Genomic DNA, 110867 nt, shown 5'->3' with positions numbered 1-110867 from the left:
TCTATAATGCTGGCTTTCATATATTTCTTTTTTTTTTTTGGCTTATAAACCCCAGCCATTTATTTCCCTTTATTACCAATCCATGGCATTTCCAAGTGCCAAGGCATTAGCTGGAACGAGCTGGAGTGTAACATAACCTTGCATCGCTTTTAAGAAACCCCTAGGCTTGATGGGCCAGTCTAAAATTGACAAACAGTGGCATACACCAAGTATGCCCAGCACCGTGGTGTAATGCAATATGGGGATTATAAAGGGTCAGATGATGGGATCTTAACAATAACAACCACTAAGTAACGAGAGCAGTCGTAGAGGGACACCCTGTGGGAAAAACACCAGGGATCATCTTGGGAAAAATCCCAACCCACAAGACCTCCAAACTGCTGCAGATATAAATATATCAGATTAAGTTTGTTGCTTAAATAGAGTGAGGACATCTGACTTTTGAGGTATTCGCCCAAGTCGCTTTGACAGGGAGCTGCAGAGTCAGGTCCTCGGGTGAAGCAGCAGGCGTGGCGGGGGCTGGTGCGGGGACAGGGGGTGTAGCAGGGATGGGGGTGGGGGGAGAGCCCCTTACCCCTGCCCCAGCGGTCACTGAATCGCTGCATCTCACCATATCAAGGTCTGGTGCTTTCCTTTGCTTTGAGAGAAGCAAGCAGGGCTGCGTCTCCTGTTTCAGATGCCTCTAATTCACCCCCCAAAAAGAACATGGTGATTTATTTATTATTTTTTTTTAGTTTCCATTTTCAGAGAACTCTGAGAGCGGATACTCTGGGCCCCCTCTCACCATCCACACATCTTGTTACAGGGAAAAGCAAACATTAAAATGTGCAAGGAGAAAGGGTGAGCTTGGAGGGGACCTCGGTCATGCCAGAAATTTCCTCGGGGGGGGCAGGATCCTGACATCCCTCCCCATCCCCTACACACACACACTTGTGTGTCCAAAGCAATCCCGCAGGGAAAAGCACAGGCAAGTCAGACACGTACATTTGGGTCTGCATCAAGAAGCATTAAATAATGATTCCTAAATTGCTTCAACAAGATCATCCAAAACCCCATGATTTTGGGGCAGGAGACAGCTCAACATGTGAGTGCTGACAGTGATGTTTCACTACCGAGCAGGATGGAGCCACTCCTGGGGGTCTGGCCTGTCCCAGGGCAAACCTTTGCCCCCTTCAGAGCTCAAGCATATTTCAAATTTCACCCTCAATTCCCGAGTTTCTGTGCTGGCTTGCCAATGACTCACACTACACCTTACCCACCATCCCTCCTGCCAACGTATATACACTCCTGATTACACTGTCCATGACTGAAAGCGGCTCAAGCAGCACCCCTGGCACAGTCAGAGGACACACAGCACCTCCTTGCACCATGCTGTGTTAGAAAGAAGCAGGTCTGTGGCTACAGGAGGGACTCTCTTCTCCCAGATATCATTTAGAGCTCAGTGGTGGGCAAAACTCTTCAACACTCAGCACAATCCCGTCCCTGCAAACTTGGTAGTCACTTCCCCAGCTCATGTCATTTACATGGTAAAGCACTTCCAAACACCTGAACCTTTTCACCCCTGGGTGGTGGGCTTGTTGCCTCATCACCTCAAAGCCCAGTGCCAACAGCTGCCAAACAAACAACAATGGATCTGTGTCAGACCATGAGCAACTTCATTGTTTTGATGGTGAACGAGCGATTCATGAGGGGATGCTGAAGGTCTGATCATGACTTCAGGGAGGGAACTACGGTTCTGCCTGTGGCTCTTCACCAATGGGCAAAAGCAAAAAGCACCCTGAGCTGCCCCAGCGTGGCTTCATGTGCTCCAGGAAGGCTGAGGCTGGTTGTGGGCATCAAAGGGAACACCAACTCCTGGCATCAGGGACCAGCCGGGACAGGGACCTGCCGCTGCCCCAGGAATCCTGCCCGACGGCTGCAGCCTGCCCTGAGCATGAGGCCCCACAGGCAGACATGGTGCAGAGTCACACGCTACCCACGGGCGTTGCACAGAGCATCTGCCCAGAGATTTACCCCTGTGCACTGAGGTCTTACTCCAAACCTGTGTGTGAGACAGGCTCAGGTGCAGGGCTGGAGGTTCAACACTTTGAGTTAGAAATACAAGCTCAGACCCCAGAGAAGACATTAACTCCCCACGGTCTGTGTAAACATCTCTATGACAGCACGTCCAACACAGCAGTTAGTTACTAACTCTACCTTAATTCTTGTGGTTCAGCCATGCTCTGGGTGTGCATGGCAGCACCTTGAAAGCAGCAAAAGCCTCACAAAAGCTCAAAGTACCGGTTAGAATTAAACTTTAAGATGTTCTCTCCTCCTTTTTACTGCCAGAGTTTTCCACCCAAACAGTGCATGGCAGCGCTATTGAAGCAGAACAGGCACAACACAACATCAAAGACTCTTTGAGGAGCAACAGGAACCATCATAACCTTTTGAACCAGCGATCAAACTCCACTTTTACATGAAACGCTGAATTCGGCACAAGCCAAACCAGATCTCATAAGAAATGGGCTCGTTCCAGGACACAGGGTCACCTTTCACATTAAACATCAGCTCTATCTTTCTTTTATAGCCTTCAAACCCGTCACAGCCCCATAACCTCGTATCATCCTGCCACTAAAACGTGCCTACGGGCAAGGATCCTGGCAAGGCCACGTGGCCGTGTCGTTACGTACGTACGGGCATGTCCTTCCCTAACCTCAGCCTGGGAACAGGTGGAAGGGCTTCTTCTAGGGTTACTTCAGCTGAGCCCCGGCTGGCTACAAGCTCTTCTCCATCTGCAGCTCTTTGATGACACTCTTAATGATTAAATATAAATTGAGATTCGTGCCTGCTGCACTTGAGACTGGAGGGAGATGCCCTGGGGGACACAGAGCACATCCTTCTGCAGTCAAGGACTTGCTGAAGGATTTATGGTGATTCCCTTCATGAGGGACAGATGTGGATAACGAAGTTGGATGGATGACATGGAGCTGTCCTCCTGGGCTACCAGCACCCATCACAACTCATGCTGTCCCTTCTTCCAAGGAAGAAACATCACATCAGGTTTGACTTGCTGCATTGGAGCATACAGCAGTTGCCTTTGATGATAAATCCTGACGTGGGACATGATCCATATGGTCCTGAATCTGTGAATAACAGCTATGAGAGGATGGGGAAGGTCCTGCCAGATAAGGCAGGGGGTTGTGCACCAGGCAGGGTGTTACCACCCTTACCCACCGGCAGTGTGGTCATCACAGCAACACCAGGTAGGAGAGAAAGTGTTGTCTCTGGAAAGCTCAGCCATGACATGGTGTCCTGGAATGCAGGGGCACTTGGTTAACTTTGGACAGGCCAGGGCAGGTGGAGGAGAGCATTAAACAGGAGGAAAATAGGGTGGGTGACAGTACAGCAAGCATACAATTGCCTCTTCTTCCTCTGTCCAGGCCTAGGATGGGATCAATCCTCAGGTCCCACACTGTAGATCCCAATGCTGTGGTCAGGTTTAGAGAGAGACCAGAGTGTCCAAAGCACTGACCATGCATCAGTGCAGGCAAGGACCACTTCTGGAAATAGCAGCCATGACAAAACCCATCAAAGCTTGTATCTGAAGACACGAACACATGCCATACACAACCTGATCTCTTCCCCTGGCAACATCATCACCTATGCCAGAATGAAGGTCCATGTGCTCACTCCTTGGTGAAACAGCAACCACCTGTATATGCAGAGTTACCCAAATTCCATAAATCTAAATGCTAATTGATTCTAACAAAGGCTGTATTATGTGGGAAAACATGGGTTGCCCCCAGCTTACAGCTGTGCATCCTCTTCCCCTGCTTTACACAAATACTGGGTTCATTGCTTCACTTGATTGGAAAGCTGGATTATCCTGACTGATCCAAGGAACAACGTGGGGCTCTCCATGCAATCAGTGCCAAGCAGCCCAATGCCTTCAGTATGAAAAGAACAAGGGCAAGACCAGGGAACGACACAACACCCAGCATAGTGTGATGGGAAGCAGCACACAGAAGTGTTTATGTCTTCACACATTTGCAAAACACTATTTCCCCCCCCACAACTTATTTATCTCAAACAGCTGCAAAAAGTGACAGAAGTAATCTGAAAACCAGCCCAGGAAGTTTCTGCAACCAACAAGATAAAACATTAAGGACACAGATTTTTTTTTCCTGTAACACGGGAGGGGGATGGGGGGTGGGGGAGGGGGAAATCCATGGAAAAGAGATAATTTGGCTTAAATTAATCTCCCTTAAATACAATAACCACAATGAAAAGTTTGCTTCTATTTGCTTTAACTTGATAAACGTCAGTGCATGTGTGAGGCCCTGCTAGAGCTGAAGCTCCCAGCTTTCTACCTTAGAAATTTATTACATATTATAGAAAAGCCCAAAGGAGATCAAAGACCAGTGCAGAAAGCAGAAACCTCCCTGGGAGAGGAGTGAACTTATCCAGAAAACACCCGGCAAGCGCTGGGACCCGTGGATTCTCCCCAGGTTCAGAAGCTGCTCTCCTGCATTAATCCCTCAAGTCCAGGAGATGGAGCAAACCTGAAGCCTTTATAGGATTTCTAGGATTTCCCTCAAACATCTGGGGGCTGGATGGGCCCCGGGGAGGCTTCTTGCCCACCCAGGAGCTGCGGGGCCTTGCTGCGTACAAACCGTTCCCGCGGCGCTGCTCACAGTCCAAGGTCATAAGTGAGAATTCATCAGAAACCTGCAAGGGTCACATCACATGTTGAGTCACCTTGACTGCCAAGTTTCATGTAAACACACTGGGGTGAATTCTGACGATTTGCATGCTCTAAAGATGGGCCTGTGCTCTGGGAGCGGGGTCCAGGCCTGAGCCGGTTCCTGTGCAGTGTCAGACACCAGCCTCCCGCAGCATTGGTGGCAGCTCCCACAGCACCTCGTCCTCCCACATCAAACAGCATTTCCCTTCAAAACAGCAGAGAAAAAAAGCAGGCAGCAATTAGAAACATCAGGCATGCCTTATTTTAGCACTGTGCCCTAATGCCTTTTTAAGGATTCCTGGCAAGGACTGGTTTTTCTTCTCCATCCATCAGCTAACAAGCACTCAAACTCCATTACATGCAGTTTTTGTGGGTTTTTATTTCTTCTCCCCACTCTCATCAGCAGCACGTTCTACCTTCTAAAGACAGAGATGGCTGTAACACAGTAAAATCGAACCCCGTGGGTCTGTGGCTGCCTTGCATTGGCTTTTCACATTGTTCACCTCTTGGCTCTGTGCTGTACCACACCAAGTAAAATCTCTGGGTATTTGTTCAAACTGGAAGGAGCAGGAAGGATCTCAGAGTAGAGGAGGCAGGAAGCCTCCGTGGCTTCCACGCAGGCAGTCACTAGATGTCCTCAGTAAACCTGGAGAAGGACCGTGGTGGAACAGCACATCACACGGGGGAGGTCAGAATTCGAACAAAGCACAGGTAATTTGTATTCTAGGTATGAACAAATAATACAATAATAATTATGAGTATGCCACTGTTACTTCTTCAGCCATGTTATACACACCTGGTCTGTGCAAAGCGTTGACATCTGCATCCAAACATTGCTCCTGAAACACAATGCTGCCAAGTTAAGAGGCTGGAGGTCTTCAAAAGGCAACATTAATTGTCCTGTGGAACAACTGGCAAGAATCAGGTGTTGCACAAGCCAAGCAGCACTGCCACAGCCTTATTGGCAATGGCCAGGAGGTCCCATGGGTACACGGTGTCCTCCCCTCTCCTCCCCTGCACCACCCGAGACCCACCCCAACACTTTGCTACCTACCCTCAGGCAACTTCTCTCCTGTCCCAGGCCTCCTCCTTCACTCTGTATTTCCACCCTTCATGAAGCACAGCTCTTGCAGGGCCAGGCATGCAAAGAATGACAAGAGGGGTTGCCAAGTGCTGCACCTGCCACGGTACCACTCCTCCGTTTCCAGCTCCTCCGCAGCCCGGCTCTTGCTTGCTGGAAGGTGCAGTCAGGCTCTGAACTCCAGCCCTACAAGGTTTTATGCTCAATATCCCCCAAATGCAACAAACCATCCTAAACACACTTCATCTTCTCAACATACTCTGAAGTTGTCCTGGTCCTGTCCAAGGAAGCTGGGAGGCTGCACCAAGTATCAGTGTGGTGCCAACACAGATATGTTAGATGGAGCTGCATCCTGAGTGCTAATGAAAAGCCATTGCAAAACCCAATGGCCACAGCATTAAAATAAAGGAATGCAAGCACCACTTTATACAGGGCACAGAATAGTTACACACCTCAATTTCCCTTTTAAATGAAAAGCTTTGAGTGCTGATAAATAACCCCCCAGCCTGCACCGATACCATTAGTTCTGGAGAAGGTGCTGAACTTCACACCACTCAGCTCCTGCTCAAACACAAAGGCTTTGTAAGAGGAGGAAGCATGATCCAATAAATGAAGTTGTGCGCAGGCCTCAAAAGTTACTTGAGGAAATGGAAGAGTACAACACGGGGGTATTTTTAGTGGCTGTGTTGGCAAGTTCCTGTTAATACCTATTTTTACCAGCAACCTGGAAATAAGTATAAAATTCAGTGGTGGTGGTAAAGCTTCTGGATGCTGTAAAAGGTAGGAAATGACAGGTAACACTGAAGAGAGGTGAGTGAGACTGAATAAACTCAGCAGCTTGGTGACCAGGGTGCAAAAGCAGGCATACACCCAGATCCCAAGTCACTCCTGTAAAAGGACAGGTGTCTCAGAAGGGACAAGCTCGAAAGAGGACCCAACAGATGAGCAAAAACCCCAAGAGTCATGCTTCAAACAGGAAAGGCTGCAGGAATTTTTAAGTGCAAGAACAGAGGAGCAAGAAGTGTTACCATAGACAAGGCCACTCTGTGTGCCACTGCTGGAATGAAGGTGGGTAGCAGGTCCAAGGACAGAGTCCCTTCTGTGGGGATGCAGAACAAGCCCAGCTCAGCTCCTGGGGGCAGCTGTGCAGGAGAGGCCCTTGCAAAGTTATGGAGTCCCACTCCTCCCTCCCCTTGCACCATCAGAAATTCAGACTTAGACTTGTTTTGGCAGGGTCTGGACTGCCCTGGGCCGAAACTTCCCCCAGCAAAGGCCATTGACCCTTGGCACCCAACTTAACAACATAGGCCAAAAGAAATCGGACCACAGTGATTTACTCTCTCTCAAAGCCCTGAAATAACACCCCCCTGCATTTTTTCCAAGTACTTGAGTAGAAACAGGAGGAATGCTGAAGTGGTTTTGGTAGCACACTTTTTAGTTTATTGACCTATACAAAATAATAGGTCTAAAAAATTCGGAAGTAGTAAAAGAATAAGCAAAAAGAGCTCCCGCGCTTCTAGAAGGCTATACAAATATGCAAAACCAAGGAAATAAGTTATTGTTTTATTTTGCTTTTGTTTAACTCCAAATCGTGACTCTAATAATACAAACGACTAAGTACCAGCTTAACAAGTGTGTCCTTCTGTATATATTACATGCTCTGGAATATTGGTAAAAAAAGGTCAAAAAAGTTTATCAGAAACTTTTCTATTCACAATATGAACAAGGAGTAACTAACCCTTTGTATAAAAGAAAAAAAAAAAAAGCACCATTTCTGGAATCCTGAAGCACAGTTACAGCTGAGAAACGAGAGAGATTTAGTGTGAGCACACGAGTCGCCGGGAATCACGCCAGACAACCCGTGCCAATTTGTTCCTACAGATGGATGGCGTGAGGTAGGTTTATCCCTCTTAGATCAAGACTGCAGTCGCACTTTCCTCCTACACAAATGGTTTCGTGAAAACGCTGTTGTGTCACCGAGTGACTCCGCGACGCACCTGGCAGTTCAGGTGACTCGCGGTACAATCCTAATGCCCCTCATTTTAAGGCACCCGACTTGGCTGGTTGTGTTTGCATCCACCTTAAAATACTGGCCGTTACCATCAAATCGCTCGCCCTGGGACCACCGGAGCTCCCCACCGCGGGTCCTCTGTCCACTGTGGCGCAGCAACACACCATCGTCACCCGACGGACTGTGCAACCACCGTGAAAATCTGCCTACTCCTCCGCACAGCGAAGTTGTACCATGGAAAGGTCATTAAATGGGACGATATTAATTACACTTTATCACGGAGAAGAGAGTTCAAAGTTTACTGCTTCCGTTTCCAAAATCCACAACCACCTATAGTTTTACACGACATGTTCGGTCAGCAAATCCTTTCCTTTCCAGAAGTTGCCTGTGGTGCTAACAAACACTCTTAACAACACCCCAAAAAATGGATAATCTCATTCAAACCTCCATAATTAAAAACAAAAAGACAACCCAGCCTTTCTTCAAGTAATGTTCCAATACTGATTAATTCACCCTTTGCCTCACTCACACACACAGTATCTATCCTTCACAAGCTTATGAAAGTCCTTCCAGGTCCCTCATAAGCCACGGCAGAATAAATTTTCACTACTTCTTCTTCCAGACATCAGAATTGTGCTCCTAGAATTCCCGGCTTTTCCATAAGAGTCTCCTTTTCACATTTATTTATTTTTTTTTTTCCTCTGAGGTTTGCCTTCAACACCTTCCAATCTTCCCAAAAAGTGCTTGCTAAATATAAATACTTCAACCAAGTGCTGCATCTAGTCATAGATTAAACGGTGGCTTGCCCTTGCTCGCGTAGGCTATCCGGATTCAGAAGGAAACTCCATTTGTGGTGAGACTTTGTCATTCTGCTACAGTCCCTCTTCATGCTGATTTTTTTTTTTTTCCCCACAGTACAACAGCCTACTTCCTTTTTGGTTGGGTTGGTTTGTTTTTCATTGGGTTTGGAAGTTCCACCTGACATCTGCCTCGGAGTCACAGCATTTTGTGCAAGGCACGCAAGGGTACGAATGCAGGGCTGCAGGTCATCTACACGAGCGTCCCGGGCTTTGAATCCTCATGCCAGAATAACCTCTGCTCGTTGCTGTGCAAGTCGTCTTCCAACCGGCTCTCATCATCGCCACCCAGCTGGCTCGGCTCTGCATAGGCTCTGTAAGAGAGTCAGGGCATCAGGGGTCAGCAAGAGCTGAGGGGTCTTCCCCAGACCCCCTAGTTCTACATAAACTCATGCAACTGCTGCGAGCTTTAAGTAACACTGGTTCACTTTGAGTTCACCCCGGTGTAATTTGGATCCAAACCCAGTTTTCATGCTGTTGTCAGTCAAACAATGGCAACAGCATCTCAGCTGCTCAAAGCCGTCAAGACCAGAGTGTCTTGATTGCTCATTTGCCCCAATCACATTAAAATAGAAAATAAACCAGCTGTGTGATCAGTCAAGTGATTCATACTACAGAATATTAAGATCTAATAAACCTTATGTAGAAAAAGCTGCCAAAATAAGCAGCTTCCAGAGCCCAGTTTTAGGAAGTTAAGACTTCAGTAGGACCTGTATTTTTAAACACTGTTGCTGCAGATCTTGTAAATCACTGCAGTAAAAATGCCCATGGTGTTTAGCTTCAAAATGAGGATCTAGCAGAATTTTTTCTATCCTTTCTTATGCTTTCATTTATTCTAAACCAAACCAAAAATCAAAATTCAGTAATCTCATGCAAGTCAGCCTGGCAGAAACTGCAAGCTATGCCTCACTACACAGGAGGCACAAACACGGGGTACTTACTACACTGGCTACACTTAGCATAAGTGTACTTAAACATGATGGCCTTCGCAGGGGCAGTGGCACAGAGAAGACTCACTCTGCCAAAGCCAATTTTACCATTACTCTTCATCCTGGCCCCTTGAAATCGAGCTGATTTTCTCAGAGGTTTTATCAGCCTGTGGAACGCAGGAGGAAGAGCAGAAAGTCGTGATCTCCTCACCTGCTTTGCAAAGGAAGGTTGCCATAAGCATTCCCATAACAGCTGGCGTAAGAGGAATGAGGCACAGACTCGTAGTCTGGAAGTCCCAGCGCAAGGGGGTTTCTCCAGTTCCCAGCCGTGTTCGCAGAAGATGCTGGAATTAAAAAGAAAAAAAGAAGTTACAGCAAATTAGAGCTTTTTCCAGCTAAATCAGCTGAGACAAGTGAGACAATTCTCATTAGTGACCTCAGTGGGTTCCTGCAGGACACACAAGCAGACAATGCAGACACAGAGTAGGATTTACAAGCCCGGTAGGCAGCTTGAATGTGCAGGTGTTCTTTTGGAGCTAGGGAATGCCCTTATAAAGGCTTTCTGACCCAGGCAGCGATGCTCATTATTACATTTTGGGACCTGTCACAGCAACTGCATTTACACAGCATAAATTTTTGCATGTTGCTCCTAGTTGGTAAACACAAGCCTGTTGGAAACCCATAAGGCTCTTTGTGCTTCTTCAGCTAATACGTGTACAGGGAGTAAAGGGCAGCTTTACACACAGGAGAAGGAACAAGTCTTTCTTCCCAGGCACGGAACAACAGGATCCTATTCATTTCCTCACCTGCCTCTTTCAGGACAGGGCCCTAGCCTTCCTTCTACTCTGACTTCACTGAGGAGAACTTGCTGCACAGAAGGGACTCACAAAACCCCCCCAACATGGAAGAAAATCAGACATTACCTGAAGAGAAAGATGACACCCGACTGCTAGGAGAGCACGGCACCTGAAGACCAGCAAAGCCCAAACTCCTTTGAGATCCTCGGTCAGACTCAAAGCCCGCCTGCAGGCCATGACCCTGTTCCTTTTGACTGGAGGCACGTTGGTACCAACCACGGAGATGCTCTGCTACTAAGGCCTTGTGAATGTTTTTGGTTATATGCTCCGTTTTAACAACTTGCTTCCTCGGAAGCCTTAGGGTTGCGTAGGGGTTGTGCGGTACTCTGTCCACCTCATCCTCATGGTAAGACCTGAATTCCCTGTAACGGTCGTATCCGTAATGTGCCGACGAGCGATAGGAAGGATTGACGCTGTACTGTCCCTCTGTATCACTCTCATACACATATCCTCCGTTGTAGTAAACGTCAGATTCGGTGTAGGGGGAATAGCCAGAAATATAGTAACTAGAGGAAGGCTGCTCCTGACTTTTGTGGTAGACACCATTGCGGACGTCCTTCTGCGCCAGATTGGGCATACTTCCCGAATTTGCAGCACAAATGTTTTGTTTCTTGGACCGTCTTCGACCCCTGGTCCTGTTGTCGAGCGTCTGAGTAGTGTAATATGGGTTGGGAGTAGGTGTCACGCAGTAATACTCCGCACTTGACTGGCTAGTGTAGGACGACCCGTCATCGAGGATCTCCGTGCTGCTGCTTCGCTGGGACTTGGAGAGGGTGAAGGCTGCCTTTTCAGCAGGAGTCTCAGACAGCAGGTGGGTTTGGGATTCCAGGCTCCCACTGCGCTGCCGGCGATGGTGCGGGGACACGTCCGGCCTGAAACAACACCGATGTCATCAGTCAAAGGCAGCCACAGGCCAACATACAGAGCTGGAGAGAGTACGCGTGGACAAGTCAGGCACCCTGCATTCCCAGTCACAGCACGATAAGCCAGTGGTTTCTTTCCACACAGAATATCTGCACTGCAAGAAAGTCAGCTTGGCTGAACTTTAGATTGCCTGCAACATCAGGAGATCTCTTGTAATAAAATCTATCGTGGTTATCAAGGTTAATTTGTGACAGGGATACACGCAGGTACCTTCGGGAACTCACATTTTCTAATGATTTACAGGAGAGATCTCAGTTTTTAGGCAGGCAAAGTCTACATAAGTTGCTGAGCTAGGAGAACGTAGGAAGATATAGATTTGCTGTGGTCTGTCTCTCAAGGCTGCATTACCCCAGCTAAACACATCACGAGCTCTCAATAACTTTCCAAGATCTATAGCATCTCTCCTTCCCCAGCACAGATTCTCCCTGGTCTAGTAATACAGGTGAGCTGCTCTTCCTGTACAAAGGGCACCAGTCGGGACCTCCCTCCTCCACCTGCACACTTAATTTCTCAGCAAGTTTATAGGAACGCAACCCATGGCAGACACCTGTCAGCTCATGAACAAGAGTTTGTGGGGAGGCCACAGGCTGACAGACAATATCCTTTCATAACCCTCACTTTGCTAGGAAATGAGGCTACTGAGGACATGTAAAATAAATCCTGACTACCTCACCAGCATTATACAGAAACCTTTTGAATAAGTGTTACTTGTTCAAGCTCTCTGTAGGTGCCTATGTGGAAAGGACCCTTCCCCTATAACCTTTCACAATCAGATAGGCAACATTTGCATTCCAGCTTCCTTCTCACTCCTAATTTTGCAGACATCCATTTGTGTGATGGTGGCTGACACTTAGTGCCTCCAACATCCAGAACACCTGACCCTGCTGCAGGGATCGCTGCATGGCAAAGGACTCTTTGCCCTCTGAACTCCTTTCACTTTTACTCTTCTGCCGCCCAAGATGGATATCACACTTAAAACAAAGCCCCCTTACTGTAAGTGGCTGCTGCTGTAGGCGTTGCGTGTGAGCACGGGGGTAGTAGGCATGCTTCTCCCACCGTGGGGCTGGGGTGGACGATCCAGGGTTCGGTAAGGACTGCTGTGAGTTGACAGTGGGTCCCTGTAAAGGAGAAGACAATCCCAGTTCGGTTCAATGCCAGGCAAGTCACAGCACACAGAATATGCACACCCAAAGGTTTGAGGAAAGAAAATGAAGGGCAGAAATAGAAAAGGGAAGGGCACAGGTGGATGTGCTTCACCGTGTAAACAACGGTTGTTAAACAGGAAGAAAAGCTCAAGCCCTTCATGCGGTTCAAGGGAACTCCTCAGAGGGGGAACAGTAGGAAAAGCTGCTGCCAAGGGACAGACACGTGAAGCAGAAGAGACAGAGCAGGTAAGAGAGAAGCAAAGGAACTGGGTTTTAAAATGAATCACACCACAGTTAAATGGCTACATATGGCTATAATTCAACTTCCAACCTTCATATGGAGAAGGGTTCTGCTTAGCTTGAGGGAGAGATGAGGAAAACAAAGACGTGACAGTGCCCAAAAGTTTTAAGACCTTTTTAAGCAGCCTGCTCTAGCAAGGCAGTCCAAGAAATAAAGGTCAGTGGAAACCTTTACACCAAGAACAACTAACACCAGATTACACCCATACCACATGATCATGCAACCATCAGCAAAGCTACTGCTACTGATGTGCCCCATGGAACTGTTCTTCCAGCTCAGCAAGTGCCCATATCATAGAATCATACGGGTTGGAAGGGACCTCGAGAGATCATCGGGTCCAACGCCCCTGCCAAAGCAGCTCCCCAGCTCATATTGCACAGGGCGGCGTCCAGACTGGTCTCAAATATCTCCAGAGAAGGAGACTCCATCACCTCCCTGGGCAGCCTGTCCCAGGGCTCTGTCACCCTCACTGTGTAAAAGTTCTTCCACATGTTGGTGTGGAACTCCCTGTGCTCCAACTTGCAGCCATTGCCCCTTTTCCTGTCCCTACAGACACTGAAAAGGGGCTGGCCATTTCCCCCTGCATCCCATACTTCAGATATTTATAAACATTAATAAGGTCCCCCCTTAGTCTTCTTTTCTCCAGGCTGAACAGTCCCAGTTTACTCAGCCTTTCCTCACAGGGGAGATGCTCCAGGCTCTTAATCATATTTGTAGCTCTTCTCTGGGCTCTCTCCAGGAAATCCCTGTCTTTTTTATACCAGGGAGCCCAGAACTGGACATAATACTCCAGGTGGGGCCTGACCAGGGCAGAGTAGAGGGGTAGGATCACCTCCTTTGACCTGCTGGCCACACTGAGAAACATACAGGAGCCTCAGCCAGTCACCACAGCTGGCAAAGTGATGGCAGCTGGCTGAATCCCAGTAACTCTGCTCTTACATGGAGAATTGCCCATCAGAACACAATTTCTGTACACTTTGACAATGTACCTGCTGAAACACAGATATCACCAGCAGGGATAGGTATGATTTGCTATTACCTGAAGCCATGCAGCAGAGTCACCAGGAAAACTACAAGTTGTTTAATTAGAACTGAAAACAAGCCACAGAAACAGAGATAAAGGGTGACAGTCCTGGTGGGCACGAGCACATCCTTTGATACAGCCCTTATTATGAAATTCCTCACCCATCTCTAATCTCTTCACAAAGACTACCCTACAATTTCAGAGCCCATGGCAACTACTTACAGAGACTCCTCCACGCTTTTCCTACTGAACAGGCAATTTAGCTCTCATCACCGAGTCCTGTAATAACTGCAGCAGAGCGTGGAGGCAGCAGGCACAAGACAGAGTTGGTGCCAGCCAGTAGCAGAGCATGGCTTCAGTGGGATGTACCTTACCTGGAGTGTCTGGTTTCCAAGAGCTGCTCGTTTATGGATGACTTCCTGAGATGAATTCTCTCCACCCCGAGGGACTTTGGTGGAGGAAGCCTGGGAGAAAGCTGCGCAGAGCTGGGTCTCTGTGCTGGCACAGGAAGCGATTCACCGACTGTTGGAAAGGAGTATGTCTTTGGTTAGCTAAATCATCAGCTCTTTTGCCCTATGTGCAAATCTGTGTCCCCTAAGCAGAAACACCTTGCACTACAGAGGCAGCAGAAGCTGTGGATCTAGAGAGGCTCTCCTGCCTGCACTGAGCTCTCTCCTCCGCGCAGCAGGACGTCACGGAGGTTCGTGCAGATCTCAGCAGCGCTGACTCCGAGGGATACTGCACCCAGCTTGGGGCTGTGCCAGGTGACAAAGTGCAACTTCCTTGGGAAAACACCTGCTCGCAGCCCGATCCCTCCCAGGGCTGAGCAGACAAGCTCGGCCTCTGCGAAAGCCAGTTCCCCTCCCTCACCTTCCAGCTCTTCACTGGGAAACAGCATTTTAACAACTCGTTTTGAAATGGAACCTAAAAGGGACTGACTTCAAAAGTGACTGAAGGAGCAGAGACAACTGTCAGACAAATTTGGCTGAAGGCAACTGGGAAGACGCTGGTTCACTCCTTGTTCTCACTTTGCTTTAGGCACAGCCCTGCTCTCATCAGATCCAACTGGAAACTCCAACTAATTCATGTAAATGCAGGACAAGCATCACAGAGAACACTTTCAGAAGCCAAAGCCTTGACTACTTCTACCTGCACAAGAAGGAATCAGGTGCAATCCCATTTTGAAGCACCAGGTGGGTTGTACCAGTCTAAAACTGGGACAAACAGAGATCAGAATCAGGCCCTAACTGAAAAGTGAGTAATAATTTAGATAATGCTTGTCCCCAGATGATGATTACCCAGTTTAAGGGAGAGGCAGGCCAAGTCCTTTCCACCTTGTGGAACAGGGCGTGAATATGTGTGTCTGTGGGTGTGTGTGTGCAATGAGTAAGCTGAGCAAACACCATACCCATGCAAGGTGCAAGCTCGCTAGGTAACACAAATGTAAACAGATCATTAATATCTCTGACTATTCTACTTTTTTTCTAAGTTTTATAGTAGCTATGAGGACAGAAGGGCTGGGCAAATCCTCCTAGCTCATAACTCCTCCATCCACTCATCCACCCCCAGCCAGATCCTAAGGATGAAGTAGTTAGAAATTCAAGGTTGGTCACGTTAAAACAAATCACCTTCTCTAAGGACAACTCAGATCAGCTCACAGAGCAGAAGCTTTCAATAACCAGCCCATTACAAGGAATGACGTTCCTGATTATGCTTTTTTCCTCAGCTATAAAGTCATTTGTCACCGAAAGCCACCAAGTAATAACTGATTAGGCTGAAGGGTATTAACTCAAGGGGAAGTCTCTGAACAGGCACACTTCGTAGGAAGAAAAGAATAAGCAACATACCATCATCATAGGTGGTTGTATCAGACAGGGAGCTGCTCTCAGATGGAATTATATCATCTGTGAATGAAAACAAGAACATTAAGCATAGGAGACCCAATACAACTCTCCAGATAATGCACACAGTTTATTTGCTACAGGTTCAAAGCCTTTTTAGCCCTCAAACAGACCAAAGACAGCCGTGCTTTGGAGTGTATCATGACCTAGTTGTGCTCAGCAAGCCACCAATGTAATTATCAAAGGAGATTTTTTTTTCCCTCTCTCAACTGCAGTGGGAACCAGGCCAAGATTTACAAAGGTGTTTTCCACCCAACTTCCAACAGATCTCACAGGGTGTTTTGGTGCTTCAATAGGAGTCAGGAGTCTACAGAGACATGTAGATCTTGGCTGCTAGCAACTGATCTCCTCTAGGTACACCTGAAATCCCACCAGGTAGGTACGAAATGCCTTCTGAAACCTGGCATTCACTTTTGAATGCTTCATTAGCATACAAATTCTGTTTCAATTAAATTCTTATCAATCCAGAATATTGCCACTGATTTCAATCAGGTTATTGCAAATTCCAACAATGCAGAAATAAATAACCTGTGTGTGGACATTGCAAATTGGTTTTGGTTTCTTTTATGCTCTATTATTTATTCAACGTGCTTTACCACATCTGTCCATCCTCTCACCTTGATATGACATATCACCACCCACTCAGAAACCTCCCATCCTTGCCAAGGCTGAGAACAGACTAGCAGTGGCAGAGAAATTAGGCTGGCAACAGAAAGCAGCACTAGAGATAACTAACCCATGAAGAAATCTGTTCCTAGGCTATTTCTGGCAAGACACAGCACCAGTGGGGTAAAGAGTCCCCATGAACATACACACACAGCCACGTTGTGCATGACACCTGCTTCTCCCATCAGTCATCATGAGCACACACAAGCTATGCTGCTCCCTCACTGTTGTGCTTTGCTGTGAGGAAAGGTCTGGTTACAAGAATTTGGAAAACCCAGCAGCTTTTCAAGAACAGCAAAAACATCGGGGCTGGCCCTCGCCCTGAGAGGACTTGTCAGACCACCAAGGATGGGCTGCTGCTCTGCTTGCAACCTGATACTGGGAAAAAGCTTCAGGGGAGCTTATTCATCTGAATTCTACCACGTGGTGGTAGAATATGGAACTGGGCCCAGTACAAGGAGGAAAAAAGCCTACCTAGGGAAAAAAAAAGCAAGCCTAAAGCTACACTGCTGAAGTTGTGTGGGATCTGCAGTGCTAATAAATGGGGGAGCTCTGAATTTGAATCCTAATCTGTACAGTTGCCTGCTGAAGTGAAACAAACCCTGGGCTACAGAAGCAGTAAAGGAAAGGGAGAGCGGAACACGAGGAGCGGGACAGAGTCCAGTACGTCCTTCACCTCCCGTCCCTTGGGGTCTGGGATGAAAATAGCTATGGTTTGATTCAATAAATCTATTTAACACGTCATTTCCAACAAGTCATTCCCCAAATTCACAGCAGCGAGTGACTCATCCCTGCTCAGCTTCCTGAAACCGCATACCCTGAGCCCAAGACCACTGTCAACGATGCTGGAAAGGTTACACGTAAAATCAGTTACTGAAGGAGATGACAGTTCTGCTTCAGGTAAACAAAGACACACTGCACTGCAAGAGCCAGGAGCTGGAAGGGAATGCAACTCATTGCTGGCTGAGGATTTGCTGTCTTACAGCTGCTACCTGCAGGAAGGGAGACCCTTCGAGAGATAGAGTCCAGTCCCTTCTGGCCGTGCCCAACTTCTCAGACAGCAAACAAGGATGCCAAATAGCCCATCATTTTGCAAGATTTGATAAGTGTTTAAGGACCAACTCCTAAGCTGCTTGTTTGCACAACAGGACAACAAACTGCTGGCAACAAACAGCAGTGACTGTGCATGGATGCTGCCTCACCGGGCTCTCGCTGCCTTCAGTATCTTCCTGGTCCTTACTACACATCACGTGCCCCAGGTAATGCAGCACTTCCCACAATTACTATCCAGACTGGTGAGCAACTGACTAGAAAAACAGATGTTTTCCTCATCTCTGTCAATCAGGAACTAGCTGAGCCACATTAGAGATCATCAGCCTTTCAGAGCAAGGGCTTTGTGATGGCAGGTAGTGCTGCCACCATTTGTGCTGGGTAAGAAGCTAAACCAAACTCTCAGTGGGAGTGAGACGCAGGAAAGGTTTCCCCAACAGAAACCTGACGTTGCACAGGAGTTGGCAAGAGGCCTCATCTCAAGGGACAGTAAGGGGGTATCAAAGTAAACAGCAGAAAAATCTTGCATTTTCTTTCCAGCTTTGCAATTCCTAGGAAAAACCCCACTAACCTTACAAACCAGCATTTCCTCTGGGACAAAGTCAGGGAAAGAAATCAATTAAACTTTAGCAATTAGCCAGATATATTTTCCCACGGAGGGGAGAAATAAAAATGCCTTAAAATTGTAAATCACTATAGAAGCCAGAAGAGCCTGCAATGCCCATGAGCTTTTCCTACTCCCAAACCCCTTCACAGTTGGCTTGCATGCAGACACGTTTCCATGCTTTCTCATATGAAGCAGCAAGAATCTCCCCATCCTTAGGGGAAATCACACTTTCAGAAGGGGACTGGAGCAGCCAAGGGTATCTGCTTCCACTGGGCTCATCCCTGGCCAAAGCATTGGGTCAAAATTCTGTTTGCTACCAACTACATTCAGAAACTCTTGAGCCATGCTTACATCTTCCTGGAAATCAGTAATTTTAAATCCAGAAATGAAGTCTTTGATCTTCATTTTCTCAATCCTGTAGAAAAACCACTTGCATGCTCTATTTTTGCTGGTACTGAAGTGCTGCAGAAGTGGAGACACACACAGACCTGGTGTGTGGCAGCTGTCTCATACAGCCACACTCAGTACACTCCAGATTCAGGCATCCCAGTGGGTTTCGGCTGAGATGCTCCTGCCAGGCTTTCTATGTGTGGCACCTTGGGTCTGTACCTGGTGCTGCAACATGTCTGTGCTTGTTTCTAAAGCAGCAGCTTACTCTGCCCTTGCTCAGCCTATAAGCCATGCACTTACCCTATCAGATGCAGCAATTGCATCTCCTTCTTTTTTAACTGCCTTGGAGAAGATAAAAATCATACAGAGGAGATGTAAACAAAGCTTAAGCCAGCCAAATTAGGGTTTTTTTTTCTAGTTTCATCAGAACACAGGGAATTCTCTTGCTTACCTGGGAGAGTAAGAGTTGATTTCTGGGTTGGTTTTTTGCCACACTTGATTCTATATTCATTTATGGAATTTTCTATCTCCTGCAGCTTTTTTACAGCATCAGCATAGTCCTGCTTTCTTTTCTTCTTCACATTTTTGCACAGGTCTGGTTCACTTGCAAGTTTCTTCGCAGCTTCCACCAGCTTCTGCTGTATGATAAAGTTGTTCTCCAAGTCTTGCAAAGCAGGATCCTGCAGATTTGTGAGAGGAGTTATTTGTTTGCACTCGGAGAAGAAATTCTAACTGAAGACTACTGAACACAGCATCTAATTCTGTGGTAGCAGAGTGTAATGAAGCACAACACACAGAAATACCAAAGTTCATACACAAAACAAGCTCAGCACGTGAAACTATTGGATTTCATTTCTGTGTCTAGTGTAAGATGATGAGATCTCTTCAGAAAGGTCCATAATTATTGAGATTGATGTAAGATATGACACCAACTGCTCCAAGCCTGAGAACATGTACTCAAAACCTCTCCCTACTTTGGAGAAAACAATGGAAATTGCTATCACCATACCTCTGTGACAGGGAGTTGGAGGCTTTAATTAATTGTTTGTAAACAACTTTGAGAAGCTCAGATGAAAGGCGCTGCCAGAAGTGCTAAGCAGCACGTCATTAAATCCAGTCAGTAGGGTTTTGTTTCAGTAGCATTGGAACAGTCAACATAAAATGAGTTTGCTGCAGACATGGATTACACCAGCCCTGTGAGGCAGGGCAGTGAGTTTTGGGTGAAAGACAGATGTGAAGTGCCCCACGCTTACTTACTACTGGGATGATACAGCTTGTTAACAAATCTCAAGGAATGAGGGGGGGAATGGGATCTGTCCAGAAACTGCATGTATCTGAATTACTGCATCTCCTGAGTCAGTTTGCCAGCAAAGCTCACATGAGCTTCTTGAGCAATATAGAGAGCTCTTATTTAGGTGGAATTTGCATTAAGCAGGAGATAAATCTCCTCCTGCTGTCACCTGTCACACAACTATGCTCATGGACAGATGATTTTGCAAGGGGGACAGCGCACACCCCTGCCATGTTCTGGGTTCAAACCCAACCTCAGTGCAACACAAATCAACTTTCAAGAAAAGCTCACAGCCACAGCTCAGCAGATGGCATCGTGAACCTACACTTCAACAGCCAAGTGTCCACTAAAATTCAAGCAGCATGGTCAAATCAGGGGGTTGGGTCAGGGGATTTTAAGGCCTTTTGAAATGGCCAACTTCCTGGTCATCTCAAAGGCAGCATGGCTGAAATGAGGGTGGTACCCATCTGAGCTTCCCAGCCTGTGCCAGCAGCTGTCCCAGCCACTGCCTCCTAAACTGTCAGGGAAGAGCTGGATTATTTGCAAATGGCTTTAGCCACTGGTCTGACCACCCCACCTCTGCTGTGAAAGCAAAGCACAGCACTCACCTCTTCACTGGGGAGTAGGTTATCATCCAGCTTGAATGCCGTGCCAACACGTCGCCTGACCTGAGGAGGTTCCTCTCCAGCGCTCAGAGGATACTCCTTGGGCATCTTGCCTGTCAGCTCCTGGGGAACAGAGAAGACTCCACATGAAGGTCCAGAGGGACAGAAGGACTCCCACCCATCCTGACCGCAGCGTAAGGTGCAGTCCTCACCGCCTCTCGCAGGCAGATTTTCTTCAGCTCCTCAACTTTCTCAAGCAGTTTTTCCTGAAGGAGTTTCTCTTTCTTCTTTAGTTCCATAATTTTCTCCTTCTTTTGTTCTTCACTGACCTCTGAATCCTGAGAGCCTGAAAAATACACACTTTGTACCAGAGGATTTACAGGTAAAAGCCTTTTTTTATTTTCCCCTCCTCTGGTCAGGTAAACTGAGATCTCCCCACAGCACACCATCACAGCAAAGCAAAACATTATTCAAAGTGCAATATCTAATGTTTGCCTCACCCAGCAGCCAGGTGTGTAGGAAATATGCATTTCTTTCAACCCCCCAATGTACATACTTGTGTGGCAAGCTCCAAGTATGCACCAGAAAACCCCACCACCCAGAATATAAATCAGTGCATTAGGGATAGCTATGATACACGTGGTATTTTAGCTTTGACTCTGCATTCAAGGCAGACAGAGGGTCCTCACTTGGGCTTCACCTTAAGGCACCTACATGGGGCAACCAGGCTTTCACCTCCCCACTTTTCCCCTCCAATAGCACCATTGATGCTGCTGTTTCAGATACATAACTAACACATGCCTTCACATACATCACTCTCTAGAGTCAACTAGCCTCGTTTCCCCTCTTAACACACACAAGCCCCACTGTACTTCACTACCTCACATTTACACCAAGTATTACCTGATGAGATCAAACTGCCATTGCTGGCCATAATAAATTGGTTCTTCGCCTCCAAAGTCACTAGCTTTGAAACTTTTGGTGCTCCCATCTCTGTCAGATCCATGGCGATATCATCCAAGCTTCTGGCTGAAGGAATTTTTGCCTGAAGGAGTTTAAAAAGAAAATGATTAAATAAATAATCCAGCCTCATCAAGTTACCTCTAATTAACTTCAGAGCACGGGGTCACAGAAGATGACGTTTCACACCTCATCAACCACAAAATTAAAATCTAAAGCAACAGCATCACAGATGAAGTCACAGCACACAGGGCTGCGCTGGCATCCCTCTGCCCCCAAAGCCAGAACCATCTCCCAGCTCCAAGTCTCTTCGCTATTTGCACCACGTTAAAAATGAACGTGAGGAGACTAAAGGCAAAGTCGATTAAACCCCAAGATGTAGGAATTCCCTCTTCTGTGATTACACTTCCATGGCCCTTAATTGCAAGCAGGCTGAAATGGATTGAATAACAATACTGTCACTAACAGACTGCTCAGAAAGCTGACAAAGCCCATTTGTAGTTTTTCTCCAGAGAGTAGTTAATCTGTGGAAAAACACAGGCCAAAGAATATTCAGGACAGGTATGGAAACTTATGCCCACAGTAGGATGCCTTACAACTTACCTTGCTTTGCTTTCTGTCCAAGTAAAACTGGTGTTGGCTGATTGCCATCACCCAGATGGACTTGATCAGGGAAGTGTTTGCATACCAGGTCTGCACTACCAGCCCACTCTGGCCAAAGGTCCTCCTTGACACTGAAATTCTGAGGAGGTGAAAAGAAACAATTTCAGGACAGGTCTTGGTGGTTCAAAGTCCAGAATGTCCCTCTGAAGCAGACAAGGCTCTGCCTTTACTTCAGAGGTGTGAAAAAACCCAGATTTCCTCTTCCCACCACCCAGTGCTGCTGCCTTCCCTCCCCCCCACCCTCCTCTTCATTTTAGAGTGCAAATCAAAGCCCCTCCTGGCTGAGCTCTTCAACTGCTGTGCCTTTTAGTTCAGCAGTGTGCCTGAGCTGTGAGACCAAAGGCTGGGCACGCTCGAAGCCTAGAAAGGGTGAGCAAGCTGCTGTGGGACCCTGAAACCTGTGACCTTTGCTCTGCAACATCACAGCACGACTTGTCCATCACCCACAGACCTGATCCAGCCCTGGCCTGTCCCTGCCAGACCCTGGGTCAGGCTCAGTATTGCAAAGACCAGAGTAAACTCCAGTCTGCGGTGAACTCAGAGGCATCTCCCATCCCCATCTGCTCACATGAGGTGATGAATCCCCAGTCTGGGTAAAGATTCACCCCACTACTAGAACTGCCTCCTCCAGCCTCACCTGCGGGGATCGTGCACTTCCACAGCAAACTTCTTTTCACGGAAGTAGAGATTTTCCAGCTGTTTCCATTGAAATAGCTAGGAGAATTGGGAGAGAAAAGCAGGACAGGGTCACTCCAGGAATCACCAGTCTTCTCCCCCACCCCCCCCAAGTGTTATACAGTTTCAGTAAATGAGAAATCTCACATATACTCAGCCATAGCATGGACTCAGCAATAACCACATTCATAACAACAATTAAAATAAGCACATCAGTACAAATACATAGGATGACCCTCAAGTAATTCTGCACTCTTTATAGACAATGCATTTTAGCTTGAGGATTCTGCCTGTGAGAACATCTGGTTCCAACAATAGCACATTTAATTTCTCTGCTAGAAGTTCACAGAGATCTCACAGGGGCAGCTGAAGTCCTTTTCTCTCTGATTAAATGCAGAGCAATTGCACACAGACACCTATGGTCTCTTCCCTTGGTCAGAACATCCCCAGAGGGATGTTTCCCCAGCACCTTGGGGAAAACCAAGACCTTTCTCTTCTGAGGCACTGGGTGAGAGATTCAGCATGACATTTTGGAGCAGGGGTATAACATGTGCAGAGAAAGAGGAGCTACGGGAGGAAGCCACTCCACAACACACACTTCTGTAAGGAAACCACAGATTTCCTGCAAAGTGACAGCTGGGAGAAGAGATCAAAGCCAACCAGGGCTCAGCAGCTGCACCCATGGGATCAGAATTTCCTGGGAATTGTCTCTCCCTTCACACCAGCAGTGGGGATGACCCATCAGGGGTTGCATCCTCTCAGCCCAGCCATGGCTGAGCTGTCCCCCAGCCCCTCACTGCAGGTTTCTGCACCATCACCTGCTGCCATCTCTCCAGCAGTGCACGGGTGCACAGAGACACCCACACGGGTGTACTCAGGGAGGTCACCTGAAGACAACAGGGTGCAGCAGCACATGCAGTTTACAGCAGACTGCATCCCTGAGCTAGAGACCACGTGGAGGTACCCGAGGCGCTTCCACGCACACTGGGCCAGCATGAAGTGTGAGAGGTCAGCCAGCAACACCAGATAACAGGCAGTGACCATTGCAGTGACCCCCTCCCTCCCCACAGGGGTTTTCCAAAAGCCTCCGAGGCTGCAGCCAGCACAGCAGGAGTCCCCAGGACACGCAGCACTCCTGCTCATCTCCACCAAAACCCAACATGCCACACTGACTACAGAGCCACTTCACATTTTGTTACCCCCCCCCTCCACAATGTATCACACCACACTGCATTTGAAACATTCTTAACACAGATCGTAAAGGAAACGTAACCCAGAGCACTCTGGCTCTTTCAGTGACCTTTCCCTCTGTTTAGTTGAAACTTTCCTTTCTAGGATTACAATTTATTATTGGATCCTGCTGTATGAAAAATGCAGCCAGGGGAAGTGTCATTCACTTGAACTAAGAAGTCGCTTTCTAAAAGACTGAGAAAGTTTTACTTCGCTGCTTAAGTTTATGTTGGTATTACAGGCACCACGTGCCATCACACTACTCAGAAGTGCCCCCTTCATACTCAGCCTTGAGCTTTAATAATAAATATTTGATTTTTTTCCTTAAATAAAGGACAAAAGTTCAGGATGTTGAGCAATAGCACCCACGGGTGCTCCAGCACCCAGCCACCCCCAGCACAGCCCCCTCCCTGCCCTGCACACACTCCCAGCCCTGCACTCACCTCCCCACAGCACCGGCCCCTCCGGAAAGCATCAAGGGCGACATGAGAAGAGCAGAGCAAGAGGAGGCGGCCGTCCCATCCCTCCCTTCGCCGACAACCCGTCGGTGCCGCTCGGCTTTCGCCGGCTTCGCCTCCCACTGCTGACACACGCCTGACATCACCGCCTCTCCCGGCAGCGACGCCTCCCCGACCCACCCTTTCTCCCAGATAAGAGGAAAACTGAACCAAGGAGGGAACACAAGGGGGTTTCTACTGAGGGTGCCGCACCCCTTTGGAGCACCCTAAGGCTTCGTGGGGGGCTGAGGTGGGAGCACACATGGCATGGGGGGGGCTGCATCGGGCAGCGTGGCCCCCGTGGCAGTTGGGCCCCAACCCCACTGGCATTGACTCACGCCTGAGAGGCAACAGGTTCGACCAGAAGCATCGCCACGTTCCTGGCCACCCTGCTCCCACGCTTGTAAAAGCCATGGGCGTGCTTCAGACATGACCTCTGGGAAAAACCTGCCTTGCTACCCACTATCGGCTGCGGGGGATGACTCCCCGTCCCCTTGATCACTTCCTCTGGGGTTTCTTCCCCCCTCCGGATGCGCTTGGCATTCCCGAGGGCTGTGAGGGAAGGGGTCAGCTGTCCTAGGGGCAAGCGAGGGTGAAGAGGGTTGTGTCTGGCAAGGGGACAAAAAGCAGCTGCCCCACCACCCTGAGCAGCCCCCTGCCCAGGCAGAGGGACCCACCAGCGCTCCAAGGGGCTGGGTGGACCCTTCCACAAGGAGCTGTCTGTGCTAATCCAACACCAGCCCTGGGTGAGATGCATCCCTGGTCATCTCTGGTGCCCAGAACCAAGGGGGACTGAGGGGGAACCTTGGCATTTTCAAGGAAGCCTGCATGGCATTGCCTCAGGATGTGGGCAGAGCTTTGCCCCACTTCCTCCCCACCCTGCAAGATCCATCCTGGCACAAAAAGGAGCTGACCTGTGCCCAAAGCATTTTCAGCTGGGTACATTCAACACAAAGACATTTCCCTCCTTGCCCAAAGACACACAGGACTGGAATAACTCCAGTTCCCTGCTCCACAGGAGAGATGGGGAAGTGGTGGTTGAAATTCTGCAGATGGGATGTGTTTCTGCTCTTAGGGACCTTAAGCTACCTCACTCAAGAACAATACAAGCTCTTAACAATGAACTCCTCTGACAAGTTCTTCTGCAGTCAGGTCCTTTAAAAAAAAACAGGCCAATGTTTACATGAGTAGCTTCAGAATATGTTGTAAACTAGCAAAATTTATATAAATGCAGTTAAAAATAACAAACAAATGCATTGACAAGTTTCTGCCTAACATGTCTGGATTCAAGAAGACAAGATAGGGGGAGGAAAAAGGCCTCAATACAAGGACAATAAAAAGTGATTAAAAAATAGAGTAAACCAAAGGAAATTCTATAAACTCCTTCAAATATATTTTTTCTAAACTGTGATCCAAAGGCAATACTCAGGAAACAGTCACTGCTCCTTTTAAATGCTCACTAAATCTGCACAGACATGTTTCTAAATCATTACTAATTTCAATCTTACCTAACTACATGCATATTAAAAGACAAAAGAGTTGTAAAAAAAAATAAATCTGGAAATCTGAAACTGGTTTTGAGGGCTGGAAGAACAATTAAGAATAATTAAAATGTTTCTGTGGAAGTTTTGCAATGCACGTTCCCTTCAACCTGATCATTAGGTCCAACTGAACAGAGTATGTTTCCTTAGGGCCTTCCCATCCCTTTGGATCAGGGGATCCTTAAAGGATCCTGAAGATGGGGGGGATCTTCACTGCATCACAGGGGATGCCTATCTGACTGCAGGCAGAATTTGCTCTGGTGAAGGTTTGTTTCCTGGGGCTTTTTGAAGAAGGTGGAAATGCCAAGCTCCCTGGTCATACCTCTGTGCTCCAGTCAACCTCCAACCACCCAGCTCCAGCTTTTGCCAGCCTGTGAGCTTAAACTTCCCCTGTCTGTACTCCAATCCTCCTCAGGATACTACAGAGCACCAAAAACATATCACCCCCTTTCCCATGCAAAGAGCCACAACTGAGCCTAACGAGACATAAAGCTGACACAGGCTTCTGAAGTTGTAAGACACTTAAATAAAAGAAGCAGCAGGCTTTTTACCTGGCTGATCTTCCATCCAGTTTTGAATAAAATGCAAGTTTTCCGAGCTTGCTGGCTTGGAAAAACAGCCCCATCAGGATGGCAGGCAGGAGCTGGCAGAGCCTCCACCTTGAGAGCCAGGCTACTCAGGGCCCCTTTGCCCAACATGCCTTTCAGCCTGATGCACTTTGGTTTTAAGAAAATAATTGTAATTCTCTTCTTTTAAGGGGGTGAAAATGCAGAGCGAAGCTGGCTGGTTGCAGGAGCTCTGTGGCCACGCACTGTTGCACCAGCCCTGGGCACAACACGTGCCAGGGGTGTACCTGGGATGTGCCCATGGTTAATGGTAAACTCTGACCAGGAGCTAAATGACCCAGATCTCTGAATTTCCACCTGAGGGATTCATGGGTAAGGTTAGTGTGGAAGCACAAACCATGCTGCAGCATTTGCAGGGTGCCCTTCCTGAGGGAAGGGCTTTGAAAGCACTTGGAGGTACGTGCGGTGCCTGCAAGGGCATTCAGCAACCAGCATCCCAGGAACTGGCTGGGAACAGGCAATTCAGACCAAGGAAACAGAAACAGAACACACTCCACCCCATGTAGGAAATGACCACCCTGCTGGCAACGCTGGAAGGAGGAGGGCTGTGTTTCAGCCCCTTCACTGCAGTTTGCTGCCTGGCACACTGCCTTCAACTGAAATCTTTTTGGTTTCAATTGCTCTGCCTGGCCAGGAAAGGAGGCATTTGAGGATATGGCAGGAGAGCCAAACTGCCCCACCTGCAGCAACTTCTGAGAGCAGGAGGCAGACAGCTCCCACCCCTGCCAGCAGAAATCAGCAGAGCTCACCTGGAGGCATTCTTCATCTCTTACATATTAAGCTGATCCTCTAAAAACCCCTTTAATTGCATTTTTCTCTAGTGCACTACCATCCACCACTTGCCTGGTTTTCCCTAGCATTACCATTAATAAGAATCAGAAGCAACTCAGCACCAAACTATCCCAAAAGCATCCTCAGCACCAAACTATCCATTAATAAGAATCAGAAGCATCTCAGCACCAAACTATCCCAAAACGGATGTGTTACAGGGTAACCACACTCCAGCAACTGTCCTCACATCTGAAAAGAACTGAATTTCAGAGCAGTCTGTGTTTATTTTTAAATAATTATGCAAGCTTAGCACCTTATGTCTAAATCAGTGGCTTCCATTTGGTGAGAAACACACCCCGTGGAAGAGATCTCTGCCTAATTAGACCTGCCTGCTGAGAAGCCTGTACAGATGCTGTTGGGTTCTGAAGCATCCGGCAAAGCAGGACAGCAAATTTACATTAAGTAGATGTTCTGAAAGGGAAAACTTTCAGCATCAGCTCTGAGCACATGTTGAATTAGAAGAAAAATACCATAAATATTACGCATTTCAGAAGTTGTACACTCTGACAAAAACCACTTCTGAGAACATAATGTATTCAAGGCAACCACCATTAGAATTGAGTTCCTGTAGATTTGAAACAATACCATAGCAAGATTAATTCTTCTCTCCAGACATTATAGTTCATTTATCACTGGGGAGTCGCCCAAAGAAACACAATGAAGTGGGAGAACGAGTCAAAAAGCCAGCAAGCTGCCTTCTCAAATTCCTGTCCCTCAGAGGATCACCACATCTTGGCTGAACGCAGAATAAACTCAGCTCATACCGTAATACAAGCTCCATAAACAAGACAAAGCATTGTTTATCTCACCAGTGAGAAGAATAGGGCTAGAGATAAAAGAGATCTAGCCTGTTTTGAAACAGTATATGAAGTCCTGGGTCCTGTTTTATGCTTTTCCCCAACTGATTCAGAGGAGACTGAGGATGAGATCTTGGCACGCCCACACCATAGGAAGCAGGAGGCATCTCTCCAAGCAGGAGGCATCTCTCAATATTAGCTGCAGCTGAAGGGAGAATATGTTTGCAAAGCAGCAGGACTGTGGAGTTAATCCCAGGCCTGAGCTGAAATCGGAACAAGGGGCACCCAGCCCAGTCTTTTTATGCCTTGTGAGACTTCAGGATTATAATCAACTGAGCCCAGCATAACCTCCAGCCAGCGTGGAGCCACTGCTTTTATCTGCTAAGAAAAAGTCAATCTTCATAAATGACACAAAAAATTTCTGTATTTGCAGTCTTATTACAGTGCTGGAGCTCAGCACTCCCCTTGGCTCCCATCACTGTCCAGGGAGAGGGGTAAAACACAGGCTCACTTTGCTAGATAGAGTTTCCAAAGCTTTCAGAAGTGACAAAAGAGCAACAAAACTCCTTTCCCCAAACTATCTCAGGTCAGCAAGCAGAATATTAATAGCCAGACTCAAACCTCCCCAGCCAGCTTTATACACAGACACACGCAGCAGGTTCTCCTGGCCCAGCCCTGAGTTACACACCATCCTCTCTGACACCACACAGTGCCCTCACAGATGACGGGTGGCACATGCGCAAGCGTAGGCGATACGGATCTGGAGATTGCTTCACCCAGGTCTGTCATGCAAGTTGCTGCCCATGAAGAGTTCTCAGCCTTGGAGACACAACAGTGTTGATCCAACAACAAAGTCTTGGGATAACCACTGTGCTCCAAGGCTCATATTTAAGTCCCTTTGCCTAAAGACCTACTTGGATAAAGCCAGAAGATTTCGCTTTTTGAGGAAGATAGTTGCATTTGTTGGGATTTAATTGACACTGCATTAATGGGTGCAGTTAATTTTATATATATTATCTTTTGTTATTGCTATTTAAAAAAAATATTCTGAATATGGACTTGGCTCTTAGTTGATGAACACATTAAACAAACGTAGATACATCTGACAGCAGCTGTTAGCATCGCAGGAAAGACACAGGGAGCAGAATAAAAGCCCCCCCAATGTGAATTCATCTGGAGCACAGGCACCAACTCCTGCTCAAAACCTCCCACCTGAAACTCAGCAGCTTTCCCCCTGCAATCGGTACCAGAGAGATTTGCACACCCAGACATCACTTGTGTCTTTAAAATTTGGAAAGGCTAGCTTGGTCTTCATTAGACTTGGACTCAGACTTTGCCTTTCATTGAGTTAATCAGCTGCATGCATATTTAAACATCACTAACTGGAGAAGTGGGGCACAATAAGGATGCTGTTACCCAGCTGGCCAGGGATAAACACAACAGCACTGCTGATCCACAGTATAAACAGCAGGATAACACCAGCACATGGCAGTTGTGAGTTTGGCTCCATCCGAAAAAGCAAAGCAAGAAAATCCTGCTAAATCCAGCAAAATTAGCATCTGTGCTCCAAGAGACAGGCATAGTTTACGTGCCTACTTCTCCTCCTGACCGCTCCTTCAGAAAGGATTGTGCTTGCTGACTCCTTGGAGGCTCAGGCAAGCTATACAGACTCTTCTCTCTCTGAAATACAGTCCAGTACCTTCATTAATATCAACAAACAGTACTGGCTAAAATAAAAACTTCTGCCTGCCACATCACAGGCAACGAGGTTACAGTGACACTGGAATAAACAGTTCTCACCCCAAACCCAAGTCTGGACCCAGCATGTGCTTCCACCCTCCCCCTCCACCCCCAAGTAGTCTGATTTACAATTACTTCCATGGATCACATCAGAAGTGCACTTTGTATTTCAAACCCTGAAATGCCTTTTTTTATATTTAAATAAAGAAACTGTTTGCATATTTGGCCACAGGTTAGAAGCAGTCATGTCTCAGGACAAGCTTTGGCTCAAGTCGTTTTTATCCCCTTCCAGCAACACCCAACACAAACCCGTAAGGATACTACAGCCATATCCACCCCCACTTTTCCATCAGCTTACTAACATTAAACCCTCCCTCTGCATTGATGCTGCTCTCTCCCACTTTCCCTTTTAATCTCTATCCTCTGTCTTATAATTAAAATCACTGTAAAGCAGGCAACTATGATTTCCATCATAAGGCTTCCACTGCAGAGGTGACCTTTGGTTTTTATTCTATTTTCCTTAAACACAACTCTCGCCGCGTTCAAAGGCAACGCCTCGTAACTAACTGTAGCAGGGTGTGACTTGGTATCTGGGCCCTGCTGACCTTAAAAAATGTTCTTAATCTGCCTGGTTGATGTTGTAAACTGAAATCCCACAAGCATAAAAAGTGCTTGGCGAAGCAATGCTTCTAGCCAGGCAGGCTGCATTTTCTTGGAGAAGGTTGCTGGTCACAGCTGGACATCTTGGATAGAGAATGATCCATGCTTGACCTGACCAGAAAAACATCTTGTAGATGCTGCCTAAAAACAGGTAAGTGCTCAAGAGCAAGAGGAGGTCTTTGATGCTCTCCTTTGACCATCAAAGGCTGCATTAATGTTCACTTGATTTTCTAGGTTTGCCCGTGTCACTGTCATTGGGCACAGGCATGCTGTGACAGTAAGAGATACCTGGGGATGAAACTATGGGCTTTAGTAAACAAAGCAAAGGAAGGACATCCCAGTTAAACCTTGGACATGCAGGTATATAAATATACCAAAAGAAACCAAGTCACAGCCTGCTCTGGAAAAAGACAGTATTGAGTTGGGAGCTTGGAGGGGAATTACTTGTAACAGGGAAGTTTTAAGCTTGTTTTTTTGGCACAAACACTCCAAACAGTATCACTCTGCAAATGTAAAATTCCCTGGCAGGAAACACACACTTCATGTGAACTCCTGCCCAGATCATTCCCCGGGAAGAATAACAGAAGAACCCCAGGTCTGCCTCTCCTCATGACCTCGATATTCCAACAAAGACACAACCAGAACAAAACCACACACACACAGCCCAGCACTGCGGCTCCTGCACACGCTGTGCCGGCTCTTCCTTCCCACTCAGGCAGGTTAAATAACTCTTCAAAGATTTCCAGGGCTCAGTCGTGTGTTGCAGGGAGACAGATACAGCTACAGGACTGGGCAAGCTCCCAACCCATCGTGTGCTTGGGTTGCATGGTGGGTATTTTCCAAGGCTGCTAGAGGAAGAGCCTGTCAGGGCTTGCTGATGGGGGCTCTGAGGGAGCCAGCAGCGAGGTACAGGACCCCCTGCCCTGTTCCAACAACAGGGAGGTTGTTGGCAGAGCTCACTCTGCAGGAGAGACATGCTGGGGAGCACAGGGGTGGAAAAAAAGAAGAACTATCTCCAGTATTTGGCATTTACCCTCAATGCCCCCCTGCAATTCACTGTATCACGGAAGGACACAGTTGCCTAAACAGGGTTGCAGTTTCACGCAGTTCCCCTTGCATTTCATGGGTATCAGTGGAGCCTTTTATCACTTCAGTTACAAAAAACACCTATAAAAGCCAAGTGAAAACACTGCCTGAGTACAAGGCCTTTAGTTTGGGACTTGCAGAAACCCAGTCGCTTCATGAGGCTGAAGAAACTCCTGTCCTGAGACCACCAAACTCAAGATGACATAAGCCAAAGCTCCCAAAAGGGAGTTTCCACTACCTATGTGAGAGTTTTACTGCCTTGGTGCCAGCAGATTTCTCCTTTTCTCTCCAATCCTTGGCCTTTTGCTTACTAGTGTAATGAACAACAGCTTAAAGAAGCATATTCTGACACGCAACACCATCCTGCCTCCCCCCAGAGAAAAATGAATGCTAAAAACTTACTTTTCTGGGCTTCACCTTGTCTTGTAAATCGTACTGGCCTATTCCTTTGTAACTTATTCCAAGCCACCACGGGATTCCTTGTTTATCCTGAAAAACAGACGCCTATGTGAACCAAGAGCTACTTAAGAATGAAGTAACTCCAAGATTAGAGCCCATTTCATTCCGTGACAAGTACGAGGAGGTACAGAACGAGGACATTTTTGGCAAACGAACTGATGTGAAGTGGATAGCTGAGGTGAATGTCGAAACGCTCTCCCCCTGCCTTCCCAGCCAGAGGCAGGAAACTACGTGGTGGTTGTGCAAAGTGGACAAAAAAGCAACAGTGCTGCTGAAACCAGGTGGTGTCACCCATCGCAGGAGTGGCTGTGGGGTGGGGGAAGGACATGGGATGAAAAAAGTGTGGCCAATGACTACAATCACTAAATTCAGGCATGGACAGCTGCAGGAGGAGAGAACACAGTGCCAAACACCAGCTTCTCAGGTACCACAGTCATGGCCATGACTCAGTGTAAGGAGACATCATCTCTGCTGAGCTCTTCCACACAACACACTTTGGCCCAGGCTCTGCTCTACAAATGGGAATAAATGGTGCATTTCCATCACTCTCCCAAATATTTATCAGCATTTCCCCACTCCCAAGTATGCACCCACTAATCACCTGCCACTTCACAGACATCTTTTCTATGCTGTTTGGTTTGGGAGTTGTTGGGTTTTTTTATGTGTGTGCTTTCCCCTAATCTTGATTAGAAATATCTCTGGGGAAACTATTAACTGCTTTGGATCTAGAAGTGATATCCAGTTAATTAAGCTCCTGATGGGATTAAAGAAAGTTTTACAAAGATTTCTCTCCATCTCCTGTAGCACGTAATGCTTTGCTGCTCTCTGGAAACAATTTTTGAAGAATACTGAAGGGGAGAAATTGCAGAGGTTGAAAAATGGGGGATTTAATTCTGATAGAAGAGTACTGAATCAAACTACTCCTATAGGAATGTAATCACATGTAATAAGCTAAACAATCACATTATCTATGGGCATTTACTAACCTTTACTCCATAGTAATGAACTCCATATGTTGGCAAAGCTTCCACCACTTTCATGTACCTGTAGACAGATTTATAGTGTATCAGATGATTTTTTCTGGAGGGAATAAGAACTATTAACATTTTTTTTCACACATATATTCAGGATGTCATTTATCATTTGCGTTTTTTGAAGGTTTTAATGATTGAAGGCTCACATCTTGAGAACAAGCTTAAACATCCTGGCTTGGGGAAATAAATGGTATTTTGGCCCAGGAAAAGCAAATGGAAAATTTCTCACATGACACAACATTCAATATCTTACCAGAAAGCCAGGGAACTGAAAGTAAAAATTCTCAACTGAACATGTCAGCCTTTTGGGAAATGTTGGCAGTAAAACCTGCCTATAATCATCCCATTACGGTGCTACAGTTACAATGGAGAGGCTCCAAATGAAAGTGCTCACACAGTTGTATGACTGTTCCTTGAGGCTATGCAGACAACCACCAAACTGACATTTTTTCCCCTCTATTTCTATTGTAAGAAGCGCCTGAATCACTGAGACCGTTACAAGCATCAGGGTACACGAGACAAACTGCAAGTCATCTACATAGTGCAACCATGGCGAACGTCTCAAACATCTCAGTTCAGAATGCATCCCACTGCATTTGCCTGGAGGAAGTACAGTAATATTAATGGTAAATTAAAAATAGAATCCCACAGGCATTGTGGAAGACCTTGTCCTTTTGTAAGCCAAATTCTGAGTGTTTCAACAAATATCCGTTTGGCTTTTTTTTTTACAGGACTAAGGTAACATCTGCCCTTAAGAGTTTGGTGTCAAAATTAATTGATGGCAAGCAGGTTATAGAGAAGAGTCTCCCAAGTAAAGCATTATCCAGATAATTATTATTTGAGGTATCTGAATGAGGACAAATGACCTTCTCTGCAAGCCTGTGAAACCTGAAGTTCAAACTTAAGTCAATAAAAAAAAAAAAGCATCTGGCTGATACAAATGGCCAAGTTTGCAAACAAGGATGACCAAAACCAGTCTGCACTGCCACTTCTCAACAAAAGGGGAAAAAAAGCAAAAACATCTTCACAAATTAACAAGTGTCATACTCACTGAACAATGGCTTGTCCTCTGGTCAGCCCTTTAATTTGTGTGTAATGCTCGATGACTCTGTCCTCGCTGCAAAGCAAGCACAAAACCCAATTGAGAGGCTCAGCGACCGTTTTCTTCGCCTGCAACGGCATCTGTTGAAATTCAGACGCCTGCTCAGCATGCAGGGGAGCGTCCCACTGCACGGCTCCCGCTCTGGTTTACATTCTGTTTCTTACTGATTTCTTTCCCACCCTTCATTAAGCAGCGTGGAGCTGCCCAGGCTGATCCCCGCCGTTGCACGCCGCGTTCCAGACTAATTAATGAATCCTATCAGATAAGCCTGCAGATGCTGCTGCAGAAGAACGGTACTAACTGTGTAAATTCATTTTCATGTTCTAAAGGACCAAAACTTCAAAGGATGGTTAAAGATTCGCATGTAAGACTGAAGAAGTGAAGCCAGAAGTGTTTTCATTCCAGGATATTTTTCTCCCCTGATGTTTCAGAGGTGGAAAAGAAAACAAAAATAGATTTGTCAGCAATAGGCTTTTTGCATTTTTTTTTTTTTTCTATTAAACACTTCAATGTTTTGTTTTATAGTGGAATGTGTCAGGCACTTGAAAGCAAAGAAAAATCCAGCAGTATTCATCCTGGAAAAAAACCAAATCGTAAGCAAGTACTGGTATGCTTGAAAATCCATCAGGTACACATCAAGCCTAAAAAAAATCATAATGAATGAGGGAGTCAAGCTTGCACAAAAGGCATCAATTCCAAGGAAACTATATGGCTGATTCATCCCACATGCTATATTGCTTTACAAGAGATTCAAGCCACAGAATTGGACATGTGTGTCTTTTTCCAGCTTTACTAGCTTATTTTCTCCCTCCTGTCCTGTTGAGGAGAGCAGCTGGGTGAGCATCTGGCAGGCAGCTATGGTTAACCCACCACAGAGGCCACACTGAATGGCAGTGGAAGAACAAGGTGCTCTTCTGCAAACCTAGGCTTGGCCAGAGTTCAGATGTCAGTTCTAAAGCATGATCCCCACATACTCTGATCCAGCAATTTAATTCGAGTGAATTTTCAACGAGGGATTTGCATCAGATCTTGCATTATTTATAGCCTTCTAAAAACTGGAAGTGCTTGAACACAAGTAATTAACTCCAAGTCCTGTATCACACAGGCTGAAAGCTGCTTTTAAAGAGTTTGTAGAACTGTTGAAAAGTGATCGTGTCATTACCAGTCACAGCAACGATTTACACTTTAAATAAAATAGCTCACCAGTAAGCCAGTGATGGATGCTCCTGCAGTGTCTTGGTAGGAAAGACAGGCAGCGTCTTCAAGTCTTTTCTGGTGTTTTCATCACTAAAACACACACAAAAAAGGCACAGTCACTGCTAGGGAATCATAAACACAATCATTAGTTTCAGCACGAGGAAGGGGCTGTATCTGCTACCCAAGAACTTGCCCCGGATCAGGCTGTCATAGCAACGTAACTCTATAGGCCCTCTCACATGACAGTGATGTATATGGTGTCATGCAGACTCATGTTCTTAGCTCATTATTCAGACACGTGATTCTCAGGCCACTGTGGCAAGAGCAGCATATCAATATTTATTTTACACACACTGTTTGCTGAGTGCAGAATGAGCTTTACAGAGCTGCAGAAGGAAAGCATCCTCCCAAAGGCAAAGCTTTTGTGCTCATTTTTGCTCTATCTTCAGCTAAAAGCCTACCTATAGACACTGCATTTCATGAAGCAGCATGGTGTTTGTCAAACATCAGAGTACAACACTGATGAGATGCAAAACAAAGGGTTTCAGTTCATATACTTTCAAATATTTTCTCTTAAACGTTTTCCTGCACTGTTCATTCTACAGAAAGTTCAAATACTTTGGACTCCAGCCCCAGCCTGGAATGAAATAAAGGGGAGGTGAAGTATGTGAATCTAATCTGTCACCAAAAAACCCCAGCAGAACACTTAAAAAAAACTATCTCCAGGCATCAGTAAAATGGTTAATATTATAATGTGCTCTCTTTATAGGCACCATTAATTAATCAGCTGAACCTTGCATGCTTCATTTCTGCAGGATTTCTGCATGCCTTCACAGCAGTGCCAACAAGCACCAACATGAGTTTTCTATGTAAAGAATGCATCAGTCCCATCAGCATCCACCTGGACTCCCCCATTCAGGCTTTCTTTGAAGGCATTTGCCCGCTCCCAACCTGTTTTCCCCAGATTCCACTAATCAGAGGTGTCATCTGAGCAATGTTTCCCCCCTCTTCCCTCAAAACCAGCACCCTCTGCATTGGTAGGGTGAACCAGAGCACAGAAAGGTGCGGATGGTGGAGGCAGAAAGCTCCCACCCTGCTTCCATCTCACGTGGCAGATGTCACACGGAAGGCACAGTAAATTAAAAGCTTTTTGTTCCTCGGCTGAGCACAAGACTAATCACTCTGCAATCTTCTTCCCCAGCCCAGACAACGTGCCTCAAACCCTAAGAGGGACCACCTCTGGGGAGGAGGAAACAGTTCAAATCAACAGCCTATTTATTCTTCAGGGTCTTTGATGAAGTTGCCAACAAGGGGGTCAATTAGCACGGAGGAGCTGTTGTTGCTGAGCTTTGCAGGGCCGACCATTCTTCTGCCAGGAGTATGAACAGTTCTTTGCATGTTGGCCAGCGCCCAAGTGCTGCAAACAGGGACAGCTGGGTGGAAAAAATCAGGATCTCTTCTCCCCGTGCCTAAACACAGCCAATCGCCCAGAAATACTGAAGGGGTTTTATTCAGCCCTTAAAAGCCCGTTTTGATGGGATCAAAAGGCTGCAGGACATTCTGGCTTGCACTGAGAAAGCAGATTACCAAGGGGTTGTAGGGACACATGAAAATGCAGGAGGAGTACAACCTCCTGAGGCCTCAAGAAAAGAAAACAATTAAAATTTTGAGGCCTCAAAAAATAATTATTAAAAACCCCAAACCAAGTCCTGAGCAACCCGGCTCGATCCCACAGCTGGCACCTCTCAGAGCAGGAGGTTTGGCGAGATGACATCCTGAGGTCCCTTCCAACTTCAATCCCGAACTCAGAGGGTAATTGATTATTAAAATAAAAGTTTCCTTCCATTTTTAGTCCTGACTCATAGCTGCAATGGCTGCCATAGTAGTCAGGGTTGGCAAGGAAATGCAGTGAAGGAGGAGAGATTTTTGAAAGGAAGCAACAATAGCTAATTTTTTTTACTAAATAAAAGGGCTCTTCCTCTAAATATAGATTCTCAACCCGCAATATTCATAATCAGAGGTTTAATGGTGAGTCTCTAAACCCCTATTTAGAAACCTTGATGCCAGTGAACAACAAAGCGCCCAAGGAAGCACTGAAGAGGCTGATGCTGGGAAGCGAGAGCTGAGCTCTGGCAGAGTCAGCTGGGCAGGGGGACAGGTGACCCCTCAGCTGTCACCACCGCAGCCGAGTGGGCAGAGGGGACACAAGCTCTTCTTCAACTATTATCCTCACTGTTGGCAGTGAAACTCTGCAGAAATGCCACAAATCCCAGCAGCTGCATCATACTGCACCCTGGAATGCCATCTTTTGCATGATTACTGGCCTCCAGCATGACCCCTCAACCTTCCCATTGGGTTTTTGGGTCCCTCACCTAAGGACCTGGTTGAGTAGCTTACTTTATCCCTATCAAATACCAAAAGAAGGGCACTATGCATGCTTGAGTGATGAGCAGCAGCTCATCAATATGGAAATGTCTACCACTGCATTTAATCTGAGCACCAGCCAGCTTGTGTGCCCACCTTTCCCTGAGCAGGTCTGTGGGCTCAGAGCTGAGTCGTACAGCAACCAAAGGGCTGATCACCCCTGTGTTGTGATGGGGGGCATGTCTCTCCAGTGCCACAGCATCTGCTGCAGCTTGTTAGCAGGCAGAGTCCATAGGCCTACAACACCTTAACAGCAGACCTGGACCCTCTCTGTCCTTCTGCCAACCTACAGATCCATTCAACTTCTTGCAGTAGCAGAGAAAACATTTCTCTTACAAGGAGAGTTGGCCCCTGGGACCTGCCTTCCTGAAGGGACCCAGCCTCCTGCCCTGAGGTTCAAGCACACCGTCCTGTTCATCTGCAGCTGCAGGGAGTCCATCACAATGGATTTACAAGGCCAGAAAACCCCTTAGAAGCCACATGAGGATTCTTCCCCCCCCCCCCCCACCTTGTATAATTTTAAGGTAAAGCATAAAACAATCCTAGAAAAATGTGAAAGACCAGGAAGAAACAGAGAAAGCTCCTTGCACGCTGTGTGCCTTCAGACAGCGCAGGCTGGCACGCCACAGCACAGATCTGCTGACTGCGCGCCTGAGGATTAGCATTTGGGATGATTCACGGCTTCAGGGATAATAAAAGCCTCAAGTGGTCCTCCCCCTCCTTCCACAGAGTTCATTATCGCTTCATCTGCACCCAGGAGCCCATGCACGTCTCCCCTTGACCTTCAGGATCACTTTCCCAAGCCCTCCAAACCCCAGTCTTTCCCCAGAGGTGACAACTCCAGATAGCAGGAGCAACGGTTTGAATTATTACCTGTTCCTGTTTGGTTTCACAACGACCTCAAGACGATACAGAAATCACAGGGCAGACAGCCCCGGCTCCAGATGTCCAACCGCCTGCACTATCTACCAACCAAACACCCCAGTGCTGTATCTGGCACGTCCAGGGACGGTTCCTGTCAGGGCAGGAGGAGGACTCAGCTCTCAGGATGGAAGGGCCCGTGTGCATCTAATCTGATCGCTGCTATGGAGGGGGCTTCTGGACTGGTGGTTCTTGGCAAAGTTTCAATACATAAACTTAAACCACCCAGAGTCTGTGGGACAGAATATTTTTGGCCAAAAAAGTTTATTCCCCAGGAGAAGAGCATAGGAAACTCATCTGAAGTATTTTTACACTGTGGAGAGGAATTAAAGAAAACCAGCAGACAGACGCTTTCCTTCCCAATCCTCCCTCTAAATAGGAGTTTCCTCTCTGGCAAATACCAAGCAGAAACTTGAACTGACCTGAGCAGGGTAAGTGAGAATCTACATCAGACCCTTGGGATGCCAAACCTCTGCTCCCGTTCTTGGTACTGTCCATACTTCATTTCCTACCCCAGTGCACCCAAGCATTGAGCAGGATGCTGCCCCCCATCAGCAATAACCAATAGCAATATTTAATCACATACCATACTACAAATAGAAGCTCCCACATTAACAGCATCACAGAATCACTAGGTTGGAAAAGACCTGTGAGAGCGAGTCCAACCATACTTGTCCTCTACTAAACCATATCCCTCAGTACCCCAGTTACCCTTTATTTGAACATATCCAGGGATGGTGACTCAACCACCTCCCTGGGCAGCCTGTTCCACATCCCAACAACTCTTCCAGTGAAGAACTTTTTCCTAACATCTGACCTGACCCTGCCCTGGCCTCAGCTTGAGGCCATTTCCCCTTGTCCTATTACCTGTCACTTGGCTGAAAAGACCACCACCCACCTCTCTACACACTCCTTTCAGGTAGTTGTAAGACAGTGATAAGGTCTCCCCTCAGCCTCTCTCTCCTCAAGGCTAAACATACCCAGCTCCCTCAGCCACTGCTCATAAGGTTTGCCCTGCATTTGCATTGCTACCTCTAGCAGCAAACCAGGAGCCATCCCACATACATCCTACAGCCTGCTGACATTACAGTGAAGTTTTAGGCATCTTGCTCAAAGTCCATCAGAAATCTGGGAAGGAACCAAGCCAGCCTATCACAGCTTGCTCTGCTTAAAGCACACCACTGAAAACTAAACAGAAACTTAACATATTTATGCTCCCTGTAAGCACATGCTCACAGTTCATAACTGAGCAATACACTGCTCCCTGCTAGGCACAGATTTACAGAACTGTGCTAATCAGGATCATTTGTCAATGGCTGCCCAGGCTTCTCCCTGCACCCACTGTCAAAAACAGTTTGTGCCGGTTACTAATGCAGGTAAGAGCTTAGATGGAGTAAGATGTGGTTAATGAGATGAGCATAAAATGGGGAAGAGCAATGCACACACCCAGAGAAGCAAAGGCAGTATGTCAGGCTACAACATCAAGGCTTATCAGCCCACAATCATCTTGGTAAATATTAACAGCCTGACATAGACAGGAGTTCAGACAACTTCTAGCTGTCTACAGTGATGGCAGGTGTGCCCATCTGCTGCAGAGTGCTGATAACACTTTGTAAGGTAGGAATTTATCTCTGGGGAGAGTTCATTGCACAACCACTTTCCTCTATTTTCAGAGCCTCTTGACCTCAGGTACCTTCTCTTGCATTACTATGCGATCGTTAGAATAACCCACTCCTGGGTCTGTCTGAACGTCACCACCTGATACCTGGTTAACTCTGGCAATGAATTTCAGGCACACCACAGGCAGAACTTAATTTTTAGAAAGTAACCAACAACCTCTCAAGTTAACCTGAAAGGGATTACACAGACACCTAAAAAACAGCAGACACTTCTGCTAATCACAGGTGATGTACAAGAGAATGTGGACCTTCACTGCTACAGAGTGATATTACCCTGCAGCATGAAGGTACCTGCAGCCTTCCAGTCCCTGGAACAGGAGGGGAATCAACGTTTTCAAAGGGTAGATAATGGCAGGACAAGGGGGAATGGACTGAAGCTGAAGCAGGGAAGCTTTAGATTAGATATTAGGAGGAAGTTTTTTTACAGAGAGAGTGGTGAGGGGCTGGAACAGGCTGACCAGAGAGGTGGTGGATGCCCCATCCCTGGAGGTGTTCAGGACCAGGTTGGATGGGGCCCCGGGCAACCTTGTCTAGATCATGCCTGGAGGTTGGTGGCCCTGTCTGTGGCACAGGCTGGAACTCTCTGATCCTTGGGGTCCCTTCCAACCCTGACTACTCTATGATTCTATGAAGATGCTTCAAAACTTTTCCATTAGGATTTTTCTTCTTATCCTGCTCAAGATACTTAGAACTAGCAAAACAAACAGAAACCACACACCATTAGATTAGATACTTACAAGTGGGCAGTCTAAATTTTGAGGGCTGCTCAGATTATTCAGTTGTTAGTGATGGTCCTGTTTCTTCTGCTGTACAATTACAAGCCATGCTGTGACAGTACAAGAACATCCCATGTTGCTGCCCACAGAACCACTAGGTTGGAAAAGGCCTTTAAGATCAAGTCCAACCATACCTGTCCTCTACTAAACCACATCCCTGAGCACCTCATCTACTCATCTTTTAAACATACCCAGGGATGGTGACAGACTTGAAGTACCATCACCAGGGTCTTCACATCATTCCCAATTCCTCTGCTCACAGACAAGAGCCAGCAACACGGATCACCGCGCTGCAGCTGGACTGCTTCAGCAACAGGTGCCTTGCCTGTAGGTTTTGGGTTTGGTTTAAAATAAACAGAAGGGCAGAGCGTGGCATCTCACACCCCCACAGAGGTTGGTCTGAGCCTTTCAAGGTACCATGAGAAACAGGTGTGAGGAGGAAGCAGCAAGATAGCAGAGTCAGGGGGGAAATGAGCAGGGTTAAAAGTGCAAGAGAAAAAAGCCAGGGGGGAGGAAGACAGAGCAGGGAAGGTATGGAGAGAGCCGATGGATTTAGCAGCTTTCAAGTATGTCAGAGCAGCAGGATCTTGGCAGCAGGAGTTTTAAATGCACTCTCTGACAAATCCTCTTTTGTGACAAATGCCAGACGTTTCCCATCATTTACCAACCTTTCAGTTTATGGTCTGCTGGCACACTCAAGAAAGTTATTTTTCTATTGAAGGCAGACAAGGATCCGGAAAGGCCGTGAACAAGGGGCTCCCGTTGGCACAGGACAGCCAGAGCCAAACCTTAACCCCCCAGCCAGCAGGACATCCTGCCTGGTCGAGGCCACAAAGCCTGCTGCTTGGATACCAGAGGGACACCGCCTGCTCAGAGAGGTCTTTATTTCTAAGACCTTTCCAAACCCTGTACATGAAAAGGAACATGACAAGCAGTGCAGGTGGCTTGTTCTACATCTACGCCGTGGCTGGGCTGTGGATTCCCATGCTGCGTGGCAGAACAGCTTTAGTTTCACAGCTCAAGAGAGACCTGCACCAAACACAAAGCGTGGCTGGGGCTGGGCAACCCTTTCCCATGCTTAGCACAGGCTGGACCACCGCCTTGGACCCCCAGGCCTGACCTCCAGCCCTGCTAATTTCTCTCATCAGAAGGAGCAGCAGCAGTGCCTGCTGGTCTCATGGGGGGGCTGGTGACCCTAGCTGTTGGCTTTTGGAAGATGGACCAAGAGCACTAAGGAAAAAGCAATGTTTATCCTATCAGCAATATGCACGCACCTCTCTACCTAAGGACATGGGGACCAGGCAAAGCAGAACATGAGCTGCTCCCAGGGCCATCCTGGCAGTAGAGGCACTGTGCATGTTTCCACTTTGCAGGCAAGAAAACAGGGTGCTGAGGAAGCAGTTCTCCATGAATAGAGAAACCCTGCCACCTGAACCTGCCCTAAATTCTCTTTCCTACCTCTCAATATGAAATACAAACAGTCTGAAGGCAAAACCCTTTGCTCCTTGAACACCACACCTACCACGGGAGATGGCTCCCAGTCCCATGGATCTGGGATGGTACATCCCCATTCACAGAGCTGCCTGGCCACACTGACAGCACACATTAGTGGTGCTTCTCTGTCAGACCAGACGGGAAGCAGAACGGCTCTGCTTCACCTGGGGATTTACTGCAGACCAAAAGATGATTATTCACAGTTGATACAACGGTTGAAGGATCCCAAACCCTTCCTCACAACAACAGACTGTTATTTCTAACGTTCACACTTTCTTCCTGTTCACACAAAAGTCAGATTAGCCATATTAGTTGTGGGGTTTTAGCACGTCTGAGCACAGCAGCGAAGTTTAAAGCTTGTTATTACAGCCCTGCATCCTGATACAGAGATACATGGGACCAAAAGCAAAATAAAGTAGCTGAGCAACGATAAAGACCAGACAGATCTGCAAAAGCAAAAAAGCTGAGGCTGGAAAGCTATCATACCATTTCCTCAAAGCACAAAATACACCCAACGTGATAGATCCCAATCACCACAGGAAGGAAAAGCAAGAGAGATTTATTTTTGCCTTTTGAAAGTGAGGATGTCAGATCAGAGCCCGAGCTCCTGCTTGCAGCTGACGGTGCGACTGGAGAAAATCTCTGTAGACATGACAGACTTTTCCAGATACTCAACAGAATAGGGAGATGAATACACTATGTGCAAAAGCCATAAAACTTAATTTTACAATGGGAAAAGGCAATGTGCTGAACCTGTACCGGAGGGAATTTCTAGGGACAAGGAGGAGAGCATCTTTTACCTAGGGCTTTGGATGCCATGATGCTACTCCAAGCCTAACAGCTAGGAGAGCAACTTGTCTCCAACTTGTCCCTTGCACAAGAGACAACTTAGGGGATGATGAATTTTCTGGCACCACACTTGCCTTGTCTCTCATTTGATTTGGATGCAGAGCACATACAAAAGGCCTCCCTAGGTGGCTGGCTCCAGACACCAAGAATGGACTGTGGAGGGACAAAACATAACAGTCTCCTTGCTGCCTCTCAGGAAACTATTAACATCACGTATGCACCTGAAATTTAAACACATCCATCCTTACCAGACTGCTGTAATTATCTGTAAGCTTTAAAAGTCACAGTGTAAGTAGTAAATCCCATGAGATCTGATTATTAAATTACTCAAAACATACTTTTTTTCCTCCTTCATCTAATCCTTTTTGCTCATTTCACCCACAGGGCTTCCACCTAATTCATCTGCTGCATAATAACCATACGATACCAATTCCCTGGGAGCCTTTGCAGAACTGCCTTAAAGTAGGAAACCTTAAAAAGACCATTAAAATTGCATCATTGGAGAGACTGTGTATGCTTTGGTCTGCCCTGAACTGTATGAATCTACAAGTAACACCTGTAGAAAACAAAACCAAACCCTCTTGCTGTTAAGTCTAGCAGAAAATTGGGTGCTCAACCACATATATTTTTTTGTAATTGAACCTGGTTTACACAGTGAATTTCCACTTCTTATTGAAAAGAAGACTGGGAGAGAACAGCATTTTCATTGCAGAACTGCTGCTCAAGTGCACAGGGAGATGGAGTTCAGGGGTGCCCTGCCTGGCTCCCCTCTGCCTTCCCTCAGCTACCCATTCCTCATGGTACACTGGGCTGTAGGACCCCTGAAACGAACTGCAGTGACTCATCAGGAAAAGCAAGACTTGCACACTGCTAGAGAACTACCAGGTTTCAACCTGCTTTTCTTTGAAGAGGGTCTAAAATGGAGTTAAGCAGCTTGTGCTGATTGGGTAAGTGGGTATGTGGCACCTTGTCAAGTCAGGGAATCATTATCATCACACTAAGAACACATCAAACATGATTCTCCCTAAACTTGCTGATTTACTACCTCGGTTCATTAGATGTTTCCAAATAAAGTGAAATAAATAATCAATCCCCTTCAGCAGACAGGCTCCCAGTTAATAAATCTTCGTTCAACTTGTTTCAAATTAGTTACCACAGAAGGGTGAGCTCAGGGAGGCACACAGCTGGGCTGGACTGAGACAGAGCTAATGGTTCGTGAGCATGAGCCTACCAAGGTATTTAGAGTGTGTGGAGTTGCAGCTGAAAGGCAAAATACACATTGACTCACTGGGCAAACAAGCAGCCGTGGAGCACAGGGAGCAGAGCTGGAGCCTCAGCGCTGAGCACTGATTTATGGTGAGGCAAAGAGCCTGTGGGGAGCGGTGGGTCACGCTGGAGAAGGGCTCTGTGAATACCAGTGTGCAGGCATTTAAATGGATCCCTCAGAGCAGATCCTGTGGTGATCCAGCAGCTCACTGACACCCATGGAAGGAAAGCCACAGGGGCTGCACGAGGCACCCAGGCTGCGCTCAGGACTTTGGCCTCTGTGGCAGACCAGCGTGGATGTTCCCTTGACCATCCACAATCCCATCCAGCCCTGGAAAAGAGCTTCCAGTGACCAGTTCACAACAGGTCTCTGTCCCTGACAGCACAGTTTCAGAGGAGCAGGTCTGTGGAGCAAGAGGTTTGTGCTGGGGACACGACACCCACGCCATACCCATTTCAGGCCTTTCTTCGGCCAGCTCCAGCCCTGCCCCGCACAAGGTAGGCTCCATACATACCACGTGGACCCACCTTAGGGCCTCCAAGGATGTAAACCTGAGAGAGGGGAGCAGGAACAACTGGGAGATTTGGTCCAAATTTGTTTTTCTGCTCCAACCTCACTCCTGGACACAGCCACTCCTGGAGTTTTGGTCATATGAGCACAGGGAGATTTCCAAAAACAGGCTGGACGAGCTGCCTCCAACGAATCTCAGGTGTGCCATTTCTGGAGCTACCTTAATCTTGGGGCAAGCAGTAGACCAACGAGGTGCTTTGCTATCAGGCAATTATTAACTTCTCTCAGGCAGCTATTTTCTAGCACTGCCCAAGTTACCATTTCCACATTCTTTTCTAACAAGAGATTTTTCCAGTTTGTCTGGCCAAACAGTCACCTTCCCAAAGAAACACTACCCAAAATTCTAATTGTGAGCACTCACGCTTAGTTAGGAGCAGTTAATATCAGTTTTCTGCACCCAGACCAAGCACTTAATTCTTATCTAAGTTTTAAAGTCCAGGAGTTTCTGAACCAATTACTCCATAGCCACAGTTTGCAATGGTATCTTTCACACAACCCTTTTCCAAGCCATGTTTATCACCCATGTAACGATAAACCCCAGTGCCTCGCACATGTCAGCTATCAGGAATTCATTATTCTGTCTGTGTTATGTTATACCAGCCAGGAGTTATCTTTGCAGCCCACAGACCAGAATCAAAATCGAATGAGTCAGCTATTTAAAGAAAATGGAAGCCCTCCTCCAGCAATTTAATTAACTTTCAGGGAGCATGGCTGAGTTTCAGCCCTGGAAATATTACTGGGGAAAATACAACCCAAGATTATCAGTCAGAAGTTTGGGGGCTTTTTTTAAGTTACTGTCCTTATATAGTCCCTGTAGCTAATCTCATATTAATATAACTTTTTCTAATGGTAGAAAGACAGTATTTAGGACTGCCAGTCTTCACCTCAGTTATAAACTGTCCCCATCAATCTACAAAGAAAAATAATACTGCAGACTGCTGTACAGCATTTTTGAGGGCAGATGCTCAGGCTGTGAACTAAAAACAACAAAATCATTTATTTCCCAAGGAGGCAAGGCTTTGTATGTTGCATATTTACATGATGAATAATTACCAGATGGATCTATTATTTTGCTTGCCCACCAAGGCATCAGCTTTTTTAAAAAAGATGAAATTTCTAAACAGAATATGGACTCTCCCCCACAAAATTGAAGTAACAACTTCAAAACCCATGCAGAGCTTAAACCCTAAGATTTTGTAAAGCCAGCCCTGCAGCTTTTTTCCATTTCATTTGCAAATCTGAGAGGGGAAGAACACGATCAACTATTGTAGTGTTCCAAAACTACTATTAACAACTAATACTTCATTTTGGGTTCTTATTACAGGAGCTGGAGAATACACTGAATTCCTACCAGTTTAACAGAGCAGCCCATTGGAAGCCATATGTGAGTTGTGAAAAGTGAACGTGAGAAAAGCATTGCATCTCTTCTCTCTACAAAAATCTGCCCTGTTGTTGGGCAGGAAGGAAGACGGCCAGGGACCTGCAGCATCTCAGATATGCTGGGGCCAAGGACCTGCAGCATCTCAGATATGATGGGAACATCGCAGCCGCGGGACCTTGGGAGGAAGGTCCATAGCAACCCCAACACTGCACAGTGTAAAGAGGAACGATGCAGTGAGTACCCCTGAGAAATGCTCATCACACACTGGGTAATTATCTTGGCTGGGATCACCGGTTTAGTAAACAGGAAAAGGAACTGGGTGAGTGGTGAATTACATCGATCGCAGCCCGCTGTCATCTTTGTTAATCATTCCTCCTGCAACCCACAGCCATTTCAGACAGCCTTTGAGACACAGGCACGTACGCTCTGGACACACTGTGGGTGCAGTTTTGAAGCATGTACTTAAGTTTTATCAAGATGTTTTAAAAGCCAGGGTCCTCTCAAAGTGGGACTTGGGTTGTTTATCATGCACAAAGCCTCTCCCAGAGTGATAAGGCACATTCTCTTGTCCTAAGGGCCCAGTCCTGGATGCGAGGGTCTTAGTGACCTCTGTGCTGTAGGAATCACAAGTCTTTACTCTTTTGCTCACTGAAAATAAAGAGATTTCAAAAGAATGTGCTTGCCTACTTGGCACAGGGTAAGGGAGGGTGTTCCTGGGAGACTGCTCTGCCACCCAGACTTTATCTGAGCCTCCGAGCTGCAGATTGGGAAAGCTGGTACTGCAGAGCCACAGGAGTTTGAAGCATCTGGACGCTGGTACTGATGTGCACAAAGTCAGTGGGAATGCCGACCCCCTCCATGGGTTGTGTCCCCATGGAGAAGCTCCTATGGGATATGTGGAAGATCAGCCAGGCAGCGATCACCAGCACTGTCTGAACTGGCCCACCCTTCACTTCCAGAAAGCTAATCTCCAGGACTTGAGGCAATTCCTGTATTTACCCACCTTCACTCACCACTAATCCTACATTAAAAAAAAAAAATCAATTAGCCCATGTGTTCTCACGTCAGCAGAAATGGTGCAAGAGCCACATTCCAGAAGGTGATTCAAAGCAGAACTGCCAAACAAGAGCACACACACCAAACCCAAGACACTGCAAACAGAGGCGATGGCAGCAGCACCTCTGCAGGGACCTACCCCACGCATCACAGGTGAGCTTGGCAGGGCACACCTGTGCCACAGGTAATTACACTAGTGCTTTATCAGTGGTGGTCTGCACAGCCACTTGTGATATGTAACATCAAATTCCTTCACTTCTGGAGCTCTCCCTGGGCCTGGGACAGCTGGCTGTGCTCATGTGCTACAGAGGCGTAACATATGTTTTGTTTAACAGGGGAAACAATTGCTGTAGCTATTTTAATGCAACTGTTAGGGGAAAAAGCTGCACTTGGACAAGGAAATCACTCTTGTAGCACCGTGTTCTTCCCTCCAGTTTTCTTTAAGTGCTTTTGAAGGCAACCACAGGCAATCCAGTCCTTGCAACGTGTCTGCAGAGGCATGGAAAAACCCCACGGATGCAGTTCTTGGGCATGCCCAGCAATGCTTACAAACCTATTTTTGGCAAATGATAAGGAGCCAGTGTTAAGTTCAAACCACATAAGAGGGATTCACATCACAACCTTAACTCCTCTTCTGGAGAGTTGAGAGCACATGCCACCAAGCTGCTAAAACTTAATGAGTTACTTCTTAAGTGATTGGTGGTTCCCTAGTTATCTGTGCCTGAACTGAGCTAAGCTTGGGGTGTCTTAGGGGTCCCCATGAGATCCAGCAAGGTAAGCATTCTTTCTAGAGAAAAAAAGCAGCACATTGTGGCTATAAACAACATGTTGTGGGTCACAAAGCCGGTCTACAGCATGAATGGTAGCAGAAGTCATCTGTAGAGCCAGCCCATCCAGCTGATCTCAGTCACAAGGACATCCTTTCCTCCCTGCGTGTGTGAGCATGCAACAGAGAGGAGGAGGAGGAAGAAGAGGAGGTTGTGATGGACTTTGCTGAGCACATCCTTCAGTGGGGAAGGGATGGGCATTTGAAGGAGAAGAGGTCTTGGGCAGCAGCATTGGCTCTTACTTGAGGACTGTGTGCTGAAGCAAGAGCAGAGTATGTCCCTGCCACAGGCTCTAGCAGCCAGGTGTGACTTGCTCCCCTCATTTTAGCAGGCAGCTCTTCACTGAGCATCCAAAGCATGGTCCTTGAAAGCTGTTGTAGCTGAAGTGTAAGCACACCTCCCTCCCCTTATGGAAACTCGACGACTGGTAGAATATTAACATGACCAAAACCACCCTCCTACCTTTCTATTTGCTTAGTGAGCTGCCTCTGGTTGAAGGTCTTTTCCTGGCTCTAACAGGGGTGCGACACCACCTCTCCCCCCACAGCCAGTTATCGTACCCCAGGCACGGCAAGAAACGCTCTCCAAGCCCAGTCTAATGATGCAGCTTTAGGAGGCTAAAACCCAGCAACCAGGTCACGCACCAGCTCCAACACAACTGTGGGGTCAAGTGCAGGGAGGGGGAGGCCCCGCTGGGCAGCTGCAGAAGAAAGAGGCTCATTGATCTCCAGTGCAGGCAGCTGATGGGCTCCGCGTCTCTTTGCACGTGCCGGCGCTGTACAGGCAGGGCTGTGGGCAGGGTTGCAGGCAGTGTCTCCCAGACAGACACAAACCACAGCGCAAAGCATGGGCCCTCTGGTAAGGAGTGAGAGCTTTCTCCCCATCCCACTTCAGCACCCACGGTTCTGGGAAGGGAGCAAAGCAGGGTGGTCCCAAAAAGCTGTTTTGACTCAGCCCTCTCACAAAAGGCATTACTCACCCAGCAGACTCAGATTTTTATCCAGCCCAGGGGCACATTTCACTTTCTTCAGCCACTGCTCACTGCTGGACTTTACCCCCATTTTTGATTGTTTGCAATACAATGCCAGCACAGAAAAACACATCCATCACACACACTAGTATTAGAAAGGAAAATGTTATTACCTGGAATAGTCCCCTTTAGCTTCCTACAATTGAAAAACAGTGACAGAATTAAAACACGATCTCTCCGAAAGCCCTCGATTTTCCCAGCATTGTTCACTTCCCCACTCCCACAGGTCTCTGGCCAGATCCTGACCCCAGTTACACTCCCTGCAAAGCACAGGGGCCGCCTATGCATGTTCAAGAACAAAACTTGGCCCTTTACGCTTCCAGCTGTAGATTATCCACCTACACTATAAATAAAAACCACTTCCAAAATGGGGATGAATTTCACATTGCAAATCAAATGTCGTTTTTACTGCTTGAGAAGTGAAATACAATTCTCTCCCTGGCCAACCACATCCATCTAAAGAAGTTGGGAGGAACTGTGCTCGCTCAAGGTGAGAACAAGGAGCAGTTTGGGCAGCTTTTCCATAGCATTCTGTCACTGAGATTGTGGCAAAAAGCCCCAATGTTTCCAAGACTGAATTTTATTTCTTAAAGTCTGGTTGCTTACCACTATCTGAGCACAACAAAACTTGAGACACACTGATGTATCAAAAACATATGCTCTGGAAGCAGTGATAACATTCACAGGCATAATGTAATAAGTTTAGCTACAGCATTATATGCTCTCTCCTTTCCAGACCTCCAGAACACGCTGAAGTTATAATAAGCAATAAATTGGGTGGAATCCTGCCCAAAACTGCTTCCCCCGGTGAGTTTTTCCCCCTCTTTCAATTTAAACTTCCTCAAATAAATATTTCCCTCATAGCCTATGGAAAAAGCCTCCCAAGTTCATCAGCTTTTCTTCTCCCCCCCGTCCCCAGACTATAAACAAGGCTGTCTCTGTGGGGGAGGAACCCACCAGCGAGGCTGAATGAGCCGAGCTTAAACAAGCCGGAGCTGTCGGTGCGGGATGGGGACACACACACGGACACGGCGGGGGGGTGTGTGTGGTTGGACAGAGAGGTGCTTACCTGCAAAATCAGCGCTGCCAACTTGAAGACGGTCTCGCTTTCCACTTCGATCTGCCCCTGCGCAGGGAAAGAGCAGCACATGAACCGTTCGCACCCCTCTCCGGCCCGGGGGAGGGGAAGAAGGGGAAGGGAGGGGAAGGGAAGGGGGGGCGGTGGGGGCGGCGCTCGGAGCCCGCCCGGCGCTGCGGGAGGCGGCGGGGCCGGAGTCCCCTCCCTGCAGCCCGTCCTCCTCCTCCTCCTCTCCCCCCGCCGCCCCAGCCCCTCTCTCGGCTGTTTGCTTTACAAATCTCTCTTTTATTGCGCTTTGCTGGCCGCTGCTTTGCGTATCTTGCGCCTGGCTGCGCAAACCTGGCCCCGCACGCTGCAAAACCGCACGGGAAACCCGCCGTGAAGCTCTGTGCGAGGAAGGGAAGGGAAGGGAAGGGAAGGGAAAGGTAGTTTTACGTCCCGGAGCATCCCCTCAGGGCAGGGACCGCAGTTGTTCGTTGTTGCCATGGTGGTACGTGCACCCCGATGCTAGATAAGCAAATACTTATTGCAAGGATAATAGTTACCACTTGCCACATGCAGTCTGGGTCTCACAGCCTCCAGTTCTTGCAACAGCACACAGCAACGTTGAGAAAAGCTGTGTGAACCCCCCCAGTGCTGGGATGCTCCCAGGTCTTGACCCTATTCCAGACCCAGCGCTGTCCTGACAGCGCCACAACTCACTGACTTCACAGCCAGGCAAGGGGATAAATGCCAACGCACCAAAGCTACACAAGAAGCCTTTTACTCCTGGTGGTGATCTTAACTGCAACCTTTCCAAGCTAGTTTCTCACAAGTTAAAACTCCTTGGTCCTGGTTCTCTACTGGGACCAGCAGTAACACTGGGAGAGTAAAGGAGATGCTCTTAGGCCTAGATCCTGGATCATCACACCTACCCCGTACACACACTGCATCCTGCAAACTGCATAAAGGACAAAATCTGACCCCCTGAGCCATTCCACAAATACAGAGATTGTTTTTCCTCCTCTTACAGACCTTCTGCAAGCAAAGGTAGTGGATATAATACCTGCTTTCTGCCAGGGAGATGCCAGGATCTGCTGGCTGAACGAGGGGACAAAGCAGACTGAAAGCTGAAACAGTGCCAAAACCAGGGGAGGAGGAAGAGCTACAGAATTAAATACAGATACAGGGAAATGACATCTTCAAATATATAGGGCACATCTGGAGCCGAGCTAATTTACCACAGCTGCAGGTCTGGCCCACAGAGACTGAAATTCAAAAGCGAACAAACAAATAATTCAATTTTCATGGAAAGGAAGGGGGTTTTTGCCAGCTTTGTCAATAAAACATTCCAGCAGCAGCACTCCCCCGGGCTGCCCTGCAACAGCGGCCCAAGAGGAATTTCCCCTTCCCAACAGGTGTGGCAACAGCTATGCAGCAGCAGCCTCCAAAGCATTCCCAGACATACTTTGTTAGAAGAGGAGGGGCAGATCACAAATTAGGAGAAAAAATAAAGCAGCTTCAAAATTCATCCTTCCTTCAGATCTCTTTCATGTTGATGCTTAAGAGAAGAGGCAAGGTTTGCAGCCCAGAAACTCTGCACATAGGTGCAACTTGAAGGCAGTTTGTTACTTCCAGCTCTGGATCAGGTTAGTCTTTGTCATGCAAAACTGCCTCTTTTTTTAAGCTTAAATCATATCTGCTCAAACAACCAACTGTGGCAGTGGGAGGTTTACAGGTGCTGCTCATCCCAGCACCACGCTCTGCTGTCCTGGAAGGCAGAGAACCCAGATAAGAGAAAATGCTGTCACAGGGAACCTCTGCTCAGCAGGAAAGACAGGCCCTAGTTCAGCAGAGCTGTCCCTGGACCACAAAATCAGGGAAAACAGGGCCAGGAGGGACCTTAAAAGCTCATCAAGACCATCTCCCTGCCCCAAGGCAGAATCAGCTACATGAGGCTCGCCACCTTTCAAGCTCACCACCTTTCAAGCATCCAAGAAACTCATTGGGATGTAACTATCTAAATGCAGGTCTCACATCAAAGGCCCTCTTCTCTTTGTTGCTGGCTCCAAGAAAAATTTGGCAGCACTCAGTGAGCTACTGCAGCAGGGAGTCTCTGCTGACCCATAGCAATAGCTGCTGCTGGCATTACAGGAGCGTTTGGGCTTTAATAACTGAGCACCACTTCACTTTCCATCTTCAAAGCACCTCACAACCATTAACTAATTAGCAATAGTAATTACGAGGCTGCTTATTTACTCAGTCCTAAATATCAGTGCTAAGAAACCCTGGTCACTTCACTAGGCTGCTATGGCATTAAAAAGTGATCCCACAAACCACTTCATTAAGGGTTTCAGGAGGCCAAATAAGCTGAATGGGGATCATCCTCTTCAGGTGATGAAGCTCAGTGTTCACAGTGAGGGTTCTGCTGTGCCAGTATCCTCAGTTTCAACCACACTTGCTTAGAAGCTGTGTTGAGGAGCAGACAGGTAAGAAGGTCCTAACTTGTCCTCTCTCAAATGAGACACTAGAGGTGTTTTGAGGACAGCATAAGGGACAAACAGGACACCCCAGGTGCAGGGCTGCCACCACGGCTCTCCAGCTGTTGCAAGCCTCAGAACAGGGTGGACCAGCCCTAATTATCACACATTGCCACACAACAACATTGGCAGGAGATTGGGGCCACTCCATGGGAGACTCCACATCAAATAAAACACGAGACAACCCCAAAGAGCCATGAGGAGAACCCTGCCCTTTAAAGGGGCTAATAATCAGGGAAGAAAAGAGACACAGGGAGATGGAGGGACCTCTCCAAGGTCAGCAGTAGCTAAGTAGCAGAGCAAGGGTTTGAAGACAGGGAATCCAAAGCCCAGCTCAGCCTTTATCTAACAGATTAATGCTATACAAGTGACAGTCTCTTGGACAGCTCCCCCAAGCCTGGAATTATTTTCCATCGCAATATAATGTTATTTGCCATCTGGTTCCCCAATTGGCCACTGCTGTAATGTAATGTAATCCATCCCCGGGCTGTCAAGGAGCTTGGACAGCCCTTGGCTTGACACAAACCCCAATAGCAATGTGTGTCACTCAGGAGCCCAGGACTCTTCCCACTCAGGCAGTATTTTGGGTTTATACCCATCCTTCTGCTCCTGAGGCTGGCGGATGGGGCAATTCTGTCCTAGCATCACTTCAACCACAAGGTCAGACTTCCAAAGTAGATGAGGGATATGGCTGGAAAAAAGACTCATTTTCAACGCTTGTGATTGCCAGGGCAATCTAAGCAGAGACTTCAGTGAGCAGGCAGGGCCCTAGAGCCAGGGCAGCGAGTGCTCACGGCCACGTGCCGAAGATGAAGAAGGAAGGTTTTCCTAGAGTCATCCCAAGTGAGAACAAGGTCACCAGCGTGAGGTTAAGTACATGGATGTAATTCAGATAATGGGATCTGAGACTTCTCTATTTTAGATGTAAATAAGTTTAAACAGACTCAAGGTGCAGCTCCAGGGAGAGGGTCAAACTGATGCTTTGCAATTGGAGTTTGCACTGGGACCAATCATTTTAACCAACGAGACACACTCAGCCCTCCTGTAGCTCTCCAAAAGCCCACTGGCTTATCTCCACACTGCATTTGGTCCAGCAGCATCGGGTGGTGGTGGCGTCTGTCATACTGACAATCATCATAACAATAAATGGTTATAGCAGATGTGCAAACTGGGTGGCAGTTACTGCAGAGCAGGAGTAGGTCACTACCTCATCAGCTGGTAAAGACCAACTCCTGCCCTCTGTGCCCACGGGCAGAGTTCAGCCCCAGATTCAGACAGGAGCTCAAGTCTTTCTCTGCATGGATACAGACACATAGATGTGATAAGAACCACAAGCTTGGTCACAAATAGAGCAGTGAACCCTCGTGAGACTCTGCAGCACCACCAGAATTTACTGTCACTGAGATACAAGTCTGAAATCCTGATGAAAACACAGATCAAGAATGAAGATAGTCAGATGAGCATTAACCATGCTAAGCAAGTCTTCAGACTGTTAGCTCAGATTAAAGTAGATTAACAGCAGCAGCACAGGAACTGTCCCATTTAACTCTTTAGAACAAGAAGTGAAAACTGATACAGTTTCTTCCAAGCACATGCAACCTTCAGAGCTTAGAAACAGACAGCAAAAACACTTCACATGAGGATTTGTGAATTCCCTCAGACCTCCCTCTTCAAAGATTTGGCTAATATGATTTTTTTTGTTAACATAAAGACCCCCCCAAATATACACACACTGTGGTTGAATAGCCTCAAGGCAGCCACAGTATTGAATATAATTATCTGTGCTTACCAAAAGGTCATAAAAAAACTGAGAGAAAGAAGGGTGCAATTAGAGGGAAAGGAAGGAACCCAAATATCTACAGCAAGGTGTTCAACCCGAGGGAGGCAATTAGCTGGGTGGGGACACAGCACAAGTGAGGAAAGCGATACCGGCGCCCGTGCCCTTACCCAGCACTGCCGTGGCTTCCCACAGGGGACCCAGTACCCCTGTGCCATGTCCTGACAGCCACAGGATGCACAGGCAGGTCCCTGCAGGGCAAGGGCTAAGCAGCTTCTCAGCCCTGAAGGTTTCTATGAGAGCAGGGGCTGCAAAAGGCAGCCCCAGCTCCTGGGACAGGCTGATCTTTGGCCACAACCTGTTACACAGCAAGTCAAGCAGCACAGGAGGAACTAGGTCAGGCGAATGCAGCAACTGGCTCTGTCGGTGAGGCTGTGCTGGGTAATTACAGAGGCAAACAGTGGCAGAAACATGTAACCCTCCAGCTTTAAAGCACCTGTCCTGATTACCAGCATTCACACCTACATCTTGATCTGGGTGGTGTCACCTGCTGTTCCCGCTGCCCTGCAATGCGCCAGACGCCTCAAACCCATCCCCATCCTGCATAGGGAGCTCCAGACTTTGCTGAACATCTCAGGTGGGACCAGTTCCCCAAAGACTGAAATGCTGGGCTAAGAAAAGGCACTGCTGAGCAAGCATCCTCCTCCAGCACATTAGGGGAGGGAAAGTAAAGCACTAAACCATCCAGAGATGCACAATATGAGTCCTTACAGGAGCAAATTTAAGGCTGGTCTTTCTGACCCTCCTTCAAAAGGACACTTCAGACTTTGCCCTCACACTGCATTTGCCCATGGGGAGCACAGCCTGGATGGCTCAGGTGGCCTCACAGCATTTGGATAGTCCATGACAACCTTTGTTTGATCCACTGAGCTTCATAGCCTCTCCCACCCACATGAGAGCACACATGACCCGAGACCAAACACAACTCAGTGCATGTGCAGCAGCCACCACAGCTGTCTCCTGGCAGGACCCACAGCTTCCCACCTCCATGGCTTAGGCCAGCCCTGCCAAAAAAAGAGCTGGTAGTGCCTCATGGTGAGCAAACACTCCAGGTTTCTCTGTTATGCCCTTTATCTTGCTGTCTCTGCCAGCCACCCTCATCCATCTCCCTTGCTCGTGCTTTCTCCTTCAGCCATCATTTAGATGAAACCCCAGGGACAGCAGCAGCTACTGGGACTTGTCTGGTCAGTTCAGGGCAGCAGGAGCACATTTAGAGCTTTTTTTTTTGCATTAATGTAAAAGCAGAGAATGGAGGAAGGACAAAGACTTCCCTGTTTACAAGCCAGGGCATACGACAAGTGTCATTAGACTTAACATATAATCACTGCAGCACCACAGTGAGATACCCAACACACACCAACAACAGAACTGGCTGACCTGTCACAACACCTTTACCCTGTGGCCAGGAGATCAAAGCTGCAGAGCTCTCCACCACAATTAACACCGGTAGTTAGACCCAGGAGGAGGTGACTGCATCAAGGGATATGAGGAATGAAGCTTTGGCTCTAAACCAACTAAACCTTCATATGCAATGGGCCAGCCCAGCTGGGACACAACCCACACCTGCCTTGGCAAGAGCCTCAACAGGTTCCCAGGGCACCACCACCCTTCTCAGTAGCCAGGCTCTAGCCCTCTCCAAATCACTGTGCAGAGTCCCTTTACAATACCCACAATGTGGCCAAACCACCAGCACAGCCCCATGTAGTGTCTCTGGGGGCAACAGGGGTCCTGTCTCCTCCTGTCACATTTACTCACACACATGACCACACTCCATCCTTCTCATGCATCGATGTGCTGCTGGGGGGGTTGGACCATGGAGGCAGTTTCCAGCACCCATGGAAGATAACAGCCCTGAAGGTGCAGAAGGCCAACTGTTCCTGCTGATCCCCATCAGTCCCAAAGACATCAGCAGTCTTCAGGAGCAGAGCAGCAAATGAAGACAATGGGCAGATCGTGGTTTAATAGTCTTGGCCAGGATCAGACCGTGTTACAAGGCTGCAAGGGAACACACTCCCCTTCTCCCTCAAGATGAGGAAGAATTAGGAAATATCTGTTATAAAGCTTTCGAGAGCTCTCTGATATATGACCAACTTATGCTCCACTAACTGGAAGCCAGCCAGGCTTTATGCTCACACCAGGGGTCTGTTTTAACAGCTCTTCTTGGTAAGCACTGGTCCCCAGGCTGCCAAGCACTCACAAGCACTGCGGTCCATGAAGCTATCATGGTTACAGACCCCTCCAAAAACTTCCATTTCCTTTAACTTTTTTCTTCCCCTCACCCTCCTTTTTTTAAAGCATTTCTTACAAGTCCTTGAAACAAATGGTTAATTAAATAGCCCCCCAACACCCAAATATAGAGAGGAAAAGGGGAACACAGCCAACCTGACCAAGATCTTAGTTTACAGAACGTATTTTAGGGACTGGCAAGGAGTCAAGTCTATGGCTGCAGAGCTATATGGAGGTTAGCTCTGATGCATAATAAACTTGTCAGTGCTTTTCTAGCCAAGTAGGGTGTTATTTTTCCAAACTTGGCTGTTTTGAAAGAAGAAAAAGACTAATTTATCTTTCCAAATTTATCATCAACACGTGTGACCGGTTCCAAGCCACCTCCTTAAAAGCATCCCAGCTATGGTTACGGGCTGTGCAATAACACACTGAACGTGTTTCAAAGCTCCCCCATCCCTGTGCGAACACACCAGTTAAGAGAAGCCCATTTCACCTGAAAACAAGTGCTATATTCTCACTATTTGCAATTCCAGCTGCATGGTAGGTTTCAGAGACAGCTATAAATCTAAACCCAGCTGCAAGTCAGTGACAGGAGAGAAAGCTTTTAAATTGAAGTTGTCACCAGTGAAGGTTTTCAGGCGGTAGTTCTCAAAGCCTTGAAAAAAAGAGAGAGGCACATAAGAAAGCAGAGCCCAGACGTACACAAAGCATCCTTCCAGCCTTTGTGTACTCCCAAAATACAGATGGATAAGCAAGCCTTAAACTACATCACTGGGAAGCCCTTCTGTAGACCTGGAGATGGAAGTTTAACCAGCTCCCACTCAGAGGCTCGAGCTGTTCCTGGCAGTGGATATGGCTTCTCCAAGGTCCAACCCAGAGAGCTGGGATGCTGGAGAGCAGGAGCCAGGCAACCAACTGGACCACACAGAGAGGGGTTGGGGACTGCAGCATCAGACCAGGGAAAAAAACGAGCAGCTTGAGACAGAAGGAGGACAAGAGCACCAGCAGCATTTGTTGTATCAGCTGGAGACTAAGGTTTATGCACCCAGCAGTGGGGAGGAAACACCAGGTGCTCTTAGAAGTGGAATGGCAAATATTGCATTCAGTTTGTATGCAAGGAGACACAGAGAGGGCAAGGCCAGCAAATACTTGGATGGGTCTTGTTGGTAAATCCATCAGAGGAAGTTTATTGTCCAGGGGCATAAAAAGAATAATCAGAGGCTTGGATAATCAAATCAGGTTGGGCCTGTGGAAGCCTGATTCAGGAGAGAGCAGGTAAATGTGATTTCTTTGATAGCTCATGTTGTTACATCTGTGTTACTTAGTGGTCTGTGGTTGCAGAGCAAGCCTGGTAATGAAGTTGGAAGTTGCAGAAGGAAGATCCCAGCTGATACAGAGTGGGTTAAGATGTGGTGGGGTAGAAAGCAGCAGCCACAGACACCTTGTGCTCTGTGCACAGTGATTCTTTGCTCCGGGCACAGAACTGCAGTGCTGCTAAAATATGATCCTCAGAAGCAAAAATAAGCTCTCAACCCTCTCATGCTCTGGGCAAAGGGGACTCCCTGCCTGCCCCACTGCTCACAGGGGCCGGGGGCATGACAGAGGGGAGCTGAGCAGAGAACAACACATGTCAATGAGGATGCCCAAACCTGGTGTGTGGCAGCAAAGGTCCCAGAGGCACAAAGGAGCTTTGACTCACAGCCACAGGAACATCAGAAGAGAGCACCAAGCATCAGGTTCTGCATGTCCCCAAGATGGGGTTTTCACTGTCCCCTGTGGGGAACAAGCTACTGTGAAAAGAGCTTTGTGAGAGCAAAAAACATGATGGGCTTTTAAGGAATCTTATCACACCCCAGTGTTGCAGCACTCCGCCTCCCCACCACATTCCAGGCCCACATAAAGCAGGAGCTTCATGCAAAGATCCAGGTTAGGATACAGCCCAGGTAACACATCCTCCAGCAGAGCCTGGGCATTGAGGAGCAGCACCCTGAGCACGTGGGCTGGCTGTAGGCTGCTGCTTTTTGAGACACTGGGGTTTCCTCACCCTGTGAGTGTAGCAAGAGAAAGAAAAAGGGAAGGAAGAAAAAGGCAGGGGAAAAGAAAAAGGGGGGGAAATAAATCTAAGCTGAGGCAGGTCTAACCTCTTGGAGATGGTCTGACTGAGAAATGCCAGGGAACATTCCTTGCTGTCATCAGTGAGCATCAGCCTCTTGCAGCACAGGAGCTGGGGATGTGCTCATATAGAGAAGCCGACCTTGTTTATCCTGTATCCCATGCCTCCTTCCCCCAGCAGACCCTGGCAGCACCCTAGGAGAAGACACACTGCAAGTGCATCCCAGGTGCATCCTCTCATCCACATCCCAGGGACTGAAGTATGAAAATTAGCCCATCATGCACTTCATACACTACTTGAAACCTAGAGACTGACCATTAAGTTTACGAAGTAGGACAAAATATTTTCAAAAGACTCGATTCAGAGGTTAAAAGCCACTGGTCAAATGTATCTTGAAAGTAAATAAACTGGTTTCTGCTGAAGTAGCTGTGGGTTTCTACTGAAACCAGGCTGCAAAGCCACCCAGCACTAAGTGCTGCAGGCAGAGCAGGGGCTCTCAGCTTTCATTCCGCCTTGAATCGCTCACCGCTGCCCACAGAGATCCTTCTCTGGGGAGGAAGCGATGCTCCTCATCCCTCCACTGCCCACAGAAACCGGACACAACAGAACACCCTCTCTGCTCCTGGCAGTTTTGCTTGCAGGAACAGGGAAGCCAGCACTTGGGGTTGCTGCCAGTGAGAGCACACACCTCACACGCCACGGGCGGGAGGGGGAAGGTATGAACCAGCCTTCATTCAAACCTCTCCCGGCTCCCCAAGCCCCGAAAGCATCAGCTGGATGATGCACAGTCTGCTTATTGCAGCACTCAGGCCACCATCAGCACCTCCTGTGCAATCAACACTTCAGTCAGATGAAGTTGTGCTGCCTCAGTGGGACTGTCTGTCCAGGCCAGAAGCGACTCTGCGTTGGTTTGATGACACGTGTGCCTAGGATCAGCCAGGGCAATTTTCTAACACTTCTCCCCTCTGCTTTCTCTTACCCCTTATGCATACACGAGCACACGTACTTGTCCCCAGATGTTTTAACACTGACTAGCCTTTGTTTCAACAGCAGGGGCATTTTTCACATTCCATCCTAAAAACAGTCCTGTTCTCCAATTCCAAGATGACTTGTACTTTCTGTCTAGTCAAAGTGCTCTGGTTTTCCCTGAATGAATCACTACGAGTTGCCAAGACCCTTCATTTCAAGTGGCAACAGAGAGTTGTTTCCTATTCATTTTAACCAGTAAATCGCCAGGTCCCTCCAGCATCTTTAAGGTTTTGTACAAAGGCACTGGTTTCCTCCACTCACCTGGAAAGCAATTCCTGTGCAAAGCACAGTCACAACATTGTCATTCACCACTTGAAGAGCAGGCTTCTGATCCTACAGGAAAGTACCAAGCACTGGATACCAAGTAAGAATCCTCTAGAACATGAGCTGTATTGGTCAAAGGTGGAAACTTTGACCAGCTACACCAAGCTTCACCACCAGCTAACAGTACAGGATTGGTTTTCATGAAAGGGTTGTAAAAACTGAGTAAACCCTCCTAGATAAATTGAACCATGAGTAAAAAAACAGCCTTATGTCCAAGTTTAACATTAACTGGAAAATCCTGGAAGCATTGGGCATTGCTAAAGTTCACTGACATACAGCTGCTAGTGCAGCACTAGTTATTCAGCCCTTACTTTAGACAAAGGTGAATCCACAGATCAACCTTATATTTTAAAATTTTGGCTACTGTAGCACAAAGTAACTTTCAAAAAGTGTGTTTTACCAACTCAAACACTTTAAGAAAGCCGTGGAAGCTTCTTAACCACAGAGTAAATATGGTATGTATCCTATTAACTAGTTTTAGTTACTTTATAGGGACTTTTTACTATTTCACTGAATTAGGACATGAAATCCGGGAACTAAGAACCAAGCTCACAGCACAGGACCTTCCTCACAACGCTTTTGTTCTTAGGACAAGTTTGAATTGGCATCAGAGGAGATGCTTGTCTTGAGTGTTTACTACACAGTGTATAAAAGGATACGCCACTGAGAAAGACCCTATTTGTGAAACTACAAATTGTATTTCCAACAACTTAAAAAGCTTTTGAGTATTTAAAATTCATTTTAGCACAGCAAGCACACAGCAGGGCTGTGAAACAGGACAAGAAACCCATCATCATCCTTATCCATTTCCTTGGAGCATCAGCATTTAAGTGAAGGAGAGAAAGCGTGCTGAGATTTTAATACCTCAGTAAGACACAGAACTTAGACACAGCTCCTAGAGAGTTTGCAGGACTGTGCAGAGGTGGCAGAGGAGCACTGGAGGAGAAACTCTGAACAAGGAGCTCCAAAGGAACACTGGGGCTTACCTGGTGCACACAGGACTTGGCATTCAGAAAGAACAGCTCAACGGTCGTTTTGTCCTTGAGAAAGGAAATGCTTTCAATGTAGAACCTGAAAATTAAAAAACCCAAACAGTTACTCTCTTGAATAGGTTTCATCTTCCTCCCAAATCATTTTATTTCCTCAGTGTTTTGTTCTCCAGTAATAAAATAGCACTGAGGAACTATGAGCTACTGCACTTAATTTCCTGCCTATTAGGTGGGAGCGAGCAGAAAATCACAGGCCAAGAGCACACAAACTCCTTGTTCAATAGATTGTGCATATCTGATGACTTCCCATCTCATTTGAAAGCCCTGCTGAACATTAAAGCAGCAAAGCCCATCCTTCTGACGCAGATAAAACCACACAAGTGGAAAGGTAACGCCAAACTGTGTGTTGGGGGGTGGGGTGGGGGGAAGCCTGCACTATGCTGGAGGAGAAGGGCCAGTGGTCACCCCATAAGACCATCTTTGCTCCAAGAGGAGAGAGCAGCCAGAGGCTGTGAGCCACTAACTTAGCTCCAAGCAAACAAGGACAAAAAAAACCCAACCTGAGTAAGAAATGCTTTGGGGTTGGCTCCATCCCATCAGCACAGTGCCAAAGCAGGGTCCCTAGGACAGGTCACACAGGTCGGCTTCCAGACAGGTCTGGAGTATCTCCAGAGAAGGAGACTCCACACCCCCTGAGCAGCCTGTCCCAGGGGTCTGCCAGTTCTTCTGCATATTGGTGTGGAACTTCCTGTGCTCCAACTTGAGGCCATTGCCCTTTGTCCTGTCCCCACAGGCCACTGAAAAGAACCTGGCTAGTTCCCCTGTATCCCACACTTAAGATCTTTATAAACATTAATAAGACCACCAGCCCAGGGCTTCTCAATGTCCTGCCTCTGACAGCAGGAGGGCTCTGATAGCACAGCCCCACAGTGCTCCTAAGGGTCCTCACAGCCTCAAGCTCTGACTACTGATATCTTGGTGCAGATGATTTACAAGACACTGGGAGAAGCCTGCAGCAGCACAGAGCACATGGTAGGAAGCAGGGAGGCTGGCACCTGCTGCACTTGTTAGGAACATATGCAATATTTATGCTGTGACATGGGACAAGCAATACATTAAGCAGTAATTGGTTTAATATTTCACATTCCTATAGCGTGTTCCATCAAATTAATTTAAAGCTCTGCCCAGAATGCCTCTGCAGGCTAAGGAGATAATTTACCCATGTCACAGGCATGCAGACTGTCCAAGGGGCAGATCCAAGCCCCACAGCCTGCCCCAGACATTTGAAAGGCTGTTTTACCTTTCTGTGACTCACCTTTCACTGAGAACTTTAGAAGCCACAGTATTTCCACCTTCTCTTGATCACACCCTATATATTTTTTTCAACAGTTTTGCTACAACTTCACCTTAAATGCACTTCAGTGTTTCTCTCCAGAAATGCAGAGCAGAGGGCAGGAGCCTTGCTCCTCATCCTTTCCCAACCTGCTGCCAGAGCAACCCTTTATAAAAGCACAAACCATCTTCAGCCTGCTGAAGTCTTCCTCAGCTGTACCAAAAACCTGATTATCATCAGGTAATTACTTCACTTGCACTTACAGTTTCATTCAAGTAATGGCCAGCTGTGGCTGATGTCCTCAGAAGCAGGATGATACCCTGGCTCTGGAGAGAGGCAGCTCCCAGTTACTTCTGGCACAGAGCAGAAGGCTGTAGGATCTACAGGATTTAGGATAAGGGCACTGGGAGTCATTGCCCCTGCCCCAGCCAGGTCTGCCTGCTTTATTTCTTCTATGGTACATGCTCACACACTTATCACCGTGGGACAGATGAGGAACACTGGACCACAGAGATAAGGATATTGGTGGAATGACAAATGTATTTGGGAGCACCAGAAAGCATATGTTCTGCTTTTATTTCCAATGCTGTCAGCATCCTTGGAAGTAGAATGACACTTTATAAGTCCTAAATCTGCATTCTAGAGTTCTTCACCAGTTACCCAGACCACAGCTTAACCAACTGGACTGGATTTATGCCAGTTGAAAAAAAATAATGAAAACCTGAAAGGATTTACCATTACTGAATGACAAAAGCTCAGGGCTGGGCAGCTGTGCATAAAGAGAGGGTATCTGGGGATCCCCCCCCATTTCCAGTATTGCTACTGGAAACTGTTCTCAGTGTCTTTCTCCATTGCACAGATGCTGTTGCACATTTCCCAGTTATGAGGAGGGCAGCTCGTCACCCTGCCTCGCTATGCTTGACCCTCAGCAGCAGCATTTATTCTGTTCATGGCTGAGCCTGTTTCACATGTGCACCCACATCAGCACAGCCAGCAGCCATCCAGCCCAGGCAAACAGGAGCCAAGCACTGGGGCTCACTGCCCAGCCCCTCTGTACCACCCACCCCACACCCGACTCTGCTGCTCTGTTGGAGCCACAGGCACACACAGCTGCCCCTGCACATCTCAGCTGCTCTCACAGGAGTTTAATTAAGGAATAAACCATGGCCAGGCAAATGTGCTCACACCAGGTAAGTGTCTGAACTCACTACCCAAGGCACACGCCGTGGAGCAAGAGCCTGGAATGGTTAACTTATACAGAAAGTTGTGACAAAGTAAAGTGCTGTGGGTTTTGAAGTGGCTTTTCAGCCAGAATATCTGTTTTCTGTGGATCAGAGAGTTTCTCTATCACTAATTATTTCTGCATCCTCCTCCTCATGCTCTCTGCACAGGCTTCTCGCTCACTGCCCACCTCCTTGGCTCCCCATTGCTTGGTTTGGATCTCACAACCTCAGATTAGTCAGGCTTAAAATTAGCTCCCAGAAAGTCATTTTTCCAAGCCATCCTTCATGCCTTAACTCCTGCCCAGGTCTCTGCACACCCTGTCCTGTAGAGGACCATCTTGCAACAGAAAGCCAGAAGGAGCATCATGAGCCAACAGCATTAATCCCAACCAAAGAGATGCCTAAGCCATATGATTCCCTTCACAGCTTTCTTGGGCAGCCATAGATTTTAACCTCCCAGATCCTCAGACACAGTGAATATTTCAGAGTCCATCATCCCCTTTTAAAAAAGTTTTTTTTTCTTTCTTTCTGTTAAAAGAAAGTGAAGAAAAGCCCTGAAGCCCATCCTAAATAAGCACATGTTTAGCAACAACAAAGTGTTGCTTGTTTGAACTGTTCTCTCAATGACCAGGGTGTGGAGAACATGGCAGCGCAGTGGTGCCAACTGACCCAACTAACTACACAAGGGGCTCTGCTTTGGAATTGCTTCAAATAATTAAGCACACAAGACATAAATTTACTGTGATATGGAAAGCAAATGAGGTCAGTCTGCTCTCACTTTCCTTGTAGACTGTAAGGAAAACAAAAACTCCAACAAAATTAAGAATACAACACTTGGTCTTTTCTGCCAGCACAGTTATGTCTCTTAGTATATGGGGTTTTTTTCAGCTGTTAACCAGCTGAGTTTTGGCAGTAAAAGCCCTAAAATAATGCAGTTACATTGGCTGAAACAGTCCCTTTGCCAGGGATTTTATTCTCTCCTGGGGACTGGCTTAAGCTGCATGAGCAAAGAAGCCATCAGCCATCCCTTTCAAGTACAGACAGCCTTTAAGTTAACATAAGAAGAAGAAAGTACAATCATTTAAATAAACTGTATTAAAATTTACCACTATTAAAGACGAGTCAGACAAAGAAGAAATATAAAATCCAGGGGTTTAAATAAAAACCAACACCCCAAAAACCTCACAACTAGGAACAATATCCTGGTAATAGCTGAAAAAGTAGCAGGTTCCAACCTACTTTATTTTGTAGTTATATACCAAAGAGAGCAGCACTTATCCAGGACCTAACCTCTTTCTAAAAATAACATACTGCTTTGACATTGATTTCCTTTATCAAGTCTGTAATCAGTTCTTTTAAACAAAAACCCCCGGTGATAAATAAACCTCAGTGGTGATGTTTTCTTTGTGGAAACAGTTACTCACCTAACAGCAAAGTACAACGTTGCTGGACCCGGTTTCTTGGGCAAATCATGGTCCAGGACTCGGTGATCCAGCTGCAGCCAGACGCTCTGACCTCTGTGGAAACAGGTTATGGAGGTGGTTAGAAACTGGGATGGGAAATACAGAATCAGGGTCTTCTTGGTGTTCGTGTTTGCTCCAAGGATTGCTTTATAACAAAGTGTGGGATTCAGCTCTTTGGCAGGCATGTCATCCAGTTCCCCCCTTTCTTCCTGACTTTCAGATGTTGATGTAATACATTTTTGGACATAGTGGAGTTCTCTTTGCAGCCCTGTTTTCATTAGCACAGCACCCAGGAAAGCTGAGATACCCTCCTTTGCTATAGATGATGATGCTTCCACTGACTTCTCACATCTAGGGGGGGAATCTGATCCATAGCAGGGGCTGGACAGACATACACCTAACAGCAGAAGTGGGTCTGATACCTTCTGCTGCCCTGGGACTGCACAGCTCTGCTGCCACATCCCCCCAACTCCTCTCCCTCACCATCCCCAGTCCGGCACAACGTAAAACCCCGTGTCGGAGCTGGGAGGAGCCATTACTGCAGGCACAGCCTATATAAACCGCGGTTCTCTGCAGCAGCTTCTCCGATTGAAACTGGAGGGAAGCCAGAAAAAAGCCGACCCTCTCCCCAAACCCCAAACACCTCCCCCAGCACGCCAGGACAGAGGGGGAGTGCAGGGCTGCCCGGAAAGGCTGGGGCATGGGTGCCCTCCAGAGGCCACAGGCTCCTGCCAAGCACCCAGCCCAGCACACCCAAGGCAGTGTCTGGAACCCCACTGGTGTTTCTGGGGAAGCCGACAGCTTTCAGGCAATCCCCTGGCAGCACTTTAAAGCTCACCAACGAGGGTGTGCCAGCTACCAAAAACCTCCAGAAGAATGTTGTGGCAGCTCCTCTAGGGGAAAAAAAAATAAATAAATAAACAAGCGAAGCACAAACAGCATCATCCCTCAAGGGATTTATAGGAGAACAGGAAGAAAGTGCTTTCCAACACTTGAAAGGACAAGGATGTGGCAAAAATATTCTAGGGAGAGCCCAAGAAAAGAGTGGCTGGTAAAAATACCACACTGCTGCGGTCAGGGCTCAGGAGCAAGGAGCTCCAAGCAGCTCCATGAGAGCAGCCCTTTCCCCAGCACCAGTCCCACACCTGTGGATGGGAGCTGCTGTGGGAGGGTGTCCCCACACACGGCTGCAGAGATTTGGAGAGAAAAAGCTTCCATCCAGGGCAGTGCAAAAACCAGCAGAGAACAGCAGGGACTAAAGCCCTTCCCATGAGGTTCCCATCAGGCAAGCGGTGGTTTATTTAGGGGCTGCGCGAGCGAGCATCTCCATTTCCACACTACCCTAAGGAGGTCCACTCCAGCTTTTTGTGGAGCTGAAGGGAGCTCTTTTGGAGATGCTGGCTCAGGGAGCAGAGTGTGGACACTCAGAAGCATTTCAGTGCATAGCTAAGTCTATAGACCAGGTGAGATTTCAATTAACCCTGACAACTCCAAGTTAACCCCACAGAAGCTGATGTCTGGAGCACGGCCACAGCATTTCACCCAGCTCCTTCTGGTAGCCTGCAGAATAGCTTGGATATCTAAAAGCAAAAGGGAAGCTAGAAGGAAGTTGTTTATGAGAAGAACTAGCTTTGTATTTCACTGCTGTTAGGGATGCTCAGGTTTAAGAGACTCAATAAAACACATGAGATTAAAGTGCAAAGCAATCAGAGGGATTAATTTTGAAGATAAATGCAAAATCTTTCTGTTGTTACTAAGAGCTCAGAGCAAGAAAGCTGAGGGTGTTCACATGGGAAATTATTGCTAAAAAGCAAGTTTTTCACCTTGGTGAGACAAAGGTAAAGAGTAAAAGTGTCAGGAGGTATTTTACAAGTATTCTCTGGGTTGTGCCTGGAAGGTATTTTCCAAATATTTTCTGGCTTGTGCCTTCCTCAGCCAAACAGCACATGTACTAGGTAAGAAAAATCATTCTTTGAAAGAAAGAGTAATTCTTCCATCACACCGAGATGCCACAGTGCCAGGGATAGGTTTCACATCACAGTAAATCACATGCCTATTTAAAACAAACATACTTACGTATCATCTATAAACGTTATCCCAAAATACTCCTTTTCTTTCAGGTTGAAGTGTGAGGCCACCAGATCCAGTAACTCCCGAGACAGAAGTTTGGGCTATTGAAAGAATGAAAATAGTTTCATTCATTCCAGTCCAGGTTTCTCATACACAATAACATTTTTCTCCACAAATACCAACATCTACACACACGTGGCCAAGCTAAAGCCCTGTTGCACACCTCAGTAGAGAGGTGGCTCAGTCAGACTCAGGTTCAGTGTCTCTGTGGGGCTGCTGGAACACTGGGAGCACAGAGAGATGATTATGTACTTATCTCACGACACTGAGCTGAAGTGCTGAAGCGCACGGACTGACTGCTGCTTTCCTCTTTCCAGGGGAGATCCGTGGCAGCTCCAGCTTTCCCTGCACTTACAGCAGGAGGGATTTTTCAATTAAGAAAATACTGTGTGTGCTAAAGGACCTAGTGCTTTTGGTTCTGTGATAGGAAGAAAACACATGCCAAAAATACAGGCTTCTAAGCTACAAGAAACCACTGCCGTGAGGGGTGCACTTAATACACTGCATGAGTTTTGGTGAAAGCAGATGAAAAGCTGGATAAAAAGCAGAGCTGAGGGCAGGTATTTTGCCCACCGTGCAGCAATGCCCAAGTGAAACCCTCCCACTGGTTCAGGTCTGAGGAGGGACACAGTGCCTGAAAGCATGCCTGCTTGTTCCCCTTCTAGCCAGATACACAGCTTTTCTTCCAGCATCACTTACTCATCAAGCCCCAGTAGCACCGCTGAAATAAGCAAGCAGAGAAAACTGGTACTATACTACCCGTGCCCAAAGGAGAGGGGTCTTTACCTGAACCAGCAGCTCCAAGTTCCTGTCATCGAGGAGATGCACCTGGCAGTGCCGGCCCTCTGTCATCTGCAAAGACAGCAATGCAGCAAGGTGAGGAAGGGCAGGATCTGTGGCTTTCCTGGCTTGCACAGCCCCACAAGACAGCACAGAGCAGGCTGGTAATCTGCACTGATAAGGGAATCGGCTCCGTACTGGAGGTGAGCGTCCTTCTCCAAGGACTTGGTCTGGGGAGCTGCCTCAGCACTCCTGGCTCCCATCAACTTCAAGTAGGCATTAAGGGTGCTTAGCAGGACGCAGAATTAGATCCGAGTGACAAACGCTGCGAGAATTTAATTTGAAGATGAACCAGCCTGGCCAGTACCACAGCACAAGCAGCAGCAGCAATGGCTTTTTGCTCTGGTAAGGAGCAGAGATGACCAGAGATCCATGAAATCCCACCTCTACCCAAGCCCTCGCCGCAGATGGGTCAGCCTAGATTTGGTCTCTAGTGCGGATGGAGTCTCTACTGGGACATAGACACTATCACTCAGATAGCTTTTCACAAGCATTAGGAGTTATTGTCTCCACAGGATTCTCATACAGATGCCTGCACACGTCAAGACAGATGCTTGAAGTCAATGCTGAAGAGCGGGATGAGCTTTACAACCTCTAGCCTTATGCCTAGACCACCCTGATTCCCACTTCGTGTCACATTTATCTTTTGCAAACAGCGGGTCTTTCTCTCTGTAAGAGGAGAGCAATCCAGAAATAGCCACACATTATATACCCTTTTAATATCTGCCCTTTGAAATCTAATACATTTCCACAAAAGCTATTACATTATTTAAAATCTGTTCTAATTCTGGACCTCTTGCCAGCTTTGGTGAGGACCAACTTCACAACACGCTCTGGGCAAGAACTGGTGAAGCTTTTATATTCATTCCCCAACCTCAGAGTAACTCATTTTCCTGACAGTACAAGTTTCTTGCAGACTATAAATTCTGTGCTCTGAGCACATGCTGAGGGTGGTTTGCTTAGACAGGGGCTCCCAGAGGGATTAAACAGCAACATGTAGCAGGTTCCTCCTTTCACATCCCTCTGGCTCCACACAGACGGGGACAAGGACAGGACTGCCACCAGCATCCCATCAACCCATACCCAGGGTGCTGCCCATCTAAATCTTATAAAGACTTAAAAATAAATACAATTTAGACCCAATTGCAGTATAAACAGAAAGATACCTTCTGCCTCCCCCAGCACTGCTCCCATTCCAACACGTGTCTGCTCGTGCAAGAAGGGCTACAGAGAGACAGCCTCTTCTGTCACCAGTCAGCCCGTCTCAGCCATAAGAAGCCAAGTTAACAAAGCTTTATTGTTTCAACTAATTGAGCTCATTTTGAGCAAAGCCTGGGAGAGATCCCACTCTTGAGGAGCTCTGCAAATAGGTCAGTGGTGAGCATCTGTGGGCACAACTCTGTCAAGCATCCAGGAAAACATGGCTACAGCTTCTGTGGCATCAGCACTGGCAACTTGTGGCACTAAACCTATACCATCACATCACTCCTCAGAACAGCAATGCTGGTAAAGAGACCACGTACAGAGTGAGTCTAGCTGGAAGAAACCCCTTTCTTTCATTTCTCCTACTGCTGTGAACATGAACTTGTAGAGAAGTCCCAGACGAAGAGTAGCTTGTGCATGCAGGAGTACAGGGCAGAGACTGCACCATCACAGAGGCAGCAGCAATGCCCCCTGTGAGAAACCCCAGCGAGGCATCAGCCCCAAGCTCCACTAACCCATGCTCCCAGCAGGGTACCCCTTCCAGCACTTCATCCTTCAGGTTTGGGAAACAAAGCTGCCGCATCCCAATTCCAGCTTCCAGCACACTCCCTGCACTTTATCCACCCACTGAACACACTGCCTGGAGCCCTTCAATCCATTACAACCTGATCAGGGGTCCATTTGCTCCTGAGAGCTCGAGGTCTCTGCCATCACACGGTCATAAGTAAGTCGCATGCTACCATCAATTAATCACTCCATCAGCACCCCCTTCAAGGTGGGGCATATTTCTGGCTCTGACATACTGTTACCAATCTGCCCCTGTTGCGAAGTGTCTGATCCAATAGTGTTTTTAAATCATTCCCCATCTGTTGCTCTGAGATAGCACAAGGGTTGCCATTATTTAATTGCTAGCTGCATTAGCTTTCACCCGGTGAAATCACATTAATCACTTCTGGCTGTTTTAATTGCCTCTGTTGTCTATTGTTAAGTAAAAAAGGTTTCTATTATAGCCAACACATCCACAAAGCCTTGTGCTGAGGAGGAAGGAAAGTTGCTGGAAAGATCAAAACGTAAAAGGAATACCAACCATAGCCTGTGCTTCTATTCAGCTATCCAAGGTAATTGGAAAGCACCTTAAAAGTAATTAAACATCATGACACCCCTGAAGATAGGCAAGATATCAATAAAACTGGGTATAATTATGAGAAGACATAAGGACACAACTTAGAAGTCTGATTTACAGATGTAGATACAGATAACATTTAGTACCTGACTCTCTAGGAATCTTACCTTAGAAGTCACACAGCTGCTTCCCAGAGTACTGGGAAGCTCAATCAAGAAGTTGCAGAAGATGCCAGATTGCTCAGTGGTAACGTGCAGTGAAGCACCATTCCTGTGACAAACCTGCTCTCTCCTGTGCACATCCCCAGAGCTCCACGTGGTGATGTGCTCGTGTCATCTCAGGAACGCTCTCTGCCTGCTGCTGGCTGTAGCTCAAGGAAAAGGAGGGTCTCTGGAGCCCTTTATTTGCTGCATACTACCCCCACCTCCCCAGCCCATTCACAAACCCTGCTAAGATGCCTTCTCCACCTGAGCTGAGAGGCACAACACAGATACTCACCACAGCCTGGCTGAGGAGCACAGATCTGCCAGGGTGACTACCAGCTTCACATCTGCAGGCTCCAGTCCCCAAACAAAGCAGTGTTAACTAGGACAGCCTAAACATCAGCTCTTCTCATCTTGCAGACCCAACCAGCACCCTGGTTCTGCAGCTGTGCAAGAGCTCACTCCAAGCATCCCCACCCCATTCCTGATGGGGCAGAGAGCACTTCACTTGGCTTACTCCGCACTTACAGTCAAATCATTCCCAATTACTATCACAGAACAACACAAGCCCATCCTGCATCAGGAATGTCACCCACCAGAGAGGTCATCTCAAGGAGACAGCTCTCTTCACATGGAGCTGCTCCCCTGTGCAAACAGGGCTCCTACATACAAGACAGTACCCACATTTCCCAAATCTTGGTCACAAGGGGGCAGAACAAAAAGCTTCAGAGGCTATCACAGCCACAAGACCATCTCACAAACTCTGGAGCATCAGTCACCTTCCACTGGCCCTGTATTGTACCAGCACAGTGATGAAGATGTACGACATGACTGCAACAATGCCACAGGCTTCGATGCAGCTATCCACAGGCTGGTCCTCTCACCTGAAAACCACCCAAGGAGCTTCAAAATGATGACTCCACCAGGGCAAGGTCATCATAGGACACAAAAGATTTTGGCTAGGGAAGAGTACCTCCAGCTCAGCACAAGACCCCCTGAGCTCCCAGAGCCAAAGCAGCAAAGGACACACTAACTCCCCCAATGTCACCAATGATTTATTTCCCTGCAGCACATCCGCTCACAGGCCCATTTCCTTGGGCTCTGGGAAGGGACCCCTGTTTGATTCCCCAGCTCTCAGGGCGCAGGGCTCCTCCTCTCCAGAGACCCAACACCCCTTGGGGGTAACACTTTCCTCTTCTATTCACTATGCCTTGCTAATCCAAACAATATAATTGATTTTCTATGTGGTCAGACCAATCCATCAGGAGATGAGCACAGCTGTCTGGCTCAGTTAAGAGGCAGCATGAGCTGTTTAGAGATACACACACACTTCCCCCTCTACATTTTCAGCTTATTCTCATTGATTTCACATTGTCTGTACAAACGAACAGTTTTGTTTGTTATATTTTTGCAACATGCCCTCCCCCCCCAAGTTGGTCTTTTTAGCAGCTATTTTTAAAAGCCTGCTAATATCTAAGCTATTATCTGGTAAAAAAATTAGCAACATAAAATTAATGAAGTATCCCCATTCCTCATCTCCTTCCCAATAGGAAATTAGCAGAGCAATGTAATACACAGCCTCATTTTTGGCAAAATTACACCAAGATACAAAGGTTATAGGGGGAAAAGTAAGAATCCAAAAAGACACTTGTATGCTCTGTGCACAAGCAAGTGATAAAACCTCAGAGCCATGGAGAGGGGTGAAAAGGAGAACACTGCCCAATGTTCTGTTTTGGTGTTACTGCGTTTCTGCTGCTCTCCTAACTTAGAGGCAGTGGGCTCCCAGCAAGACAGTGATTTACCCAGATCTTCAATGCAAAAGGGGAGATAATGAAGGATTGTATTTCTGCAGAGCAGGTTAAGATGTTCAGTAAGGTTTCATACAGATGGAATAAACCTGCCTTTTTCCCTCTTCCATCACACTTGTGACAAATTGAGACATTCTCCTCCCATCATCCTCATCACAGCAGGTTTTCCAAAATAGGCCTTTTTATAAGAACATACACACACAAAAAAACAAGGCAGAGAGGAAAAAAAAGGTACTTCTTGGCTACTTAAACCACTGCCCTATGATATCCTAAGCCTGAATGTTTATTTTGGTGAGAAAGAAAACCAAGCACAAAACATATGCAGGATATTTATGCTATTTCTCTTCAGCAGAAACATCCTCCCTATTCAAAGCTGGTTGTTACATGCAACATTTTTAGACATCCATGTGTGTCATCCAGTTAGGGAAACATAAGAAAGAAGTAATTAGGCAGGGTGTAAACAGGAAACCTCAAAAAAACCTTAAGCCAAAAAAAAAAAGCTGACAGAATAACATCTCTCCTGAAGTTGTAGCTTAGGAATGGGAAATCATGAAGGGTTCAGGTCAGAAGCAAACCTGAATGTGTTGGACTCCTTCCAGACTAGATATCACAACCTAGAACTGGGCAAATTACTGCACAGTGCTTGGCATAGCTGGCTGTATTTGTTGCAGATTCCCATTTTTAAGACTTCTTGTTTTAAGAAGGTCTGGAGTCTTCACTACTAGGGGAAGTAAGAAAAAACCTCAAACCCAAACACTATCCAAACACTAACAACTCTGGCCAGGGTGGATTATACATGAGCTGCACATCATTTTGAGAGAAAACTGGGAACTGTTTCTACCATCAAGAAGCTTCAAGGTCTGTGAATGCATCCCAGCTGCTCTCACTTGGGATATCATAGGATCACAGAATCATAGGGGCTGGAAGGGACCTCAGGAGATCATCGGGTCCAACCCCCCTGCCAAAGCAGGGTCCCTAGGACAGGTCACACAGGTAGTCATCCAGATGGGTCTTGAATATATCATGGTGTGGGCTTCAGCTCCCCTCACACATGCTTCTGGCATGACTGTGTTGAACCGTGACCTGCCCAAGATCCTGCATCTGTGTAAGTACACATCAGTTGAAGATTTAAAACCACAGCTCCCACCCAGCAAGCCTTCACGTCTTCAATGCCCCAAACTCAGCGAGCTACAAGAAGCCTTCTGGAAATGGCAATCCCCTTGCTCTCCAACAGAAAACCTTCTGCTCAGACATGGGTTTGACTGAGCACCCTCAGGGGCTCTGCCTCTAAGACACCCAAGTGTGATGCTGGTGGTTTGTTCCCAGCTACTCAGAACCAAACATGTTATTTCCCTAAGCTGCTTACAGGGGAACCATGTGAAATTACACTTCACTGGCAGGTGAATAAGCTCTGGAAAATATTTTCCAGGCAGGAAAAAACTTGCACTGATGCACTCAGTGGCGAGAAAGGAGAAATATTTTCACTAAATAAATGACCAGCACACAAAACCTTAAACCTTCAGCTTTGTAAGTGAGAAATTGGACTGCAGTGCATCATTATAACACGGCTTGTAAGAGCCAGATCATTTATCCTGAGACAGGCACATCACCCCGCAGCAGCTCAAGCAGAGAGCTGAAGAAAATCATACCAGTAACAAAAACCAAGAGAGCAATACTCCCACCCACTCACAAGACGCATGTTAGGAAATGCTTTGCCATACCAACCCAGGCTCCACAAAGCATTTGGGATTTAGGGGGGGGATGGACAGGATGGGACAGCACCAATATCCTGCCGTCCTGCTTGCCCAGTGTCTCAGAGGCAGCAGCACCATTTCACAGGTGTAGGAGCCCAGAGAACCAGCCTTGCACTTAGAAGAGAATTTAATCTCCACGTCCCTACCTGAGCTGCAAGTAAACTAGCTATAAAGCATCACCAGTAATTTCCTGTAAGGGTTTGGGTTGGTTTTTTTTTCCCCCTAAAACCTCTTCTTCTGCAACTCATAAGCCTGTAAGAGATTTCAAAGCTTAATATCGCAGCCCCTACACCGACCTCAGATTTTCATCGGCATTTAGGTGGGTTTTTTCCCTTCAGCCCTGAAGGCATTTGGGATCAGATCCTCAGCTGCCTTAGATCAGCACTGCTTCATTGACTTTGATACAACTGGCTGGCTGACGTCCGGCCTGTAAACGTGCGCGGCCTGGTAAAAATATGAGATACGCTGCACAAATGGATCGCGATAGGGAGCTGCCCTGGCTTGGGCACATCTCAGGAAAATAAAAGCCTCTGCCTGTCCTTCTGGAAGGAAGGGGCCTGCATGCAGCTGGGGGGGAAGAGGGGAAAAAAGTTCTAATGCTTGAAATGACCTCAGTGTTTCCTGGTGTGTCTGCTGGGAGAGCAAGGCCTCAGCGTGTTCCAGCACTCGGAGTCACTCAAAGCTTTAAGAAATAAGCAGAAAAATAACCAACAGGAGTTTGGTTTTAACCCAGCATTTCTATGGAAACTTTTTCAAGGATCCACTTAGGTCTCCAAAAATGCCCTGACACACACTTTCACAGCCTTGCAGCCCACAGATCCCCACATGGCCCAGCATAGGTGCCCATCACCACGTGTCCCATGATGAGGGGGGACATCACACAGAGAGAGGAGGGGTTGGAAGCACTCCACCCTCCCAGGGACCTAGATCTGGGGAGGACAACATACCCCCCTCCCAGTGCTGCACCCCAGCCCACTGTGCTCCTCTCCATCACCTCCCTTGCCAGCAAGGGATTGCAGAGCAAGAGCCCCCAGGTGATGCCTCCTCTGTCTGGTCACATCCCTCTCAAAGCCACACAGACCAAGGCGTCCTGCTAAACACAAAGGTTGGGTCTGGGTCTGAAACTGGGGTTTCCCATGGTCTCTGCATACACCAGCCCATGCAGCTGGTGGGTTCCCTGCCACAGCCTGGTTCACACAGGCACAACCAACTTGATGCAAACCCTTCAAAGGCCCCAGAGCTTCCACCAGCTTTACAGAGCTGGAGGGTCTCCAGACATACTGCTTCCCCTTCCTAATCTTAAATCAGAAAGAAATCCCTGGCTGAAGTCCTGGCTCCAATGTAGTGAATGAATTTTGCCGTTCGCTTTAATAGGGCCAGGGCTTTGCCCTAAATCACTTGTTCTCTGTCCATTAACCCCAGCAGAAGCCAGTATTTGTTGGTGTTAAACAGCCAGCAGTGCACTGAAGGGGCTATCCATGTCTTCTCACCCTCCCCACACTGGCAAACCACCTCATAGGGCCCCCGTCAGCTCACCAGGGTGACTCCAAGTACCACCCCCATCCTTCCCAAAGGCTGACTCTGTAGACTCCCGCCCCAGTGCTCAGGGGTTTTACCAGCAGCAGTTGCAGTGACAGTACAGAGCCATTCCTGACCTCAGGGTGTCCTGGGGCCTTTTGTCTCAGGAGCAGCCAGCCAGTGACAGGCACTTGAAGACCCAACTGAATCCAACACACACAAAAATACGGTTTTAAGAGGAGACAAGCTGGAGAACGCTGACTTAAGTGCAAGCTGGTACAAATGCCCCTTTAATGATGCTTTTCCATGGAAATGTTGGCTCTGTTGAAGTTTGGCAAAGAATTCAAGATAAAACACAGTGCCTGGAACCAGAGGCCAAGAGGCTCTCTCTGGGTTGCATGGCACCTTCCTAAAATAGCCACACAAACTGAAGATCCGATGAAAAAAACTGGCTCCTGCAGATCATCAACTGACTTTCATGTAAGCCCCACCAGCTGAGCCAGTAAAAAAATCTGGCAAAGCAACAGCCCAAGTGCTCTCCCTCACAGCGGGCACTGTGGCTTTTCAGGGCCAAGCGCCAACACACTTCCCACATGATTCTCCTTCTCCCCCTTTACACTACTATTTCTCACTGCAGGGCATGGCAAATCTAAGGGACACTCTCACTTGTTTTATTGATGGTCTACTGATTTGTCCAGGACCAGAGGCACAGTGCCTTGTGGTCATTCAAAAGATCCCCCCTTGAGCAGGTTACAGGGGTCTAACCATCCTCATCCTCTCCCAAAATGCTCAAATGCAACAGTTGTAAGGAAGGAGTGCACTGTGATAAAACACACAAACCCAAAGAACATCGACAAATGAAAATCCAGGGTACAAATTAATTCAGTCTTCCTCAAAACAATAAATACAGTATCCTAGCCAGGAGACAAAGCCCCTTGCCAAGAGCAAAATATATATTTAGAGAGAGAGTTGATGCTTCTTGGTCTCTACCAGGAATGTGCAACACAAAACCCCAACTCTCTCCTCCCTACAAGGAAGTTTGGCAGTGCAGTCACCTCTCCTGATGCCACTGATAGTGGTTTCTCCCTCCCACATGGGTGTGCAGGGGTTGTTCACCCACACACAACCTGCACACCAGCACGTGGATGAGGGTGCTACAAGTGCACAGGCAGCATTGGTTCCCCCAGCATGGGGAACAGGGATGTACTGCTGCAGAATATCCTTTACTGGCCCTATTGTTTCCAGCTGACAAGTGTCATCTAGACAGCATCTTGCCTCTCCTGACACTGCCAAAGGCCATGGGATCCTGTCAGCAGCATTATCAGTAGATGCCGAATCCTTCTGGCAACAGAGGGGGAGAGGTCAGCCATCGCCTTGAAGGAACAACCCACTTGTTGCTTATTATATTCTCCTTATATTAAACAGAGGTGTCATATCTCAAACCAAAGTGTTTCTTAAACAGGTCATGTCATTCCACTGATGCTGCTGTTGCTGCTCCTGCCACTTTGCAATGTGCTTAAACTCACTGCAAGAAGAGAACAGACAGGCGACGCTACGACTAATCCTAAAAATCAGGAAAATTAATAGGAAGCCATCAGTGCAAATCTGCCACGACTATCAAGTCAATGAAATACTTCATCCAACATCTGCTTTCCTTGGCAGAACACAGCTAATAAATTAGTGCCTGGTGGAGACACGCTTATCACCAACAGCTCTGAGGCACTGCAGTCAGGTTGTTACTGCGCACGAGCCCGCGATGATGTTTTGTTCCAGTGCAATCTCTTGGGAACTCAGGGAGGGCATGTTTGTAGGGGGGTGTGTATGTGTGAAATCCCATGGGATCAGAGAGCTTTCCTGATGCTACCCAATGGAGCCAATGCAGTGTTGGCCCCAGCAAGTGCACTGCCTGAAAGCAGCAGCATCCTCTGCCTGTGGATGAGCAGTACCCGCTGTAGGGCAGGACCGGACACCCAAGCTCCTGAAACTTGTTCTGACCTTTGCTCCTCAACCTGGAGGTCAGAGGCAATCAGTTAAGCTCCCGGTCCTTTCCTTACATCTCTACAACACAAATGTCAGGAGATACTCTGTGCAGAGCTTCTGGCACCTTTTCCTGTGCTTTGCCTCACCCCAGATGCCACCCTGATCCACTTGAAACACTCTCTCATTACAGGAAGAGTTACAGAAGACTAGAAGATCCCCTCAGCAAGGGGTTTTCCACCCCCAGACACTCTCGATGCTTCTTTGCCTCTCCCCAACTCTTTGGGGGCTTCTCACAGGCTGCCCCTCACAGGCTTTTCTGTCCCCCCACCATACCTCCTGCTTCTCCACATTTGGGTTGGGTTTTAGAGAGACGGGTCCTGAGGCAGGAGCAAGGAGGCATGACCAAATACCTACCATCCTCTCCAGGCAACATAAAATCCTCTGAGGGCATCTTGTGTCCCTTTCCCTCCTGCCCCATCAGGGTCCTTGCACCCAGTTCATCTCCCATCCTGTCCCCATCCTCTGCCTGGACTTTTCCAGCTGCTGTCACGCTTGGCAGCAGTCCCTCAGGAAACCCAGATGCCTGCCCAGAACAGACATGAGGTAAGAAAGTCATTAAAAGTGGGTTTTGATTCTTTCAAAAAAGCTTTATCACAAGTCCACCTCAACTGCCTCCAACTTCTGGAGCTCAAAAAAGCAAATAAACTAAGAAAAGCCTGGACTCCTAAGCTCCCTGGAAGAAGTCTCAGTACTGGCTTCAGCGAGTGCTGAGAGGCATCAGCCACCAGCACCTTGCCAAGCAGTGTGTGTGTGGGGGGGGGGGTGGTGGATTTGGATGGCTCCACACTCCACTCCCACAGCAGAACAAGCACTTGGGCTCAAAGGCTCTTTCCAAACAACCGTTAACGAGCTGCGCTGCTGCATCCCCAGCACCCTCCTCTTCGTGAGCCAGGGCGTTTTGGGCAGAGGGGTGGGGACCTTACTGATGAGACGTTTAATACAGTTACATGCTGAAAGGAGCTACTGTACCAGGCGCTGGCCGCCCTCTCTCTGGACTTATGAATCTGTGCTTTGTTTGATTCAAACCGTATCTCAGGGCAGCCTGTAACGGTAACCCCTGAGAAGGCGCTTACTCTGCAACCAGAAGTTACAGACCTGCTCTCCAGCTGCAGCAGTAGAGTTACCCAAATCAAGCATTGAGCAGGAACACTTGATTCCCTACAGAGGCAGGAAAAAGCAGCTGGTAAGTGCTGGGAGTAAACAAACAGCCCCTTATCTCTGCAGTGGAGCACAAGGGATGCAAAGATGTTTTTACGGACTGATCTTTCGGGGCAAAAGGAAAAGCTGAGCAAGCAAAAAGGTTTCAGTCTGCGCTGAAAGTACCCCAAAGCAAACTGACTTTGTGCTGCTTTCTGGCTGCCCTGCATGCACAGCTTGAAGCTCTGCATGATGTTTTGGTCAGAGTCCAATGTAAAAGCATTAAACAACATTACCTGTTGCTGCTAAGCACCAGAAATTAAAGCATAGCTTCTTACCTCCACACCACACGCCCCCGTTTAAAAGGCCTGAAGAAACCCAAGAGGTACTCCACAGCGTTAGGGGTACTAAGCCTCCATGTTTCCCACACATACAGGCTGGGGGAAGAAGGGAGACACAATCCTGGACTTCTTCCGTTGCCGTGAAGTCTCAAGGAAGTGACCTTCACGTTTGTTGCTTTGATTACAGATTCAGAAACAAAAGCCTTTCCAGCGTGAGTCAGGGGACACAAGAGGCCAAGATGTGATTGTTAAATGCAGACAGGCTGGGAAAGCATTATGGTGATTTGCCCCCCCCTCGTCTTTGTAATAACATTAACCCCTTGATGAAGAAACACCACCAAGTAAAAAAACAGCCGCTCCCAACTGAAGACACAGCATGAGGTGTCAGCCCCAGGGCAGAGAGACACTGCTGTGGGACCAAAGGTCCCTGACAGCCCCCCTGCAGCCATCTGAGGACCCCCACACCACTAGCCCTGTGCTCTGATATGGGGTACTGCACGTAGGGGAGGAAACCAGGAGCGCAGAGTTTACACCTCTGGCTGTCAGTGTGAATTTGTTCTGGGGTCGGGGTTGTACTCCAGGAGTGCAATTTGATGCTAGTAGAGGTGCAGGAGTAAGTCATCTACCTCCTCTTCCTCTGCTTCCTTTGCAGTAACGTTTTTAGTGTGCAAAGTATCAAGTTATGCCTGAAGGACAGCCAGCTCTGCTCACGGATTTCTCCAACTCCTATGAGGCTTCAGCACCTCTCAGCTCTGACACTGAGGCACTAATTGCATCAGAAGGAGCCCAGGCATCTTACAAAAACCTGAGCCTTCCTCCAGAAGAAACATTAGATGGCCATATAACACTGCTTTCACCACAGATAGAAAAAACAAAATGGAAAGCCAGAGAACTTTGCCCCCAAACCCAGGAGGCTGAAACCTCCCGAGCTCCAACCTCGCCTCCAGCTAAGGCTCAGATCTCAGATCTACCCATGCAGTTACTTTGGAATCCAAACCATAAACCTGCTCCTCCTTGATACACACACAGAGCTCAGTGTTAATCATCTCCTTTAAGGTGGTGTGAGCACGGGTACCCAAGCATTTAAATCAATGCCACTGACTCGCATCCTCTGGCTGCAGAAGTTACAGTAGGAAGACCGATGCGAAGGGACAACACAGCCCAGGACCATGGCATCCAGCATACATGTCTGGGGGAACATCACAAAGCATTACCAGAGCAGGGAGGAGCTCTGGACACACACTAAGAGCACCTCACCTGGGAGTGAGAATGACCTCTTCCCTGGATGCTCTCCTTCAGTTACTTATACTCTGAACTGGCCGGTCACTACACACAGAGAGGACAAACCATGAAGACTTTCCTACCCCACTTTCTGTGGATCTACTTTGTTCCAGGTGTTGAACTTAATTTTTGTTTTAAACTAACTTGCTTTTCTCAGGATGGGAAGTGCAAGAACCTCAGGGTCAAACTTTTTAAAGCAGCATACAGTTCACACAGGTCCCACTTTTCAGAGGTACAGCTGAGCTACCCCAAACAGGAGGCTCCATCTTCCAAGAGTGTGAGGCTAACAATGTGCTCTGTTAAGCTGCAGAGCACTGTGTAAGGCCTTCCTGACTCTGCTGGGGAGAGGAAAGCTGGGCTGCCTGGTCCACACCATCAAACAGTGTGAGTCAGCCCCACTCCCCCTGCCTGGGGCTGTCTCCCTAAATTACCACCACTCCAGACACCTCCAGAGGGCAAGTTGCCCCAGCTGCCCCAGACACCTGGGATGCAGTGAGGTGCCAGAGATGTCTCACTCTCCTTAATGGGGAAGAACTAGCTTTGATCAAATATCTACCTTTTTTAAAGTTTGCAGACAAAGAGGGTTGATCCACACACCCCACCCCACCCCCCTTTGCAAAAGCTGGCATTCCCATAGTCGTGAGGCTACAAAAGCTCTCTGCACAATGCTCAGATTCACAGATTTCATAAAAAAAAACATAAGTTGGCCCCACATCAGGCAGGAGGATGCCAGGTCAGGCCCAGTCAACTGGTCCAGATTGCACCAGCAACCTAAGGGGGGGCAGCTGAGAATCTGGGAAGAGTATTTCAAAATAACAAACTTGCATTTGTCTCCAAAACACAAGCTCCAAAGCCCCAAAATAAGATGGAAAATAGACAGTGAGTCATTTTTCCTTAGAGAAATGACGTAAAGGTTACCTGGGTGGTGCCAACTTCTGCCCTGCTGGGATAACCACAGGGACAGGAATAGCTGGAGGAGGGGAAGAACATGGGTCCTCAGAGGATGCAGGGCTTCCAAACGCACACAGACCTGGGCTGCATAATTCAGCTGTACTCAGGGCCACAGATAATTTCTCCAAGCAAGAAAACTTCAAATTTCAAAGAAATACAGTGTACACCCATAAGAGGTCCCAGATGTGGGTAAAGCTGTTGGAACAGCAAGAGTTGAGCAGGGAAGGACAAGACTCTACAACGCAGAGAAGAGCTGAGGTGTGGGGATGGCAAGGCTGCGACCCCAGTGTACCCACATAACCCTATAAGCAAATGCTCCAGCCTCTCAGAATAAGGTGAACAGACCCAGTGTGCTCAGCATTAGAGGGGAATTACTCACTCCCACTTTCGCTACGGCTTAGCAAACACCGACTTAGTGCCTAAGCACACCTGCCCAACCAGATTCCCAAGGAGCTTCATCCACACTGACATACTTGCTCTCTCAAAACAACTGTGGCAACCAGACACATCCAGCTTGGCGCCAGCCAAACAGCTCCATGCTCAGCATCAGGACCTCTTTGCCTAGGGCAGCCACTCTTCTGGAGAACTGGGTCCCCTTCTTATTCTCTATCTATAACCTCAGCTTTACTCTCCTATTGCACTTTCCACCCCCCACACCAGCTTGTTTTCCAACACTTCCTTGCAAGTTTGTGCCTGGTTTGGAGTATCAGGAGTTCAACATACAGCTGAAGGGGGTCAGAATTATTAGTTTTATTCCCTGGTCTCCCTCCACCTTCCTTTCTCACACAGCCTGTACTTTTCACGCTACTGAGGTCTTGTGCTGCCCTCTCCTACTCCTCCAAATTACATGCTCCCAGTCCTTTGCCATGATTTGCATACATGCCAACACCCTGCCTGCATGAGATGCCAACAAGCATGGCCTTCTCCATGCCATACACCCTCTGCCCAGCCCACCTACAAACCACTGATCCAAAGAGCAAACACTGGATGCTCAGAAGGCAGCAGCCATGGGGTTCTCTGTGGCAGTAGCTGCACCATCACCGGTCCCAGCTCCGCTGGCACCCCATGTTTGCAGCCCATGGGGAGCAGGAAGGTCATCACTGGGACACCTCCATCAACTGGAAGACCAACCACAGAAACCCCACAGTCATATCTCATGTTATTTGGATTGGCTTTTAATGGTTTAACAGCCCATTTGGGCTACTTTCAGCATTTTGATGACTTTTCTTCTCCCTGCCTCCCTTTCCCTTAACACACTGAGTAGATGGATGTTTAAATGAATGACAGGCCAATTAGCAGGGAAAGGTGTACATGTGTATTTGTGTGTGGGAGGGTATTTAAGCTAATATATTCCAGTGCTGATAGCTTTATCCTCTTTGCAGGCTCTGAGAATGAACTGGCCTCCATCTGTACAGAAGATTAGTAGAATTACTAATCACTAATTATGACTCAGAGGTTTTAAGAGCAACGCCAACTGCAGAAGGGTGGCCTGATTTTTAAAAAACGAGGAGACAAAGATAAGGCAGTGTTATTTTAAGCACATGGACAGTCCATCTGAGACAGTGAAGGACGGCGGTGACAGAGCTGGCAAAAGGAGTGACAGGGAGTTAAAACACCCAGGACAAAGAATGGAAAAACCAGTGTGTGCCTGCAACACTTTTAATTTGCCTTTTCATAAGCCTCTTGTCCAGTCAGAGCGAGCTGGCCAGCCTCTCTGCTCCAGACCAAAAAGAACAGAGCGATCCAGGGGAGCTCCTGCAGCGATACCTTTGTAGGGAGCCTGCTGCTGGGAAGCGGCGCCAGCGACATTTGAAATCAAACGTGGTTTGTGAACTGCGTCAGATGGAAGAAAAACAACATTTCCACAGGCCAAAGAGGGTAGTGAATAGAAGGCACTGTGTGGAACTGGCACTGCAGCACCCTGAAGGAAATGAGATGAAGCTCACGGTCTGGTTGTGGAGTTTGTCTGCTAGGGAAGAGGGAGGAGCAGTACCAAAAAGAAATAAGAATCCTATTTTTGTTTGAATAAGCTCTCTCAAACAGAAAACGCTATATCATGAGCTCAAATGGAAATATGTCTGGCAGAGAGCTTTGGAGAGCTGCTCTTGGAAGCGTGTGAAGCGAAGTTTAACTCTTCAGTTGTCAGGAGGCAGTTCCTGGAGCTGGTCCTGTTTGCTCTGCAAGAGGGTCCCCCAAAGCCCCAGCCCCAAGGGAAGCCTTCACATGCCACATTTGGGATTTTCAAATGGAACCCAAACTCCTCAGGGGACGTGTGAGAGGTGTCACAGCATTAGATTGGATGCGTTCAAAAAGCGAAACAGCTGGATGAAAGCAGACAGAGCAAAGCTTTTCCAGAGCAACCAGTAATTCCCAGTGACCAAGTTTAAGCCTCCCAAGGGGCACGTATTCAGAGTCTTCTAAACAGGTCTGAGCTCCCTGACCTGAAGTGCTCCCTTTGAGCATCACCCCGGGGGTCTGTCTGATGCAGAGCAGGGAAAGCTCTGCCCCAGCAACACAGCGCTTCCCCTTGGTGCTCACCCTCACCACTCCAGCACTTCCCATCACTGGGAAAATAGGGGAAAAAAAGGCATCTTCTGTTTGTCGTCAGCGTTTTTTATTAATGAAAGGTTAAGGTGTGGTAGCAGAGGAAACACAGTCCTCACTATGCAAACCAACTACGTTAGCACCATAGGAAACAGAAGTCAACTGCTTCCTCTTGCTCCCCCACCCCAGATATGTATGGGATGGACATGTGTACAAAGCTTACCGTGCTTCATCAGCAATTTCTTTTTCACTTCACAGAAAGGAAGTGACCTTTCTGAGGTTACAAAGCACTCTGCCCAAAAAGCCACGTGAATTCAATTTATACTTTGACACCAGAGGTTACCAGCCAAGTGACCAGTGTAACAGAACAGCTTCATCACAGAGATGCTCCCACACCCAGTTTCATGTCCAGCAAATATTAAATCACAAAGTGTCATCGGATTCTGGGGGGGGGTTGGGCACAGTTTGCCTGGTTTTTCTTTTCCACTTTGCACCAAGCAGACCAATTCACTTGACCATTTCTTACTTTATACCATTAGCTACACTAGCAAGTTAACTTCCATGCAATGTTTCTTTCATGTTTGAAGCACCGGGGCCAAGATGTGGAATGACTGTGCAATGGGATTTCTAGGAAAAAAAAAAAAGAAGGGTGTTTGTACCTCAGGGCAAGACCTGTGCCAGAATACCTTAGTGTTGACATCCCAGTGAAAGCCAGGCCAGAGGTAACACTAGTAACTAAACACGGGATGGAGGTTGGTCCTGAAGGTTTTTGGCTTTGACACTGCTTAACAACCTCATTTATATAAAAATTTCACTTTCTGTTTTACTGCCCTATAATTAAATCCAAGGCAGGTGGCCTATAAAACCAGCATGTGGAGCACCCTGCCAAAAGCTCTCTTTTGGAAGAGGATCAAGACACCCAGAAGTGCCATGCTGTCCCACTGTGGGCATCAGGAGGGGCTCTGAGAAGACCCCCCCAAAAAGCCCAGCTGGCACACCTGAGAACTGTGCCAGACCTCCACAAAGTACAGCTCTCATCCCTTTCCCTTCTAGGAAACAGGTACCTTTGCATAAAGGCTTCTGTGCTGAACTCTCACCTGGGGTCTTCTCCAAGCCCTGACAGCACCAATGACTCATATTGACTTGCTGCAGTTCAAAAGATGCACCAACTCTTCCATCAGTCATCTCCCTAAGTCTGTTTTTCCCAGGACAGGCTCTCAGATGCTCTCTACCATGGACACAATGTCCCCTGGCATTCAACCCAAGTGCTCACAGGGGATAGAGTCACACACTGCACAACCTTCCCCCCTTACATGGGTTCAGAGGTTGTTTCAAAGGAAAACTAGACACCCCAACAGCACTTTGGCTCACAAACTCCTCCAGATGAGTCTCTGGGCAAAGAGACTGTCTCCTTCAGTGATGAGACAGATGATGGCAGCACCCCGGAGCAGAGACCAGCTGGGGGAAGTGCCTGAGCTTGGCTTGCTGGGCTGGGGCCGGATTCCCAGCGCTGGTGACCATGTGAACCAGCCACCAGTAAAACCCTGGGAGGTGTTTCCTACACACACACATGAAGCAAGAAGGTTAAGGAGAAGGTGACTGACAAAGGCTGGCTTGTTCTCCTCGGGTGGGTGGTATTTTTGTACGTAAAGCCGCTGAGGCAGGTAAAGGCTTTATATGCTGGCAGAGAGGATTTCAGCTTCCCCAGCCAGACAGCTCTGCCCGCGTGACCACCTCGGCACCTGCCGCCCTCACAAGGCACGGGGAGGGAGCCCTGCGTAGAAGGATGAAGGTCTTAGTGGCTTCTCCATGCTGGGACTCAAGCTCAGGTCCTCATGAGGCTAGCAAGCCTTTTACTAATAACACCACCAGAAAAACCCCATTAACAGTAAACCCTAGAAGTTACCAGGGAGCAGCAGTCCTACTGGCTTCCCCTTCACCACACCAACCTGATGATGATTTTAAAAAAAAAAAAGGAGACCTGGTAACAGCATCCAACTCACCTGGAAATAGCCACTGACCCACAAAACAAGAGGAACCCCAAATATTAAACTGAAGCTTCCAGGGCTGGCCAGCAGTGCTAGTGCCCATCACCTCATCTGAGTGTCCCTTGCATGTCACTCAGGGAAACTTCTGGCTTGTTTCCCCAGTTTGTTACAACCTGCACAGCCCAGGGAGTCCTCAGTGGGCAAAAGTCTAAATTCAGTCAGAGCCTTTGGGTACACTTCATGGTACTTTTTACACCACAAATGTGAAGGAGTTAGAGGAATGTGAACATGATAGAGCCAAGGTGGGAAAGGACTTGGTTAAGCACCTGTCCAGGTGCCAATATTAAAGAACACAAGGCAAACCCATGTTTTCATCTGGCTGCACCAGCTACAGGACTTCAAGGAAAAGTTTAAGACGACAAATAGCATCCCTGGCAGGTAGGAGTGAGTTGTTACATCCATTTTAGAGACAGAGAACAGGGCACAGCAAAGACATATGATTTCCCAGGATAGTGCAGGATCTATGGGAATGATGGGACAAAAATCTCATGTCCAAGAGGAGAGCCTCATCTCATAGACACCGAAACATCCACCTCCCCTGAGAAACAGTGCTCTGCACTGCACACCTTACTGCTCCGAGCCCAAGGTGAACAAACCTAACACAGAATGGCTCAGAGTGCATTTCTGCATGCAGGGATCATCCAGCTACCCTCCCTAGATGTTTTCATAGCTTGAAGTGTTTGCAAAAAGGAAAAAAAAAAGTATGTGATTCAGCCTCTTATAAGGCTCCCACATCCAAGCAGACAGGTGGCTTGATGCTGTGTGCTGTCCTGTGCCCACTGGGCTCAGGCAGGACACTGCCCATGGTTCTAGCCGCAATGAGCCAAGACCTCCACACAGAAAGCAACATGCTGCACAGCCCAAGGAAGAGCTGCAGGGCATTCTTTCAGCCATCTCTTGAACACACCCCCAATTACCAGTAGGGAATTTCTGACATTAAAACATGAGAGTCACCTTGTTTCTGCCCAGCTTCATGTCCCAGGGATAACACGGCACAGGCTGATGCTTGGAGCCACGAGCACAGAGCAACAGGTCATTGTATTTCCCAGCAGCCTGGTTGTGCTGTGTTGGGCTGTGACAGGCTGTGGGGGCACAGGGAAGAAGGGAAGGCATGCTCCCTGTCCACCCCCAGCTCACAGGCCACCTAGAAGGACAATGGAAGGACCAGTCTCCCCTTTTTTACCCATTTTCACATCCCTGCTTAAGACACAGACACAAGTCAGCGATGCTTTTCATAAACACAAGCCAGATGAATCCACCAGCAGCCACCAGGACACAATAAGTTTGGCCAGAGATACGGTTACACTTTGTTTTGGAAAAAAAATAAATCTCTTTTCACTTAGAGCCAGCCATCAGAGAATTGCAGCTGAACAGGCTGAATACAGCTGCTGTCAGAGCTGGTCCTTCACGAGCTGTTCTTCCAGCCCTGGAGCAATGGGGTTTTCCTTCACAGGTATGCATGTGGGGAGGCAGAGGCAGTCTGAGCTCCATGCTCTTTACATGAACAGACTCCAAAAATAAAACCCAGACAGTACAGGTGTAGCTGGGTTTTATTTATAGAGTGCAAAGGGGGCCAGGGCTGCTTCCCACATTTCTACAGGTTAGCAAAGGAGGGGAGCAGAGATGCCTGTACTCCCCCACTCCCTGACTGTACATGATATATATTCCTTAAGTGCCACACATCACAAAGCATTTGCATCCATCATCCATACAAGATGCCAAGATGCACTTGTAGGCACCTCTATCATGGTAAAGCTGCTCCCACTCCTGGGCATACCTTCAAGCTAAATAGCAACAGATCCCTTTGGGATTAAGCAGGCACAGATGTCCTTTAAGCATGATATACCCATGGAAGTTACATCCTGATGGTTCTGTGGAGCTGTTTGCTATGAGCTGTGTCATTCTCTGTATTGCAACACATCAGGGAGAAACAGCTTTGACATATTAGTTCAGCAAACACTGACACTGTGACCAGGCACACGAGTTTACATGTGAGACAAAAATAAATGCAGGCACTTGAAAATAAGTAACTGCCAGCAAAAACAGATTCCAAGAGTGACACCACCCTGACTGCAACTGGATCCTACAGTAACTAAAAGTATGGCACTGTAGGTTTTGCCTGCAGAAAGGGAAGCCTCCCAGTAGTTGTTTCAGGACTCACTGCAGCCCCCCCAACAGCAATCCCTTCGCGATGCGAAGTACTATCACATCCCACTCTGCTGCTGTTCAGTGACACAGACACAGCAGGGAAAGCTACAGCCACTCTCTCCCATGGCAGCATCGTGCTCCGAGTACACGAGCTGCGTCTCCCAGATCCCCAGCACAAGGATGGTGACCAGCAAGAGGGGCTGTGATGCAGGGGGCAGCTGGGTGCTGAGACACTGTGATAAACTGGCTGATAAATCACATTGAACCTGGGAAGCATCTCCCCCAAGTCCTGAGTTCAAGGCAGACGCACAGAGCTGGCTGTTTGAAAGCAGCCTGACAGCAGCTCAGACTCTCAACTATAACCCTGCCAGGTATCTACATGCCAGGGCTGGGTGAGCTGCAGCTCCAGCACGATGCTCTTCGCCTCACCCTGTCCCAGCCACCTCACCGGGGCTGCGTGCCCTGAGCAATCAGCGAGGTGAGCAGACGCAGGTCCTTGGGTGGCACGATGCTTCCTAACAAAACCCGGGGCAAGGACCGGTGTGGGGAGGAGGGGGGATTTACCTGGTAGACATCCCGGAGGCCGCACCACGCTCGCAGGGCTTGCTGGCAAGCCCGCAGCCGGGCAGCGTACCACCTCCTCAGCGCTGCCACCGTCACCGTCCAGACGAAGCGGCTCCCGCTGAAGAGCAGATCTTCCACCCCGCACATGAACACCGAAGCCATGAGCTGCTCCGCCGGCAAACCCGAAATCCCCGTCCCGCCTGGCTCCGGCTCCCCGCTTCAAACGCTTGGCATGACGGCAGCCCGGCTATTTTATATAGGGCGGGTGGAGGGCAGGGGTGTTGCGCAGAGCCAGGGTCAAACCTTAAAACAAACTCCTCTTTCACGGCGCTTCCTGGGCAGATTCCCAGGAATGCCCCGGCCGCCGGCGCCTGAAGCCGAGCCAGCGGCTGCAGTAGCTCAGCCCTACCAGCAGCTCACACAGCAGCCTTGTCCTCCTTAGCAGCTTATATAAATCTCCGCTAAGCTCCGGTAGCCGCCACTACGTTTTCTAATTAAATTTTAACCCTTCTGCCACGTAGCCCGGACAACCGTCCCGTTCGGAGGCGACAGGAAAAGGAGGGGGCCGCCAGCCAGCGTTCCCCACCGCCGCGCTTCGGCCAGGCGGGAGAGAGCCCCGCACGCAGCTCCCGCCTCACGCCCGGCGCTGTCTGCCTCCGACACCTCCTTATCTGCCAGGCAGGGCACGGACCTCTCATCGTTTTCCTCCCGGCTGAAGTTACACACTAGAAATCCTATTTTCAACAGCACGTTTGGGAGCCAGAGGACAGAGAAATAACGGCCATAAAAAGAAGGGATCAGAATATCCCGGCAGAAATACACCCAACAACTTGTCTCCCAGCAGATGCCCAGTGCAAGGAGCCCTCCCTCTCCCTGCTCCCAGCCTCTCCCCCTTGGTTGTCACGTTGTACCCATTAAATGCTCAACACCTGCTGAAGAGATGGTTTTGCTCTACTCCTAAACTAACGCAGCTCCACTAAAGCATAAAAACAAAGCCTCCTGTGCTGGCTGAGCTCTTCACAAACAGCCCACAGCAAACAAACACTGAAATAATAGTCCACAAGAGAATCCAGCCTTGTCTCGATAGTCGGTATGAAATTAAGCAGCACCCTGTCCCTTTGGGGCTTAAACTGTGAGCACCAGCAAGCTGCACCTTTCCTTGGTGAGCTCCCTCCTATTAACAGCTAAGGGAGGGTAGAAGTCAAAGGGCAATTAATCCTTTTAAGACCCCTCAGAGGATTTGACATTTCCTAAGATTTTTGGGCCAGAAGCTAAGGGGCTCTGCGTGCTTGTGTGTTCACCCAGATGTCACCATCATCATCTCACTGAGTAGACCACTCAGAGCAGATTTTTGGCAAAAACCATCAGCAAGACCAACCTGTGAGTGGAACCTCCCTGTGCAAGGAAGTGACTGAAAAGGGGACAGGAGCAGCTTGCAGAAAGGCTGAGTGGAAACTTTAATCCCAAGGCACTGTTGTTACTGCTTCCCCAAGGCAAACAGCTTTGACAGAATTGTGGCAGCCCTCTCCTAGCTGCTCTTCATATTGCTCTTCAAGGAGGAAGACACCCCAAGTTCTCATAGCACAGTGCAAGTACTCACAAAACCCATTTAATTCCATAATGACCAGCCCTCTTCATGTTGCAACGGTTAGGGTAATGTAATTCTATAGAGGCACTGCCTGTTTTAGAGAAGCTTTGGACCTGTCTCTTCAAGCATCACACTTTTTCTGTTTACACAGAGCAGCAGCAAAAGCAGCTCAGCTCCTCCTGGTGCTGGTATCCATTGGCTCTGCTGCTGCCAGGGGGTTTAAATCTCTCAGAGCCTTACTTTCACACAGGAAAAACAACAACTACTAACACTGTATTTCAAATGCTATTTAGAGGCTTCCTGTTATAAAGGGAGCTGGCACAGAGAGATACAACTCGCTATAAGGAAGAGGCAGGTAAAGACTCAGGCTCTACACTGAAAGCAGCATCCCTACACCCACCTGAGGGTTTCATTGTCCCTTCGAATGCTGTCTTAGAGACTGTGACCAGTCTCCCTCCTCCTCTGCTGATGCCACACATCACAGCACGAGGGATTTGGTTTTGTTTAACTTGGTCTGTGATCCATTGTATCTTAAACTGAACTTACAGACTTTGCACAGTTGCTCTTACCAAGTTGCTGTGTGCCTGAGCAATGGCCTCAGATGGCTCCAACACAGAAGGCAGAGCCATATCTACCCAAGCCCTCCCTCCCCACCACCCCAGCTACTTCCCACCTCACTTCCCTTAACACAGGCAGGATTTGTTCTCTTATACTAAAGTTACAGCTCCATGTGTAGGGCAGAGCAAGGGAAGCACCTTCTCCCCAGGATGTAACTGTGGACACCCCCAAAACAAAGAAGAGCAAACCCAGCTTATGATGCAAAGAGCTAAATGCAGTTTAAAGTAATTTTCATGCTTTAATATGCAACTGACAACTTACCCATTCAAAGCAATTTTAGTCTTTTACAACTTCCACATTCAGAACCTGATTGCAAGTGGGTTAATTGGAAGTACCTCTATAATATCCAGGCTCCTTAGTCAGAACAGACATCACAAAGCCCAGCAAGGGAAAGCAAACAGGATACCTACGTGGCTTCCAAATGCCACAGTATGCAGATCTCTATTCTGTGAGGAACAAGGGCAAGAGACATCTCAGGAAATATCTTTGCAGACATATGTACTGCTTTCAAGGGAACACAAGAGACAGGTACTGCAAATCTGTTTGATGTACAGCCCTATGAACAACAGCACATTCGTTTCTCATAAGGAGTAAGCCTGCACAACAGGAATTTCAGAAAAACATCACTTAAAAACAAGACAGAAGATTTGATGTGTGGTAGATCCATGCTTTCCCTTACGTTATTGATCCAGAATAGGTTACAGTTCCAGAATAACAAGTATTAAAAGAGCACAAAGGTTTGCTGCCAACATAATAGGAACAGATGATCCCAAGTGGGTTTTCAGGCTTCCTTGTGTGTTATCTTCTGTACCAAAATGAACAGAACAGGGCTTAGCTGAATCCCTGTGTTTCTTTTTCAAGTAGCTCATGTGAAGTTCCCATGAATAGAGAATTCATCTACCTGTGCAACCAGAGGACAAGAGCATCAATCTTCCCTTACATCTCCAAAGCAGTATTGCCCCTAGATACAGTGTTTGATTAGACATATAGGAAAAAGGACAAACACAAAAAGTCTCTAGGGGCAGGTAATGAAATTGAAGCTTTGATCATTTTCGGTCTCTGAACCTTCAACAGTAAAAGGTGAGTTATTGTGCAGATGTACAAAATGCGTAATTATATGGGCTAGTGGATGTCTGTCCTAACCAGTGCTTTAAAAACACGCTTTAATCCTTAATTTGTCCTCACATACTAACTACACAATTGCAATCAAACACAGAGACAGCCCTCAACAAGGCTGAGAGAGCCAATTCTGTTTCATGGCACACACCACGATTTTGAAATCTGCTGGTACCTCAACTCCCAGGGTTCAAATCCTCAAAGCCCTGCTACCCTGGGATGTTCTCAGGGCAATGATAAGCATCCTTGAGGTCCACATTAGTCCTCTAAGGGCTTTGTCCACTGAATTCCTGCCAGAAGCCAGCTGCAGTCCCACCTCATCCTGCTACACCCAGGCACGTTTCTCCTTTCTGTGCAAACCCACATTTAACTTTCAGATTTTCCCCATTCTGCTCCAGTTACAAGCCAACAATGCCTGATCACACTGCTTTAAAAATGCATTTTGAAATGCCCAAAGGTGCTGATTTATAGGAGTTTGAGAGCACGAACAACAGGATTACTTTGGAATTAGGACCCTCCTTGTACAATGCTCAAGCTGCACATCCCCCTAACACTGTTTTTAAGTTCCCTGTCATGAAACGAGCCTATCAAGCTGAGAGCATTAATGCAGTTAACCCCAAATAAAGATGAAATGACTTCTCAAAAAAAATCATGTTTTGCTACACTCTGGCCCTTAATTACCAACTTAATAAAGATGGAGTGAAATACAGTCATCAGGTGCCCTCTCTCTGATGCTGTAACCTCTCAGTACATAAGATGCTTAAAAAGCAGCACCAGTGCATGGGGTAGCCTTCTAATCCAACCTGCCGTGATCAAGAGCTTTCAAAGCAAGATGCAATTGCTGGAAAAAAGTGTTTGCAAACCAATTTTGTTCTTTGAAATTATTGGGGGGAGGGGGGAGAGGGAAGAAATCACAAGATATTCTTAACTAACCTACTCCAATACTTTGTATTCACATGAATTTTGGGGGCCTCTCAGAAATAAGTCTGTAGTTCCACAAAGATCTACCACCCTTCACATTATCTAACTTTTAGAAAGCAAATGAAGTCTACATGAAAGGACCATGCCACCATCCTTTAAGGCAAGCAACAGCACACAATGAGGGTATTCGGACCTTTTCCTGGGTACTACATCAGGAATTTGAATTCCCAGTTTTTACCCACTGAACTGGACCTAAATCAAGCCACAACTACACCCAAAACAATCCACAGATGCAGAGGGAAAAGGTCTGGTACCTAGTGCTCTTCTGTCTGGGTGAGGCACAGCCCCTAATAAGCTCTGTTAACAGCAGCCTCATGTACTTCTGAATGAGGTACTGCCTTCTTCCTCCCCTCTCAGAGCTCAGGCTGTACATACATTGCTCTAATGATACAAACAGAATGCAGTCACAAATAAACACATTTTTAAAGCTGAACAGCCACTCTGCCAGAAACATGAATTTCCTGTATCCTATAGTAAACTAATTAGCACTTCACATCAGCAATGAAGTGCCACCACTGTCTAACTTTATAAATGATTAAACAGCTCAGTCTGATGCCTGGAACAGCAGACTTCCCTCCCCACTATGCCCAGGACTACAAAACCAGGTCAGGTTCAAAACAAGCAGCATATGCTCCAGTTTCACGAGTCAGAGTTGATCATCATCTGCTGCCACGTTGTTGCCATCAGAACACGTCACCCCCTTTTTATTACACAGGCCTATCTCCTCCAGTAGCTTATGAGCTTATCAGAGGTATAATTTGGCACAGCCCCACTGACCTCAGTGAAATCTCACATGTCCAGGTGCAGATGCTCAGGTGAGGATGGCGTTCAAGAAGTTTCCATACAATTTGGTGGCAGGGAGCACAGCTGTGAATATGTGTCACTGTTTAACATATGCCTATAAACAAGTTGTATTTAAATTTTTTATACACACATATTTAAGTCTCTAGAAGTTCACATCAAATCTGTTTGCACAGAGGAGATGTAATGAGGGGAAACACCACCCCAGACTTCTGGGGAGAAATTGTTTTTCAGCTGAGAGAGGGTTTGTTTATCACAGAGACAGTCTGGAAACGATGTCAAACTGCATCTTTATGCCCTTTCTCAGCAGCATGAAGACCTGCCCCAGGGACATTATACTGTGGTCAGGGCATCTGTGGGATCAGTGACATGCTACCTTCCTCACTCTGGGATGGGCCAGGACATCATCTCTGCTCTGTGGGAAGGGCTTCCCTCCTGGGGAAAGCTCCACCACCAGTGACATGGGACTCATCCCTCACTCAGTGCTACTCCCAAGTCACATCTGGAGGAAGTGAGATCAAACAACACAGGGTGGAAGCCTGGGGCATGCTGAGAGTTGCAGAGAGAGCAGCAGCACCACCACCTTCCCCAGCCAGGGCTTCACTCAGAGCCATGCTGTGACAGGGGTAGTGCTGCTGCTGGAGGAAATGATTCACACCAGGCCAGACCCTCATGAGGGACACACCCCCGACCTCTGCATTTGGGCTGTGTCTCCAGGGAGCACCCATGGGAAGCAGTGGCATAGAGGAGATGCTGTGACTGCCTTGGGAAGCTGCAGCAGGAGGAAGGATTTCTCTCCCAGCTGCTGACTCTGCTTTCCTGGTGCCCTGCCACGTACCAGGCAGTCGCCACCTCAACCTCCTCCAAACTGGGAATAACGAAGAGCACAAAATACTTGTAGCATCCTGGTTTTGGAGGTGAAGTTAGAATAGCTTCTGTGCAAGGATGCACCACTCCAATGAAATCCCCACCTCAGATACCCAGATGTTCAGGTGGGTCAGCACAGCCCCCTCACCTCCCACCTAGACCTGCTGCACCAGCTCCAAGCAACACCATACACCTCTGGTTTGTATTTTACTAGTGGCTGTCACTCTTCCTGTCCATCACCTCACTGGAGCCATGAAATGCTTCTGGGTCTCATCAGAGGAGCAGTGGGTTCAAAGTCTGGAGGACCAAAGGGTTGGCAGGGAAATGCATCCAGCCACACTGGTTTGTCCTGTGCTTCCCACAGCCCCATCAGGAAAGTTTCTTCCCTGGCTCTCCCAAAAGGTCAGTTGGGTATGCACCACCATCCCCAACAGGTACCAAACCCTCTCAGCTTCCCTCAGGCCACAAGGCGCCAGTCCCATGACAGATGGATGCTGGCATCGCCCTGCTGCTGTCCCAGCCAGAAGGGGGGCAGCATCTCCTACATTTTCAGACAGCAAGGAGGAATATTAAAGGGAGACTGAATAAGTCAGGTAATTACTTTTAGATGAAGTATTTCATGGTAGATATCAATACGTGAGGAGCATGAATATCCAGGGCTGCCCCAGCTTTATGGTCCTTTTATAGCCTCGTTAATCTATGACAAATGGTGTGGAATTACTACAACACCTAAATGCTGGGCAGAGAGCTACGACACTGAAAGCAGTGGAGTAAATGAGATAGTAAAGTTTCAGCATTTTGCATGATATATATGGCCACAAAGACAAAAATAACAACCCAAACCTATCAGTCTCCTGACAAGAATCTTTTAAAGAGTGAGAATAAGTGATGTCTAACCATTATAATTATATCCTCAGTACATTCATTCTCTCAGGATGAGTAACCTGGGATGCTGTAGCCTCCAGAAAAATCATGACTCAGAGCAGTGCTCTGCCCTTGATTAGGCTTTATGGGTTATGGCCTAGCCAAGGAAAGGTGTACACCCAAAGAACTTGTCTTTCCCTGCCTACATACTCAAATGACAGAGTTTAGATCACTACATACTATTAAACACAGAGACAAATCTTGGATGCCTTTGTGCTGCTTCTCCCTAACCCCAGTTTCAGACCACAAACCCAGCAAAGCAGGATTCATGTCTGTGTCCATTCAGTCCCTGGCACACCAAAGCACCAATTCTGACCCAAGCTCCTCATCAAAACCCATGGTTAAATTAGCCAAGCCCCATCCCCAGCGTTGCTGGCTGGAGGAAGGCAGCAAGGATGAGGGCAGCAGCGTGGCACAGGCAGCTGATGCTCTCCCAGGGCCAACAGTACTCACCTCATCTCCTCCAGCCCAGACCACCAGTGTCCAGCCCCACAGCTCTGGCATGTTCAAGTAAGAACAGTCCTCGTGCCTCTTATTTTGGATTGGACGCAGAATAACCTGAACTCAGTAGGTCTGGCTCCACCTGCCACATATGAGTTGAGGTCAGAGCCTTGAGGTAGAGCTCTGCATCTTCCTGGCCAGTTTTGGCAGAGGGAGACTCACAAAGCAGTGGGAAAAAGACAGCTCCAGTAAGTAGAAAAGGGAAAATAAATGGTACTGTAATCCTAAATAAGTTGTCAGCACTCTGGGTGCTATGGAGTGATATCTTCTGAGAATACAGGTCTGCTGCATCTGTGCTTCTCAAGCTGGGAAGCAAAAAGCCATGATTTCTAATCTGTCATCTCTTGCTGCAGCAGTTAGTGTCTCATTTACTAACAGAGTACCTGTACAATGGGCATTTCCCAGCTCTGGATAAATAATGGGGAACAGCCAGCTACAATTCAAAAGGAGACAGATCAGAAGGCTTTGTTGTTAGAGCAGATGAGCTCTGGAATAAGCTTTGCTGGAAGGTGAGCCTCAGCACCGAGCATTTGACCATGGAAAAGGAAATCAAGTCAAGCATCTCATGGCATTCCCCCACTGAGGGACCACACTGCTTGTGCAGGGCCCTGACTGTTGCTACTAGGAGGAGTTGAAGCAGGCTTTCCAAAGAGCACGAGCTGCTGCCCATGCTGAAAGCAGGTGGGCATCTGACAGCACAAGGCTGCAGGGCACAAGGAGCAACCCAACCAAAGGAGAAGGAAAAAAGAGCAGCCCTGAAAGGATGCTTTCATCCTAAAAAGGGCCTCCAAAATAAACAAGCAGCATGCCATGGGCTTGATCCAAAGCCCATTGAAATCGATGGAAAGACTCCAGCTGCCCTCAATAGGCTCACAGTGAGGCGGGGCATGCCATGGGAGTTCCACGTGCTGCCCCACCAACCCCTGGCTGATCCAGCTCTTCACTGCCACGTCCTGCAGCTCCTCCTGCCATCCCTCAGCTCTTCTCTCCTTAGACTCAGCAGGCCTTTTGCAATCACTAGCTACTCAAGCCATTCAAAATTCTTTATATATAATATTAAAATTTTTAAAAATTGATTTTTTTTTTTTAAATCAACCCAACCCTGGGAATATGGGATCACACAGAGTCACAAACCAATCACCCATGTAGCTGGGGCCCACAAGATAGATAGATATCTATGTAGCAGCATAAAAAGCCTGAACCATAGCTCCACCTCATACCTCATGATGTACCTTCCAGACCCACCACAGACACCAGTCTTTCCCCAGTTACCACCCTTGCATCTGCCCTGAGACTTTCAATGTTTGGAGGACCCTGCACTGACATTGCAGAAGTTCTAAGCCCCTCTTGCCAAGACAGGCTGGCCAAGTTAAGATAAGATGTATTTTGCATGTTCAAGATGAGCAGAGTCCCTCCAAGAACAAGGATTCCTGGTCCAATTTCCCCTCCCTTTCTGAAAAAAAGCACCAGGAGAAAAGGCCTGACACCAGCAGTGATGTATCAGATGCCCCCAGGGCAGGAGCACTGACACGTGGAAACGTCAGAAGCTCAAACAATAAGAAAGGAAGCGGGAAGGGAAAGGCGGAGGGGACGGTGGGATGGCCACAGTTGCAGAGTCAGCCCCTTCGGGTCAGAAGGAACTCATCCCTTCAGCAAGCAGGGTGCAGGTGCTGGACAGAACCCTGTCCCTGCCAGGGATGTTTCCCCACACCTCGCCCCTTCCTCTCAGCCCCCCACCACACACATGTGGCACAGCACCAGGGTTTTGCCCATGCCAGCTCCTCTGCTACAACAGCAGAGGGCCATGGCCAGACCCAGCAGGTAAAGCTGTGCCACCCCCCATCCAGGTACATCCAGAGGGTGATGACATGGGTGCAGGGGGATGGGGTACCCCAGCCCACTACTAAACTGGACTCATTTTGTAGCTTACTGGGCAGAATAAGAGGGGAAAAGTGATGGCAGAAAGGGAGAGGGGATTTTGCCAAAAGGCTGTTGATAGCACTAAGTGTTAAAGCTCATCCTTTAGGAAAACCCCTTTAAACTTTTCCCTAGTCACCTTGGCAGAGAGAAGCAAAACAGACATGCCAGAGCAGGGCTTTACCCCAGCCAGGCTCCCCACAGTTTCCTCATCTCTCTTCTGGCTGTCTTGCAACAGCATAAACTCCCCAAGGGGGGTCAATCTCAGACCATCCATGTGCTCAAAGTTATTCCTGCCATACCAGCCACAAAGGAGAACTCAGCATTTGTTAATAATTATCCAAGGCAATAACTTCAATCTCCTGCTTGTACTTCAAATGGAAACAACTGAGTAAGTGAGTAGTAACCTGCTGGCAGAGGAACTTTTAAATAGGTGCATGGGAGTGGGTTAAGTGGCTTCCTAAAAGGAAAAGTCTCATTGGGTCCTTGTGTCCATCCCCCTGCCCCACTTTGGGATATAAAGCTGCCCTTGCCGTTATCAGAGCTGTGACTCAATCAGCGTTTCATGGTCCTAATTAAGGGGTATTTGTCTTCATGGGCCTGATTCCTCCTTTGCCAAGACTGCAGAATCATAATGAGTTTTTCCCATCCTCCTTGGAGAGGACATGAGTGCTCAGCCAGGGAAAGGAAGCCATTTGGAGCAGGAAGAGGATGCTTGGAAGCTGAGCTGGAGGGATCATATTAGGCCCTTTCTGAGGTCAGAGAATCAAACTGACATAAAAAAAGCTTCTATCCTCACTCAGGTTAACAGGCAAAACTGTAGCACAGAAAGCCCTTTGCCTGCCTATTTCAGCAGGTCATGCCCAGCTGTTCCTGGAGGATGCTTCCCAGGAGTGCTGCTCCCATCCTGTGCATGTGGTTGGAAGGGAAAAGGATGGGGGACACCAAGCCCAGGGAAACCAGAGCACCTGGTGCTGCTCTTCCTCCAGTCCTACACGAGGAAGGAAAGAGGACCAGGTCCTGCTACAGCCAGTCTCATCCTCTTGTCCCACATACCTGTTTCTCTAGTCTTGAAAAGCCACACAAGGAACAGAGGGGCCAAACATCCTTCTCCTTACACACACCTGCCCCTCAGTACAGGACACTGGGTATCACATGGCTCACGAGGTCCTGCTCCACCTTCAGCACCCAGCAAAGCTGCAGTTGCTGGGTGCCCTATGCCCCCCATGTTCTAAACATTTTTACCATTTAGGGAGCTAAACAAGGATATTTGGGGCACAGTAGGGGAAAGGGACTGGAGGAACTGTCAGGAGACAGGCAGTAGCTTTGAAGTGGGAAAAACTCTGGAACTAGGGTTTTGGGGAGGTAGAGAAAGTGCAGCTGGGGGCTTAAAGGGGCTCCAATGTGCCATAGGAGAGAGAGAGAGAGACACAATAGCATCTCATTTGGGGCACGGAGGGGGCTGTCCTTCCCCACCTCTCTCCACACACCAGCTGCCCTTGGCAGGACACAGGGACACCTGCCCTTCCCACAGGGGCAGTGAGCTCCTTCAGCACACATCACAGCTCACAACTCACTCCTAGCACTCACACAGAAATGGCAAGGGGAAAATAAATTCAGGCATTCAAAAGCAAATCTAATGGATGCTACATTTCCAGATCCTCAGGGAGTAAAAAGTTACATATAATATCATTTACCCCTTTCTCCTGCTGATTGTTAAATCAAATAAAAAAAAAGAGCCCCAGAAGAACACAGCAGCCACTGGAACACAACTCATGTTTCTCTATTGCTAAATTATGCATCGGTCTTACAGCAGATAAAATTGTAGAACAGCACCATCTGTTTCTCAATATGCTTTCTGCCAGCTCCTGCAGCAGGGATTTACTCCCATCTCCCTTCCAAGGTACAGCCAAGCTGACGGGCAGATGTCTGTCACCAGGGAGAAAGGGCTCTTCACCTGCCCACTGCACATTTGGGATATGCTGTGCCAGAAGGTGGGGACAGATCATTTACTTTCTGACATGCTGGATATGCTCACAGTGCCAGCTCTGGTGAATAGCCCTTGATGATGTTATGAATCCTTAAAATACTGTGGGAGAAAGCAGTTTCCAGCTGTTTGTGCCTTATGCCACACCATGTTTATATCAGAAGTTTCATTTCTAAGTATTCTGAGGGCTGCTGCAGGTTTTTTTCATTATGATAAAGGGGAAGGAGAAAAGCAGCCAACATCTCCACATCTTTAGATTGATATTTAAGGGACCTGTGTACAAGCACACGTAAGTCTCAGCCATGAATCAGGGAGCTTTCAACTTCTTGGATCTCTCTAACTAGACCTCAAATAGTGGGCACAGCACCAGGGAGCTCTGTACACAGCACATCCTGAAGGCACCCATCCCCAGGGGAGTTCCACTGGGTGCCCAGGCCCAATGACAGGGTGCAGAGCCCTGCAAGGGCTCAGCTGAGGATGGGGCCATCCCATCCTGAAGGGCCTTGGTTGGGTACAGGGCTATTGCCAAACGACAGACAGGCAGTGAAGCAAGACCCACACCCCTGCCTCTACCCAGATTCCTGCCTTTCTGCCCACAGAGCAGCTGGTGGGGCTCTGTGCTCAGCAAGGACAGCAGAGTCCACCTCAGGCTGGAGCAGTGCTGGCTCCTGCTCTGGCAGCAAAGGCTTTCAGCCTGAGAGGTTCTCAGTGCAGACTTCAGCACCTGGCCCGAGGCAGGACAGCAATGCCACATGGTTAAACCCTGGTCCCCCTGAACACACACAGTAGACACTGCATCCAAATGATGCATGACCCACCAGCCAGCCCAGCATCACAACCCATAGCAGGAGCAGGTCTGCCACTGGCAGCACCCACACAAAGCAAGCTTCAGAGCAGCTTTCAAACACAAGCTTTCATGCTCAATTCTGATCTCAGCTCCCAGGAGAACCTCCTCTGACCACAGGAAGACACACTACCCCCAACCCAAAAGGCAGTAACAGTCTCAAGGCTCAAGCCACTCAACTTGTCAACTCAACAAACAAGCATCTCACCTGAGACTCAGGAGACGGGTCCCTTTTGGAGATGAAAGCTGCTGGCACACCTTATCCTCTGCCACACACCCTAAAAACACCTCTCCCCAAGCCCGTATCCAGATCCCAGGGTCTGTCCCCCCAGCCACGGCTCAGGTCTTCTGCAAAGCCTCCTCCCTGGTGCAGCCACCAGTGCAAGGCTGCTGGCCACACACTGCGGCACAGAGCCGGTGGCTGGAGGCAGGGGAATTCCTGCAGCACCGGGAGAAGAGGCCAAGCACCTCCCAGGGCTCCCGGGACAAGAGAGCGCCTGTCAGGAGACAAAAGCAACGAGCAAACTGGTTCAGCCTGTTGCTGCCTTTGCTGAAGGCCAGCTCTGCACAGGAGGTGTTTAAGTCATGTGTTCGCTCCTGCCCCAGCTTGGGAGGGAGAAAGACAGGAAGAAAAGAAAGAGGCTTCATAGGATTTAAGACTTTCACATAATCATTTTCAAAGGAGATATCTGATGACTGAAAAGAGGGAAAAAAAAGAGAGTTAGAGCTTCAGCGCCAGAGCTGTAACCAGAGAAGTCTTTCTTCTCCCAGATTTTGTATTGTATATACACATCCTGTCTTCCACAGTCCTGGCTTGACTGTTCAGTCAGCAATAGGGAGTTTTGTTTCCACCTCCTCCCTCCAGCTTCATCTATCACACAGGCTGTAAGGAATCAAGACAACCAGCATCACTTTATGTGTGAGCAGCCCCCATCTCCTAACTCCCAACAACAGGAGAGAGGTCCATGAATGTTTCAAGAAAGTCATCTGACCTAGAAATACCAGCCACAACACTTCAGTACCTCAAGCATCTCCATTCCTACAGGTGCAGGTTTCAGTAGCTATTTGGTTGGATATGGGATGCACCATAGGAACACATCAAAGCACAGAGCAACCAGCTGCCTGGTGCAGCTCTCAGCCAGCACTGGGCCCACAGAAAGGCTGAGCCAGGGCTGGGTTGGCCTGGCTATGTTCAGGACCAGTGAGCACAACAAGATCCAGCCTGGCTACAGCTGCAAGACTCCCCCCTTGACCATCAGAAACACTCAGGCTTCCAACTCCTCAGGTCAGCTCCAGGAGCTCAGACCTCAGATTGCTCTTCCTCATTTTCCTCAATAAAAATCACTTCCCAGGGAGGAATTTGGGGTCTGACTCCTTCTCCTTCACCACAGCCCTGTTGGTGCTGGCGTTCTGCTGTGTTTCAGCTACCGCTCCTGTCTAGCAGGGACCTGCTGCTTTCTGAGGAGAGATTCCCCTGTGTCACTGAGGATGTGTGTAAACTCAACAGCTCCAGAGGAGCTGCTGGCTTCCCCACAGCATCCAGAGCACTCAGCTCAGAGAAGACAACATTCAGGATCTGGAAGGTCACTGTGTAGGCACACCTCTGGCATGCTATTGGACTGCTTGCTAAGAGAAGTCATTACTGACTGCAGGGCAGTCTCCTGCCTTTGCTCAATCCTCACTTCCCGTTACGACACATGGATTTCATCCTGTTCATTTCACTCTTCCTTTTTCCCATCCCTGTTGCTGGGACACTACAGCAAAGGGTACCTATTTTCCCTCACAGAAGCTGCATGCATCCCAAACTGTTAAGTTTTTCCAACTTTTTTTTTGCCCACAGTCACACAGCCCCACCTCCCTATCCAAGCCTAACTTTAGGCTTTATCTACAGATGGAACCAGGTACATCTTGGTAAGATGCTGGTGCACGTTGCAGCACAGCCCCCTGATAATGCTCCTGGCACTCCCCAGCAGCTAAGACCTCTGCATGCCTTGGTTCCTTCCAGATGCAAACCCAGCCTTGCTCAACATCTTCCCAATTCATCTCTGCATAATCCTCCCCTCCATTAGATTACTGAATGAAGTGTTTCCAAGGAACAGAAATATACACGCTGCCTAATTACAGCAGTCAGGCTGCAGCAGATCCTTTAAACAAACACATCCTGACTAAGCTCTTCTAACCCACTTACCCAATCCTACCCCCTGGGTATCCCCTACAAGCAGCTCCTCAAAGCAGCAGCACTTTGCTGCTGCAGGACCGGTCTTTCAAGAGCCCAGGGCACCGGTGCCTATTTCAAGCCCTCTCTGAACTGGGGAATCCATCCAGTTCCCCCTCCTGGGTGAATTTTGCTGTGATGCCCCTCCTGCATCCACACACCTGCTCATCAGAAGGGGCAGCTCCAGCACTGAAGCATCCAGTCTCCCCCTCTGAGGTCTCCTCTCTGGCTTTTCTCCTCATCAGGGCTGCACACACCTTGCTTTTAGTTTTGGTGACCCTCACACATAGATCTCAAGCCTGGAGGAACTCCTCAGCACACTGCTTGGGCAGCCCCAAGGGATTTCACTGTTGCCAACCACATCTTAATAACTCTACTTTGAATCATCAGGATGATGATGCCTGTCAGGACTCGCACCACTTTCAACCCTACACACACACCTACCCACCAAGACCACCACAATATGCAACAGCCAGAGGAGTACAGTACAAAAACAACCCTGGACAAAGTGTGTCTTCCCAATGGAAGCAAAGCAAAACCTTTCCCTGTGCTACAACAGGGTGTCCAGCACAGAGGGATGTGAGCACACTTTAGTTCTGGCAGCCTGTCCTGCATGATGGAGGGCGGGTATCTGGGGCACAGCCCTGGTGAGGGCTCTCACCACCCTGCACAGCAGCCCAGCACACACTGCCCAAGCCCATGGATACCCTCCTGAAGCTGTTAAAAGCCACCTTATTTTACTACACAGACAGAAATCTGCTGTTCACCTGGGCCAGCAGTTCCAAAAGAGATTGGTCCCCACAATGCTGCTTTGTATCCCCCCCACAAAAAAGCTCAGGGATGGAAAAGCTCCAGTTGGTGGAAACACAGAGGTTTGACACCACATCACCACAGCTGCCTCTGCACTTCCCACAGCAGTGATACTCTCCAGATGTGCAAAATTTAACCCCTCTTCTACTACAACACGCACTAATTGATCACAGATCTGCTTCCTACCAGCAAGATGGAGCATCGTCTGGTCGAGATGCAAAGAATTAGGCTGATCACAAGTTTTGAGAGGCTACAGATGGAGAGCACCAAGCTCTCTGCTCCTGCAGTGATTTACTGCGGGCAGCATCTCACTAGAGGGCAGCCGGTATGCAGCCAGCTCGGCCACCCCAAACCTCAGCAAGCACAGAGCTTCGTCCAGCACGACCCTGGGATATGAAGATATAAGCCACACAAATCAGTTTCCACAAGTGATGGTGAGAAGTAAAAAGCTTTGTTAGCCCTGTACTGCGCGTGTGGTGTGGCTCAGACACAAGCCTGGGCTCTTAGAGGCACAAACCTTGCTCCCAGTGCCCTCACCACTCCAACCAGACCACCAATATTTAACCCCATTTCTGATGGTTTTCCCCACAGAACTGCCAATACTTAGTGAAAGATACAGGCTTGTCACCCAAACATCTACATTAGTCTCCATGACCCCAGGAGACAACGAATTATTCATCTACCTATAGAAAAAAACCCATAAATTAAGCCAAGACACATAAATATGGCCTGGCTTTTATTATGCCAGACATAAATCAACAAGCCAGCAGCACCAGCCACCACAAGCACATCCCCCAGCCCCCAGAAAAGCCTTCCTCCTCCTTTGTGGCAATAGCCATAACATCACATGCTGAGCTCTTTCACATCAGCCAGAAACTGGGAGTTCTAATCTCAGTGCTGGAAAGTTTACTCTGTATTTTAACTATTTATTCTCTTGGTAAATTCTTACCAGAGTGTAATTGCCTTTGTATGGCATCAACCTATTATCCTATTAGGAAATAGCATGGGAATAGGGATTCAAGGTAGGCAGTGTAAGCTCTCACCAGACTTTAACAACTTCCAGTGGGGCTGATTTGCTTGTATCAATGGTTAATAGGATTAAGTATTCCCAATGGACCTTTTCCTGATAGTATGTTATTTATGTGGGGGACCAGAATCCCAAAGCTTGCTGGAGTCACTTGGAGTCTTTCCACACTGGATGAGTCCCCCCAAGGCCAACAGATGGTTCTGCAGAAGCTTGAACCCAGCACAGCTCCACAGAGCACCTCATCTTGGCAGCAGCTGCTCTTCAATCAGTTCTGCCCCACGTTTTAACTGACCAAATTCAGTTCTATTACAGCTAAAAGTCTTCATAAGATGACATCTAATAGACCAAAATTGCTCTCCGATGAGAAAGGAACATAATTTAAGATGTATCACAAAAGAGGACTATTTTCCTCATTTTATAAGCAACTCTCAGCTCTGGGGCCACTATGGTCCCAATCCCACTTATAGATCTAAAAGTCAATCCCAAATATCTCCCTGCATCCAAGGATTGAAACTTGCAATATCCAAGACATTCCCTGTGATGAATCAGTCCTTTCAGCAGTCCTCAGCCACTATGTAACACTTATTTTCCTGCTTTGTGTATTTTAAGGGCATGTTGGCAAGCTGGAATCTGTTTCATGTGTTTTTTCCTGGTTTGTCCCTTAATTCACCCAAAATCATAGCAAGATGACAGGACAGAGTTACTGGACAGTGAGGCCAGAGCAATCCCACAGTGGTAAGAGTTCACACATGAAGTCACTGCTCCAGACACCTGCAGTAGCTTACATACTTGGACAGAATGAAAAATCCCTTTCCAGGATTGCCTATTATTATTTTACCTCTCCCTGAACAGGGAATTTTCACTCATCTGGACTTATGTATACATTAGAAATGAAAAGGCAAGCAGGCTTTAATTGGCAACCATCCTGTCCTTTTATAAGCAATACTCACATGCCAAAGCATCAGATGGGATTATTTTATTCTCCAACTCCAGTAATTTAGCAGCACATACTGATTTTGAAAGACTGGACAACACTAGAGTAAGCAGGATGCAGCAGCAGCCAGGGATAACTGCAGAGCAAGAGGAAGGATGAAGAAAAAAAATCATACTGCTAAATCACTGAAAGATCAGAGAAAAGCCTGTGTCTTCCCCCACTCAAATGGCAAACTTCCCATCAGTTTAAAACAAACTTAAACTCAAAGTTTATTCCATCAGAAGTCTAGGAAAGCCTGGCTGCAAAAGGAAAACCAGCCCTGTTTTCTAGAGGCTTGAAAATCATTTCAGTTGATTTTAAAAATAAAAAGTTATATAAAATACGTGGAGTTGGGTTCTTCCCCCACCAAAAGGATTTTATGGAGGTGACCACAGTGCTTTCATGCCCTGGGCCACAGGCATTGCTCAGGCTGACAGAGGGATGCAGAACCTGCAACCCACTAAGAACCTCAAGTCCCTCCCAGCAGAACCGGTGCCACATGGGATCACCCCTCCACCCTGCTCTCAGGTAACCACACCTTCAGGAGGCATTAATACAACAGGTGAGGGTCAAGGTAACATCACAGGTGAATTCAAGATCCAAGCCTTCTGGATGGGCTTTCTAGAAAGCTCCTGACTCCCCAGAAATGAACTGCTGCACGGGGCTAGGCAAAACCTCCACAGCCCTGGGGTGAACTGGGACAGCCTCCACCCTTCTGCAGCACAGCAGAACCTGCCCATCCTCCCCTCCAACCAGGATGGCATTCTGCTATCTAGAAAACAGAAGAAAAGAAACAGTGTATGGGGAAGGGATTAGTGTTAAAAATTAATTAACAGTAATGCCTAAACAAATGGGTTTCATCCTGGTTTATTCACTCCATCCCAGAGGGAGAATATCCTTCTTATCAGAGCAGCAGAGAAAGCAAGGGCAAGCCTACTAAAAAGACATGCTGGGCTTCTGAGAGCTGTTATTTTTAACTAATTCTCCCTTTTTGTTCAACATTATTTTAATTAAAGGGGTGAGATTGCAGGAAGAGCCCAATCTTGTGCCAGCATTAATCTGTAGCACCCTACAAGGCATCAAGCATCTTGGCTCAAGTTGCTGAGCACAAGTTCAAGAGGCTGTTCAGATACACGACAATTTGAAGCCTCTCCCATGTTACCTCAGGAGAGGAAGAAGCCCTGTTCCTGCAGAGCTGTGACTTTGCCACATAGTGTTGTGTTCTACAGGTGATGTTTTCTGACCAGGCACAAGACAAATGTGCAGCAACAGCAAGGGTAACAAGAGAACTCTTGTTTCCTTCTGTTACCTGACACATCCAGGGTTAGGGTTGGTTTGGTTGGGGTGGGTTTTGGGTTTTTGTTTGGTTTGGGTTTTTCATTGGTCTTTAAGAAAAAGAAAAGAGAGGAAATAACACTGAAATCCCATCTTCTCAGGAGGAGCATCCTGTATCAGCTGGGGAGAAGAGGGGAATCTACAGCACAGCAACAAGAGCTCATCCGTATGCAGACTCATCTCACACCCTTGGAAGGTGCTGCATCCCAGGTACCCCCAGCTCATCCCAGGCTGGGAGACTCCCAGCTACACAGAACAGAGCCCACAGGGACATGTGGTAGGACCAGATTTTAGTTTCACAGCAGACAAGACGACTCAGCAGTCAGTGGCTCAGGGTTGTCACCCCCAGGACAGGTGACAGTGTCATGTCTCAGAAAGCACTACAGCCCATGGAGGAAGACAAGCATCCTCTGTACACCCACAGGAAGTGTGATGTTAGAGGAGCCCCTCCTTGGGCAGCATCCCCACAGTAAATCCCACATTGCAGGGGGCACGCAAGGGCAGCTGCTGTGCTCAGGCTGTTCAGAGCTCTTCTCATGCCTCATCATGCAGGAGGGAAACAGGAGTCCCCAGGCTCCATCAGTTGTCACCCACCAGCAAAGAAAGGGCCACAAAAGCTCCTGCTAACACCAGCCACATCCAGCAGTGAACAAGTTACACAAAGCAACCCCTGTCCTAAAAATTTAGGGAAAGGAAGGGAAGGGTGTGCCCCAGCTTTGTACTGCAAAGAGCAGCGTGGCAGGAGAAGCTCAGGATCCTGCAGCCACACATCTTCAAACCCTTATCTCCTCCCAGCACAGGAAGATTTCATGTGGAGAGCCAGAATGTCTGCCCTGGGAAGGCTCCTGCCCAGAGACACAGCCTTGTATTTATGAGCTGTTTCTTTCTGTGCAGGCTCAGAAGTTATCTGGGTGAGGGCTGGGACAGCCCTTGGCTCAGCAGAAGTGGAGTGGGAGGCTGCAGCAGCACTCCCAGCTCTCATCAGTGACAAACAGCCCCTGACAAGGAAAGAAAACTAGAGTATGGCAAATGAGTAAAAATCACCTGAAATTGCTACTGTCCCCCCCACCCCCTTCACTTCTTTCCAGTTTCTCCATCCAGTACAGCTGTTACCAACAGAGCATCGTTCTGCTCTGCTCTAGTTATAAAAAGCTTACCACAAACCCAAGATGTGGGCTTAGTAAAGCCTCAGTGAAGAGGAGCTGTGCCTGAAAGCCACGATGCACTGGAGAGAATGGAAGGGGCATGACAGAAGGGTTCCTATCCCAACACATCCATAGGTATCCCCACAGTGGGCCAGTCTGCAGCAGCAGGATATACCAAGCCCCCCAAGCTCACAGTTACTGGGGTGAGAGGAAGGAAAGGGTTTTGAAACAGAAGCACAGAGGTTCAGCTGGCAGCAGCCTCCAGATGTCATTTCCCATAGTGGCAGGCAGTTTAGGAACAGAGATGCTCTCCTCTACAAGAGGCTGCAACAAGTTTCACTTCTCCATCTCTGCACCAGCCAAATTAAACCCCAACACATCTCCATAGGGTTTCTGGTGCTTGCAATTTTCTGAGGAGCAGAGGTGACAAGTCATCAGCCCCTGACAGCCTGCAGGACCCATCACAGTGTGCTGAGGGCTCACTCTGCAGCAGCCCTGGCACAAGGAGCAGGAGGACCAAGATGTTACTGCACAACCCCCTGTGTCTTGGTCTTAGCTGAAACTTGTCTTCAGTCTGGATTCTGATACTACCACGTTCTTGGGCAATAATCACTAATCCTGTAAGAGGAAACCTTGATGACGACAGCACTGAGTCATCCCCTTGCATAAGGGCCCCCAATTCCTTTCACTACCCTTTTCCAGGATTGATTCAAACCAGTGCCTGGGTTTTCAAAAGCCTCTTATCTGTTCACTTTAGCCTACAGCTCACAGGCTTGCTCTTTCCCCCTTTTCCTTTGGGAAAGGCTGTGTACCAGCTTGGGCTGTGGGCTTGACCAGCAGTGAGAATTTAGACTTGACATGGTTTGTAACTACTGATCTGACCCATCTCTGCACCCTGAACCATATGTGAGCTGTTTATCACAACAGTGTTGTCCTACAGTTTAATTCAGTCTGGAAAATCGTCTATTCCCCCACCACCTCTTTATGTTCATTTTCTTTTTGTATGACCATTGCACATAGCACAATTTGGAAGATGACAAAAAAGGGGCTGTTATAACATACAAAATACATCTGAAGTGCATACTTTGCAGATGAAACAGTTCCAGCCATGGGTTCTGCTCATTTTCTGGGGCACCTTAGAAAATCTTAGCACTTTTTCTGAAAAAAGGCAAAAGAACAGGATCCTGGAGAAATATAATCACAGCTTAAATTGAAGAGGGAGGTGGGACTTAATGCAGTGGGGTTGGACTATAAACCCTTAAAGATGCCTTCTAACCTAAGACACTCTGTGATTTTAAGGGAAGCAGCCCCCTCCAGCAACACATTATGTACCCATATCACTTACAAATGCAAATGCAGGCAAGCCTGTTAAACAGGTTCCAGGTTAGTCTCCTCCTGCAGTTCACTAAAACTATAGGAATTTGCCCCCAAAACTTCCCTTCTACCAATGTCTATGCTTGGAGATCACAAAAACCATCTAATAGATAAAATTAACACTTTCCAAAGTTCTCCTGGATTAAATCCCCCATAGGGAATCACATAATTACAGGGTGAAAGATAAAGCTTTGTGTAGGATGGAACACAAAGTAGTGAGAACTCCATTATGAGGTTATCATTTGGGCTCCTTTCCATTTGCCTGCTGAGATTCCCATCTCAAAGATCTCCCCAGCTGCCCTGAAAGGTACAAACCTACCAAAGGCAGAGCAGCTATTGT

The 110867-nt window shown here is 47.8% G+C and overlaps 1 protein-coding gene across 1 annotated transcript; it reads right to left on the bottom strand.

Annotated features, from left to right (window-relative positions):
* Positions 1-8103: 8103 nt before the first annotated feature.
* On the bottom strand, positions 8104-89666 carry FRMD4B (FERM domain containing 4B; the record flags this gene model as incomplete). Its single annotated transcript, XM_084269427.1, has 23 exons — positions 8104-8989; positions 9816-9948; positions 10528-11333; positions 12378-12503; positions 14230-14377; positions 15703-15759; positions 18921-19149; positions 20369-20488; positions 20578-20711; positions 21269-21410; positions 21929-22067; positions 22626-22702; positions 32074-32160; positions 33117-33174; positions 34216-34281; positions 35470-35553; positions 49851-49873; positions 50807-50863; positions 61850-61934; positions 65833-65925; positions 67948-68042; positions 68788-68853; positions 89505-89666. The coding sequence occupies 23 exons, from the start codon at positions 89664-89666 to the stop codon at positions 8869-8871; spliced, it is 3108 nt and encodes a 1035-aa protein (XP_084125553.1). The 3' UTR covers positions 8104-8868.
* Between the last annotated feature and the right edge of the window lie 21201 nt (positions 89667-110867).

Source organism: Gallinula chloropus (assembly GCF_964237585.1).
Source record: "Gallinula chloropus genome assembly, chromosome: 12".
Lineage (NCBI taxonomy): Eukaryota > Metazoa > Chordata > Aves > Gruiformes > Rallidae > Gallinula > Gallinula chloropus.
The sequence above is the reverse complement of the archived record's forward strand: the minus strand, read 5'-3'. Positions and strand labels throughout refer to the sequence as shown.